Below are 144,179 nucleotides of genomic sequence, written 5' to 3'. Positions count from 1 at the left end.
TTATTTTAGCAGATGATAATAGTCATATCCAGGTCCCTTTTTGAGAGGGGAAAGGGAGTCTTTCCCTTGCCAGCAGTGTACTTGAGGGATCTCCTGCAACTTCTTTGGAGCTATCTGGCCTGGCCTTGTGCACTCATCCAGATCATGCTACTCAGCAACATGGGATCTGGCTGGCCCCCTTGGGTTTGGATTTGTGTTTGCCCTTTCAGTGCTCTGGGCTGCCTGTGTCCATTGATCTATGCCCTGTATGGAGCTGCCTTGTCCTTTCCAGGTTGCCTGGTCTCCAAAGCACACATTCACCATCTTTCCCAGAAACACACAACCGGATCTCCAGAGGCCCCAGGTGGGCCTGACAAACAATACCTGCCCTCATAGTTTAAGCTCTTACTCTGACATTCTAAATGATGCAGAAAATTGTTTTCTTTGGACACAGTTCCTAAAGGCACCAGGAAAACCAGTGCCAAGTTGTGATATAACAAGGAACAAAGGGCTAAAAAATGTCCCCAGACTTTCCTGTTTGGTATTTGCATCTCTATGATACCACTCCCTAACCAGAGGGAAACCAGTTGTGAAACTGAATGAAGGAAATAGATCATCTGGGGGTGCTCCCTAGAGAGCTTACTTTCTTATAGACTCACTTTCCTCTACTGCCTCCCACCCTGTCCTCCTTTCTGCTGACACAGTATAAATTGGGGCTGGGCTCTGTGTGTACATCACATCAAAGGCAACATGAAGACAGACGCTGTCTATGTTTTGGTGGCTTTTGTCGCTGTGGGGATGGAGATGGCCTGCTTTAGAGGTGAGGGTGCTGAGGGGATCCTACCTGAGAGCAGAGAGGACTCAGAACCCAGCTTCTGACCCGGGAATAGGTTGGCACAGAAGCAGGCAGTGTGTCTGCTAGAGAATGGAAATTTGGCATTGATCAGACTCGTTTCCTTTGGCCTACAGGGACAATCACCCTGCATTTCTTATTCTTCTTATCAAATCAGGTTTGGGTCTGATTAGAAGTTGGGGCTCCCTCTAGTTAGGAGATGTGCCCTGGATGTGGGATTCCAAAGGAGAGTAGCTCCTGGATGAAGGTAGGGTATGCGTGAGGTGGGGAGATGGCTGCCTGTGATCAGGAGATTTTATAATGAGGTAGAAAAAGAAGAGGGTTATGGTGCAGGTTTCTTGCCTGATGGGACTGTGCAGGCTTTGGAGCAGGGAAAACATTCTACCAATGGCCAGACGGTAAAATGGGGGCCTACAAGTGAGTTTGTAGCCACCGAGGTTGAAGTGGGCATCAGGAGCATGAAGGAAAAACCGGAAGAGGTGGGAGCCCCACCAGCCATGAGGACTTCAGACCTCCAGCATGAGTTCCCTGCCTTAGTAACCATACTAGACCACACAGAAACCATTGTATGTTGCAGGGTAAGAAAGACCTGGAATGTGTCCAAAGGTACCCCAAGGAGTCTTTGGAAGTTGTGTGGAAATGTGCTCAGGAGATGAATCATGTCCCCAAAGAATGAAATGCTGCAGCAATGGATGTGGTCATATCTGCATGTATGGTGTCCCCCAAGTGAGTATGAATCAGTCAAGAGCTGTCCAAGTGGATGGATAACTCCCCAGGGGACTTTGCTGGGGTAGACAGATGCTCACAGACATCTGGATCACTCCAAGAGAAGGGGGATGACAGCCAATGGCAGAACACCTGGCTGTGTTATCTAAGGCTCTCTCTTAGAAAAGAAGTGTTATCCCAGGACAGCCCTGGGGGGCTCAAGTGGGACAACTGACCTTGACTCTCCATTCACAGGTCATTATTAACAAAGGGTTTCTCACCCTCCTTCCCCTTCCCCACCAAAGAGGCTTAACTCTTCTTGGAAAATGGTGATCTTGGGAGGAGGAGGGAAAGGAGCGGGAACCCCAATTTACCCTACCTGTGTCAGGCAGGCATTGTGCCGGAGTTGAGATAAAAAGGTAAGCATAACCAGGTCAAGGAGACAGATCTATATAAATGATTATAACCCAATGTGACTAGGGCTTTGTACAGATTTCTCCTAAGTTCCATGGGAGTGAAGGGAGGAGTTATTGGCTTTACCTGGGGAGTTGGACAAGTTATCAGAGAGTGGAGAACATCTATGGGAGAACTTAAAGGATGCATAAAGTTTTCCAGAGGAAGGAAAGGCAGTTCAGATTATGGGAAAACTGTGGTCACCCTGTTGGGGATGGGAAGGCGATTGTGGTAGGCAGAAGTTGCAGCATCTCAGGGGGATGGTGGAGGGTCATCCAAGCCAGAGTCTAAAGAGGAATGAGCTGCCTGCCAAAGACTTTGGAAAACTGGTGTTGGTTGTTAAGCAGAGGGAATGTTATGATCAAATTTGTATTTTGGAAGGCTATCTCCAGTGGCCATGTGAAAGATGGACAGGACATTTATTAAGCATGCCTGGATACCTGCCCCAGAAGATTTCTCATGAATCCCTGAGTCCAATGCTTGGCACAACAAGACTCTTCCACAATCCATTTCTGGCTACTACCTATCCCTAGAATTGCAGCCCTAGGAGAGGAATATCTAAAGTGGTGGAGTGACTGCTTTCTGAAGAGCTGTGTCCAAAATAAACTGTATCTGTGGCATTATTCAGGCTGCATTATCCTTCCTACTTAGGTATTCTGGTGGACTCTCTGTGGGTTGGCAGGGCCCTTAGTGTGTACAGGCAGTGAATCCATGAATACGAGGCACTCAGAATACCAACTGATCAGGGGCAAAGTCCTCCCAGCTAGTTCCTTTCCTCCTTCTATGTCTATGACTCCAGACAGAGCAAATGGCATGAGAATATTTTCTCTAGCATCCTGTGGATATGATTTTGGAAGCAAAAAAAGAAAAATTAATGACCATGTAGCACATGGCAGGTCTATTGGAGTGGCCCTTATTAGGGCAAGTCCTCAGCCATGAGGACAGGAGCAAGTGTGGAAATACTGCATTCTAAGACAACACACTGATATCTAGCAGGACTAAATACCTAAACCCAGAAGAGTGACCGCGACCCTTGAGATGTGAGGCTTTGAGTGGCAGGAGTTGGGAAGTGCCAGCTCCCACCTGGAGTGATGAAGAGAAAGGATAGAGTTAGGAGGTAGGCTTGGGGGTGGAGACTTTGATTCAGACGTTACTTGAAGCAGAGGATAAACCTAGGTCTCCCAGAGAAGCCCCAACAAAAATGATGTTTTGAGCTGACTGTTGCTAGTCCCATTCCCGGCCCCAATCCCCAGAGTCCACTTCTCTCCACCTAGATTCCCCAACTTAGCCTGCTGAGTTTGGTCTCCTATATCTGTTTGTTCTTCTCTCCCCTGCTCTTGCTTCTCATATAGTACATCTTATAACCCCAATATCTAATGGCCTGATTAGCCTGTGCATTGGAATGAGGGCATGGTAGCATTGATATATTCTTCTTCTTTGTTGTTGTTGTTGTTGTTTATTTATTTTGAGAGAAACAGACAGAGTGTGAGCAGGGGATGGGCAGAAAGTGAAGGAGACATAGAATCCAAAGCGGGCTCCAGGCTCTGAGCTATCAGCACAGAGCCCCACGTGGGGCTTGAACCCATGAACCATGAGATCATGACCCAAGCCAAAGTCAGACACTTAACGGACTGAGGCACCCGGGTGCCACCATATGTCTTTTACTGGCTGGTCATCCCCTTCCAAAACTCCTCCATGCTCCAGTCTCATTTAGAAATGTATGGGGGTTCATGAGCATACCCTTAAAATGTTTTCAAGCAATTTCCCCTCTTATCTGTCATTCTGAATGCCAAGGGTTGACTTTTCCCTGAAAAGATACTTGAGGATAACATCCTACAACACTCACTTATTTTTCCAGATAGTTCTGAAGACCCTAGAAAGTTGTTTGTGTTCTTTTGTGAACATCTCATTGTTATAACCTGCATTCAACCCCCTTTTATATTTAGCGGAAAACTTCATTTTCTCCCTGCCAAAATTGATCGGAGTCAGACATTCTCTCCCTACTTCCTGGAAGGTGGTGCTCAGAATTATCATGCTTTTTTCTGACCATGTAGATCTTTAGGGAGTGATATTAGGAGCTAGGGATAGTGGAAAACAATTCACAACAGCAGAGATGCCAACAACTGTATCCTTCTTTTTAATTTTATTTTAGTTTATTTTTTTATTTTTGAGAGACAGAGAGAGAGAAAATCCCAAGCAGGCTCTGTACTATCAGCATGGAGCCTGATGTGGGCCTTGAGCTCCCGAACCCTGAGATCGTGACCTGAGCCAAAATCAAGAGTCAGAATATTAACTTAGTGATCTACCCAGGTGCCTCCAAGCAACAGTAGCCTTAACCAGACTGTTGCTGTGAGCTACAGTTGGCCCTGTTGTTGTTACTTGCCTTGTTTTGGCACCTGATACTTTCCTGAGCCTGGTTTACCAGTCTTTCCTGTGGTTTCTGTGAGCTGTATAATAACATCTTTCCAAAATTCCTGCTCTCTCAAGCTGGTCGGAATTGGTTTCTTTGGTTTGCATTCATGAGCATTAATTTGTGTGGAAATTGGTGTCAGGAGTAGGCCCAGGCCAAACACATTCAGGGAAATAGCTGTAACAGTCTGGGTTTCATGAACTGGTCTGGTTAGAAGCTAAAAGGCAACTAAAATCATTAGTATCCTCGCATGGAAACCTGGAAGGCAGTTAACGACCATCTTGGTTAATTGATTCTGGTGTTTTATTCTTTTGGAAGCTACAAAAATGAAACTATTTTCTTAATTTCTTTTATTGATTGTTCATCACTAGTGTATTGATCTTGTGTTCTCCAACATTACTTAATTCATTTATTAGCTTTTGTAGATTTTTTAAATGGATTCTTTGGGATTTTCTCTGTATAGAAGCATGTTATCTGCAAATAGATATAGTTTTATTTCTTTCTTTCTAGTTCGTATGCCTTTTATTTCTTTTTCTGGCCTAATTGTTCTGGCTAAAAACTCCAGTAGAATGCTGAATAGCAATGGTGAAAGCAGGGAGACTTGTCTTCTTCCTTGTCTTCAGGGGAAAGCTTTTAGTTTTTCAATATTGAGTATGATGTTAGCTGTGGATTTTTCATAAACATCCTTTTTCATATTGAGTAAATTCTCTTTTAGTCTTAGTTTTCTGAGTGTTTTTATCATTGATTGGTGTTGGATTTTGTCAAATGCTTTTCTGTATCAGTTTAGGTGATTATGTGTTTTTCTTCCTTCGTTCTATTAATGTGATGTATTGCCTTGATTGATTTTCTTATGTTGGACCATGCTTGCCTCCTTGGGATAACTCCTCCCAGATCAAAATCTAGATTTATCATACTAGGTATATAATCCTATTATAATCTTATTACATGTAATCATATTATACTAGATATATAATCCTTTTAATATGCTGTTGGATTCCATTTGCTAGTGTTTTGTTGAGGAATTTTGTATCAGATTTTTTTAGTGTTTATTCATTTTCGAGAGAGAGTAAGAGACACAGTGCGAGCAGGGAAGGGGCAGAGAGAGAGGGAGACACAGGAACCGAAGCAGGCTCCAGAGGCTCTGAGCCATCAGCACAGAGTCCAATGTGGGACTGGAACTCATGAACCATGAGATCATGACTTGAGCCAAAGTCAGACACTTAACTGAGCCACCCAGGTGGCCCTACATCCGTTTTTTTATAAGGGATATTGGTCTATAATTTTCGTGATGTTTTTATCTGGCTTTTATATCAGGATAATGTTGGCCTCAGAAAATGACCTAGGACATGTTTTGTCTTTTATTTCCTGGAAGAGTTTGAGAATTAATTGATTAAAAAAATTTTTTTGCATTATGGTTAGATAGCATAATCTGTATGATGCTGAATCTTTGAGAATAGATTTTGAATTTCTTTATGGACTAGCACATGTATGGTTTCTATAAATGTTCTATATACACTTTAAAATTAGTGTGTTCCATGTTGTCACATGTAAGTTGTCTATCATCTGCTAGTTTGATTTTGTTAATCTGTATAATTTAAATTGTCTCTATTTTTCATTAATTTTGTCTGTATTATCCCTCAGTTTCTGAGAAAAAATAATAGAATTTCCAACTAAAACTCTTCATTCATGCATTTCTTATGCTTCTCTATCAATTGTTCCTTTGTATATTCAAGTAAAATTTTTAGGAGCATATATGTCCTTGATCATAGTTATCTTCTTAATTTATTTTTCCTTTTAACACTAAATAATATCTTTTCCTTCGCATAGTCAACACTAAAATCTACTTGCCAAATATCAAAGTTGATAATTCAGCATTCCTTTAGTTCATATTTGCCCAGTAAAAATTTCCCATCTCTTTATTTTAAAACTTACTATTTAAAGGACGCCTGGGTGGCTCAGTCAGTTGGGTGGCTGACTTCGGCTCAGGTTGTGATCACACAGCTTGTGAGTTCAAGCCTCGTGTCAGATCCATGCTGACAGCTCAGAGCATGGAGCCTGCTTCAGATTCTGTGTCTCCCTCTCCTTCTGCCCCTCCCCTGATCACACCGTCTCTCTCTCTCTCAAAAATAAATAATATTAAAAAAAATTTAAATTTACTATTTAAAATTTTTGTGTGTGTTTCTTAAAGCAATATATTGATTGTTGTTCTCATTTTTATCCAATCAGAGAAGTTTTTTTTATCAATAAGTTTAACCCATTTATATTTATGATCCTCACTGTTAAATTAAGATCTATTTCTGTCACATTTCTTGCTTCTTATTTATCATATTTTCTTGTTGCCTTTTTGCTTTTCTTTACCATTTCCATTAGCTGGATTAGATTCTAATGTGCTGATTTAAAAGCCATCCTTCTATTTTTATTCTTCTGGAATTCACCCTTGAAGATTTTTTAATTAATTAATTAATTTATTTATTTATTGTTTACTTATTTATGTTGAGAAAGAGAGTGTGTGCACATACGAGCGAGGGAGGGGCAGAGAGGGAGAGAAAGAATCCCAAGCATGCCCACAGTGTCAGCGCAGAGCCCAACTCAGGGGTCAATTTTACAGCCATAAGATAATGACCTGAGCCAAAATTAAGAGTCAGAGGTGGGCCTCTTGGTGGCTCAGTGAGTTGAGCTGTCCAACTCTTGACTTTGGCTCGGGTCATTATTTCACAGTTCATGGGATCAAGCCTCGCATTGAGTTCTGCGCTGACAGCATGTAGCCTGCTTAGAATTCTCTATCTCAACCTCTCTCTCTTACTCTCTTACCCTCCCCCTCTCATGCTCACTTTCTCTCTCTCTCTCTCTCTCTCAAAAAAAAAAAAGTGGCGCTTTACCTACTGAGGCACCCAGGTGCCCCTAAAAGTTTACATTTATATCAGCCTCATATTTGCTTATTTCATTCCAGTTAACACCAACAAAATAAAAAGATCTGCTATACAAAAGAAGTCTCTTTCATGAATACCAAAGGCAAAACAAGACCAGAGAGCTCCTGACATAATTGTATCTCTTTAGACTAAATATTAATGTTGACAGCACTAATGGAATGAAATCAGATTATATGAATAATACATTACTCACATCAATCAGTGTTACCACAAGCTGATGGGAAATAAATATTCAGAGTAAACACAGAGGGAGAAATTTCAAATGCAAGTACAACATAGAAATCCCTCTAATAGAGAATGCAAAATCCGCAACCGTTGCTTTCTCACTGCTAAATTGTGTTCTACTGACAGTGTAGCAGAAGGACATGCAGATGACTGTGACCAATGGTAAATTACTGATGAACAGATGTGTGTATTCATGCAACTATGTGTGCCCTTCAAAAGGGACTCCTGGGGCCCCTGGCTGGCTCAGTTGGTAGAGTATACAACTCTTAATCTCCGGGTGGTGAGTTTGAGCCCCATGTTGGGTGTGGAGCCTACTTTAAATAGATAAATAAATAAATAAGACTCCTGATGTTAGGAAGTGCAAACTTTTAATTGCCCATCTCTTCAATTAGTATAAAATTAGATGCTGTATGGTAAGAAGGAACAGAAATAAAGCAGATAGAAAAAAGTTGTGTAATCAGAAAATCAGAAAACACCTCAGATATGTATCTTGAATTTAAACAAATACCTATCAGCCCAAATATACATTCCAAATGATCTTTACATGAATCCAAGCATTAAGTTAAAACATTTTCAGAATGTTATTGAATACAGAGAGATAGAGGTAGACACAGAGAGACAGAGACTATCTCTAGAAGGAAACCCAAGAAATTATAATAGTGGTTCCTTCTAGAGAGAGAACAGGGTAGAAGGGCTTGAAAGTCAGGGATGGGTAGGAAACTTTTCATTGTAAACTTTTTGTTTATATTTAAATTCATGCATTTATATCCTTTCTTAAGCCACAAATATAACCTAGAGAGGTCTGATTCCACTTACATCAGAAAGGAGATTATAAGACAGAATGTGTACTCTTACCCTCCTTTTTCTTCCTGAAAGTAGGAGATAAACCTCCCCTATGAAAGGTTCCCTCCCTATACTAGGAGGAAAGAAGACATTCTTATCATCAGAGACTGCAAAATCTGGGAAATCTGTTCAAACAAACCTCATTAACTCACTCTTATCTTCCTAGTTGCCTCCTCACCATTTACTATCCCAACTCACACCCTTTTGTCTTATCAATTCTTGATAAATTTATTGTTACTTTGTCTAAATGGTGTAAAATTTTCCTGCTCTGGCCACTTAGGATCTTCATTTTCTTGTGAAGGCTCCCATTTATATGTAAATACCTTAGGAAAGTTTGTATGCTTTTCTCCTGTGAATCTGTCATATGCCAGTTTAATTCTTAGGCCCAGCCTGAGATCCAAAGAGGACAGAGGAGAATATTTCCTCCCTTGCACATCCCAGATCCAGCCTCTCCTCTCTTCAGCCATGGTCAGGGTTGAAGTGTCCTAAACTTCATGGTCCACAAAGTCAGCCTCCCTAGATATGAGTGTTCCCACCAACAGCTATGTAGGAGACAATGCAAGTCCATAGGTAGGAGCTGACTGAACAAGACAATAAAGACCATAATATAATTGTGAAATATGGATTTTTAATTCATTTTATGTATGTTTCATAAAAGCTGGCAATAAGGAAAGAAAATTATCCTACCCAGGTATGGTTCCCTTTGCCCCACCAGATAGTACAGCAAAAGGCTGATTCACCAGAAAGAAGTGTTGACCAGTTGTCTCTCAGGTGGCATAGCCAAGTGAAAGCAGGTGAGTGGAGTTAAGGAATTTGGGAGGCAGTGGTAGAGAATGCCAGTTCCTCCATACCCTGGCCCCTGTGACATGAGAGGTGCACCTGAGCCCTGGTGGGAATGAGTAGTAGAGGAAAAGGCAAAGCAGATGTTATGGAGAAAAGAGCATGAGCTGAGAAGTTAGAAAGAACTAATTTATCTCCTACCCACCCGTACAACTAAGTTCCTCAATAATTATGAACAAGTTGAACAGTGTCCAATTCCTCGTTTGTGAGTTGGGGATGCGCAGTATGATGGCACTGTTGGGTAAGCACAATGAGGTGAAGCCATGAAGCTCTGGGCGTGGATAAGGTGCTCACTGGATGTTAGTTCTGCTCATCCTGCTCCACATTCTTTTGTTTACTCACATAGTAGTCCTTAATCTTTAGTGGTTTTGTCTGCTGAATGGGGAAGGCCTTTGTTATTGGTGCAAAGACCTCATTTGGGAAGATGGCACACACAGGTGTGTGTTATCTTTGGCCAGCTGGTAGGCATCAGGGAGTACCTGCACAGAACCAAGAGTTCAAACAACATTGTGGACTAGGTGTCTTCTTGTGGCCTGCTTCTCTAAGCATGGAGCTTGAGCCTCCCTGAGGCCTGAGAGATAACAGGTAACAGCTGCCCATTAATCCAGGAGGATAAAAGTGAGAACCGAGAAACCAGTGCCTTAGTGTTTCATGTTGTTTTTCCTCTCTGCCCCATGGCCCCATAGGCTCAGGCATAATCTATAAGGACTGGGGACAAATCTAGATTGCAGTCCCCAAGCCATATGGATTGCCATCCCCTCTGGCAACCACAGCCTATTCTTACTGGGCTGAATTCTACTCCAGTCCCTTTTCTCCATTGACATGAGCCTGTCCTAGGCCACTCCTCACTCTTTCAAGGCTACATAACGCTTGGTGCAGCCCCCTGACTGCCTGGTCTGACAAGCCTGGGCCGTGCTTTCCTGTGAGTTAGTTCACATGAACCAGGTGAGGATAGCCTGCTAGGAAGTCTGTGGTGGCCATGTCAGAGGCAGGCAGGAGAGGTGGAGGAACTGGCTTTCTGTCTTCTCTACTCAGTACCTTACAGGACTTCTGAGCTCTGTGAAGTGAGAAGCATCTTCCTGTTGATGTCCAGAACATGGAGTGACCATGTAAGGACTAATGGAAACAAGGCACCATTTTTAAAAAAGTTTTATTTATTTTGACATAGAGAACGGGGGGGATGGTGGGCAGAGAGAGAGGGAGAGAGAGAATCTCAAGCAAGGTCCACAATGTCAGCACGAAGCCTGATGTGGGGTTTGAATTCACAAACTGTGAGATCATGACCTGAGCCCAAGTCAGATGCTTAACTGACTGAACCATCCAGATGCCCCAACAAGGCACCATTTGGCACCTGGATGGATTCTCAGCTTTGGGATTACCGGAGAGAGTGCCCTGTTGTACAGGGTGTCATGCCCACAAGGACACTGACAGTGGGGGCAGTGATGGGTCTCCAGGATTAAGTGGCTTTGTAGAGACCAGACCATACCACAGAGGCCATATGAGAAGGGCATGAGGGAGACTTGCTTGTGAGCACATGTGGACACCTCGAGGATTCCTGGGAATATATGGGCAAGACTGGGGAGATAGGGTGGTAGTAAATGGGTGTGAAATAGGGGTAGTCAGGCAGCCAGATGTGGGTATAAATAGGATATGGCCTCCTTCCTCTCTCTAGGACGGGTAAGGCTTGGAACCTTGAGGTTGAAGATATGTGACCCATTAGGAGTAGGAGAGGAAAAGAGAGACCCTTTAGAAAAAACATGGCTGGTCAATATAGGGACTGGAGGCAGTTATGGATGGAACCATACTCCTTTTCAGATCACCACAAGTTGAGGTCGAAGTTAATGGAGGACCACAACAACTCCCCACAAGCAGTCTTCTGGTGCTGGGACTCCTCAACTGAAGCACGAGTTCACCTCACCTGGCAAAACTTCTGAGGTGTTTGCACTGAGATATTTGCTTAACTCCTGGAGGGCTCAGATTGGATGGTGGAGGAAACCTCCTAACTATGTGCAAAATAAACACAGCATTATCTCCCTGCATTTTCCTTCATAGTGTGAAACTATAATATATATCACACATTTTTTTCATTTTTAAGTAGAATCTTTATTTTCAATAATATATATTTATTTTCTCTTTCTTTAACTCTATAAAAAAAAGTCAACACTTCCCATTTAAATCTGGGATTTACTAAAGCTCTGTTTGTGTAGGATTTGTTGATCATGGAACATATTCCCGCTAAAGGTTGTGGATAAAATATCAAGATGGAATCAGGATGGAAATGGAAGAGTGGTAGGAAATTTTCAGAGATCCTGGATTCAGAGAAAAGTGGCCACAGGACACCCCACTAGACAGAGGGGCTGGATATGTCTTTAGGTTCTTCTACCAATGAGGTTTGCATGTGTTGGTGTTAGAGCATAGAAAAATGTGTACATGAATGTGCTGGCAGCACAAGGGTGGAATTCGGGAAAGCCCTCTGGATCTGGTTATAAGATTCACAGTAATGCTCCCTATTCTGGGAAAAACCCCAATGGCCATATTTTGACAAAGTGACACTGCCTCCTTGACATTAGCTGAATGATCCAGATAGAGACTTTTGATTAATCTGTTTTTTCCCCTCCTGGGAATTTGAAATATGGAATGAAGAGACACAGAGACTGGACCTCAATGAGGTTGGAAACACATTCATGGCAGCATCCTTGAAGAATTTCACAAAGTTAAAATACCTTTTACTTATTCACTCTATAGACAAGGCTATGCATACTCTGCATAGCCTACAGACTCTGTGGTCACCCAGATTTTGGGAGCCAAATTAATTAGGGGAAGATAATTAACACACCATGCTCAGGCCATTGCATATGTACTGTCTCACTTTACACTCACTGTCAACTTTATAATATCTTTATAAACTTTACGATATCTTTATAGATCTTACTATCACAATTTTACAGAGGAACAGACTCAAGGGCCAAGAAGGTTGATGAGTTGCCCAATGCTACACTGTTAGTGAGTGGAACAGCCAATCTTCTCGTACAGAAGAAATCTTGGCTTTTTGGTAAATGCTCCATGCCCTGTACCATGCTGATGCTCTATCCCAAAGAGGGAAGATGCTCATTTCACTGGCAGCATTCTCCTGAACAGGTGTTAAAGTCTCAATAAAAAGCCATGTATGGATTATGTATGTTTTGTATTTAATGCAAGGACACAAGGGAAGGTGGAGTGGAGGGGCATTGCCTGAATCTTTGCTCTTTCTACACTGTCATTAACAATGAACTCTATAAGCTTAAAAAACAAAGTTTGCTCAAAGTCCCTTGGGATGCCCACCTGCTCACCTACATTTATAATTTTTAAGTTTATTTATTTATTTTGAAAGAGAGAGAAAAAAAACATGCGTGTGAGCTGGGGGAGGGTGGAGACAGGGGGTAACAGAGAATCCCAAGCAGGCTCCACACTGTCAGCATAGAGCCTCAGGGCTCGAACACATGAACCATGGAATCATGATCTGAGCTGAAACCAAGAGTCTGAGACTTAACCGACTGAGCCACCAAGGAACACCCCCTTCATTTATAATTTTAAAAAGAAAGGATTGTATTTTTTGTTGTTTGCTTTTTAAAAAAATTAAGTATAATTAACATACAGTGTTACACTAGTTTCAGGTATACAATATAATGGTTCAATAATACTATACATTTTTTAGTGCTCATCATGATAAGAGTACTTTTAATCCCCTTCACTCATCCTCCCACCCACCTTTCCTCTGACAACCACCAATTTGTTCTCTGTATTTAAGAGTGTTTTTTTGTTTGTTTGTCTCTTTTTAAATTGTTAAATTCCGCATATGAGTGAAATCATATAGTATGTCTTTCTCTGACTGGCTTATTTCACTTGGCATTATACCCTCTAGATCCATCCATGTTTTTGCAAATGGCAAGATTTCATTCCTTTTCCAGGCTGAGTAATATTCCATAGTGTGTGTGTGTGTGTGTGCGTGTGTGTGTGTGTATCTCACATCTTCTTTATCCATTCGTGTATTGATGGACACTTGTGTTGCTTCTGTATCTTGGCTCTTATAAACAATACTGCAATAAACAGATTAAACCAGGGGTGCATGTATCTTTTATAATTAGTGTTTTTGGGTTTTTGGGGGGGGGATGGTAGGTGGGTAAATACCCAATAGTGGAATTACTGGATTCTATGGTAATTTTATTTTTAGTTTTTTGAGGAAACTCCATACTGTTTTCCACAGTGGCTACACCAGTCTGCATTCCCACCAACAGTGCACGAGGGTCCCTTCTCCTCCACATCCTCACCCACACCAGTGTAAGAGTGCTGACAACACTGATTCCATCTTTGACCCTCTATCTTGTTCATGCCGGCACAGTGACCTCCCTCACAGCTCTGTGTTCCAAGCCCCTTGGAGGTTAACGTATGCCCTGACTGGAATGTAGGAAGGCTTGTTCTGATCTTCCCTGACATGGTGCGCAGGAGGCACCACTTTACATCACTAATAGAGATCCTCTAGCCCATAGATGGCCACTTTAGATAACTCTTCAGCGTTACCACCATGCCCCTTGCTCTATAACAGCTGTGGAGTGAGGTCCAGACTGGGCGGAGAATAGCAGCATACCACCTGTATTGCTGCCTGCCCGACTACCCCTCGTCTTCCCACCCCATCCCCACTCCCATCAGTAAGTCACCCTGAATAAAGCTTTGTGTAAATGGTATAGAGTGGCTTGCTTCATTTTTTGGTTTCAAAGTGCCCTCTCAGTGTGGTGGACACTTTACCGCCTCCAGCTTCTAACAACTTACTTCTTGTGTTTTTTATTTTAGCCATTCTGACAGGTGTGGGATAATAATCTCATTGTGGTGTTAATGATGGTGTTATATCTTCCCCCTATTCAGTAGATTGTCCTTTTGTTTTCTTGATGGTTTAAGTCGCTGTGCAGAAGCTTTCTATTTTGATGTAGTCCCAATAGTCTAATTTTGCCTTTTCCCTCCTTGCCAGATGAGACATACCCAGAAAAATGTTTCTATGGCCAACGTCAAATAAATTGCTGCCTATGTTTTCTTCTAGGAATTTTATGATTTCAGGCTTCACATTTAGGTCTTTAATCCATTTTGAATTTATTTTTGTGTATGGTGTAAGGAAGTGGTCTGGTTTCATTCTTTTGCACATAGTCAACCAGTTTTCCCAATTCTGTTTGTTGAAGAGATTGTCTTTTTCCATTGTATATTCTTGCCTTTTTTGTCATAGATTAATTGACCATGTAATCATGGGTTTATTTGTGGACTCTATTCTATTCCATTGATCTATGTGTCCATTATTGTGCCAGTACCATACTGTTTTGGTTACTACAGCTTTGTAGTATATCTTGAAATCTGGGATTGTGATACCTCCAGCACTTTTTAATTGGTCAAATCTCTTCACCACCTTTGGGGGGGCTGCCTCTCCCATGCACAGCCTATACGTGTAGCCTCCTGACCACCCATCACTCTCTAATTCTTTTTTAAAAATTAATTTTATTTTTTAATTTACATCCAAATTAATTAGCATATAGTGCAACAATGATTTCAGGAGTAGATTCCTTAATGCTCCTTACCCATTTAGCCCATCCCCCCTCCCACACCCCCTCCAGTAACCCTCTGCTTGTTCTCCATATTTATGAGTCTCTTATGCTTTGTCCCCCTCCTGTTTTTATATTATTTTTGTTTCCCTTCCCTTATGTTCATCTGTTTTGTCTCTTAAAGTCCTCATATGAGTGAAGTCATATGATATTTGTCTTTCTCTGACTGACTAATTTCACTTAACATAATACCCTCCAGTTCCATCCATGTAGTTGCAAATGGCAAGATTTCAACATCTTTGATTGCCGAGTAATACTCCATTGTGTATATATACCACATCTTCTTTATCCATTCATCCATCGATGGACATTTAGGCTCTTTCAATACTTTGGCTATTGTTGATAGTGCTCCCATAAACATTGGGGTGCATATGTTCCTTCGAAACAGCACACCTGTATCCCTTGGATAAATACCTAGTAGTGCAATTGCTGGGTCACAGGGTAGTTCTATTTTTAATTTTTTGAAGAACCTCCATACTGTTTTCCAGAGTGGCTGCACTAGCTTGCACTCTCAACTCTCGAATTCTGTGTATGAAGTATGATTGGCTCCACCTAACAGAGCAGAAACATGCTTGTGTGTGTTACAGTCTCATAGGATTCTGAGACTCTGATTCGAGCCTGGCCCCATAGCTGTGAGCCTCTACCCTCACCTTCTGCCCATGCATCCTTTAGAAAAGAAAGTCATCCAGGGGCACCTGGGTGGCTCAGTCAGCTGAGCATCTGACTTTGGCTCAGATCATGATCTCACGGTTCATTGTTTCGAGCTCCACTTCAGGTTTTGTGCTGACAGCTCAGGGCCTGGAGCCTGCTTAAGATTCTGTGTCTCCCTCTCTCTCTGCCCCTCCCCTGCTTATGCTCTGTCTCTCTCTGTTTCTCAAAAATAAAAATAAACATTAAAGAAAAGAGAGTCATCTAAAAAATCCATGCTGGGAAAGATTTTTTTCAAGTGCACCTTATTGTATGATTTTTCAATTTGCCTCTTTGAAATGTCAAGTTCCCAAGCACATTCAAGGCAGAACTTTCCTGTCTATACCACATGCTCAAGTTGTAGGAAAGGGGTTGCTTTGGGCTTCCTTGGGCTGTTCCCCTTACTCTGGCCTGCATCCTATGTGTGTCTCTCTCTGCCCCTCCCCTGCTCACACTCTATTTCTCTCTCTCTCTCAAAAATAAATAAACATTTAAAAAAGAAGAAAAAGTAGGAGGAGGAGAAAGGTAACTCAACCTTTGACCTAAGACTGGTTTCTCTGTATGAATCCCATAGAATTAGGCACTATCTCTACAGCAGAAACTTTTCAAGTTTCTGTTCATTGTATCCATATGAAGGTTTTCTTTCCAAGTCTCTGTGTAGGTTGAGTGAATTTTGTTGCAACTGTAGTAGTCGGGGACAGAATGTGGATCTCCTCCTGTGAGGAGCTGTGGGTTTCTTCTGAGCTTTGACTCTGGAACAGTCATCATATACTGTAGGAACACCACCATCAAAAAGGGTAAGATGCGGTAAACACGTGAACTGACCTACAGGGCTTCTGTCTGAGAAATGATTGTAAGGAAACTAGAGATCTGCTTGTGGGTATATGACAGGCCCCCTGTCATCATCTCCAGCAAAAGGAACACCCACCTGTCTACACACAGAAGACTGCATAAGCCCTGGGGAAGAGCAGTTGGTTGCAAATGGCAGGAGAACTGGAATTGTCCTACCTAACACAAGACACAGGAAGGACTAAAGAACCCTCTTCCTAGAGAGGGAGGAAACCACTTCCAGCTGCTCAACAGACACACTACCATGCTCCTGGATTCCCAGGACACTGATTAAAAATCCTTGAGATAGGTCCCTTCTGCCAGGGTAGGGTGAAGCCATGGGGAGTAAAAAAATAAAGTAAGCATTTATTGATTGCTGTTGGACACCAAGGTACTGTGCTTGGTGTTGGAATAAGAACACACATAAGGCAAGTTCAGCAGGACAGACCCATATAAATAATTATAATATAACCTGCCTGATGCTGTGGAAGGGATTTGTGAGAAGTTCTGCAGGAGCAGAAAGGGGAATTATTAGCTCTTGCCCAGGATGTTGGGAAAAGGTTTAGGTGGTGTGAAGTATGTGAGCTGGAAGCTGAGAGATGAGGCTGAGGTCACCAGGTGGAGGGGGAGCCAGGTGAACCATCCAGGCAGCAGGATCTGCCTGCATATTGTCTTGGGAGCGGGGAGGGCTGGAGGTTGGAACACTGGGGGAGACAGTTTCCTGGGATAGTGGGACTGGAGGAGGATTTAACAGGAGCTCCAGGCCAATTCTGGAAGGCCTTCATTGCCATGCCAAGCAAGGTGAATGCATATCCACTGAGCATAGTCAAGCCAGCAAAGTATGATGACTGATTTGTATTTTAGAACATCATTGCTGGTGGCAGTGAGTGACTGGGGAGATCCTGTCTTCCTTGCACTGTGACTTGTCCCAAAAAACACTTCTGGAGTCTATGTGTCCAGGATAAAGGGAGACTCATCCACAGCCCTGGATGGGAATATACAATGAATGCTTGACTTATGAGGATTTCAGGCAGCATTGCCTAGTGGTTCCTTTTATAGAACCTTTATTCTGAATACACTCTTGCTTAACCTTATCCATCTTGGGTCATTGTAACTAATTAAGGTGGGTGCAGGAGTTTCTATAATCACCAACATCTCAGCAAAGACCTATTAACTGAGTATTACATGGGCAGGGCATTCCTGCAGGTGATAGAGATGTCAACAGGGCAAAGAAGATGTCTTACCTTCCAGTCCCTTCTTGCTAATATCTTCTAAGCCAGGCTACCTGCACTCGTTTGTGTCTACTTCTTGGCCAAGGGCAAAGAGAACCCTACTCTCTACACAGGTATTATCAGTGCAGCTACTCCTAGGTTGTGAGACTGTAGGCTGTGTTCCTGCCTTATGTAACTTGTCTGGCCAGAGTAAATCAGTAGAATGAATAAAGAAGTGGGCCTTATCCAAGCAGTTTAAGGCCTTAAAAGAAAAAGACAGGGGTCCCCTGAGAAACAAGGAATTCTGCCTTCAGACTGCCTTTGGACTCAAGCTATAACATCAATTCTCCTTTACAACAGAATCTTTCCTCTTGGACCTAGGAAGATGAGAGCCTCTCAACTCCAGCATGGGTGACTTCAGGGTCTACAGATCAGTAGGTGATATAATTAGTTAGAGTTCTGTAGGGTCAATGCTCTGGAGAATAAGGAAGTAAATAGAGCAGAGATAGTTAAGAGTACTTTGAGAATACAATTTCATTTAGAGAAAAAAGGAAACAATATCAACCTAGCCAGGGACTTATAAGGTATAACTTTGAATGGATACACAGCCATTATGTGCCTTGGCTAAGATCTGAAATCAGAGCTCTCTACTACTCTGCCTTGGTTCCAGAGTCCCACTGCAGGACACGGAATTGTCTCTGAGTCAATGCTTGGGAGGTAGTTCTGTTTACTACTCTTCCACCAGGTAAACCCCAAGAATGCCAGAGGCTTAGAGAGTGACACCTAAACTGTAGGTCATGAATCGTCCCTTGTTCTAAGGTTGAACCTTTTATGAAGTTGTGTCAGGAAAGCAACAGAGGCCAGGCAGTGAATGGTCTGCATCAGCTCACTGACTGTCATTTACATTTGTGACTTTCTGAAAACTTGAGAAGTTTTCAAGGAACTTTAAGCAAGTTCTATAAGAATTTGGTTCTTGTGGCCTTTCAGATGCTGGTTTCAGAGTGGCCAGGATATCTCAGAAGTATAAGCCACAGAGGGCCCCTGGGGTAGAGGTTATCTCCAGCTAGTGATTGGAACAGACTATCCCAGGACTAATTGGTGGTTTGTCAAGCTGTGCAAGATCAAGTATATGCCATCTCTCTTCTTTTCCCTGGATTTGGCAGTCTAAGTTTGGGAGCCTAGTGCCCTCGGATCTTGGGTTAGTTCTCCTTCTTTTTTCTACCACAATGAATAGAACAGCTGTACAACTTCAGTGTCCCAGGCCCCACAGTCTGGGTGGAAAGATGAAGGTACATTCACATGTATGCCCACATTGTCAGGGCTGCCGCGTTGCCTAACTCTGGGGTCAGCCAGGCATATCATAGTCCATGGAAATAGTGGCCCCTGGTGCTGTGCCTGTGCCAGCTCCATGGCACTGCATAAGCTCTGTGTTTTGCTTGCTGATCATCCTTCTGCAGGTTCCTCCATGCCTCCTGTGCCTCCCCATCTTCCTAGGTATTTCCAGGGATGTCCCTCTTTTGAACATGAATAAGCCTCTCATGTTCTACTCTTCTGACTTCTCAGTCCTGATCTGACCCTTGCAAGGCCACTTGAGTGTGGAACTCACCAGCCACTCCTGGCCCCCAGAGCACTGTCTCCTGATTGCAATATTCTTCCTCAGAACCTATAATCCCAGTCCAATCATGAGAAAACATCAGACAGATACAAATTGACAGATTTTCTACTACATATTGAACCAGAGGAGACTAAGGGGATGTCATATACCAGAGTAAGGAGCAGTAATAAATAAAATACAATGTGGTCTCCAGGATTGGATCCTGGAACATAAAAATTAGCACATTCATGGAAAAACTAGTGAAAGTCAAATAAATTCTGCAGTTTGGTTAATGGCACTTGGTAGTTGTAATTTTGTGCTTTTGGTTAAGAGTAATACTGATTTATTTTAGTTTTGACAAAACTACCATGGTTATGTAGGTTTAGCAATAGAAGTCCAGGTGAGAGGTATATAGGAATTCTCTGTATGATCTTTGCAGTACCTTTGACAACTTCAATGAAATGGCCAAATTCCCTGAAAGACACAAACTATCTGGGCCAGTTACTGATTTATTGCCTCTTGGCTCCAAATCCACCCTTTTAGACGATTCTGTGAGAATGGGTCTGGGCCCTTTAAATATTTTTTCCTTTGCCAGACAGAACAGAAGCTATATCAGAAGAGAGCACTGGAGAGACATTGCAGGACCAAGAGTTTTGCCTCCTGCAGCACCTGGAGCTTTTGCAACGCTCAGTTACTGTGTGCAATGGAGACAGCGGCACCCAATGGGCTGCAGCTTCTGCACCCACACCAGAGTTTTGTAGCAGAGTGCCTCCAACCCCCACCATGTGGGTGGTTCCTCCAGTGCTCAGCTCTTGCAATGTTTAGCAACCAGTAGCACCCAGCAGCCAAAAGTCTTTTCTTGACACCCTTCTTGGGCAAGGCTTTGTAGCAAAGAGCCCCTGCTGACACACCTCCTGGTGAAGAGATTTCCTGGCAGTCCTCAGTGTCAGAAATGCAATATGACGCTCAGACCTAGGTCCTGATGCAGAGACAAAGCATTGTCAGAAAAAAGTCACGAAATACAAAGCCAAAAATATCTGAGTTTGAACCTCATTTAGTAGCTCTTAATAAGAAAAGCAGGTTGCACACAGATGTTTCTGTTACCTCTCCTCCTCCCTATCTGCATCATCTTCTCTCCCTCCCCCTCCTTTCCCACCTCTCTTTCTCTCTGTGATAGATTTCTTTGTTACCCTAAGGAGATACTCCCCTTGGTCTGTGTTGTTGAGGTGTTTTTTTTTTTTTCCCGGCAAAGCTAGCTCCTTGGCAGAGCCCAAAGTTCGAGGTTTCTACATGATGATGGTGGCCTTGAACTCTGGTCTGGCTCACTGTCCAGGAAGGTATAAATTTCAGCTCCTTTGGCCTTGCTGCATTATCACAAAACAATGTCTTCAACTAGCTGCATGAAACGGGTGTCTCCCCCTTGTGGTCCCCCTCATCCTCAGCACAGAGCTCCAGGCAGTCAGTAAGTCCAGGCAAAGACCAGCCCCTCCTGTCTCACAACAAGAAAGTCACAAAGTGGGAAATCTAGGACTAGGCTTCTGCAGCATAAAAGAAGGGACAGAAACAGAATTGAAGATGGTTAAACATGGAGAACAGTCTACATCAGGAAATACCTGGGCACATTTTAGTTGTCAACACCCATCATCATGCTGGTATCTCTGTGCCTGCTTGCCTCCTCCCTCCCTTGTTGCCAGGGCCAGTCTCTCCAACTGCACTCTCTAGGCCTCACCTCCTGCTCTGACCCTGCTCCATCATCTCTGTGTCTCTCCATGGTCTCTCCATTCACTTCTACCTACAAACAGATACATTTCCTCATTCTTGAGAGATCATTTTTCTGAACCCCACTTTTGTCTGTCTTCCATCTCTTCCTTCCGAACCACTGATCACCCCTGAGCCCTTACAGGATAACTTCGGCCACTACCACCAACACCATTACAATCACCACCAATTATCTCCCCACAACACACACACACTCCCACCCTCTGGTAGCACCAGTAACTTTCTGGTTGACAGTCTAATAATTTTCTACAATTGTGACCTTCCTTGATATCTCTGCAGGATCCAACATTGTTCAAGATCTTTTCATTCCTGAAACTGTCCTGTGGCTTCTTTCTCTCTCTCTCTCTCTGCTTTTCCTCTTCTCTTCTTTCTGCTTTCTCTTCTTTTTCCTTCTACTCCCTGAAACTTATGGGCTCACAGCCAAAGATGATTTTTCTGGCTGTCTTGCCACACCCCACCTCAACCATGCAATTACCAGACTTTGTCAACTCTTCTTTCAAGATTTCCTTTACATCCTTTCTATACCTACCATTGTGAACCTCCTGATTTCCTCAGCCCCAGCAGGAACATGTGCTTGGTCCTTCTCAGCCTTTCCAAAAATGAGTTAAATAATAATGAACTCTTGAGTATGGATTTGAAAGTTTTCATCATAAAATATAAACAAAATGGGGTTCTTTGGACCCCTCTACCACAATTCATATGACATTCTGTCATTTTCAACTTTTTTCAGTATGGGAAATTTTTTTAAGTGTAACTTTAATCACCCCAAATACATATTTATGGTTGAAAAACAAGACTCTACAGCCAAAACTACATAAACAAACACATAAATGGCACCCACAATATCATTGCCCAGAGAAACATTATTGTTCATTTTTCAGTGTGTATCTTTCTATGCTTACTGTGTCTGTGAGTACAAACATGGGAGTAATTTCACTTTGTTTACTCATTAAAATGTTTTGTACATCCCTCAACATTTTTTTAAACTTTTTATCATGGGACATATTAAACACATACAAAGCAGACAGAGTATAACAATAGACCACATACCCATCACCCAGCTTCAACCATTATCAACATGTGATCATTCTCCTATCTCTAATCCTACCTGCTTCCCTTCACCCCATGTTATTTTGAAGCAAATTCCAGACATTATTTCATTACATATTATTTCTGTATGTATCTCTAAAAGACAGAACTCCTATTAAATGTATGGTTTATCCTACCTTTTTGTTATTATTTTACTTACTGGTATAGTTTTATTTCCTCTTTATTAGATATATGGTCTTTTACTATTTTGTTCCAAGTTTTTATTGAAATTCCAGTTAGTTAACATACAGTGTAATGTTGGTTTCAGGAGTAGAATTTAGTGATTCATCACTGACATACAACACCCAGTGCTCATCACAACAAGTGCCCTTCTAATACCCATCACGCATCTAGCCTATCCCCCACCCACCTCCCTCCTTTTTTTTTTTTTTACTATTTCACTATTTTACCCTCATTTTTTTTTACTATTTTATTTCACTATTTTTTCTTGTATAATCTCTCCCTCTATCCCTTTCTGTTTCTTTTATTATGTGTCTTGTATTTAGAAGGTTTTCTATTTTTGTTGAACCAAGACTTCTAAATACTACCTTAAGCCCCTACTTTTTTGGATTATCTATAGGTGTCCTACTATGAATCATAATAATAATGAAATCTCCCTTCTTCTGTCTTCCCCATTCGCCTACCCCCAGCCACTGATTTAAAGAATTACCTTTTCTTTCCCATTTAATCACTTCACGGTACTCATCATACTTTCTCTACTTATTATATATTCTTTCCAATCCCCTTCCCAATTTTTGATAGGTATATTATGTTTACATTTCAGACGTATAGGTATTTCATAGACTTTGCCCATGGATCATTATTCAGCATAATTCTACTGTAAATACATATTCACTGGTTTTACTACTCCCCATTTTGGTATCTCTCCTGTCACTTTGGTCCATTGAAGATCAATCTTTAGTAGATTCCTCAGGAAGTCTCAGGGGCACAGTATCCACCTCATCACTTACCTCATTGCTTCCTGTGGACTTCCACACAGATGTAGACTCTTTGCTGATCTGGCAGATGGTAGTGGTTTATTCCCTTCTGTCTACTCATATTTTGGAGTTTGAGGGGATACCTTGTTTCCCAGTTTTATTGTCTTTGTGTTTTGAATTTTGCTATTTTGCTCTGTGTGTTTTTATGGGGAGATTTTAGAGGATTCAGAAATTATGTCAATCTACAATTAAAACCACAAGAATTTGACATTATTTTAAACAACTTCCAACTTTGTCTTTTGTGAAGTATCTCTTCCATCCTTTTGCCCATTTTTCTATTAGGTTATCTTTTTTTTTTTTCTTCTATTGATTTGTAAGACATTCTAGATACAAGTTGTTTGTTGTATATATGTATTATAAACATTTTCTCCCAATATGACTTTCCTTCTCACTCTCTTAATGGAGTCGCTCAATGAAGAAAAGTGCCTAATTTTAATAAGATCCCATTTATCTCTCTATTCTTATGGTTAATAATCTTTCTATAATATCTAAGAAATATTTGCCTCTCCAAGATCATGAAGCTATTTACTACAGTTATCTTCAAGAAGATTTATTGCTTAACCTTTTACTTAGGCTCATGATCCAACTGAAACAGACATTTGTGTGTGGCATGAGGTAGGAGACAAGGTTCCTTTTTTTTCCATGTGAATAATCCAGTTAATCCAGCTACATTTACTGAAAAGACTTTTTCCCCTGCTTTGTATTACAGTGGCTCCTTTGTCATAAATTAGGAGACTGTGTGTATACATTTTCACATTGGTCTGTTTTTCTCTCTTGCACCAATGCCACACTGTCTCATTTACTGCCACACATAATAGTAAGTCTTGATAAATGGCAGTTCAAGTCCTACAGCTCTGTTTAGGATTGTCTTCATTACTCTTGATTTTTGGAATGTACATATGGATTTTAGAATCAGTTTATCATGAATCAGCTTTTCATGCATTTTTATGAAAAATCCTTCTAAGATTTTGACTGGGATTGTATTAAATTTCAGTTTGAGGGAAATGGATATCTTTACCATACTGAGTCTTCTAACCCATAAACATGGCATATCCATCCACTTAGTAACATATTTAAACTTTTTTCTTAGTAATATGTAGTTTTCTGCACATAATTGGTTAGATTTATTCCTAGGCGATTGATAGTTTTTGCATGATATTGTAAAGGCAGTTAAAATAATTATTTTGGAATTGTAAGATTTCAAATATTTTTATTTTATTTATTATTATTATTTTGTTTTAGAGAGAGAGAGAGAGAGAGCATGAGTGGGAGAGAGGAGCAGAGAAAGAAAGAGACAGAATCTTATGCAGGTTCTACACTCAGTGTGGAGATGGACACAGGGCTTGATCCCACGACCCTGGGATCATGATCTGAGCAGAAATCAAGAGTTGGACACTCAGCTGATTGAGCCACCCAGGAGCCCCTAGACTTCGAAGTTTTTAAGGGAGTCTCTCCTCTCATCAGGCATCTGTGAGCATTAGTGCAGAGAAGTCAGGGACCATGGGAAGGAAAAACAGTGCATGAGGAAGGCCATGGTCACATCTGCTCCCCCCATTATTCAAATAGGTAAGTCCCAACTTCCTCCACCCCGCCTGTCCCAGGAGAGCTAGAAATTTGGTGCTATCTGAACTTTCACTGCTGTGTGGTCACCCAGAAATGTGGGAGAAATACACCTGAATGCTGATGTCTCCTTGCGTTCTTGCCCTTCAGAGGGAAAGGTTGGTCATGAGGCCCTTCATTCCAACATTTTCAAATATGAGAATCTAGAAAATTTTTTCATTTTATTTTTCTCAAAAAATTTCTATATATAGATATATAGAGAGTCATTATCTCATTATAATGGGATAATCATAATTACATGTTTGTTCATATATTTCCATATATACCTATATATTCATATATAGAGAGAAATAGAGAGATATATTCATATATAGAGATATATATATATATTCATTCATGGGGTGTGGTGCCCAGTGATCATGGCATCACACTCCACAAACATTTTTAAATTTTCTGTTTTCTTGTTTTTACACTCAATAACATGTAGTGAACATTTTCTCATGACTGTGGAAGTATTTGCACAACTCTTGTTTTTTTCCCAAAGACTTCACAGCATTTTCATTGTGAATATAGCACACTTTGCTTACTAATTCTTGACCAATGGACATGTAAGCTTGAATTTTGCTATCAAAGGATTCCCTTGGAACTAAACCTTTCTGTGTATATGCGAATGTTCCTAAAGTATTATTGTAGGCTCAGGAAATGTTCCTAAAGTATTATTGTAAGCTCAAAGGGTACACATTTTTTTTTGAGAGAGCATGAGTGGGAGGGGGGTAGAGGGAGATAAAGAGAAAGAGAGAGAGAGAGAGAGAGAGAGAGAGAGAGAGAGAGAATCTTAAGCAGGCTCCACACTCAGTGTGGAGCCCAACATGGGGCTTGATCCCACGACCCTAGGTTCATGACTTGAGACTAAATCAAGAGTTGGACACTCAACCATCTGAGCCACCCAGGTGTCCCATATATTTTTTTTATCCATAGATACATTGCCAATTTGATTTTTGTGAGAATGTACTATCTTTTTCAAAAAGTTCAATATGTTTGTCTCCCCTTCTCTGCCCCTCCCCAGCTTGTGCTCTCTCTCAAAAATAAAATACACATTTTTTTAAAGTTCAATAAACTTCAAAATGCTAGATATATTTTAAATTTTCTCTACTTGACAATAATAATTTCATAAGAATTTATTATTTTAAGTCAAATGAAATTTATTTTTTTAAATTTTTTTTTAACGTTTATTTATTTTTGAGACAGAGAGAGACAGAGCATTAACGGGGGAGAGGCAGAGAGAGAGGGAGACACAAAATCGGAAGCAGGCTCCAGGCTCCGGGCCATCAGCCCAGAGCCCGACGCGGGGCTCGAACTCACGGACCGTGAGATCGTGACCTGAGCTGAAGTCAGACGCTTAACCGACTGAGCCACCCAGGCGCCCCTTGTCAAATGAAATTTAAAAACAATTTCAATTATGTTTGTGAAATATTGACTTGTTTTTAGGGAATGCTTCAATAATCTTTTGCAATGAATTGACATCCCCTGGCATGGGTAAAGAGTGAACAGCACATGTTTGGAAATCTCTTTGTGGCAGGTCTTTTTAATACATGACTTTGTTTAATCCTGAAAGCTTTAGGTACGAGTGATGTAAGTACTCATCTCACCTCCACTTCACAGATGAGGAGACTGAGCAATGAGCCAAATGCTTTTTTCTTTGGCTTACCTTGCCATGATTTCTCTCTACCCTCTTCCTTAAGTCACTTGGATCACACTACAAACAGTGACACCAGGAGGCAATCATACCTCACAGCATCCCAAATTTGCACTAATGATTGGTGTCCTTCGAACCCTCCAGGGAGGACAGAGCCTGAGTGCCTGGCTCAAGAGCAAAGCCTGGGATGGTATCAGTCCCCATTGTGCCATCTGCCGGCTCTCACTGTCTGGTGCATGACCTACCCAATCATATATGGCAGGACTGGCTGGAGCCGATGAAGTGGAAATATCTGTAAATCTCACACGTTTGCATTTAATCTTTATAACACCTTTCCAAAGTCAATCTTACTCCCTGTATTTCAAGTGCTTAGAGACTGGGTCTCAGATCATGTCTTTACCTCATATCAGGCAGTTAATAGATGACAAAGCTGGTCTCTTCACATCTAAAACACATGATGCTGCCTCCCAAATGGATTAATAATGAGAAGAGACTACCCTAATGGTTCTGCATTTCCCCCCAAACCATTAAAACCATAAGGAAAAGTACCCAGTGTCTTTGCATAGAGTAGCCACAAGTGTGTGTTGTGGTGTTGCAGTGGCTGGCCACACTCTGACTCACTCTCATGGCCAAGCTCCCACTTAGTTCCACTCCTTCCTGCTCAGACCCATCTTTTCCTGTTCTGTGCAAAGTCCAACAAGAGCAAGCAATCTCTGTCTGGTGGGGTTTCCCATCTCTGCCTGCTTCCTCCCCTAATCTTCTCCCTTCCCCTAGACAAGACCCATCCAGACCCATCGTAAGGAGCTGAGATAGGAGGGCATGGAAGCTTGAGATGGGGACCAGCTATTACTGGGACTGCCATCGTCATTCTGGTTCATGGGAGAACACAGCTGCTAGCTCTACAGAGACCTGGCAGCAGTATAGCGTAATGAAGTTTGAGGTCACATGGACCCTATTCTAATCTGGGCCCCTCCTTTTCCTAGCTCTGTGGTTTTCTGTAAGTTACTCATCCTAAAATGGGAATAATAGTTCATAACCCACAGAATTGTTCTAAGGATTAAACAAAATTGTGCTACTATTTATAAATAGCCCAGTGGCTGGCACGTGCAAGTTCTCAGTAAGAAACAGTTTGGGAGTTGGTGCTAAATATGCGCCTTCCCTGAGGCTCTCTTGGTCAATAGGGAGCATTAGCATCATGAGGAGGTAAATATCCAGAAGTCTGGAGTCAGACAGACATCCTTTCAGCTTTAGGCTCTGTCACTTATTGGCTATGGGTCACCAAATGTGGTGACCTTGTGTCTCCTCTCAGCCCATAACAATCTTTATTAAATAAAGCTCAAGGCCATGCCTATTTTTAAGGCTTTAGGCACATATTTCCAAATTGCACATAAGGAGCCTTTTAAAATGCCAGAAATGGGAGAGGGAAGATGGCGGCGTAGGAGGACACTGGGCTCACCTCGAGTCCTGCTGATCACTTAGATTCCACCTACACCTGCCTAAATAACCCAGAAAACCACCAGAGGATTAGCAGAACGGAGTCTCCGGAGCCAAGCGCAGACGAGAGGCCCACGGAAGAGGGTAGGAAGGGCGGTGAGGCGGTGCCCGCTCCACGGACTGGCGGGAGGGAGCCGGGGCGGAGGGGCGGCTCGCCGGCCAAGCAGAGCCCCCGAGTCGGGCTGGCAAAAGTGGAGGGGCTGGACGGACGGTGTTCCAACAGCAAGCGCGACTTAGCGTCTGGGAGGTCATAAGTTAACAGCTCTGCTCAGAAAGCGGGAAGGCTGGAGGACAAAGGGAGGGAGAGTTGCTGAGCCCCCAGATGACAGAGCTCAGTTTGGTGGGAACAAAGGCGCTCACCAGCGCCATATCCCCCGCCCATCCCCCAGCCAAAATCCCAAAGGGAACCAGTTCCTGCCAGGGAACTTGCTCGCTCCGCGCAAACACCCAACTCTGTGCTTCTGCGGAGCCAAACCTCCGGCAGCGGATCTGACTCCCTCCCGCTGCCACAGGGCCCCTCCTGAAGTGGATCACCTAAGGAGAAGCGAGCTAAGCCTGCCCCTCCTGCCCCCGTGCACCTTGCCTACCCACCCCAGCTAATACGCCAGATCCCCAGCACCACAAGCCTGGCAGTGTGCAAGTAGCCCAGACGGCCACGCCACCCCACAGTGAATCCCGCCCTAGGAGAGGGGAATAGAAGGCACACACCAGTCTGACTGTGGCCCCAGCGGTGGGCTGGGGACAGACATCAGGTCAGACTGCGGCCCCACCCACCAACTCCAGTTATACACCAAAGCACAGGGGAAGTGCCCTGCAGGTCCTCACCACTCCAGGGACTATCGAAAATGACCAAACGGAAGAATTCCCCTCAGAAGAATCTCCAGGAAATAACAACAGCTAATGAACTGATCAAAAAGTATTTAAATAATATAACAGAAAGTGAATTTAGTATAATAGTCATAAAATTAATTGCTGGGCTTGAAAACAGTATAGAGGACAGCAGAGAATCTCTTGCTACAGAGATCAAGGGACTAAGGAACAGTCACGAGGAGCTGAAAAGCGCTTTAAACGAAATGCAAAACAAAATGGAAACGACGACAGCTCAGATTGAAGAGGCAGAGGAGAGAATAGGTGAACTAGAAGATAAAGTTATGGAAAAAGAGGAAGCTGAGAGAAAGAGAGATAAAAAAAATCCAGGAGTATGAAGGGAAAATTAGAGAACTAAGTGATACACTAAAAAGAAATAATATATGCATAATTGGTATCCCAGAGGAGGAAGAGAGAGGGAAAGGTGCTGAAGGGGTACTTGAAGAAATTATAGCTGAGAACTTCCCTGAACTGGGGAAGGAAAAAGGCATTGAAATCCAAGAGGCACAGAGAACTCCCTTCAGACGTAACTTGAATCGATCTTCTGCACGACATATCATAGTGAAACTGGCAAAATACAAGGATAAAGAGAAAATTCTGAAAGCAGCAAGGGATAAATGTGCCCTCACATATAAAGGGAGACCTATAAGACTCATGACTGATCTCTCTTTTGAAACTTGGCAGGCCAGAAAGGATTGGCACGATATCTTCAGTGTGCTAAACAGAAAAAATATGCAGCCGAGAATCCTTTATCCAGCAAGTCTGTCATTTAGAATAGAAGGAGAGATAAAGGTCTTCCCAAACAAACAAAAACTGAAGGAATTTGTCACCACGAAACCAGCCCTACAAGAGATCCTAAGGGGGATCCTGTGAGACAAAGTACCAGAGACATCATTACAAGCATAAAACATACAGACATCACAATGACTCTACACCCGTATCTTTCTATAATAACACTGAATGTAAATGGATTAAATGCGCCAACCAAAAGACATAGGGTATCAGAATGGATCAAAAAAACAAGACCCATCTATTTGCTGTCTACAAGAGACTCATTTTAGATCTGAGGACACCTTTAGATTGAGTGAGGGGATGGAGAACTATTTATCATGCTACTGGAAGCCAAAAGAAAGCTGGAGTAGCCATACTTATATCAGACAAACTAGACTTTAAATTAAAGGCTGTAACAAGAGATGAAGAAGGGCATTATATAATAATTACAGGGTCTATCCACCAGGAAGAGCTAACAATTATAAATGTCTATGCGCCGAATACTGGAGCCCCCAAATATATAAAACAATTACTCATAAACATAAGCAACCTTATTGATAAGAATGTGGTCATTGCAGGGGACTTTAACACCCCACTTACAGAAATGGATAGATCATCTAGACACACGGTCAATAAAGAAACAAGGGCCCTGAAAGATACATTGGATCAGATGGACTTGACAGATATATTTAGAACTCTGCATCCCAAAGCAACAGAATATACTTTCTTCTCGAGTGCACATGGAACATTCTCCAAGATAGATCATATACTGGGTCACAAAACAGCCCTTCATAAGTTTACAAGAATTGAAATTATACCATGCATACTTTCAGACCACAATGCTATGAAGCTTGAAATCAACCACAGGAAAAAGTCTGGAAAACCTCCAAAAGCATGGAGGTTAAAGAACACCCTACTAACGAATGAGTGGGTCAACCAGGCAATTAGAGAAGAAATTTAAAAATATATGGAAACAAACGAAAATGAAAATACAACAATCCAAACGCTTTGGGACACAGCGAAGGCAGTCCTGAGAGGAAAATACATTGCAATCCAGGCCTATCTCAAGAAACAAGAAAAATCCCAAATACAAAATCTAAGAGCACACCTAAAGGAACTAGAAGAAGAACAGCAAAGGCAGCCTAAACCCAGCAGAAGAAGAGAAATAATAAAGATCAGAGCAGAAATAAACAATATAGAATCTAAAAAAACGGTAGGGCAGATCAATGAAACCAAGAGTTGGCTTTTTGAAAAAATAAACAAAATTGACAAACCTCTAGCCAGGCTTCTCAAAAAGAAAAGGGAGATGACCCAAATAGATAACATCATGAATGAAAATGGAATTATTACAACCAATCCCTCAGAGATACAAACAATTATCAGGGAATACTATGAAAAATTATATGCCAACAAATTGGACAACCTGGAAGAAATGGACAAATTCCTAAACACCCACACTCTTCCAAAACTCAATCAGGAGGAAATAGAAAGCTTGAACAGACCCATAACCAGCAAAGAAAATGAATCGGTTATCAAAAATCTCCCAACAAATAAGAGTCCAGGACCAGATGGCTTCCCAGGGGAGTTCTACCAGGTGTTTAAAGCAGAGATAATACCTATCCTTCTCAAGCTATTCCAAAAAATAGAAAGGGAAGGAAAACTTCCAGACTCATTCTATGAAGCCAGTATTACTTTGATTCCTAAACCAGACAGAGACCCAGTAAAAAAAGAGAACTACAGGCCAATATCCCTGATGAATATGGATGCAAAAATTCTCAATAAGATACAAGCAAATCGAATTCAACAGCATATAAAAAGAATTATTCACCATGATCAAGTGGGATTCATTCCTGGGATGCAGGGCTGGCTCAACATTCGCAAATCAATCAACGTAATACATCACATTAATAAAAGAAGAGATAAGAACCATAGAATCCTGTCAATCAATGCAAAAAAGCATTTGACAAAAGTCAGCATCCTTTCTTAATAAAAACCCTCGAGAAAGTCGGGATAGAAGGAACATACTTAAAGATCATAAAAGCCGTTTATGAAAAGCCCACAGCTAACATCATCCTCAATGGGGAAAAACTGAGAGCTTTCTCCCTGAGATCAGGAACACGACAGGGATGCCCACTCTCTCCGCTGTTGTTTAATATAGTGCTGGAAGTTCTAGCATCAGCAGACAACAAAAGGAAATCAAAGGCATCCAAATTGGCAAAGATGAAGTCAAGCTTTCGCTTTTTGCAGATGATATGATATTATACATGGAAAATCCGATAGACTCCACCAAAAGTCTGCTAGAACTGATACATGAATTCAGCAAAGTTGCAGGATACAAAATCAATGTACAGAAATCAGTTGCATTCTTATACACTAACAATGAAGCAACAGAAAGACAAATAAAGAAACTGATCCCATTCACAATTGCACCAAGAAGCATAAAATACCTAGGAATAAATCTAACCAAAGATGTAAAAGATCTGTATCCTGAAAACTATAGAAAGCTTATGAAGGTAATTGAAGAAGATATAAAGAAATGGAAAGACATTCCCTGGTCATGGATTGGAAGAATAAATATTGTCAAAATGTCAATACTACCCAAAGCTATCTACACATTCAATGCAATCCCAATCAAAATTGCACCAGCATTCTTCTCGAAACTAGAACAAGCAATCCTAAAATTCATATGGAACCACAAAAGGCCCCGAATAGCCAAAGTAATTTTGAAGAAGAAGACCAAAGCAGGAGGCATCACAATCCCAGACTTTAGCCTCTACTACAAAGCTGTCATCATCAAGACAGCATGGCATTGGCACAAAAACAGACACATAGACCAATGGAATAGAATAGAAACCCCAGAACTAGACCCACAAACGTATGGCCAACGCATCTTTGACAAAGCAGGAAAGAACATCCAATGGAAAAAAGACAGTCTCTTTAACAAATGGTGCTGGGAGAACTGGACAGCAACATGCAGAAGGTTGAAACTAGACCACTTTCTCACACCATTCACAAAAATAAACTCAAAATGGATAAAGGACCTGAATGTGAGACAGGAAACCATCAAAACCTTAGAGGAGAAAGCAGGACAAGACCTCTCTGACCTCAGCCGTAGCAATCTCTTACTCGACACATCCCCCAAGGCAAGGGAATTAAAAGCAAAAGTGAATTACTGGAACCTTATGAAGATAAAAAGCTTCTGCACAGCAAAGGAAACAACCAACAAAACTAAAAGGCAACCAACGGAATGGGAAAAGATATTTGCAAATGACATATCGGACAAAGGGCTAGTATCCAAAATCTATAAAGAGCTCACCAAACTCCACACCCGAAAAACAAATAACCCAGTGAAGAAATGGGCAGAAAACATGAATAGACACTTCTCTAAAGAAGACATCCGGATGGCCAACAGGCACATGAAAAGATGCTCAACGTCGCTCCTTATCAGGGAAATACAAATCAAAACCACACTCAGATATCACCTCACACCAGTCAGAGTGGCCAAAATGAACAAATCAGGAGACTATAGATGCTGGAGAGGGTGTGGAGAAACGGGAACCCTCTTGCACTGTTGGTGGGAATGCAAATTGGTGCAGCCACTCTGGAAAGCAGTGTGGAGGTTCCTCAGAAAATTAAAAATAGACCTACCCTATGACCCAGCAATAGCACTGCTAGGAATTTATCCAAGGGATACAGGAGTACTGATGCATAGGGGCACTTGTACCCCAATGTTTATAGCAGCACTCTCAACAATAGCCAAATTATGGAAAGAGCCTAAATGTCCATCAACTGATGAATGGATAAAGAAATTGTGGTTTATATACACAATGGAGTACTACGTGGCAATGAGAAAGAATGAAATATGGCCTTTTGTAGCAACGTGGATGGAACTGGAGAGTGTGATGCTAAGTGAAATAAGCCATACAGAGAAAGACAGATACCATATGTTTTCACTCTTATGTGGATCCTGAGAAACTTAACAGAAACCCATGGGGGAGGGGAAGGAAAAAAAAAAAAGAGGTTAGAGTGGGAGAGAGCCAAAGCATAAGAGACTGTTAAAAACTGAGAACAAACTGAGGGTTGATGGGGGGTGGGAGGGAGGGGAGGGTGGGTGATGGGTATTGAGGAGGGCACCTTTTGGGATAAGCACTGGGTGTTGTATGGAAACCAATTTGACAATAAATTTCATATATTAAAAAAATAATAATAAAAAAATAAAAAAATAAAATGCCAGAAATGTTAAGACACTCATAAGATTGCTGAACTTTTAGTATCCAACATGCCTAATGACAATCATGACTAATAGATTCAGGAATGTCACTAAATGCAAGCTTATGTTAATATTTACAGCAGTCTATACTTCTATTTGAACAGAGGAGCATAATATTTATTCACTTTATGGACAAAATATGGGTTTCTTTTGGGTTTGCCAATCCCACGCATTCCCCCATTGCCTGGTTCTGCAAGACATATACAAAGCTTAGGAAACTGGCCCCCAAGAGCTTGGGCTGTCATCTCTCTCCTTGGCTCTGGGTCCCAGCTCTGGCTTTCCTGGGTGCTTGTGATGGAGCTGGAGTTTGACAGTCAGTCTGGGTCTTGGACCTCCCAAATTCTGTTGTACTTTAAAATCTCAGTTACAGCCAGGGACTCAGAAAAGACCAAGACCCCACGTTGTCAAAGGCCCTTCTCTTAAAGGGATGAATCAAAGACTTTTTTCCTTTATCTTGTTCTTGCCAGGGTTTATGTCTACTCTATTCCCAGAATAAACAGGGTCTCATTAGACTCTCATGCCTACAATTGTCCCCCAGTTTGTACAAAAGGATAACCTGGTTCCAGACAGGAAAACCATAGTATCAAATCTACAGAGGGTGGGAAATTTATGTGGGAACAGCCTAGCCTGTGTTGGAATTCAAAAAAATCATGACAGGCTGGATGGAGACCACAACTAGCTCAAGTGACACTTTTGTGAGAATCAGAAAAAGGCCCCTTCCAGCACATCCAGTGGGTACTTAATTTGGCAAACAAACATCTTTATCCTATATGGAAAGAGTATCCCTCTTTCCATGGTGGAGGGTGCCTGGGTGTAGGACCTCAGGAATGAAGTCATGGATGGGTTACAGACCCATTCATCTTGTTATCAGATGTGATTGTGCAGTGCACAACCTTTAAAACCATACATGGCAGCCTTGGTTAGAGTGGATGAGATGGAAGTACTGGTGCCTTCATTCCTCATTACATCTTTTTGGAGTCATAGTGTCATGCTCATCATAAACATGAGAATTGGGGCTCAGAAAGGTAACGTTATCTGTTAAAAAAAACAGCAAGGCTCATCTCTTTAACTTGAAAAACAGATCACTTTCTACCACAGTATACCACCTCTTTGCATGAAACCTTTAAAAAGCCACCATTTGCCCACTTCTGCATCTTCCTTCCTTCATTTTCTCAAGATACAGGAAGTTCAAGAACAAACAACACATCATCTTTGCATATGGTGTGTTCTGTTCTTTTTTCTGAAAAGCCCAACTACAGTAAGCAAACTGTGAACCCGTAGGATTTCCCCTCTGGCTGGCTGGCCAGACTTCCTCCACAACTCCCTTCCCTTCCTTTGTTGGGACACACACAACTTATCCTGAGAAGGCCATGGGGGCTCTGACTAGGGGGGCATCTCTTCCTGGGGCTGCCTACATTGTTCTGGCTTGTGGGTGAACATGATTGTTAGCTCCACAGAGACTTGGCAGCAGTAGCGAAGAGGCTTCTTTGCAAGTCTTTCTTTGGGAATCAGACTTAGTTCGGATTCTGTGTCTACCTTTTCCTAGCTCTGTGGTCTCATGACAATTGCTCAAGCTCCTAGAGCTTCGTGTAATGTAAATTGGGATTAAGAACACCTACCTCCTAGGAATCTTGTGAGACATAAATGAGATCACAGGCACAATGACAAGTCCTCACTAAATGATAGGAAAAAAATCCCTGGGAGCTTGGGAGCCAGATATGCCCCATTTATGAAGACACCCTTCATGAAGAGGAAACATCACCCTCATGAGATGGTGGGAAACCAGAATGTCTGGAGTCCTACAAATCTCAATCTGAGTCCCTGTCCAGCCATGGCTCTCTCCCGTTATTACTGTGGTCTCTGTTTGAAGACCCTTTGACAAGCCTCCTTTCAAACCCATAGCCCTGCACACCTTGAGTTGTTTTGATTTATATTTTCAGATTGCCCCACATTTTGGCTGCCCAGAAATGAACATTTCCACAGAATTATATGTATTATTTATATCTACATAAGTATTAATAATATTTAGTATTATATTTAACCCAAAAACCATCCAGTAAGTAGTTTTTTGTAACTTCAGTTTGTTGTGAGCATCTCTGCTGTCAACACTTATTTAATACATTTAATTTAATATATTTAATTATTAAAATGAATACACTGGTTTATTTAATTGACTTAATTTAATAATACAGAATACACCACATCACCTCAACAAATCACCTTCTGGTGGACATTCCAGGTGTGGTATTCTCTTATCTCGTTAATTGCTGCTATATTAAGCAAAGCCTCAATGGTAATTCTTGCTAAATTTTGTAGACTTCCTTATTACTCCCACATGAAGAAACTGTGGCTCCTCAGATTTAAGGGACACACGAATTGTTCGTGGCTGAGTCAGGCTCTATCCCAGGTCTGCGCTTCACAGGGTGGGAGGTACTGGGCTCCAGGGTCTTCCAGTCCCGCCCCCGCAGCTCCCTGATGTGGGGTTGAGGGCAAGTCACTTCACCTCGGGTCCCTCATCTGCAAGATGGGGTCACACCTATCTCACAGGGGTGTGGGGATGACTACATGACCTAATGTAGTAATGTGTTTGGCCCTGACCCCAGCACAAAATTTGGAAGGAAAATGAACAATAGGAAAAAGAATGAGGTGGCAGGAAACGCTTGTAACATCACAGGGGGATTTTGACTTGATTTCAAAATGTTGTTCTGACTTCTGAATCCTTTGTTTCCTCATCAGTGAAACCCAGAAAATGATCCCTCTGTGACTGAATTTTATGAGGAATAAATTAAATGTATGAATGTGTATGGAAGAAGCATCTAGCAATGTGTAAATACTCAGGAAACCAGTGACTGACATGGCATGGGCTGCCCTGTGGTGGAACTCAGGGGGCCTGGGGTGAGAGGGAAGGGTCTTAGGGTCTTCTCCTCCTCCCCCTCTTTTCCTCCCAAACAAGGCACATTTAATTCACATCACCCAAGAGAATTAAATGGAACAAAAATTGGAAAGGAGCTGATCAGACTCTCAGGTGACATGGTGTTTGTTTGATATGGCTCAGCCTTGACTCTCAAATTACTGTACCTTATTTGTGTAAGAAACTCCACATGTCAAACAAGGAAACTACCCTGGAGCAGAAACAGACACTTCCAGAAGCCAGTGTTTGTCTACCGGCTCAGCTGGCAGAATTGTCGCGATGATTCTTTCTCTCTGGAAATCGTACAGGAGATGAGCTCATTCACGGAACATTCTCACAGACCAGAGAATAAGTCGTGCAGCATTATACCATCCTCTAGCCATGAGCCTGGAGCAGAAAACCTAGGGCCTGAATGCCCCTCCCGTTTGTTCTGACCCCAGCCAGAGGCCTTACATCCAGGCTCACTGGGGGTAAGCTTGTACCCACATTAGCCCCATTTCCCAAAGCCTCTGGATGCCCGTCTCACAGCTGGTGGACAGGGTCGGGGGTGTTGGCTCCCCCTGCAGGATGCCGGGTTTGATGCAGCTTCCCTCTCTGGAACTTTTCTATTGGGGTGCAAAGCAGGGTGGCCCCACTACCCTTTGGTTGCACATTCTCTTTGGTTTGGCTTGCTCTTTGGGGGGCACTCTACCCCATTTCCCTAGCCACCTTTCTGCACCATGATCTGCACAACACTTGAGAAGTCCCTTGACAAGCTCCACCCCATGCTGTCCCCCAACCTTGCCCTCCACCAGTGCTCCAAGACCAAAACTTTGCTTCCTCTGAATGATTTTCTTTCCTGTTCAATTTGGTTGTTAATCTGTAAGCTGGTAATAATTAAGGTCTTGATCCTGATATGTGACTCTAAAAGCACAAATAGCCAACTCAGCCAAGTCACTTAAACAGGAGGAGACATTCCCCTGAACCCAAAGGACTCTGGTTACAGTGGCCACTCGGGCCTCTTGAGCATACCCTTGGCCTCACTGTTAGGGAAGGGACGAGGCTGTGCTTCTGCTGCGGCTAGGATCAGAGACAGACCTCATCCTATGTCTGGTGATTTTAACAGCTCTGTCACAGTACTTGATTTTACAGCTTCAAGAATTTCTTGTTCTTTAATATCATGAGTTTTGTTAATGTTTTATAAGTAATTTTCCCCATTTGATTTTTCTTTCATAAAGTCGCACAGAACAATGTTTATGATACAGCCATTTAATACATGTACAAATTGTAAAGAATATGTATAAATGTTTTACACAGATGTAAGAGCATGCAGAAGCCAACATAGAAACAAACTGTTAAAAACTGTACAGTAAATTTGGAAAGCACTCTTTCAAAACAACAAAAAGAGTGGTTTTTCTCAAATTAGCCTTTGAGCAAGTACTCCTCTGCCATTCTAAGTAGGTGGCGCATTTCCCATCGACCTCAAGGAATGGAGGAAGAGACAAGGAAGTTCACCATGTGTTGGACTTCAGCCCCTGGAAAACTCTGGTGTTGGCTGATGCCAATACATCTGGGATGCTGTCAGCAAGAGATCTCAGGAGGCACCAGAGCTCAGAAGGCTGAGCAGCAGCACTGTTTTCCTGGTGATAGAGTCCCTAACTGGGAACCACACCAGGTAGAAAGCCACCCTATGCACCCAGGAGGGAGGAAGCCATCTTTGGAGGTGCAGTGGTGGGAATCATGAAATGCAACAGATGCCTGGGAGATCAAGGATGGAATGATTCCTCACATGCTTATGAGTTTCTGCCCTGAAGTCTCACTCTTAGCCTTCCTGCAAAAATTCCCTGTCATTGTGCCTCCCAGAAGACACACTGGACCCTCAGACATATAAGGCCCAGCAGAACCAGTCCAAGAGTGTACTTAAATCCACATGGGTATGTGTGTGTGTTGGGGAATCACAGAGAATGTCTGTATTTGATATGGACTTCAGGGCCAGGGCCATCTGGGTTCCAACCCCAGCACCACTACTCACAAGCCCTGACTGTGAGCAAGTCAATTTATGTTCTCTGGGTCCCTGTGTCCTTGTTTCTTAAGTGAGAATTTTATGCCTCTCAACACCTCTGTTTTTGTGCAACTGGCACACACAGGAATGGCTTGGTGAGCACGAAATCCTTCTTCTCCTGTTTTTCTGCTGGTCAACAGCATCGGCCCAAAAGCTAAAGCTTATTTCTCTGAATTTTCTTCATTTTTAAATTTTTGTGTTTTTCTTTATTAAAGTTACACTTTTCTTGCAGAAGCTAAAATGTCATAGAACTAAACAAAAAGGGATAAATTTGCCTACAGTCCTACCCTCTTGAAATAATCACCATTACTACTTGGGTAAACATTATTTCAGTTTCTTCTATGAATATGCCAATTTAAACTTATTTTCACATTATGTCCTGTTTCATATTCACATTATGTATTATATACCATGTAGAAGCTTCCAGATATCCTTACATGAGCCTTCTTTGTGTTCACTGGGTCTTTTCTAACGTCAGGCGTCTGTATGGATCACTGCCAAGGAAACCAGGACTGGGAGGGCCAGAGAACAGTGTATCAGGACGGGATGTGGTCAAATCTGCTCTCCAGCCCAGGAACCAGGTAAAAGCCCCGAGCCCTGCCCGAATCCCCAGACCACACATAACTCAGGGAGACTTGTTTAGCTCTGCCCAGACTTTCTCTTCTCTTCCTTGGGTGGTTAATCCCCCTGGTCTCTGATTTCAGGTTTCTCATTCCCAAGGGAAAAGCATGACATGGTGCCGTGTAGCTCTACTTTTTGAGCACAGAACTCTCTTCTCTTATTTTAATGTACAAGCAATGCATGCTCATGGGCATCTGTGTGGCTTAGCTGGTCAAGCATCTGACTCTTGATTTCAGCTCAGGTCACGATCTCACAGTTCATGGGCTCAAGTCCCGAGTCAGTACAAGATAAATGTCCTAGAGTGAAATCATATTTCTTTAAGATAAATTCCTAAAAGCAGCATGGCCAAATGCACATTTGAAAGCTTTTGATGTATATTGTAAGTGCCTAATGAAGACATCCTTCAACACTGAAAAAAAAATGTAGGCTCACCCCACATATTTGTAATTTAGTAGACAAATGTGTGCTAACATTTTATGTGTGTACATATGTGGGTTATTGATGTGCTTGTGTTTATATTTGTAAAAACAAAGAGAAAAGTCTGTAAGGAACCACAGGAAATAGTAGATAGTTCCTGGGAAATGAGCTTGATGGGTTGGGGGAGAAAGAGTTTGACTTCTTACTTTATATAGCTGAGTGTTTTTGTCTTTTTTTAAAAGAATGAAACGTATTACTTTTACAATAGTGCAAACTATGTAGATATCTATATATTTTGAATTGAACAAGAGTTTAAAACAAATAAGCCTCCTCACAGCTCTCCCCTGCTCTCTTGCCAGGCTTGGCAGTTTTCTTTCTCTGGTGGCAGGTCTCTGGGTGGAACAGTGCCAGGGACACTGGGTCTGTGGTGTAGGACGCTGAGTGTCAGTGGCGTATGCAACCACATCTGCTTGCCGGCCCAAGACCAGGGTAAGAGCGCAAGTCCTGCCTTGCGAATCCTAGACCAACTGAGGTTTAGCCCGCCCAGACAATGGCTGTCAGGCTCACCTCAGAGAGAGAGAGAGAGAGAGAGAGAGAGAGAGAGAGAGAGAGAGAAGGCAAGTACAGATGGGGCCAGTGTTAGTCTCTGCTAAAATTAGAAAAGATGCCCCACCTCCCAGGTCCAGGAGACTATGAAGAAACAGAAAAATAGTATCTTGTTTCAGAAGGATTTGTAAAACTTGAAAAAGCTGGAAATAGGGGCACCTGGGTGGCTCAGTTGGTTAAGTGTCTGACTCTTGATTTCACCTCAGGTCATAATCTCACAGTCCATGAGATCCAGTCCCATGTTGGGCTCTGCACTGACAGCACAGAGCCTGCTTGGTATTATCTCTCTCCCTGTCTCTCTGCCCCTCCCCTGCTCACACCCTCTCTTTCAAAATAAATTAAAAACTTTAAAAAAAATAAAAAGCTGAAAACAGTCTTAAAATAAAAATTAAAAATCCTTAAGCTACCAAATTATTCCTCAGCAAGGGCTGGAAAGAACATAAGTATGAACGAGTTAGCTTATATCTCACACCCAAACACATGTCCACACTGGTGTGAAACACACAGGTCTGTTCATTCACTCCACAAAACCTTTTTTTTTTTAAATTTTTAATTTGTGGGGCACCTGGGTGGCTCAGTCAGTTAAGGTCTGACTTTGGCTCAGCTCATGATCTCACGGTCGGAAAGTTCGAGCCCCACGTGGGGCTCTATGCTAACAGCTCAGAGCCTGGAGCCTGCTTTGGATTCTGTGTCTCCTTCTCTCTCTGCCCCACCCCCACTTGTGCTCTGTCTGTCTCTGACTCTCAAAAATGAATAAATGTTAAAAAAAATTGATCTTTAATTTGAGGGGAAGGTAGAGAATCCCAACGACACAGGGCTTGATCTCACAAACCATGCGATCGTGACCTGAGCCAAAACTAAGTCGGATGCTTAACCAACTGAGCCACCCAGGTGCCCCTCCACCAATCTTTACACCTGCCCACCTGATTCTTGCCAGCAGTGGCTGAAAGTTGCAATTTTACCACAGAACCTTCAGGCCATGTGTGTGGCCTGAACATTGCCTCACCCTGGAGACCTCTGAGCAGGTCACAGGGAAAAAAAGCTATCACACCCCAACACGAATGATCTCAGGAGCTAGTAGAGAGGCTGAGGGAGTAGTAGTCTGGAGGATAATGCCCGAGGTACTGACAAATGGATTGCGGTTCTATTCACCATACTGGAGCTCCACAGAGACTGTAAAGAATAGCCTCTTAGTGGGGCACCTGGATGGCCCAGTCAGTTAAGTGTTTGACTCTTGGTTTTGGCTCAGGTCATGATCTCGCAGTTTCATGAATCCAAGCCCCACATTGGGCTCTGCGCTGGATGCCCAGAGCCTGCTTGGGATTCTCTCTCTCTCCCTCTCTCTCTGCCCCTCCCCCACTTGCACTGTCTCTGTCTCTCTCAAAATAAATAAATAAACATTAAAAATTAAAAAAAAATGAATAGCCTCCTAGCTTTGGGAGTTTAAAACCCAACTGAGGATAAGAAATACATTTAGAAGAGAAGGAAAACATTTTCTATAATATATTATTAGATGTTCGATATTTTCTCTACATTATTTCCTTATCCTTACAATAGCCTCATGAGTGGAGTATTCTGAGCCTCTAATTCTTGATGAAGAAACCTACTCAGCTTAAACTGTCAAGGTCACAGCACCTTGGTAGAGCCTGCTTTTAGAGCCAGATCTTTGTGGCTTTAAAACCCCCTTTTTTGCCCTCTACTATACTCCCTCCAAAAATAAAAATTAGCATGTGTATTATCTGGCAATTTAATTCCAGTCAACCACTTTGAAATCAGGTGTGCCATCCACGCTCCCATAGAGGGAAGCACTTACAGAATCGGAGCCTTGGGAACAAACCCTGGCGGATTTCCTAACACTTGGTTAGTGACTTGTTACAGGATCTTGATTAACATTTGGGAGGCCAAGAGCTTAAAAGACATGGATCAATTATGCAGTCTCTTTCTGTGCCAAGTTGATTAAACAGTCCCTAAAAGAGAGGCTATGGGTCTTGGGTCTTCCTGACACTTTGAGAGATGAAAAGGGGACTCTAAGTTTGGGTTGTGAGAATAGTACCATCTCACCTGACAGCAGCTTGCAATGTCCCTGAGGTCTAAATGCCACATGATGCTGTCCAGGGAAGCAACTATTCCTGACCGGTACACTGGGATCTGTGCTATAGAAAATCGCTGATGGCCCAGAAATCCGTGCGTATTTCAAGCTGGTCCAACTCCAAAATATTTGTCACCCTACCCTTCCTCTCTTCTTCACTGAGCTTCACTTTCTTAGTCTCATGAAATCCCAGGGCTCACAAATATTCCCTCTGTTACACCAATGCAATGCACAATATTATAGCCCCAAAGTCCTCAAGTCCCACCAGCCTGCAATTAATTAGCTGCTGCAACAAATTAATCCCCAGATCTTACTGGCTTAACTCACTTGAGGTCTATTCCAATCCAGTGTGAAATCCAAAATTGGTATTCTTTTTTTTCAATGTTTATTTATTTTTGAGAGGTGGGGGAGAGTGAGAGAAAGCAGGGGGAGGGGCAGAGGCGGGGGGATGGAGGATCCAAAGCTGGCTCTGTGCTGAAAGCAATAAACCTGATGCGGGGCTTGAACCCACGAACCATGAGATCATGACCTGAACTGAAGTTGGACGCTCAACCAACTGAGACACTCAGGTACCCCCGCCCTCCTAAAATGGGTATTCTTGAACAACAGACAGCTTTCCTCCAAGTAGTAATTTGGGGATCAGGCGCCTCCCATCTTGAGTCACCATTTTCAATACTTGGCTTCCAGGATCATTTATCTATGTGCTTTAGGCTAGCAATTGGAGGGTTGTATGAGGTGGGGAGGGGGTGATTAGGGGCCTCACCCCAGAAGTGGAGCATATCACTTCTGTTCACATTCCATTGCCTAGAACTCCATTACATGGCCATAGGTAACTGCAGGAGAGGCTGGAAACTGCAATGTACTGTTCTCAAGAAGTCCACCTGCTGCTCACATGATGGCTGGCCTTCTCGATTGTGGCCAAGGTTACATAGGTCCATACCAGCAGTCAGACATTCCACAGAGCCATGCTTGCAAGATGCATGTTCTTCCAAACAGCTTTGCAAAAGGAAACATTAAAAATTATACATAAAAACTGGATCAACATTTCTGAGAACCTATAATAAAAGAAGGCTGGAGGATTAGGTGGAAGGAGGAAAAAAGCTGTAATGCTCAGATATGGGTTTTTTGTTTTTTTCCTGTGCCTGAACATGGCAAGAGGCTTATTTACCCAAGGAAATCTCTACCTGTTAGTATTTCAGGTAATATGACTGGATGAGGAATTCTAGGTAGTTCTGTGGAGACTGGGGGGAGAAGTCGAGAAGATGCCAGTCCCCATTTCTAGACCAGACCCTGAGCCCTGTAACTTGGATATAAAATCTGGTGAATGGGAGTATGTAAGGAAAAGGCATAGACTGTGTGTGCAGAGTAGAGAGCTTGGGATTTGGATCAGAAGAACCTGAGCAGGAAGTTACTGGGGAGTAACTTCTTTTCATGTGTGTAATGGAGATAACATTTGAGAGTACTTTTTATTTTTAAAGGGGGTGGAGATAGTGTGTGTGTGTATATATATATATATATATATATATATATGTGTGTGTGTGTGTGTGTGTATATATATATATATATGTTATTTTAAAGATCAATTTATGGGACACCTGAGTGGCTCAGTCTGTTAAGTGTCCAACTCTTGATTTCAGCTCAGGTCATGATCTCACCGTTCATGGGATCAAGACCCATGCTGGGCTCTGCACTGGAAATGGAGTCTGCTTGGGATTCTCTCTCTCTTTCTCTCTCTCTCTCTCTCTCTCTCTCTCTCTCTGACCCTCCTCCCTCACACTCTCTTTCTGTAAAAAAATATTAATTAAATTTTTTAATTAAAAAAGCTCAATTATATATACTATTTAAAGTGTATATATATATATATAATATCCAATTTTTCTATGTAGTAGAGGTAAAATCTGGTAGTAGAGGTGCTTAATAAATGCTGATTCCCTTTTGCCCCACCTTATTTCCCTCTGCCATTCAAAGTGCCCTCTGTTCTTTAGGCAGTCTTGATTATTAGACGGAAGAAACTATTTCACTTGGGCTTGGAGAGCTTATGTGAAGATACACCATTACTCAATATTAAACACGGATCTCTCTAATCCAGAAAGGTCAACTGCCCATCAGGGCTTAAGCTTCCAAATACTTGTGACTTGACCAGGTTCCACACCCCAGCCCAGCTCAGTGGGAGGAAGGGTGTAAACCTCGGCTCATCTCTGCCCATCTGCCTGGTCATCACAGGAGACTCCACACAGCAGCGTGGCATGGGGGTGTCCTCCTCCTTGCTGCCCCCTCCCGCCACTCTCAGCACAGAGTGCAGACTCTCACTCTCAGACTCTCAAGGAGATTGGCAAGTCCAGTCAGCTGCTGCTTGCTAGAGTCAGTGTAAGGAACTAGGTAGAAGGATGTGTGTGCAAAGATGAGGAGGAAGGAGAGAGAATGGGGAAGGCAGGGGCATAAGACGTTGCATCTGAAGAGGAAGCATAGGGTGGCATCTCATGCCATCTCTGCCTGTGATCAGCCCTCCACCTGCACTCCCCTCCCTTCCCATGGTCCTCCTCTATTCCTGTATTCACTGCTGTATCACTGGCACTCAGTGATACAGAATTCACTTCATGTAAAGGAGAAGCATGAGCCCATGTCTGTGTAAAGGAGAAGTGCTCGCATCCGTGGGGTTTCAAAAAAGGTGGAGGAGGGGGGACTTGTGGGCTTCCCACCCTAACAGCAATCATTAGAGATGAGGAAACCAGTGTCCTGTAAAGACAGCATGACTTATCCAACATCACACAGTCATGACTCTGAGGCTTAAACCTGGGTGCACTTAGTTGTGAGCAATAATTCCTTTTTATTTTCTTTTACGTTTATTTATATATTTTGAGACAGAGACAGCAGTGAGCAGGAGAGGGGCAGAGAGAGAGGGAAACAGAAAATCCCATGCAGGCTCTGTACTGACAGCATGGAGCCCAAAGTGGGGCTCAAAGTTACAAAAACATGAGACAATGACTGGAGCTGAAACCAAGAGTCTGACACTTAACCAACTGAGCCACCCAGGCGCTCCAAGAATTCCTTTAAAAATTTTTCTTAATGTTTATTTTTATTTTTGAGAGAGAGAGAGAGAGAGAGAGAGAGACAGCTTATGAGTGGGGGAGGAGCAGAGAGAGAGGGAGACACAGAATCCCAAGCAGGCTCCAGGCTCTGAGCTGTCAGCACAGAGCCCGATGAGGGGCTGGAACCCACGAATCATGAGATCATGACCTGAGCCCAAGTCGAACGCTCGACTGACTGAGCCACCCAGACGTCCCAAGAATTCCTTTTTATTTTATTTTATTTTTTTAATTTTTTTTCAACGTTTTTTATTTATTTTTGAGACAGAGAGAGACAGAGCATGAACGGGGGAGGGGCAGAGAGAGAGGGAGACACAGAATCGGAAACAGGCTCCAGGCTCCGAGCCATCAGCCCAGAGCCTGACGCGGGGCTCGAACTCACGGACCGCGAGATCGTGACCTGGCTGAAGTCGGACGCTTAACCGACTGCACCACCCAGGCGCCCCTCCTTTTTAAATAATACCATCACTGATCCTGAAAACAGCAACCTTTATTGGGTGCTTGCTGTCTTCCAGACATTGTGCTGAATTATGGACATAATTATCTCACCAAATTCTCACCCGACACCATGGGGGCAGGTACTATTCTCATGCTCATTTTACAGGGGAGGAAACCGAGCCTCACAGGGGTTTGGTAACTTGTCCATGGTCACACCGCTACTGCGTGGGAGTCAGGATCTGACCCAGGTGATCCGGCTCCTGAACTCAGACTCTTGCCTGTTGCACGATCTAGATTTGGCACAGCACAGAGAGGTCTATGTGGGAAGGGACATGCTTAACATTCTCCTGGAGACCAGATGTTATCCTCAACCTTGGTCCCACGCTCTAATTTCAGAGCATAGGGAGCAGCAGAGCTGGTATTTGGAGCAGCTGAGTGTTCACTCTTCATTGCTGACCATGGGCTCTTTGTAAGCAAAGGCTCTCATTTGGAGGGGGGACTCTTAGGATGGGGATAGCCCCTTGTAGACAATGGCTATCCTCTTTACTACCTTGTAGAGAAATGATGTAAGATTGTGACTTCGTTGATCTTCCTCTGGCAAATGTCTGTTTAGGCAAAACTTGGTCACATGGTGGGGCGCCTGGGTGGCGCAGTCGGTTAAGCGTCCGACTTCAGCCAGGTCACGATCTCGCGGTCCGTGAGTTCGAGCCCCGCGTCGGGCTCTGGGCTGATGGCTCGGAGCCTGGAGCCTGTTTCCGATTCTGTGTCTCTTTCTCTCTCTGCCCCTCCCCCGTTCATGCTCTGTCTCTCTGTCCCAAAAATAAATAAATAAAAAAAAGTTGAAAAAAAATTTAAAAAAAAAAACAAAAAAAACTTGGTCACATGCTAAGTTTCCTGACCTCTAGATGGGCATCATGAACCCACATACAGTTGTTGAGCCAACAGTAATACCTACTTAAGCCCTAGAAGTCTCTTCATGGCTCAGCTTATATTTTGCAGCAGAGTAGAAGATGGGCAGATTCTGATTTCCCTTTCTTTTGTGATATTTCCTTAATGAACTGATACATTTTTGCATGGACTATGTATAAGTGCCCTGTTCTAGGGAATAGAAAGGCATACATTCCCTTTCATAGAAATTAATAATGATAGTAGCTGCCAGTTTTGAGGACTCTGCCAGGAATAGATGTGTGTACATATATGTTCATTTAATCTGCCCAACAGGCCATTGAGGTAGGAATTATAATGCCTGCTTTGCAGATGAGGAAGTGAGGCTCAGAAAGGGAAATTAATTTCCCCAAGTTTACACAGCTACCAAGTAGTGGAGCCAGATACAAACCAGATCTGTTGCACCCCAGAGTCTTCACTCTCATGCACTGGGCTATACTCGCGTTGGCCTTTGTGAACAGCCAGAAATAAGGGCCATATTGCTCTTCCTCAGCTCTTTTAAAGCCAAAGTTACAGTTTTAGGTGGATGAGCCCTACCTTTAACCTGGTTGGGCATCAGAGTCCTCCATAGCAAGCAGCTTAGCACAAAGCAATTGTGTTCTGCTGATGAAATGGTAACACCATGCCTGTTGCTGTGTCCTTAAAAGCCCATTTACCTGTGTCTCAGAGAGAAGTCAAGAACTTGGACCTAGCCTAACAGGAATGTGCACCAGTTAAGAGCAGACTTTGAGGTTTGATCCTAGTTCTGCCATATTATTTTGGGTTTGTTACTAAACCTCTCTGTGATTTTGTTTTCTCGTCTGTAAAATGGCAATAATAATGCCTGTCTGTATTGGAAACCATATGGGATGTCTTCCTAATTACAATCACTCCCTGAATGCCACCCCCACCTCTCTCTCTCTCTCTCTCTCTCTGACACACACACACACACACACACACACACACACACCTCAGCAGCTTTGTATTATAGGGTGGGGGGCAGGGAGCATTTGACAATCAAATTCTCTCCTGCAGCATTCCAAATTTGAGATTAAGAAAATCTAATACTTTCTGGATTGAACTTAAATTTAGGGTTCCAGAATGGTCACATTCCCTCCAACATATGGTTTGAGAAACAGCAAGATCTACAACTGGGAACACTTTGAAGGTTGCCGATTTGGGGGGGGGGGCAGATTAGGAGTACAATCAAGTTTAAATGCAAATGGAACTCCCCTTGGTGGGCCCAGGGTGATGGGGAGGCAGATGACATTTGCTTAAAGTTTGTTTGTATGAACAGAATATTTTCTTTGTCTCAGACCAGCAGGGGTGCCATAGAATGTTTACTTCCTCCTTTCTAAGGGCAAGCCCACCTTGTTCATGCCACATCCCCAGCATTTAGCACAGGGTGTGGTACATAGTCAGAGATCAATAAGGATTTTCCTAAAACCTGAATGCGATTTTTTAATATACTAATGTTAGTACTGGCCCACTCACATTCCCAGGAAGTGACCACATGGAAGGATTCAAACAGAAGTTTATCCAGCTCCAAAGCCGTGTCCTTCCTGTCATTAGTGCCCTTATGGGGCTTCCAATTTGGCAAATAAAGGACACCCTATGGGTCCTGTTCACACCCAATCTCAACCCCATGTCCCCACTCTCCTGCCCTTCTCTCTGTCCCCACCCATTAGCCAAAACTCCCATTCATTTATCACTGTCTCTACTGTGGGTTCACTTAATAGTTATTGAGCACAATAAATACTTATCATTGAAGCACAGAAGACAAGAGATAAAGAAGAACACTCTCCCACCCTAGCCATCAGGATATTCACAGGAGAGAAATGTAAAAATAATAATAATTGCAACACAGTGTGCTAAGTGCTATGACCAGACAAGTATACAGACAACGTTACCTCTCCCAAGGGTGGGGATTGAGGAAAGTTTTGGCAGTGACATTTGTGCTAAGCCTTGTGAGATGTGGTAGAGAAAGAAAGGGAAATGGTGTTCCAAGTTCAAGGAACAGCTTGAACTGAGCATGAAGTACCTGGCAAGGAGCAGCAGCCAGAGCATCCCATAGTGCCTGAGGGTGAGGAGGAAGACAGGAGGCAGGGAGGCAGGCTAGGGCCCCACTGCCAAGGCTCTGAAGGCCCCACTCAGTTTGGAGTAGCCCAAAGGACAAACAAAGCAGGTTCTTGGAGCACCAGCAAAACAGGGCACCCAAAATAAAATCAGAAAAGAGGACATCTAAAAAGAAACAAGTTTAATTTCAACACACCTTTGAGGTTTATTGAAATTTCAAAATTATTTCAAAATATGTTTTTATTTCATGGTTAAGCACTTTCTTAAAATTTGCGGTTACATATAGAGAACATCTCTATCATTTGTTCAGTGTTTAGGGCCTCTTTAAGGTTTCTTTCTGGCTCTGACTCTGTTTCAGAAATTGGACACCAACCAGCCTCAGCTTTGGGATAGGCAGGGTTGTGTTGAGGCAGTTTTGCAGAATTGCTTCATGAATAACCTGTAGTTATTCATGCACCCCCTAACCTACCCAGGAGTACTAGCAATTTATGAGGTCAGTTGTTTGTCCAAAGGACCTCTCCCTGGTGGCATTTCAGAAACTGTGAGAAATGAAAGCAAGGTAGGGAGGGTCTCTTCCTGTAGCCCTAGAATTAGAACCCAGGCCCCTGGTGAAATGACAAGGACTCTACTACTCTCTAAAGAGAAGTCACCCATATTGCTAAAGTCATAAGAATCTGCAAACTGGTCCTGCCATACCCAAGCAGCTGAGTCATCCTTATCCCATGTTAAGTAAGACATCTTATGGGACACGATGTTCATGGCCAGAAGTTACACACACCTCTGCCTTCGCCTACTGCCACTGGGGAGGGAAGGAGGACATATTCCTCCAAAAAGCCGAGGGGAGTACAGATTTCAGAAAATCACTTATCTAGTTGAGGAGTGCTTACAAGAAGGGGAAAATGAACTCTCACTCCCCACCTGGTTGGTTACTGCAGCTACCTGGCATCCCCCAATCCCACCGCAGTGCTGTCTGATGAGAGACATCCTGGAAGAGCCTAACACATATATTGAGAGCTAGGGTTCTCGGAAAAGAAAGTGGACAAGATGAGGTGAAACTCTACACCAAGAGAACGACATATATCGTGTCAGCAAAGACCACCACAAGTGCCTAAATCAGACCAAGCCAGGAGACTAAGGTGGCCTCCTTCCCACCAGCAGGTGACCTAGGAGCACCCCTGCTGGTTCTTCTGACTCTCCCTGTCCTCAATACCAAAGGCCCTAGGCCCAGAGCAGACAGGGGAGATGTCAAAGAAGGGGTTGCGCCCTTGCTAACACCCAGTTCCTAGATTGTGATTTCTACAGGGATGTATTCCATGCCTGGCATGTGTCTGGCCCAGAGGAGATGTTTCTTTGTGTTTAAAAAAAAAAAAAGGAATGAGTGGATAAAGTACATAATAAAGGCCAGGGCCCACCCCCCATCCCACTCCACCCCTTTCTCTGTCACTCATAGCTTACCTGCTTCAGGAGACTCTTGTCTGCCAGAGGAGGGTGTTCCTTTGGGTCAGAGACTTGCCTAGGCAACAAGGAGGAGTTACCCAGGATACCTACTGGTGTGAGTTCTTCAGAAGTAGTTTCTGGGCAGGGCTTAAGGCTCTCACCTCCCTAGTCCCACCCCTGACCTTGCATTCTAATTCGGGGGTGGGGGTGGAAGAGTATAAATTTCAGCCATTCTCTGCCTCGCTGCCTTTCTGCCAAAGACTTTCTACAGCAACATGAAGGTGGGGGGCTTCCTCCTCCTGGTGATGCTCATCACCCTCAGCTTGGAGGTGCAGGAGCTCCAGGCTGCGGTGAGGCCACTGAAATTGTTGGGTGAGTCCAGGCAGAAGACAACCCTGTTCTCTGAATGAGGGAGCTGGAAAGTGGGCCAGCAGGGACCGGTGTGTGCAGGGGGAGGAGGGAAGAAAGGAGAAAAGGAAAGATGTTCTAGTCAAGGAGCCATCTTGACCGCATAAACCTCTCTCCCTCTGCTTCCACCCTTCCCCCTCCTTTCCTCGGGTCATCCCTTCATCCGGACTCTCCACTCTTCCCTTTTTGCTGCCCCATCATCTCTTCCATCTCCCCCAGCATCTCTCTCCCCATGGGTTTCTTGGCCTTTTGCAACAAATAAATCAGATCACTAGAGAACACATTGTCTTAGTCACATTACACACAAATCATCTCGATCTCCACTTTTCCCTTTACCACCAACATTCTCAAAGGAGCCATCTTAACTCTCTGCCCCTACTTCCCCACAGCTCATTCCTTCACACCCTGAAGACTGTCACCCTTTCTGTCCTCATCAGTCTCCAGAAACTTTGCTCCCAGGATCTGCTGGCAAATCTCTTGACGCTCCTCGGCAGTGAAAGCCTGTAACCTCTGCATCTGACATGGTTTGCTGCCCTGTCAATCCGCAAACTTTCTTCTCTCTTGGATTCTCTTCACTGTAGCTCCTGCTTCTCCCTAAATATTCCTGGGTTCTCGCTTACTCCCCTCTCTTCTTTGCTGTCCTCCTCCCCCCTCCATTAAACCAGTTGCCAAATACCGTCCATTCTTTGAAATTGTTTCTTGCATGTGTTCCTTCCTTTCCCCTCCCCATTGCCACACAGCACTTCCAGCCCTGACTACCCTATGCTTGGGCCAGTGCCCAAGTTTCCTGACCGCACCCCCTGACCCTCTTTCCCTTCTGAGGTTTGCTTGCTCACTGAATCCTGGTCCATTCTATGCCCTCACACCAGAATAATCTTTGTAAGCAAACTGCAGTCATATCCCTCCCTTGGCCTACCAAATGGAATCCAAACTCATCAGGTCCTCAAGATCTGACTCCAGCAACTTTATCCCCTGGCTGTTTGTCCTGCTTGACTCCCACCTGCTCCCGTGTACTTCTCCAGCCTCACATTTGCCAGCCCTCCTGTATTCCTTGCATTCCAGGCCGAGCAGTGAGGAGAGGAGACGCCTAGAGTGCAGTATTGAAGGAGACGTTCACTCTCAGGTTGTGCAAGTGGTTCCTTAAACTTTGTGCCCTGGATGCCTCACATGCCTGCATTTCCCCTTGTGAACTTTTGCTAGTAATTCTTTTCTCTTCTCACAAGACTCTAACACCACCACCGCCCCCCCCACCCCCGCCCCATCAAGTCTGCCTTAAAAAGATTCCTGTACTTCAAGACTCACCTTTTGTGGCTAATCTAACTGGAAATAATGTTCTCCCTCCTCTGAGCCCCTTTTCCTTTGGATATACCTCTCCCAGGACACCTGTCACATACTGCTTTGTTTTTAGTACTTCGTTTTTTAAAAATATTTTAATGTTTGCTTATTTTTGAGAGAAAGAGAGTGGGGAGGGGCAGAGAGAGAGAGGGACAGGGGATCCAAAGTAGGCTTTGTGCTGACAGCACAGCCCGATGTGGGGCTCGAACCCATGAACCAAAGTTGGGCACTTAACTGACTGAGCCACCCAGGCACCCTGTTGTTAGTACTTTAAACACAAGTCTTATCTCTGTTGTTAGATTCTAAGCTGCTTTAAGATAGTGACTCTACATGACATCTTTTCTTTTAACTGTTTTTTTTAATGTTTATTTATTTTTGAGAGAGAGACAGAGAGAGAGAGAGAGAGAGAGCATGAGGTGGGGAGAAGCAGAGAGAGAGGGAGACACAGAATCTGAAACAGGTCCCAGGCTCTGAGCTGTCAGCACAGAGCCCAACGCAGGGCCCAAACTCAAACCACGAGATCATGACCTGAGCCAAAGTTGGAAGCTCAACCAACCCACTGAGCCACCCAGGCACCCCTTAAATCTTTATATTTTCTGAATAACTTAGCTCTATGCTTCATAAATAGCAAAGATCAACAGATTTAAGGAGTGGGGCAAAGTATTCAACCATCTCACCATATATCAACAACAGCAAACAGAAGCAGGGAGGGATCGTACTGACTTTCTCTGAGGTCTGCAAGTATATTATAGACATCCCAACAGGCTCCCTTCTTATACTCTTAAACATTGCTAGTCATCACAGGATTCTTTTCCTGTTGAGCCTGGACAAGATGCCCCAGCCTTCTCAACGCAGCATTAGGTAGTCATCTCTGTTGATCAGACTTGACACTGGAGAATGAACTTCATTTCCCCTGCTAGATCTAAGAGCTCCATTTTACATATGAGGAAACAAGAGCCCAGAGAAGTCCAGACACAGAATCAGGTAGAGAAACCCCTGAGTAGAAGCAAAAGCACAGCACACATTCGTCCAGAGCTCTGCGTACATTTAGCTAGAAGTTCCTGTGGGGTCTTAACTGGCTTCTTGGACCTATTTCATTGGTTCTCAAAGACTAACTGTGAGGCTCTGGGAACCTAAGGGGCCTCCACTCAGGTCAGGAGTGACTCCTTGACATTTGGCAATGTGCACTTCATCTCAGAGTCTGTTTCACCATGTGGGACAGCAGAGGGAGCTTGGCCTAGGGGCCAGGCTGGTCTGGGTTCAATTCCATTTCTGTACCTACAGAGGTGGGCAATTCACCTCTGTGCACACCAGTCACCACACTTATTAAATGAGGTTAGATTCACTGCGCAGGGTGACAGCAAGGCACCCTGGATGGCATTTGCTTAATGTGAGTCTCCTCTTTTCTGCCCTTTTCCCTGCAAAGTAGGGAAGTGAGGACTTTTGAGTGGGCTTCTTTGCACTTCCCTTCTGCAAATACAATGATTCTCTTCTTTAAAGTAGGCCTTACTTTATTGTGATTATGTGAATGTATTGTCTTTAACTGAAATATATAAGATGTTAAAGAGTATTATTCTGTAATTATTTAAAAATTCCATATTTATTGAATTGAAAGAAGAAAGTGGAACTAGCCGCTTCAGTCAAGGGCTGTCCTCTCTGATACCTGGGCTTAAACCAAGGTGGTCTGTTCTAACATAGGTAGCTGCATTGAGGAATGCAGTGGTGACTGGGATTGTGATCCAGATGAACGCTGTGTCAGCAATGGATGTGGCCACGTCTGTGTTCCAGCCTAAGGACAGGTGAAACCATCAGGCCCTTCCCTGCTTCCTCAAACCTTGTCCATCCTAAGGAGGCTGGCTCTGGTGGGACTTTCCAGAGCTGGGTGGAACAGAAGCCTATCATTCTGTGGCCTCTCCCTCTTTACACCCTTCTCAAGAAAAAGAAGCATCCATCACAGGATGGTAGCTTCCAAACCTTTAAAATAATTTCATTACCCAATATATCCAGAAGAGAAATCAGACTATTTATTTGAACAAAAAGAACATTAAAATCAGTCACATTATGCCCCATCCCCAAATGATATCTGCTTAATACTTTGGTGCATATTTTAAACACACACATGCAAATACATAATATACATACATATATTATATATATGTACATGTTATATATATTAATATATGTATATATTATATATACATTGAAATGAGATAATTTGTGTCTATTTTGATTTCTTAATTATTTCACTTAGAAAATAGCTATTTTCTAATACAACTTTTAACAATACCAATGTTTCTATACCATCGTCAACAGGCATAAGGCTGTTATACCTTTAACAGCCTTATAAAAAAGTTCATCATATATGTTCATATACTTAGTAACCCCCATTAATACACACTTGATATGTTTATTATTTATTTTATTAATACAGTTGTAATGAATACTAAATTGGTATACACGCCCTTATTAACTTCCTTGGGATAAATTCTAAGAATTATAATTTATGGCCCAAGAGTATGTTCATTTTATTTATTTTTCAATATATGAAGTTTATTGTCAAATTGGTTTCCATACAACACCCAGTGCTCATCCCAAAAGGTGCCCTCCTCAATACCCATCACCCACCCTCCCCTCCCTCCCACCCCCCATCAACCCTCAGTTTGTTCTCAGTTTTTAACAGTCTCTTATGCTTTGGCTCTCTCCCACTCTAACCTCTTTTTTTTTCCTTCCCCATCCCCCATGGGTTTCTGTTAAGTTTCTTGGGATCCACATAAGTGTGAAACCATATGATATCTGTCTTTCTCTGTATGGCTTATTTCACTTAGCATCACACTCTCCAGTTCCATCCACGTTGCTACAAAGGGCCATATTTCATTCTTTCTCATTGCCACGTAGTACTCCATTGTGTATATAAACCACAATTTCTTTATCCATTCATCAGTTGATGGACATTTAGGCTCTTTCCACAATTTGGCTATTGTTGAGAGTGCTGCTATAAACATTGGGGTACAAGTGCCCCTATGCATCAGCACTCCTGTATCCCTTGGGTAAATTCCTAGCAGTGCTATTGCTGGGTCATAGGGTAGGTCTATTTTTAATTTTTTTGAGGAACCTCCACACTGTTTTCCAGAGTGGCTGCACCAATTTGCATTCCCACCAACAGTGCAAGAGGGTTCCCGTTTCTCCACATCCTCACCAGCATCTATATTCTCCTGATTTGTTCATTTTGGCCACGCTGACTGAGAGTATGTTCATTTTAAACCTCTGATGCACATTGCCAGATTAGCCCATGAGAACCCCTTTCCTGTAGAAAAATTTCAGGGTCCTCATGTGATATTTTTAGTAGCCATCAAATGAAAAAAAATGCATAATGGAAAGCTACCATGATTCAGTCGATTATAAATTAGGTTGTATTTATTAACTAACGTAATAACTAACACAACAGAATCAACATAAACTTCAGAAGTAAGCCATTTGTGTTCAGAAGTTACTATTTGTCCAATCCACCCACAATCCTTGGGATGCTTTTAGCCTTGCTCGCTCTTTTCAGGTGCTTATTGATTCCCAGAACTGGGAACTGTCACCTCTCAATTGCAGTCTGCGACCCTAGGTCACAAAAACAGCAGGTCTCATGCATAATTTTTTTTGTCCATTTTTCAGATGAAGATTTATCTTAAGGGTCATCCTTCTCTAATAATTTCTCATCACTTCCTATCTTCAAAGATGTGACTGGAACTCCTTGCCCTGGAAGACAGATGAAAATGGGGACCTGTGGATGGAGATTACATGTGGTGGGGAAGGAAAAAGAGTCACTTCTTTCAATAAATCATCATTGTTAAAAGTACCCACACTGCTTGAGTTATTTGGTTAGGGGTGATGATTAGGTGGGGGAAACATTTGCTCAGGACTTGGTATGCCACTGTGTTATAGTCTCCACAAGAATCATCTAATTTATCCTTACAACCACCTTGTGACTGCTTATTACCACTACCATTTTACATATAAGGGGGCTGAGGTTTGGAGAGATTAATTTACTCAAACTCATATAGCAGATAAGTGTCAGGACCTTATCGCTAATCTCATTTCAAGCTCCAGTGCCTATGCATTATAGCATTGTAGTTAGGAGCTCTGATTCTGAATTCCAAACCCAGTTCCACCACACAACTGTGTGACCTTCAGCAAGTGTCCTAACCTTTCTGTGCTTTAGTTTTCTGATCTGATTATCAATATATACTTCCTAGAGCTACAAGGATAAAAGAAGTTAGTTCATGTAAAGTGCTTGGCATGCTTGGCATAGTGCCTGACACAGAAAACATTCAATAAATGTTGACTATGATTGTTATGATTATTACCAAATAGATGGGCTGATGGCCCTTAGTCCTAATTTTCTAAGATTCTAGAAGAGAAGCCAAGGCCAATCCTCCTTCCTAGCCTATCCTAGTTGATCTCAATTCTTAGGACCAGCCTCTCTCTTCTGGTTTTCCCCATTACAAAACATGGGTAAAAACAGACTTATAGTTTCTTGTCTCTGGTCTTCACAATCACAACTGGCCTGGGTTGTAGTCTGATTTTGGCCAATTTACTGCCTGTGTGGCCCTTGACAAATCATTTAAACTCTTTATACTTTCTTTTTTTAAGCCATTTAAACTTTTCTTATCTATAAAAAGGGGGAAGTAACAGTGTCTCCCTCATTTGGATGCTAAGATTTATAGAACTTTATAGTTTACAAAGTATTTTCACAAAGATCCCATTTGATTTTCACAACAAGTAACAAATGGCAAATTGGGGGCTCCGAATAAATAGTGAATCCGTTAATTCTGTCAGCAAGTATTGGTGAGTGTCTTCCATGATGCAGTTGCTGTGCTAGCATTGATGAACAGCGATAGATGATGCAGACAGTGAACAATAGTGAACCAGACAGATGGGATGTGTGCTTTCACAAAGCTCACATTCTAGAAGAGGAAACAGATAAAACCAAGTAAACAAATAACTACACATTATGGTAAAGGTTTTGAAGGAAATAAACAAGGATGTGAATTACAAGGAGAAGGGGGCAAGGTAAAGCCTACTTTAGTTAGGATGATCCACACTCTAATGAAGTAATAAAAATGAAGTCTTGACAGAGTTCCAAAATATGAAAGAGGTGATATTCCAGAGTAAGGCTCCAGACCACTTTATGCAGAACTTACAAAAGGAAATAGCTATGAATATGCTAGGCATCCCTTAAAGTCCTAATGCCACTGTAGGATTAAAAAAGATTGAGAGTGAGGAGGAATAAGGATATGTGAGGAGGTTTTCTTGGGAGAGATTTTTGCCAAGCTATGAATTCCACAGTTTGGGGGTTATCATCTAAACACAAGCCAATGAAGTGGGCTTTCAAGTCCTCCCTGAAAGCTTGATATATGTTTCTTCAGTTGGTGATCAGCAAAGGGTAGGAATGTTCATTTCTTTGGAGAAACCACATTGCCATCTGCTAGGGTACATTCCATCAGAACTCAACAGACTGGTATCAGTATACTTTACAATATCTGGGTCATTCAGTCTTGAATAACAGTATGCGTGGGCCACTCAGGTTGCAACCTAAGATGAGCCACACCAAACCCTGATCCTTTCCACAGTCTCTATCACACCACTTCCACTGTGATGATGATCAGGTCTCACATCCTTCTAGCCCAGTATATTGGATATCTCTTGTGCACTGCTTTGAATACTCTTGGCCTTACACTCTTATTCTTAGTCTAATCATTGCTATAGCAACCAGCTTCTATCAGGCATCTACTAGCTTAGCACAAGTTAAGACTCTTGTCAGAGCCTTGTCTTGGACTGTACCCCAGTACCCTCCACCTCTCACTTTTGCCTCAGGGCTTCTCTGTGCATCTAGAAACTCCCACAAGAGCCACCACCCACTGATGCATGCTCAAATGAAAAGCACTGGAGAACTGATGCTTGGTGGGGCAATGCTTGACAACAGAATTCAAAGGCTGGCAGATATATGCTTCCATCTTCCATTCCTCAGGAAGGGGGTTCTGACAGCATTCCATAAAGCTTCTCAGAAAATCTTGAGGATTGAGCAAATACCACCCCTTGCAATGGTTAATTCAATAGCCCATATGCATATTGATTCCCCTTTCTTCCCTGTTCATTCCTGAATAAATCACTCATATAACAACCTCATCTAAGGCTCTGCTTTGGAAGAACTCAGACTAAGACATCTGTGACTCGGCCTCAGCTCCTGATCTTCTCTGAGCAAGTGCTTGAACATCACAAATACACATACATAACATACACATACACACATCTCAGGAATAAACAATAATATACAAGCATAATGAAATCTAAAGTCAAACAAAAAATATTCCTCCCCCAAAAGCCCAAAGTCTTTAGAAAACTAGCTCTTCTAAAGCATGCCCCCAACTGCCATTGCTAAACAGAAGTGTTTGTCTCAAGATAAAACATGTATACTCAGGTGCCTTCAAGGTTTTCCCTAAGAACCATTGATGATAATTTGTTTTACATTTGCATAACTCAAAAGGCTTGAGATGACCAAATGTAAATTTCATGCCTTCACTTCTTGGGTGGCTAAAAACTGTTTATAGCATTTAAAATCGCTATTTTCTTTTCCAGTTTCTTGCTTTTAAGGTTACAGGAAATCTTGGGGTGTCCAATCTCAACTAGGTCACCCTCGGGCAGGTTATATTTCACATGGCTTGAGTTTGAACTTCCAAATTACTTTTCTCGTGTGGTGAAGTGCCTCAAGATTCACAAAAGGATGCACAGCTAGCTGCAAGGAATACTGGTTACTATATCCTTTATGCAGGGTGGTTTTGTGCCTGGGAAAAAAGGTAAGACCCCAAGATGTCGCAGACCTAGCAGTTTCTGCCATTGCCATCTACAACGGCCCCTCCCCAACTCCAGTCCGAATTTGAAACGCTAGTACTAAATAGGGATGTCAGCCATGCCCAGGAACAAACTTTCTAGGAGGACAAATAAAGTCTCAACTTCAGTCAGGGCTCAAAGCGAAGTAGGCGGCAAGTAAAGCCTCCAAGCCGTTTCTGAAACCCATTCGCACAGCAGTGCAAGCAGACCCCAACGTCTAGGAACGCCAGCTCTGGTCTAAAGAAGTTATTTCCGGAGCTGGCGCCCGGAGCCGGGAATGCCCCGGAAGTATTTCCCTGTGGTCCTACGTGGGAAAGATGGCGGCGATGCAAGTGGCCGAGTCGCTGCCGGGCGGGCAGGCGCGAGACGTTCCACGACAGCCACCGCCCGAGCAGGGCAGTGGGTTCCGCTGCTTATCGGCCAGGCTCTGCGCCCTCCGTCCTGACGACAGCAGCTCCGCCCGCACCGAGATCCACCTGCTCTTCGACCAGCTCATCTCTGAGAACTACGGCGAGGTCGGCGGCGTGGCCCCGGAGGTAGGCGGCCTGCTGGGTCGGGAGGACTCGGGCCACGCCTGCTCGCCCCGGCCCCACCCTCAGAGACCCGGGCTGGCAGCTCCCGCCGGCCTCTCCTGGCCTCTCCTGGCTTCTCTCGGCACCGCTTCGCATTACTTAGTTCCAGGCATGCTTGCTCCCTCCGACTGTGGCAGTCTCTGCCCTCCTCTGTCTGGAAGACCCCGCAGTGCTTGGCAAACTCGGCATCTTTCAAAACGCCACTGATGACTTCTGCTCTGGTAACACCGCAGGTGTCATTTGGTCCGCCCCTCGCCTCCGCTCCACTCTCTGCATACAAAAACACTTTGTATATAAAATTCACTATTACCATTTACTAAGTAATGGAACTCGGACCGTCACGTACTATATACCGCGCACGGTTCTAGGAATCTTACAACGTCGGTAATATTAGGTCTGTTTTACTGTTAAAAATACGGAGGCACATAAAGGTCCAGTGTCATATTGCTGGCGAACGGCAGCGCTAGAATTGGAGCCTAAGTCTGTCACATGGTCCCTGCCATTTTCTGTTCCTCCGTGCTAGCTTTTCCCTCTTTGCCTCCTCTTTAGAAGTACTTTGACTCTGAATAATAATAATATTCACACACATCGAGTCTTGGAGACTACTTAATGAACTCCTAGAACTCTTGACCCAGTCATACCACTGCCTACGGTGCTCAGAGGCACCTCAAACCTGACAGTTCCTAAAAATGAGTTACATTATCTCGGCAGAGACCACTGTATCCCCAACCCGTCCCCTCCCCCCACTCAGGGAAACATGAACAGTCTGCCAAATCGCACTGGCACAAACACTGGTGCTTTCCCTTTCAAACCTCCTCCCGGATCTATCCACTCTGGATTCTTCAGACTCTATTTCATAAATGTTTCTCATCTCCTTTTCTGTGTTCCATTGCCAGTGCCTTAAGCCTTCAGGCAAGATGACTTTTTCCTGAACTCTCCTTAAACTTCTGCCTCCAGTCCAGCCCTTCTCCATACCATTCTTTGCTTTGCTGCTAGAGTGCTCTTTTCTTTTGTGGGAAAAAAATCTGACTAGAAAGCAGAGCTCTGATTTGGGATGATCTTCACTACATACTGTAAGTGATCAGAGCAAGTTACAGAACAGTTCATGCATGCAGTGTGACACCAGTATAGGGTGAGGAGCCTGTTTAACAGACTGTGTATATTTATAGATGTAAAGCGTTCACAACAACAAATGGAAGAGTTGACAACAACAGAATAGTGTGTATCACTAGGGAGTGGAGTGGAATTTGGGGAGGACTCGGGAACTTTTGCTCTATTGGTATAATTTGATATTTTTACGTCAAAAATATGTGCTTTTCCAGTCTCCCATCACTTTTGTGCCCTGTGTACAGTCATTTAAAACCTGCTCTTCCACAAGCTTCTACTAGTGTTTCACACCTACTGGTGTTCCAGGTTTTGCACACTCCATTCCCTTTGCTTGCGGCGTCTTTCGTTGCTTTGTATGTCTGGCAGATTTTTAAGTCATCCTTCAGATCATTCCAGGTTATGCTTAAAAATCACCTCTGTAAGACCTCCTTAATTACCATTTCCCCATAGAGTTTGTACTTAATTCTTTCAACATTTAATTCACTTTAATGTTTTGTGAGTATTTCTAGATAATGAGCTCTTTGAAGTTCAGGAATATGTTTGTTCACCTTTGGATTCCAAAGATCTAACACATAATAGGTGCTCCAGACTTTTAATTCAGTAAATGTCTATAGAGGAATGAATGGTGTGATTTGCAAATAGATTCCCCGCTTTTTTTTTTTTTTTTAGAATTACCTAATTTTACATTAAACTTATACACGTGTCACTCCTGATTTTTCCCAGTGGCCTTGAAAATATGGTTTGCTTGGGGCGCCTGGGTGGCGCAGTCGGTTAAGCGTCCGACTTCAGCCAGGTCACGATCTCACGGTCCGTGAGTTCGAGCCCCGCGTCAGGCTCTGGGCTGATGGCTCAGAGCCTGGAGCCTGTTTCCGATTCTGTGTCTCCCTCTCTCTCTGTCCCTCCCCCGTTCATGCTCTGTCTCTCTCTGTCCCAAAAAATAAAATAAACGTTGAAAAAAAAAAAAAATTTAAAAAAAAAAAAAAAAAAAGAAAATATGGTTTGCTTGCTTTCTGTTTTCTTTTTCAAGATGGGAATGAATGAGTTTTATTTTTTAATTAAAAAAATTAATTCCAGTATGTTAATATACAGTGTTGTATTAGTTTCAGGTGTACAATATAGTGATTCAACAATTCCGTACATCACCCAGTGCTCATCATAACAAGTACACTCCTTAATCCCCATCACCTGTTTCACCCATCCCTCCCTACCCACCTCCCTTCTGGTAACCATTAGTCTGTTCTCTATAGTTAAGAATCTGTTTCTCGGTTTGTCTCTCTCTTTTTTTCCCCCTTTGCTTGTTTGTTTTGTTTCTTCAATTCCACAGATGAGTGAAATCATATGATATTTGTCTTTCTATTATTTTGCTTAGCATTATACTCTGTAGCTCCATCCATCCAGGTCATTGCAAATGGCAAGATTTCATTCTTTTTTATGGCTGAGTAATATTCCACTGTGTGTGTGTGTGTGTGTGTGTGTGTGTGTGTGTGTACACCACATCTGCTTTATCCATTCATCTGTTGATGGACATGGGCTGCTTTCATACTTTGGCTATTGTAAATAACGCTGCTGTAAACACAGGGGTGCATGTATCCCTTTGAATTAGTGTTTTTGTATCCTTTGGGTAAATACCCAGTAGTGCAGTTGCTGGATCTTAGGGTAGTTCTATTTTTAACTTTCTGAAGAGCCTCCATACTGTTTTCCACAGTGGCTGCACCAGTTTGCATTCCCACCAACAGTGCATGAGGGTTCCTTTTCCTTCATATCCTTGCCAACACCTGTTGTTTCTGGTGTTTTTTATTTTAACCATTCTGACAGGTGTGACGTGATATCTCATTGTAGTTTTGGTTTGCATTTCCCTGATGGTAAGTGTTGTTGAGCATCTTTTCATGTGTCTGTTTGCTTACTTTTTGGTATTTTTATTTTTTTTTTTTATTTTTTATTTTTAAAAAATTTTTTTTTCCAACGTTTTTTATTTATTTTTGGGACAGAGAGAGACAGAGCATGAACGGGGGAGGGGCAGAGAGAGAGGGAGACACAGAATCGGAAACAGGCTCCAGGCTCCGAGCCATCAGCCCAGAGCCTGACGCGGGGCTTGAACTCACGGACCGCGAGATCGTGACCTGGCTGAAGTCGGAGGCTTAACCGACTGCGCCACCCAGGCGCCCCATTTTTTGGTATTTTTAACTTCGGTGTGTGTTTTTATATTCTGGAAGCCTCTCTTTGGCTATTTCATTGCACTCTCTACATATGTAGAGACTCTGGAGTTTTTAGACTGACAAAAACCATATTGTGTCTTTTCCTTCTTTTTAGCACATCCCATTTCTGTGCTATCATTTAATTTTCTTCCTACTTCCTGCCTCACATTTCATCTTTCCTCATTTTGAGTGTGAACATTGCCTTTCATTTTTCTGTTTGGCTGTGTTTGGGGGGCAGGGGTTGCTTCTTTACTTGACTAATAAATAGGCATATCACCTTTCATTGTTTTTTGTTTTTTTGTTTTTTTGTTTTTTTGTCTTTTTTGGTAGGATGTCAGTGCTCTTCTTGTCCAAGCTTGCCGACTGGTGCCTCTTAATCAGAATCATCTTGTCAGCAAAGTGTCTCAACTTATCCACCATTTACTTAACAGATTACAGGTAATCATGTGCATAACTTTAGAATTTATCATGAACTAAATAAGTACCTTTGAAATGCTACATCTGTGCTAGGTGCGATGGGCTGATCTTTTGAGAAATTAGAAGAAGCACTTCCTTACTAGGGATGATATTAAATATAATTCTGACCAAAAAAATTATTCTGCGCAATTCTAGAAGTTTGTCCATTAGAGTTACCCCTTTCTGTTTGGTTCAAGAAAGCAATATCATTGAGTCCCCCAGGTCTTAGAATTTTTCATGGAAGATGTATTTGACCAAGATATATCTAAGAATAAGTTGAAACAATCTACTACTCCTTTCCTACCAATATGTTTTCCCCTTTCCCATTTTTGTGGTCCACTTTTGATCTTCATAAACATAAGTAGCTTGGGAGCAAGAGGACACTAGATAGAAAGACCCTTGGGGCGCCTGGGTGGCTCAGTCGGTTAGGCATCCGGCTTTGGCTCAGGTCATAATCTCACGGTCCGTGAGTTCAAGCCCCGCGTCGGGCTCTGTGCTGACAGCTCAGAGCCTGGAGCCTGTTTCAGATTCTGTGTCTCCCTCTCTCTCTGACCCTCCCCTGTTCATGCTCTGTCTCTCCCTGTCTCAAAAATAAATAAACATTAAAAAAAAAATTTTTTTTTAAAAAAAGATAGAAAGACCCTTGTTATTTATAACAAGGTCCATGCTGTAGCTCTCCTTTCTCCAGAATGTTTTCAGTTTGCTAAATAAATCTCATATCTTTTTAGGAACAGTTCAGACATTGAGGCTGTTACCATAAGATGCCACATGAGGATGTGAATGTAGTTAGCACAAAATTTACAATTAGCACTATGTAACCTTTTGGCTGCTTTTGGCTGCAAGAAACAGAAAAGTCAACCTAGAACAGCTTAAAAACAAAATTTTTTAAAAATTATATCATACCACAACCCCCAAGAGAGGCACTCCAGGGGCACTTTATGAGAAACTTCCTGACATTTTTCCATTCTGCTATCGGTGTATGGGCTGTCCTCAGCTAGCATCTCTCCTAGTCAAGATGGCTGCCTCAATTCCAGGCATTCCATGTGAAATAAATAAATAACCCCCAGCAGAAGCAAAAAATGATTTATTTTGTGTCTCTGTAAGAATGAGGCATGTTGTCGGGGCGCCTGGGTGGCTCAGTCGGTTGAGCGTCCGATTTCAGCTTGGGTCATGATCTCACAGTCTGTGAGTTCGAGCCCCGCGTCGGGCTCTGTGCTGACAGCTCAGAGCCCGGGGCCTGCTTCAGATTCTGTGCCTCCCTCTCTCTCTGACCCTCCCCGATTCATGCTCTGTTTCTCTCTGTCTCAAAAATAAATAAACGTTAAAAAAAAGTTAAAAAAAAAAAAAAAGAATGAGGCATGTTGGGGCGCCTGGGTGGCTCAGTCGGTTGAGTGTCCGACTTCAGCTCAGGTCATGATCTCACGGTCCGTGAGTTCGAGCCCTGCGTCAGGCTCTGTGCTGACAGCTCGGAGCCTGGAGCCTGCTTCAGATTCTGTGTCTCCCTCTCTCTCTGCCCCTCTGCCTTCATGCTCTGTCTCTCTCTCTGTCAAAAATAAATAAACATTAAAAAAAAATTAAAAGAATGAAGCATGTTGTCCCCTCACTCTCCATCAGACCTCCCCTCATATCTGGCTGGGGAGACCTAGGTCTGATCAAGGGAATAGTATTACCATGGGTGACTGAAACCAGGGGTTAACCTTGACTGCACATTAGAATCAACTGCAGGGCTTAAGCTCCCTAGATGATTACACTGTGCAGCTCAACTTTTATATCAGGGTTTCCCAATCTCGACACTTACTGACATTTTGGATTGGATGATTCTTAGTTGTAGGGCGGCTCTCCTGTGCATTGTAGGATTTTAGCAGCATCCTTGGCTTCTACCTTAGAAGGCACTAGCATCCCTCTGATTGTGACAGTCAAAACTGTCTACAGACATTCCCATTTCCTTGGGAAATAAGATTTCCCCTGGTAGAGAACCAGTATCTTAGCTAATTAGGATTTACCCTCAGGTCCCATGTGCAAGAGGTGAGTACCCAAATAAAATCAATACTCTGCCAGCAGGAGAGAGGAGATGAGTGCTGATAGGTAAGCAGTGTCTGCTACCTGTGACGTCCTAGATGAAATGAGGCTGTTTTCAAGTTCAGAATTTTTCACACTGGTACCATAGCTTCTGAAGGTTTACTGTTCTCAGATGTATTACCTTTGTAGCACTGGCAATTGGAAAAGTTCCTGATCACAGATGGTACCTACAGCCCTTAATCAACTTTCTAGCTTTTGATGACAGTTTATCTCAGTTATTCATTAATTGATACTTCGATTAGCCTCCTTTGTCCCAACACGATTATAAACTTGATGACAAGTATATGCAGTCTCTTCCCATTGTATGCTCCACATCATAGTGAGACATAGTAGCTATTTAGCAGGCATTTATATTCATAGTGTGTTTGTTGAGCATTTATGATGTAGAGAAGGCCATTTCAGTGGCTTGAGTCTTACATATCTGTGTATTTACAGCTACCAGTATCTGGTTGGCTCCAGGAAAAGCTGCAGGGACTTTGCCAGGCTCTATTTTGAGTGGAGGGAGTAAAGGGGAGGAAGTGAGCAAGGCCCTGGGACAAGGAGAAGGCCCTGTCTTGATCAGACGTTCAAGGCCTTTAAAGCTGATCTTTCTGACACCAAAAAGATGGACACATGTGCCCTTTCTTTCATAGCCTGGTTCAGATGAGCATACATGTCTGAAAAAGACAAAAGTATTTTTTCTTACAAGTTAGATGATGCATATTTTTTCCTATATTCATAGGTGATTGTTGATGAACAAAACCTGGATTTCCTGTTGGCATATACTATTTCTGCTATTCAGCAGTGTAGTTCCTGGACACACATGGAGATTCTCCAAGCCCTGGCAGCTCTGGTTTACTGCAATGGCTCAAAATGTCAAAAGGTAGTTTAAACTGTGTTCTGCCTTTCCTTCCAAAGGTTAGGAACACAGGCTCTGAACCAATAGACTCGTGCTCAGGTTTCCATCCTGTCATTAATGAGATGTGTGACCTTGGTCGACCCTTACTCAACCACCCTAAATCTCATTTCTTCATGTATACGGTAGATCCTTTGAGGATGAGGTGAGACAGTCCTTGTAAAGTGCTTGGCACTCGCTAAACATGAACCGCTATTGTTATCGTCATCCTTCAGTGTGCACCCAAGACTGAAGAGCTTCAGCAGCTACCTGGGCTGAGAGTGATGATCGCTACTGGTGTTTCAGGGCACATCTTTGCATGCCCATCTGAAAGATTTAGCTGCTAAAAGATTTAGCTAGCAGCTAGTCTTTTGGGACTTAACCGCCCATTAGTTAAAAAAAATGACACCCACCTAAAGAGTAATAATTTTCCAAGAAGCCTTTTCTGACGCACGTTAGCTGTTATTTTGTTCTAGTACCTCCCAGACTTGCTCGGCAAGAACGGGATTTTGATGAAGTTGAGTGACTCGGCTCAGCCTGACCCTGAAGCTAGGAGAGCTGCAGTGCACTGCATGGCAAACTTGTGTCTCAGGTATGTGAGTCCGGCCACATCTCCTGGCTGTGATGAGACAGGGCCTCTCATGTCTGAAGCCAGAGCCAACTTAGAAAAATAACCTACTTTGTGTTTCCCATGTTCCTTGCTAATAAGATCATCGTATATTGTTTATTTTAGTGGTATTTGTTTAAAAAGGTAAAGTAAAGGAAAAAATAGACTAGGATCTTCTCCCTAAAATAGGGAAAGAGGAGTACATATGCAATATGTCAAGGTTTTGTTTTCTGTTGATACAAATTCTAACCATATTAAGTCTTCTAGAAGGATATAGTCATGAATTTAAGCTTTGTTGAGGCCTCTATCAAAACCAATTTCTTCTAAGAAAATGGAACCAATCCCATCCACCAAATTGTAGATTCGTGCAATGGAAACTGAGGAGCACAGACTTGAACCGATGTATCTTGTCTCCCCATTGTGGTGTTGTCCAGTGGGGAGGAGTCGGGCTCAGCTGTGTGATTCTAGCCAGACAAGACCTGTGTGCATTGTTTCCCTCTACACACTGAAAAGTAGAGCTAAAAAAAGATTTCTTTCTCCATACTTCTTCCACTACAAACTTCTGTAACTTTTCCCTGTGGAAACCCCTCTTCCTTCTTGGTATTCATTCCAGCCATGTGCTGTTCCACAGCCGTAGTTACTTACCCGAAGTGCACAGTCTTCCTTAATACAGTTTCATCTGAAGGTACATTCCAACTCCACTAGTCTGTATTACTGCTATTTTTAATTCTTATTCTTTTGCAAGCCCCATTTCAAAGGAGACTGAGTTTGAGTTACTTTCTCTGTATGTGTTTTAGTGTACCAGGACAGCCATACTTGGAGGAACCCTACCCAAATATCTGCTTCCAGGCTTTCTTGACCACTTTACAGTCTCCAAAATCATCTGATATGGATGATATCACGTTTTGCATGGTAGGTGGGGCTACCACTAATCTTGTGAATGTTACAGATGTGTCTAGAAGCAGTAGTCGAACAGAAGCTGTGACTAAAGAATATAATTTGGTTGCTGAATCAGTTTTGTCTGGAGATAAAGGCATAAGTGAGATATTTATAACCTGCAAAGATGGAAATCATATCTTTCAGGTTTAAATTACAAAACAGTTTCTGTTTGTTTCGTGGTTCTAGATTTTTGAAGAAAAGTATTTTTTCCCCTCCTGACTATAAAAGCAATACAGTTTCAGACTAGTAACAGTCTTTTAGATGGAAGGGAAAGGAGTATATTTCAACAATATCTGCAGTATTACTTCTTTTTAAAAACTCTGATGCAGATATGGCAATTTGTTAACATGCTTTAAATTCAGAGTGACACATTTCAAAACTTACAGATCTGAGGTAGTGAAAGTTCCCTATAGTTCCCTGCTCAGATATAACCACCTGGAACAATTTGTTCTACATGCCCCTAGACATTTTTTTCTGTATATAAATGACTATATTTTATAATTTTTCAGTGGGATCATACTAAATATGCTGTTTTTTACCACTGTATCTCCTTTTTAAAGTTAATATTTCTTGGGCATCTTTTCAGTACCTATTAATGTACCTCATGCATTTCTAACTGCTGTAGCTGGGAGACATTGGGCAAGTTACTTAACTTCTTAAAATATTTTTTTTTTTTTTCAACGTTTTTTTATTTATTTTTGGGACAGAGAGAGACAGAGCATGAACGGGGGAGGGGCAGAGAGAGAGGGAGACGCAGAATTGGAAACAGGCTCCAGGCTCCGAGCCATCAGCCCAGAGCCTGACGCGGGGCTCAAACTCACGGACCGCGAGATCGTGACCTGGCTGAAGTCGGACGCTTAACCGACTGCGCCACCCAGGCGCCCCAAGTTACTTAACTTCTTGAGTCTCCATATACTTTTTCTCTCAAATGGGACGAATGATACAGTTACATGAGCGGTATATGAAATACATCATTTAAAGTGCTTGGCAGATGCTTCCTGTTATTATGATTGAGTTTGCCATGTAGCAGAGGGCTAGCTTCTTACATAATGATTGTCACAACAGATGGACATTGAAGTTTCTTCAGTGTTTCCACTATTTCAGAAAAAGGCTATGTTCCACATCCTCTCTGTGTGGGGAGTGTTTTTTAAGGACAGTATCTTTTTTTTTTAAGTTTTATTTATTTACGTGATCTCTACAGCCAACATGAGGCTTGAACTCACAATCCTGAGATCGAGAGTTGGATGCTCTACCAACTAAGCCAGCCAGGCACCCAAGGACTATTTCTTAATGAGAATGCTGAGTCAAAAGATCGATCTTGATCAGAATTGCCCTCTAGAAACCTGTTCCCACATACATTCCTTTGACTTTAAGAACTAGTGAGGCTGCTGTATCATAGAGATTCCCCACTTCCAATCTCTGCTGCCACTTTTCCATCCCTGTCACCTCCTTCCCACTACACACCTCCTGTTTTTTTTTTCCTCCTTGCTCACCATTTGTACATGCTAGCTTATAAACATGTACAGTAAGACCACTCTTTTCAGTGAGAACACTCTGTTCTTCTGGAAAATAATTAGTAGTTCATCACATCTCTCCTCTAGATCTTCTTTCTTTTCCCCTGTTGCATGATTTTTTTCATCATTGAAAGACTTCTTCATCCTAGGTGGTGCTAGGAAGCTGACCCCTGGATAACCAAATTTTCTGTACCTTTTAACTTGGCCTCTTTTCTCCCCCAGTTGTTACAAAATGCATTGAAAGGTATACAGTCTCTTCTCAATGGGGGTAAGATGAAACTGACACAGACCGAGGAACTTGGAGCTCTTCTGGCTGTGCTAAAGGTAAGTGCTCATCGCGATGAGTGTCTTTCCTGCTCAGACCCCAGGCATAGGGACCATTTCTCTAAAGCTAGCTTTTGGGCAGTATATATTAGGAGATCGTTCAAATGTTCATATGTAGGCATATGTCAAATTAAGAACTGAAAACAGTAAGCTGTGCTTTAAGTAAATTCATCAAAATTCTAAAACTTGACGTATGAATCTTCACTTAGGAAGGGAATAGCTTATGATCTGTAGACAATTTAATTGTAGATCCTCTTAAACCTGTTTGTACTTGAAAGAGGAACCAGGGCTTCTCTTTGGCTCTTGGCCCACATAAGTAGACAGGCCAGTCAGATGGCAATTAGTAGGCTGCCTCCTTTCGTTTCTGAGCCTGCTGGTCGGTGGGAAGGTTCCTCTCTGGGGACCCACCTTTCAGGTCAGCCAGGAAGCGGCCTCGGGTCAAAGCCATTTTTAACTTACCTTGATCGTGACTAAAACTTTAAATCTTTCCCTGTCCCATCTCCCATATAGACAGCTAGATGTGGACATGGATAAGTGAAATAAAAATGATAGATTGTTTAAAAAAATCATAGATAAAATAATCGGATAAAACAGGTTGGATAAATTTTTAAACTTAATAAAAATGGTAAGTAAATAAAGTAAAATCAAACTTAAACTCATCTGACCAGACCAGATCCACCCAAATGGGATTAAACTCTTCTGTAAGCCCTAAACCTTCAAGATACCAATTTTCTTTGAATTTCTTCAATAAGATTCTAGACATTAATTGGTTCATCGATGTGATTCAGAACATGGCAAATGATTCTGTTTTATGATATGTTTTTGTGTGTGCGCTTCCTTCATCATCATCATCATCATCAGAAATCTATGTTTCATGGACTCCCGGGACTAAACATAGAGCTGCCCACGGTGTTATACCCCACTCCGCTTCCTCAGTATGACGGGCGGCCACCTGTCAAACCGCAGCAATCCGAATGCAGCACTTCTCGACCAACTGTGGTATGCTTGTGTTTACTTAGCACGAAGTTGTGGATTGTTTTTAATTGTCTGTTATATATATTTTCTGTGATTTGCATCCCTACTTGCGCCAAAGGCTGACCTTAAATTTGATTTCAGTTTTGGGTTTTTAACATAGTAAATGTAAATTCATCAGACTGCTGAAAACACTGGTTAGAGCATCTTATATTTCTAAGAGGTCTAGGCAGTGTAAGAGCTATAGCAGCGGACATTCACTTTATGCCTGAAGCCGCACATCCTCGTTCCCCAAATGCTCGAGACCACAGGTCAACCCACTTTTTCTACAAAAGGCTAATTGGTAAATATTGTAGGTCTCTGTTACAACTGCCAGGTTTCCCAGCCTGTCCATATAGTTGCCATCTCCCTCATGTTTCCATTGGAGAACCTAGAGCATACAGATATATGGGCCACTGTATTATATCTGGACGTGTATCCGGTATTACTTATAAAATGTTTATAATTTGAAATACTTCTACTCATTGAGTTACTCAACATTTATTGAATACTTGCTACATCCCAGACATTATGCTAAACATTAAGGATATAGATTCTGTTTTTAGGAGTTTAGGGGAGAAACTCAGAGCCTACTTGGGATTTTCTCTCTCCCTCTGTCTTTGTCCCTCCCCCGCTTGCTCTCTCTGTCTCTCTCTCTCTCTCTCACTCAAAATAAATAAATAAACTTTTTTTTTTTTTAAAGAATGAGTAGAGTACAAAAAAGAAGGAAAGTATTGGTTATTTTTTTCCGCCAGAGGAAACAGAAGGTGCCTAGGCATAGAGGATGAGCATGTGTGCAGCCTATTTGTTAACCAGTAGTCTAGAGTGTCAGGTGCGTGCAGGAGAAGGCTGGGACAAGTAGGTAGCAGAGGCCAAATCATAAGGGTCTTTTATAGTATGCTAAGGAGTTAGTTTTTATCTTACAGGTGGCAGAGATGAAGACTCTTATATAGGGGAGTGATATGATCAGATACACATCTAGGAAACATCACTGTGGTAGCAAGTAAAAGGTGTGAGTCTGGGGCCATGTTAATAATACAAAATAGAAGGGATGAGGACCTTCCTTTCTTAAATTCAGGGGACCTTGAGAATGCAGAGGGAGGCCTAGATTCCAAAGATATTTGGATGTCAGAAAGGAAGCAGGAGAAAAGAAAGAAACTGGCTCTTACTTACTATCTACAAAGCCTCAGTGACCTAAACCGTGCATTGTATATAGTGGATTAACATCTCTCTTCTACATCTAGAGTGGTGCTAGCTATGGGTCTTATCTGGAAGAACTGAGAAAATTGTCACTCTAGTCATTTTCTATAGACTTGAAATCTGTTGCTGCTGAATGCTTTCACAACTGTGCAAGGAAAGTGGCATTAGCCTTATACTCACAGATCAGGAACTTCAAGCTAAGTGGAAGGTGAAATGATTTGCCCACAGTCACAGAGGTAGAATTTAAACCCAGGCTACCAGTATGGCTCTGTTGTACATACGTCATGCCTTGTTTCCTGTAGCCCAGTAGGGTGTGTGTAAGCACTTAGCACAGCACCTGACACACAGAGTATTAAGTAAGTGCCATTTTTTTCTCCTCTCCTCTTTTCTTCTTTCTTCAGACTACATGTTGGGGACATATTTAGTAATTATCAAATGAGAAAGTACCAATAGCTCTCATATGTATGTTTTCATTTGCTCCTAAAATCAGAATAAAAAGAAGAAATCAAAAGTAAAATCAAGGAAAATCCATCAAGAAGAGGAAGAGGAAGAATCCAGTGGTGAAAGAGAAGCAGCCCCCATCACTGGCTCAGGCAAAGAGAACCTGTGTGAGGGGAGCACTCCCTGCTCCTCCTCCCTGGGAGTCCGAAGTTTGCCTGTAGAGGGAAACAGCATGGCAGGAAGAGACCGAGTCTCCACCCCCTTCCGTTCTGCCAGTTGGAAAAAGGTCAGCAGTAGTGAGTCTGACTATTCGGATGCTGAAGGAGGCATGCAGAGTAAAATGAGGTAGTAGTATTTTGTTATGTTGTTACGCCTTATAATCTCAGGTGCACATAAGTTAATAACTTTGCTTAAAAATCTGACTGCTACACAAGATTTAATTTGAAGATTCATTTATGCTGGGCTTTGTGTCACTCTACATCTGCCTTGTCCCCTTCATCTGCCTTTGTACATGTTGTTCCTCTGCCTGGAATTTTCTTCCACTTTGTGTGCCTTCTTATTAACCACTACTCCACTTTGGTACGAGCTCAGCAATCATGTCCTCTGAGAAGCCTTTTCTTACTAGCACCCCTGCTCCCCAATTCTGGCTTTGGTGCCTTCTTTGTGACCCTTTGATGTATCTCCATCTTAGCATCGATCAAAATGCCCTGCAGTTATCTCTTTAACTGTCCGTCTGTCTCTGCCCCTCGCAGGCTCCTTGGGGGCAGGGCGGGCTTTATGTCTGCCAGCCTCAGCACAGTGCCTGGCACATACTCACTATTCCTGATGCCAAGCTGTTGCCCTCTTATTTTCTGTCTAGTTGTGTTTTATATTGTTTACTGTATTAACTTGTTATGTAAACAAATTGCTTTAGCATGTTTTGATTGCATTTTGAAAACTATTTTTTCAACTATCACGTTGGCATATTTACTTTTGGGTTTATTCAGAATGTTGAGTTTCTCAGTGCATCATGTGAGTTGGCTGGAATAAATAGAATTTCATGTTTGTATTTTTTAAAGACTTTTTTTCTTCCTTCTCTTGGATAGGTCTTACCAAGCCAAAGTTCGCCAAGGAGCATTAGCTTGTTTTCTTTCTACTATAAAATCAATAGAAAAAAAAGTTCTTTATGGCTACTGGTCAGCCTTTGTTCCTGATACACCTGAGCTTGGAAGCCCTCAGTCAGTGTCCCTGATGACTCTTACGTTAAAAGATCCTTCTCCAAAGGTAAGAGCACTTAAATTCTGAGCATAATACCAGGAAAGTCTTTGTTGTTTTCCCTGCCTTATCTGTTCTCATCTGAACACAGCTCTCATTACTAACAATCCAACTCCTGACTCGAGAACCACAGGACAGGCAGGAGGACAGAACACGGGCGTATGTGAGTAGCAGGCTGAGAACGCTCACACTAGGGGCCCTGCTGCCTAGGGCTTGCTTGGAGCCTGAGTGCACTGACTTGTAGCCTCTGTATCCCTTTGGAGCTGCACTGAGACAGCCGTGGTTCTTTCCCTTTTATGGGAATGTTGATTGCCATGGGATTTATAATAGGAAAAAATCAAAAGCAGTTTAAACACTCAGTGGAATATCTTGGTCCATAATGGTTACGAAGAATACGTAAAGCTTAGAAAAATGTCTATGATAAGAACACATAAGAAAACTTGTGGGTGACCCTTCAAAAGCTCTTACAGGGTGAAAAAAATAAACAGGCCTCAGTTAAGCACAAAAATTTCAAACATCCAATATCCTGAGTAGTTATACCAGCAGGAAATTTTCAGATTAACTGAATCAGTAGCAAATGAGAACCTGCAAGAAAAATGGAAAATAAGGGGTAACAAATAAGTCAGTACTGAAGCCATTCTTGTAAGTGAAAGGAAAAATACTATAAAGGTTAAAAAATACATACATTTGAAAAGCCTCCCCCCCAAAAAAATAAATAAATAATAAAAAATTAAAGAAAAGAAAAGCCTCTGCTTTTCTGCTGCGGGGAGCTGCCGGCAGGAGCTGAGGAGATCGTCCTATGGAGCAAGTCGCAGGCTAGGTAAACCACCCGCACTGCAGCTCCCCAGCCAAGGGGACAGCGAACGTATGAGTTTGGGATATGAGTACAGAGAGGTTATGGAGTCGGATTTCATGAAAGTGGATTGAAATCTGTGTCATGGTGTTTATGTCTTTATAGTTTTTAATGTTTACATTTGCCTTAGAGTGCCATGAGAAATTTTACATGCTGCAAAGTGGTCCTCCTTGATTTGGGTACCTTTTACAAGACCAGTGCTCTAACCCCTGAGCTATGGAGCCTTGGGTACCTTTTAGATATGGTCTTGCTCTTTAACTTTGATGAATGCAATGCAAGAAATGTGATGAAAAGGAAACGTATAGAACTTCCTTCTGGAGATGTCCTAGCTCCAGGACATGAAGGTCCTGGAGAAATGGAAAAGCAGTCATCATTTGTAGGATTTAGAAAGATCAAAGTAATGAGTAGAACTTGTCAGTTCCATGTAATGGCAAGTGAAATGATTGTAGCCAGAAGCTTTGTCACAGGTTTTAGGTTAGAAAGGTGTAAAGAAGTGTGATCATGGTCCACAGTGAGCCTTAGTACACACCTCTGCAAACTGTCCCTGTGCACCAAGACACGTGCTAGAAGCAAGTGTTGTGGTCGGTGATGTCAGTGAGAGAGACTTTTTACAAAGACTCCTAGAAAGTTGTGTGCAAAACTTAAAAGTTCACATAAATGCAATGGAGCAGCAATCGTTGATCAGAGCTAGATTAAAAGGTACAGTCATGTGTAAAAGCTGAGTGGTCATCTGCTCAAAGGCTCGTTGTAAGTATAGAGTTGGATGCCTGAAGTTTCTCTTAGTCAGGATGAAACATGACAGTAGTGCATCTTGCTGAAGTGCACAGTGATGACAGTTTCAAGTTCATGGCAGCTCTGGTATGACCTAGGGTAGATTCAACTGGAAACACAGTTTTTACTGATATGCTGAGAAACTTTCCAAAGAAAAACGGACAGAAGGAAGGGGACTGGACTCTTCATTCAGAACACTGGCAATAGATTACTTTCAGGAAATTGCAGTATGAAATGCTAGAATGATTAATTCCAAAGGAGGAAACTTAGAAATTTCCTTTAGGATTTGGCAGTGGGCAGTACTTGGGAAATGGTCATATTTTTACATGTTGGAAATGTGCTTCAGAAAGCACATCCTGTATGTTTCCAGATGGCACAGAGCAAATTATCAATAAAAATACCATGACTAATTTATGAATTTCTTCTATAGGATTTCTTTGGGTGTTAAAAAGGTAGATTATGTGGCTATAGCAAGACTTGATCTAGGGAACAAACTATGGGACAAACTTTCTTGGTACCTTGAGAACTGTCCCGATTTTCAAATTTCATGATTTTTTATTTCTCTTTTGGAGAGCTATGAAATGTGGAAACAAATCAAAATCTAGAGTAATGCCCTATAAGGAAAGAGAATAAAGCAGGTTTGTAACTATCATGGACTGGTAGGTAATCGGGTTTTCCCTTATATGGCTGACCAAGAACAGATGGCCTTGGCTTGCATATCTCCAAATCCAGAGACCCCGACACAGTGTTCAAATGCCCCCACCCTAAAGGCAACCAACTTTAGGAGTGTGATCAAATAAAGTTAACCTTGAACATGTGTGCAGAATAATCAGTCCTGGGACAAAGCTAAAGAAGGGAACAACCAAGTACATTGAAACCTCACTGCTACCCACTCCCAGCCATGACTTCTTTATCATCCTCCCAGAAAGATTGAGACCAAACATAAAAAAGGAAAAACTAAGGACTAACTGAGCTACCTCTGCAAACATTTCTGCCACATCCATAAGTAGCGAAAAGGGGAAAGTGTTTTCCTGTTTCATTACCTTTGAACAAGTCTTCATGTCCAAGGAAGTGAAACTACCCCCTGGTGAAACAGAGCACACTGATGCTTATCAGATTGAAAAGTCTTCATCCATCATTGTAAATATTCAGACAATAAAAACTTAACAAAATGAGTTCTCTGGAGAGCTGCCCCTCTTAAGATTTGCTTGCACATCAGTAATTTCTGCTGAAAGTGCTGATCAGAACTGGTAAACAGTATATTAAATATTGATGTAAGAATCAGTGAAGCAGAACTTGAACAATTCAGTGTCATAAGTAGCTTTTTTTTTTTTTAGCAACAGAGATCTATTAAACAAGGTTTAAAGGAAATTAAATCAGACCTTTGAGAAATATCATGTGATATAGTATTATATTTTTCATAGATTTCCTACCTCGGTGATATATTTCAGTGACCTTTCCTTTTGTTTTCATTTGTGATAGTCATGGATACTTTTACCTCTTAGGGTACCAAAGTTAATGAGGCTAAAAACTTTTGGCTTTTGAGTATCAGTTCATTTCTTTCCACAAGTTGGTTTTAAATTGTAATTGCTTTGTCACCTGTGGGAATCATGATTTTTTAACTACCTTGTAAAGAAATGGAGGTTCAGCATAGCATACCTTTTTTCAGACCCGCCATCTAATCAGGGGTTGGCAAACTATGTTTCTGTATGACCCATGAGCTAAGAATACTTTTATACTTTTAAATTGTTGTTAAAAAAAAACTTTTTAAAATGGTATTTCATGCCGTGTGAAAATTATATGAAATTCAGATTTCATTGTCCATAAGTAAAATTTTATTGGAACATAATCATATTTATTCTTTATTTAGCATCTGTCTTGTCATGGCTGAGTGGTTGCAACAGAGACTGTGGCCTACAAAGTCTAAAATACAAAGTAGGTGCTACTGGTCCTTTGCAGAAAAAGTTTGGCAGCCCCTTACCTAAGTTTTTGTTGGGTCAGCTGACTTGTGACTTGAGTTCTTTCTCGCTTGCTGTTTCTCTCTCTCTCTCTCTCTCTCTCTCTCTCTCTCTCTCTCTCCCCCCCCCCACCCATACACACACACACACACACACACACACACACACACACACACAGAATTTCCTAATACATTGTCAGCTTCCTAACTTAAATGATTATGCTTGATTCTGAAGACTTATATTGTCATACTACAAATTTATTCTCAGAGCGGTAAATCTTTAGTTTTTTGTATGTGAGCCCACTCTACAAAAGATGCGCAGAAATGATTTATTCCTTAGTTACTTGGAGATGATATAGTTGAAGATTTTCTGGAGAACCTTTTTCACACCAAACTCAGATATGCTTCATGGTGAGCAAATATTTAGATTAGAATTATAATGTTGATTCCCAGCTTTTAAAATATCTGGAAGTATTTAGTTGGTATTTTGGGGGGCTGGCCAAAGAGGGTACAGTATTATGTAACTGGTCCTACATTTATCACCTGCATTCCATTATGGTTAAATTGGCTTTCTTTTTATTTTTTTCTTACCTGATTTTTTGTTTGCTTGCTTTTAATGTTTATTTAGTCATTTTGAGAGAGAGTGTGTACAAGCAGGACAGGGGCAGAGAGAGAGGGAGAGAGATGTGGGACTCAGTCCCACAACTGCGAAATCATGACCTGAGCCGAAACCAAGATTCAGATGCTTAACTGACTGAGCCACCCAGGCTCCCCTCTTTCCTGATTTTTAATACCACGGAATCATCAGAGTACCAATTGAAAGTAATCCTTTAATCTTATAAACAAAATTTTGCTTCATTGACACTTTTCCTGACAAGTACAGCAGACCATTGACAAAGGTGCACATATTTTCCTTTCCTTCCATAAGGTTATAGTTAATAGTTTTCCTTTCTTTGATTATCAAAGACTCTCACTACAGGCAGTATTATTTTCTGTACCTAAGACTATTTCTGAAAAGTTGGATCAATAATGATGCCTGCCAACTTGAATGTGCACAAAGTTCGTAATATACTGTTTAATTAACTTCGAGCACTCATGGATGCTTCAGTGTCGCATGTTTAGTGTGAAACAGACTCTAGACTTGGGTATTTTTTTTCCTACCCCACGAGCTATTTAGTTCTCTCTTTTTACTTGGCCTTATGCTTGAATAAACTAGACTTCTAATCTTTTAAGTTATTCTCATGTTCATGATTTCAGGGTTTTATATTATCATGTAGCTTAGACTTACTCCTTCCTGTAAGAAAACCTAACAGCAATGTGTTAGAAGTTTTTTTAAAGTGAGGGTGCAAGTGGCCTAGTTCATGGCTACTTTTAGGACCTGATAGATAATCTTAATGCCTCTAATTTTCTAATTAAAATGATCCTGAATACTTCAAAAATTAAAAACAAAAATAGGAAGAAGAGGATTTGACTCCTGATTATTAACTAATCAAGGTGAATCATTCTGAAATTTCAGACACGTGCGTGTGCTCTGCAAGTTTTATCCACCATCTTGGAAGGCTCAAAGCAGTTTCTTTCTGTTGCTGAAGACACCAGTGACCACAGAAGGGCTTTTACTCCCTTCTCCGTGATGATCGCATCCAGCATTAGAGAGTTACACAGATGTCTTTTGTTAGCTTTGGTGGCGGAGTCATCCTCACAGACCCTCACTCAGATAATTAAGGTAAGCATGCCAAGTTATCAACGGGTTCTGGATGGGTTTTCTCTGTTTCGATCTTGTATAATGTTTTACATTGTCCAAAAGTAATTTGACTTAAGAATAGAAGTAACAATTTTATTTAAAGTTATCCTATTTTATTTAAAGCTATTCTATTAAAAAAAAAAAAAAGCTAGCCTATTGTGCCTCCTCGCTTGATCTTACCTACACTCTTTGTATATCCAAATAAATGATTTACTAAAAATACTCCCATATTTTTAGTATTAAGTTGTACCAATGAGAACACAAGTGCAAGTCCCCTAAAAAAAGGACAAAAAAGAAACTGATTTTCAAATGAGTCTTCATAGATTTTTCTTTTTTAATTAAGTGCTATAACATTTTGTGTCTGTGCTGTGGCTTAATCAGGCCTATTGATGGGCTATTCTTGTCTTTTGCAGTGCCTTGCAAATTTAGTATCAAATTCACCTTACAACCGTCTGAAACTCAGCCTGTTGACCAAAGTCTGGAACCAGATAAAGCCTTATATCCGCCACAAAGGTTGGTGGTAGTTTAAAATCGATTGCTTTTTTGTATCAATCAAATCTAGATTATTAGTTTTAAAAATATTGAGAGCATTTTTACAGCTCTAAGATATCTCTACTCATTCTCAAGTTTTCGGGGAAAGCAGCTATTGCTAGAAGCCTGCTTTTGACCCCAGAAGCCCCAGTGGACACCTGGAAGAAGTGAGCTGGAGAATTAATTGTAAAGATTAGTGGTTCTTTGCTGCTGCAGTGTAGTGACTTTAGAGTTCTGGTTGAGCCAAGTGCAGGGGGCCGGCGCTGGGGGGGCGGGGGGGTGGATGGGGGGGCAGTGCTCTGGTACACAATACGTAGTTTCTATCCTTAAGGCAGAAGTAAGGATGGGTGGACAATCACATAGACATCATCCTCTTTTTGGAAAGAAAAACGAATATAAAACATAACTGCTGTAAGATTATCTCCTCTGCAGTTTAGATAAAATTCCAGAACCTCAACTCCCCCACTTACTGCAGAGTCTTATTTCTTGTTATTTCCTGACTTACTCCCACACGTGATATATCTGTGCTATAAACATTTGCCTAGAGAACATTTGTTTTTCTTTTGCTAGCAAGCAGGCAGTGAAAGTACTATGTGGTCTGTTACCAGACCACATTCTGATAAGTTTTTCAGTCAGAGTTCTTGAAGGAGGCAGTGATGTTTCTGTGACGTCATGGGAGGGGTACTAAACCTGGAGTCAGGCTGAGGGTCTGCAGCCCATTCCCATTTCCTCCATCTCATAACTGTGGCTCTGTCAGAACCGTCATTTCCTCCTAACAGGAAGACGTTGACCTACCTCGGAAGATTTTTATAAGGCTTAAAGGAGATGATGATGTATACACATGTATCACTGGACATCACGGTCCAGTTCACTTGTTTCACCAATGTGTAAAATGGGACCCAGAAAGATAAATCTTGCCTTTGACATCTCTCATGTCAGTGGCAGAAGTAAGATTGAAACAACTCAAGTCTTTGGGCTCAGTCCCCTGCTCATTCCGCTGCACCAGCTTTTCTTCATCTGTAAACTGAGAGGAGCGGACCATGTCTCACGTCCCTCCCAAGTGTCTGGCTTTGTCTTTCAGCATTTTCATGAATAAAATGGTCAAACCCTCAGAAACTTGAAAGAATAGTACAGTGAACATGTGCATATCTCTACCTAGACTTAACAGTTATTAACATTTGTCATATTTGCTTTGTCTCTGCATGTATGTATCTGTGTACGTGTGTATACATATGTGTGTATAAATAGGTATATTTTTGAACCATTTGAAAGTAAACTTCTGGGGCGCCTGGGTGGCTCAGTCGGTTAAGTGTCAGACTTCGGCTCAGGTCACAATCTCGCTGTTTGTGAATTCGAGCCCCACGTCGGGCTCCGGGCTGACAGCTCAGAGCCTGGAGCCTGCTTTGGATTCTCTGTCTCCCTCTCTCTCTGCCCCTCTCCTGCTTGTGCTCTGTCTCTCAAAAATAAATAAATGTTAAAGAAATTTTTTTTAATAAAAAAATTTTAAAAAAGAAAGTAAACTCCAGACATGATATTTCATCCTGAATACCTCAGCATGCATCTTACAAGAACAAAGACAATTTCCTAAAAAACACATCCCCATTCTCACACCTAAGAAATCCACATCAATTCCGTAATACTGTTTCATATCTACTCCACATTCACATTCCACCATATGTCTCAAAAAGTCTTCCCTCCCTTTTTGTGAGGACTTGGGTTCATTCCTGGTTCATGCATTTCATGTCATTATGTCAGCTTAGTCTCTTCTAATCTAGAGTAGTCCCATCACCCTTTTGTTCTTTCACCACGCTGATTTGGGGAAAAGTCCAAGACCGTTGTCTTAAAGCCTGTTTTACCTTCTCAGTTTGCCAGATAGGTTCTTTACAGTGTTGTTTTTTTTTTTTTTTTTTAATTTTTTTTTAACGTTTATTTTTGAGACAGAGAGAGACAAAGCATGAACAGGGGAGGGTCAGAGAGAGGGAGACACAGAATCTGAAACAGGCTCCAGGCTCTGAGCTGTCAGCACAGAGCCCCACGCGGGGCTCGAACTCACGGACCGCGAGATCATGACCTGAGCCGAAGTCAGCCGCTTAACCGACTGAGCCACCCAGGCACCCCTACAGTGTTGTTTAAATTCTGTTTCTGTCCCATGTATTTCTATAAACTGGAAGTTGGGTCTGGAGGTTTCATTGGATTCAGGTTACACAAGGACGCCATCATTCTTCATTGTCTGCGGGAATAATTGTGATCCTTGCGATAGCTGTTCCCACAGTGATAGTGATTCCCATCAACTTTGACAGATGTGAATGTTCGCGTGTCAAGCCTCACTCTCTTGGGAGCCATAGTGTCCACTCACGCGCCTCTACCTGAAGTCCAGCTCCTTTTACAACAGCCCTGCTCTTCTGGACTCAGCAATAGCAATTCGGCAACTCCTCACCTCAGCGCTCCTGATTGGTGGAAGAAAGCCCCCTCGGGACCCTTTTTGGAAGAGGCTTCAGTTAGCTCCCCTAAGGGGTCTTCAGAGCCTTGCTGGCTCATCCGACTTTGCATTTCCACTGTTGTACTGCCCAAGGAGGAGTCCTGTTCCAGTAGTGATGCTGGCTGTGCAACGGGGAGCATCTATGAACCATCCCCCATGCGATTGGAGGCCTTACAGGTAGGAGGTTTCCTCATTTTTAGAATGGAAGTAATCACTCTTCTTTCAAAGTATTGATTGATTGTGAGGAGTGAGTCTATGAAAATAACATATAACTGAGCCGCAGGTCAGTGGTGTTAGCTGTGCTTTAGGTGTGAGTGCTTTGTTGTTTTGGTTTTGGCAGCGGTTAGGAGAAGACTTGGTTGTAAATGTCACATTTATTCCTTTTTGTTGCGTCACTTTAGTGACCATAGTTTTTATGTGACAGGTTGGGTATGCTGGATTATATAGTAATTCTGAAAGACGTTGTACAGTTAAGCTTTGATTTCTGAGACTTTCAATATTTAATTCTCCATAACTTCTCTTCCATCTTCTGTCTGCTTAGAGACAACAGGAAGAAAACAACCCTAGATTAATTTATTTGCTACTTTGGTACTCAGCTGTGATCTGAGACATGGGTTTGGTTCTGGGCTCTGCTGCTGATTGTGCGGTTGATATTAAACATGTCCTTGAACCTTTAACTTTTTTAGCCTTAGCTTCTTTAGCTGAAATATTCAGTTAGTACCTGCCTCAGAAAATTGTTCCCAGGCTTGAATAGTATTGACAACCTTAATGAAACACATTTCAAAAATTATAAAGCACCGTGAAGTTACATGATAGAGTTAACTGATTTCAGTCATAAAATAAAGATTATGGTTGTTCATTTCATTCAACATCAGATTCCTGCCTACCCCTTGTTAAATGTGAGTGATTTCTGAAATATTAAAACACTTTTCTGGATATTGCAGCCCTGCATTTAGGTCTTGAGGTTATTCCTCTGTTCTCTTTGCAGGTGTTAGCTCATCTGGCCAAGGGCTACTTTTCAATGGCTCAAGTGTACTTAATGGAGCTTGGAGAGGTGATTTGCAAGTGCATGGGGGAAGCAGATCCGTCTATTCAGCTTCATGGAGCAAAGGTAACTTTGATGAAAAGCCACCTGCTATTTTCTTCTCTTCCTTTATGTTCTTCCCTCTGTTCTATGTCTGTCAGTTCTGAGGTTTCTTAAAGGGGTATCAGGTAGGGAAAGTCATACATTCCTTCATTTTCAGCTCGCCAGAGAAACCCAAGAATTCATTTGATAATAAATAAACAATATGTTTCTGGTGGTTTTGCTCCTGAAAGAATGCCTCTGATGTCAGAATTACTGAAAGAAGAAAGAAAATTCGGTTGGAAACTATTTTTCCCTTTGATTTGAGGTCGTCTCCAAACAAGTGAGGTCTTCTGCCTTCGTAATTCGGATTATCAAATCTGCTTTGATAATCTATATTTCTTTTGCCTTGGCAGCTTCTGGAAGAACTGGGGACAGGCTTAATACAGCAGTATAAACCAGATTCTACCATAGCTCCTGACCAGAGAGTGCCAGTCACTGTGGTAAGTACACGTTGTTCAGTGCTCTCCTAGTGCTGCAGTCAGTTGTGAGGCTCAGTGATGAAGTGAAATAAACTGTGTAGTTTCTTCCAGTGTCAAAAACTACAGCTAATGATATGTGATGACAGGAGACTAGCATGAATAAGATTTATTTGCATTTCTGTTATTTGCAGTTCAGTATGTGGTCGGATTATGTGCAACGTACAGCCAGCAATTGAAAAACCAGTATTTCTTTCGCATAAAACCTCGTGTGGTTCCTCATCCTGCCCAAGAGGTAGACTAGAATGGTGGGAAGAGCCAAGGATTTGGGATCCGAAGACATGAGAGCAAATGTAGGGAGCACATTAATGGATGTGTGAGCACAGTTTCCTCATAAAGAGGAATAATAATCTGTAACTAGATTGAATAAAATGTAAAGCTGCTGGCAAATAGTAGGTGCTTGATAGATGTTGATTCCCTTAACTCCCTCACCACCCCGCTCCAGGATTCCTAGAAAATTCCTGTGACCTTAGGTTGTTTCTGTTGTCTCCATACTGCGCCAGTTCTTTGGAGGAGGAACACGTGACCCTACCAAAAAGGGCTTCTACTTGGTGCCAAAAGCAAAGTCAACTCAACATTAGTGGTGTTTTTTACCTTCTGCCCTCCTCATCCTGCCCATTCTTTTCCCTTTGCAATTTCCATCATCCCTGCAAGCAATTAAGAATATCTAGCCCTAGTCCTTTCCTGAGACTGCCACTCAAGCTGAAACGTCACCGTTCACAGGGAGAGGAGTTGAACTTTGCTCAGACAGACCTGGGTTTGCACCTGGACTTCTCCCCCTGCTGGTCAAATGACTGTAGGCATCACGTTCAGGTTTTTTCATTTGTAAAAAAGAGATATACTTTCTATATTACTTGTCAGTTGCTGAGTAGTAAATTAGCCAAAACACTTAGCATCTTACAACAATATATATTCTCTCACATAGTTTCTGTGGCTCAGGAATTGGGAGTAGCTTAGCTTTGTCCTTCTGAGCTTGCAGTCAAGATGCTGGCAGGGGCTGCAGTCAACTGAACTTGACAGGGGTTTGAGGATCTTCTTCCAACACAGCTCACTCACATACCTAGCAAGTTAGTGCTGGCTTTTGGCAGCAGGCCTCTCTTACTTCCTTCCCACAAGGAACTCTCCAGAGGGCTGCTTAAGTGTCCTGTGGATATGGCAGCTGGCTTCCCCCATAGCAAGAGAATCAAGACAGAGCAAGACAGAAGCTGTGGTGTTCTTTTTTTTTTTTTTTTAAATGTTTATTTATTTTTGAGAGAGAGAGAGAGACACAGTGTGAGGGAGGGGAGGGGCCGAGAGAGAGGGAGACACAGAATCCAAAGCAGGCTCCTGGCTCTGAGCTGTCAGCACAGAACCTGACGCGGGGCTCAAACCCACAAACCGTGAGATCATGACCTAAGCTGAAATCAGACGCTTAACCGACTGAGCCACCCAAGGCACCCCTGTGGTTTTTTTTTTTGTTTTTTGTTTTTTTAATTTTTTTTTTTAACGTTTATTCATTTTAGAGACAGAGAGAGACAGAGCATGAATGGGGGAAGGTCAGAGAGAGAGGGAGACACAGAATCCGAAACAGGCTCCAGGCTCTGAGCTGTCAGCACAGAGCCCGACATGGGGCTCGAACTCACGGACCGCGAGATCATGACCTGAGCCAAAGTCGGTCGCCCAACCGACTGAGCCACCCAGGCGCCCCACCCCTGTGTTCTTATAACCTCGTTTTGGGTTTTTTTTTTTTTAAGTTTATTTATTTATTCTGAGAGAGAGAACACATAAGCAGGGGAGGGGCAGAGAGAGGGGGAGAGAGAATCTTAGGCAAGCTCCTCATTATCAACGCGGAGCCTGACTTGGGGCGCGAACTCATGAATTGTGAGATCATGACCTGAACTGAAATCAAGAATTGAACACTTAACCAACTGAGCCACCCAGGCATCCCACCCTTGCTTTGGAAGTTTCACACTGTCATTTCCATAGCACTCTACTGGTTACACAGGTCAGCCTGGACAGGGGCTAGGTGGGGGGCCACCTCCTTAACATTAGGAGACAAGAATCCGTATGGGTCATGTTGGAGGCTGGCAAGCATACCTGTCTAAAGTCTTCTGGTTTGGGGTGGGGAAGGCCCAGATTGGGTTTCTAGAAACTAGGATTTAGGGGAGGACAGAATTGATGTGTGGGACACATGGCAAAACTTGGGACTAAATCCGTGGGGCAGAAAGTAGAGACTCCAAAACCACAGACAGTTGCAAATGCACCTGAAATCCTAGGATTTTTAGAAAGCATGGGAAAGAAACGGTTCAAGGTACTCTTCAGATGCCTGCCTTGAGAGCTTTAATAAAAGTGAGGTAGGGGCGCCTGGCTGGCCCAGTCGGTTGAGCGTCCGACTTCAGCTCAGGTCATGATCTCAGTTTGTGAGTTCAAGCCCCACATCGGGTTCTGTGCTGACAGCTCAGAGCCTGGAGCCTGCCTCGGATTCTGTGTCTCCCTCTCTCTCTGCTCCTCCCCTGCTCACACTCTGTCTCTCTCTCAAAAATAAATAAAGATTAAAAAAAAAAAAAAAGGTAAATCTTCATAGTACCCACAAGAGAGCCCAGTGCTCAATTTAAGAGTCTCCACTGTGCACCTGACACTGTGCAAGGAACTTGACACACAGTGTTACATTTTACTGTCACCAAGACTCTGCCAAGTAGACATCTTCACCCTGTGTTACTGAAGAGGAATCAATACTTAGGTTCAGGGACTTGCCCAAGGTTGCAGAGATGGGAAACAGCCACTGAAGGATTCAGCCCCAGCTCTGCCTCTGGATCTGGTGCTCTTTAGACTCTGGCACATGGCCTCTGGGCTGTGCAGGGCCCTAATGCCCACTAGCAAGTTACACCATATGTTTGTGCCTCAGTTTCCTTGTGTGAAAATGGAGATAATGACACATACTTCCTTTAGTTGTACTGAGGATTGAAATGGGTAGATATGTGTAAAGCTTAGAGCAGTGCCTGGTGTGTGAGAGGCTTTCTGGAAAACACGAGCCATGGCCGCTGTTACCACCATCACCCCCTGCCCTTCCTCATGATCATCATCACTCCCATCACTCCGGCCACCTAGCTATAGCCAGCTGTTTCCTAGTTCATAAAGTGGAAGGATGCAGTCATTGTTTTCTTTTTTTTCTTTTAATTTTTTTAATATTTACTTATTTTTGAGAGAAGGAGAGAGACAGAGCACAAGCAGGGGAGGGCAGAGAGAGAGGGAGACACAAAATCCAAAGCAGTCTCCAGGCTCTGAGCTGTCAGCCCAGAGCCCGATGTGGGGCTTGAACTCGGGAAAGACAAGATCGTGACCTGAGGCAAAGTTGGAGGCTTAACCGACTGAGCCACCCAGGCACCCCTGCAATTGTTTTCTAAAGCTCCTTCCCCTGCTGTGCAAGGACTAGCGGAAGCATTGACAAAAGGCTACTGCTTTAAATTTTTTTTTTAACATTTATTTATTTTTGAGACAGAGACAGAGCATGAACGGGGGAGGGGCAGAGAGAGAGAGAGGGAGACACAGAATCCGAAGCCGGCTCTAGGCTCTGAGCCATCAGCCCAGAGCCCGATGCGGGGCTCGAACTCACAGACCACGAGATCGTGACCTGAGTTGAAGTCGGACGCTTAACCAACTGAGCCACCCAGGCACCCCGAAGGCTACTGCTTTAAAGAACGTTGCATTACTAGGGCCACCTGAGGTAGTCTTAGCGGCAGGTTGGTTCTGCTGTAGTGTCTGGGGCCACAGCTGTAACTGTGCCCCTGATCCAGGTGGTGATGTTCTGGACGATGATGCTAAACGGCCCTCTGCCCAGAGCCCTGCAGAACTCAGAGCACCCGACCCTGCAGGCGAGCACCTGTGATGCCCTCTCTTCCATCCTGCCCGAAGCCTTCAGCAGCCTGCCGGTAACTCCAGGAGTGTTTTCTCACCTTACGTGGTGCCCCCGAGCAGCAGAGCTTGAGTTTGATTCAGATTCGTTGTCATCTTGAGCCAGTATTCAGCGTCATCCCTGGCTTGAGTGTGGGGTGAGGGCGGTGGAAACACTTCAAGTCTTAATGTCTCAGGGGAGCCTTTCCTCCCTGTCCTCGGAGGGCAGGTGAGGGAGGAGGCTTGGAAGAGACGTTTCAGAAAGACTCAAAACCAAGAGTTAGGAGGACCTGGGTTTATCTCTTCCACTCCACTCCCTGATTTTCTTAACATCTCTAACCTGAGTGTTCTCATCTATAAAAGGGGCACGATGTGAGGAATAATACGAAGTGTGAGCAGTACTTGGCCAGTGCCCACCACATGTATATTCAGGCTGCTCCCCTTCTTTAGTCCTCAGTGGCATTTGCATGAATTAGCTTTTATAAAGAGGCTGCTTTCAGGAAGTAGGAGAACACGGTGACCTAACTCACACAGTGGGAAAGGTTAATGGTCACAGGTGCTGTGTGTGCCTAGCACCAAGCAGGCACTCACCCAATACCTGGATCCGTGTTGCCCCTCTGCTCTCTGCTAAGGTAGCCTCAAGGTCTCCCTTGTGTTCAGATGCAGACACGTCCCAGTCGCGTGTTGAGGACAGTGGCTCATGGTTCTTTCTTTCTCACTTTCCCTCCACCCACCTTTCTCACTACAGAGCGACAGGCAGATCCTGTGCATCACCATGCTGCTTGGGCTGAACGACAGCAAGAACCGTCTAGTGAAAGCAGCGACCTCGCGGGCCCTTGGAGTCTATGTGCTTTTCCCCTGTCTCAGACAGGTCAGAGCGAGCCTGCACAGCCCTTCTCTGCCTCTGTGATAGGCCAGGGCAGTGTTGATTTGGGTGCATACAGAGCTTCTGAGTTGGACAGTAAGGGACACCAAATTGCTCTTAGTTTCTTTAATTGCTACTAAAATACGGTAATGCCTGTAAGTTCATTTATTTCTAATTATTTAGCACACTGCCCAGGACCCTAGATTTACATTAATGAATAATTGAAAAAAAAGGAAGTGGGATATTGCCATGGGATAATAATAATTTAGAAAGCTGATGTAGAATTTTTGCTAAGAAGCGAATGAATTTCTTTTTCACTCTTAGTTGTGACATCTCACTGTGAAGTGTGTAATGAATAGGATGTGTTTTAGAAATGCATTTCATTGGCAGTGTCATTTCCCAAGGTGGAAATCAGTCTAAGCACAGATTTCATGGATCACTGTCGCAGACCAAGTTATAAGATGTTCAACAAGAGCAAAATCCATAGGCCCCACGGGTGTGCGTGGCACATACCAGAATCCCAGAAGACCTTCCCGTGGGGTTTTAATGAGTGTCCACATTATAATAAGTAGAATAGTAAATTGAGTAAATAAATTTTGATTTTCAAATAGAAATTGTGGTAAAGGCTTATATCATTGTCTGAAAATAAATTTCAGAATTTCTAAGGCAGCTGTGTGAGCTCCCAAAGTAACTACAGTGTTTTATTTTCTCTTACAGGATGTCATATTTGTTGCAGACACAGCGAATGCAGTATTGATGTCACTTCAAGACAAATCTCTGAATGTCCGGGCCAAAGCAGCCTGGTCCCTGGGCAACTTGACAGACACTCTGATTGTCAACATGTAGGTGACTCAGCTCATTTCCCCTGGGTGACTTCTGAGGTTGAGGTCCCAGGAGGGTATCTTTGATCTCTACTATAAAAGAACAGTAATTCTCCCATATCGTGTAGTCAGTCTTCATGCTTTGTTGTGTTTTATTCTCCTTCAAGTAATGAGATTAGTAAGTCGTTCTTTATATATACATGTATGTGTTTGTGTGTGTGTATTTAATACTGTATGCTGATATAAGTAACGTATCCACATTATAGAAAATGTGGAAAATACTAAAGTAGAAATTCAAAACCATAATATAGGTCGCACTACTCTTTAAATATCAAATTTGTAATTTTTAAGAGCAATAAAAAAATTGAAACAATACAAAAGGGGTCACCAGTATAAAACCTTCCTCCCTAGAGGCAGCTATTGTCCCTCATGTACTAGTGCCCTGCTTATCATTGCTTAGTTCTCCCATACAGCATGTCTAAGCATCCTCCCAACTTCTGCTGGCTTTTTATAAATTGTTCATTACTATTACATAATCACCACTATGAAGTGATTATTTAACCACTCCGTTACCAAACATGTGCATTATCTTAGGCTTTTCTAACCAATGAACATTTTTGTACATAAAATCTTTATTTCAAGATACACCTTTTGGTCACATTCCTAGATGTGGGCCTACTGGGTCAAAAGGTATAAACTTTTAAGTTCTTGATATAATCGGAACAGATTTGTTGAGCTGTTTTCCCACATTTTTATAGTTCTACTAAGTGAATGCCTGTGTATATGTATATATTTAACTGAGTTTTAACTTTTAACGTGTTTTGTCTGCTTTGGATGGAACAGGGAAACCCCAGACCCAAGTTTCCAGGAAGAGTTCTCTGGTCTCCTGCTCTTGAAGATGTTGCGATCAGCTATAGAAGCGTCCAGGGATAAAGACAAGGTAGACCCACAGCAAAGCCTGGTATTTCTCCATTAGATACTTAGTGTATTATAGTTGTATCCCCCAAATGTATCCCTGTTGAAAGGAGATCAAGAGAGTACTCAGGTATAATGTGGCCTACTCCACACTTGTACAGTTTCTTTCCTGTCTCCTGTGTCATGAAAAATATCAATGCTCTTTGTCATACTGCTCCATGATCTGTCCGTGTTTGTTTTAATATTAGTCTGCTTTTGGTTTTTTTGTTTTTTTCTAAAAAATCTTTAAGTAGAAGTGACAAGTCAGAAAAATGAACAGCCCTTGGCTTTGTATAGCTCCCATTAGACTAAGTTAAAAGCATAGAAATGGGTTTTAGGGTCAGGTAGACATGGTTCAAATCCTGGCTTGCCCTTTAGTAGCCGGGTGACGTTTGGTATATCATTAACTTCTCTGAAGGTCTGTTTCCTCATCTGGAACCTGGAAGTCATTACATCTACCTCAGTGGCCTCGGAGATGCCTTGTGTTAAAGTACCTAGCATGATACCTGACCCATACCGAGTGCTTAATTTAGTACAGTGACTCTGAAAACCTGGGAAGCCCTATGTGGACTAATCTGTTCAGAATTTCTGGGACTAGGGCATGGGAATTGGTTTTGGAGAAAGAAAGCTCCTCGGATGATTCTAGTGTGCTGCGAAGGTTGAGAGAGACTTTCTAATGGAAAAGTACTGGACTGGAATTTTGAAACCTCGCCTCTCCTCGTCACCTTGCTGCAAACCAGCTTTGCCCTGTAGCCTCTGGGTCTTCCACACGGTCTCTGTAAAACGAGGAAGACAGACCTCTCTGGAGTCTAATCCAAAAATACCAGTGAGGAGCTGTGGAAGACCTCACCTCTCTGATGGCATAGGCTGTTCAGCACATAAGACCTTGCAGAGTTTCAAGAAGCCACACTTTTACAGGCTGCTGTTTTCATTGGCTTTCTGACTTTAAGCTGTCCAAGACCTCCTTGGTTTTTTAAAGCTGAAATGATACTTTCTGTAACATATCTTTGGCAAAGCAGATTTCGAATGCTTTTTTTTACATTTTATTGTAGGTAAAAAGCAACGCAGTGCGGGCCCTTGGAAATTTGCTTCATTTTTTGCAACCGTCTCATATAGAAAAGCCCAGGTTTGCTGAAATCATTGAGGAGTCTATCCAGGCCCTCATCTCTACTGTGCTGAATGAGGCTGCCATGAAAGTCCGATGGAATGCTTGCTACGCAGTGGGGAATGTATTTAAAAATCCTGCTCTTCCATTAGGTAAGAAGGTGTCTCTCTGGTGCAGGGCCTCAGGACAGCACACTCCAGCCTACAGTAGTATTCAAGATGTTCCTCGTAGTTTTACTTATCACATATTAGAAAAAATGGAAATGTTTCGAATGCCCAACTTTAGGGGAATCATAGTATATATCATAGTATATATATTCAAAGGGATCCTTTAGAATTATGTGTACAAAAAGTTTTTGATAATCTGGGAAAGTACTTCTGATGTTAAGCAAATTAAAACAGGATATGCAGTTGTTTCTACGACATGATCTCAATAAATGGGTGGAAAAAAGAGTGAAAGGAAATAAGCCTAATCATTAACGGTGGTTGCCTCTGGAGGGGATGATGAGTAGGACTTTTGTCTGCTTTCATTTTCTATAAGAAAATGTTGTTCTAACAACCGGGGGGAGGGGGGGAGGGCAATGAAGGAGAAAAGCTGGCATGGAAGAAGAGGTACAGATTGGAAATCCCAAATGAGCCCTTGGTACTGAAGTGGGCTGCTGTGTAGGAGGGCATCTCAGTAATGACGTGCCGTGCACCTTGATAGAGCATCAGTGGCTTATAGCTGCTTAGGCATACAGGTCAAAGCCTCCAAATCCCCATTCCCTCTCCTTACCAGCATTTGCCTTATACATTTGTCTCTGTGACAAGATTTGAAACAAGTTATGTTCCTGGAGAGGTAAAACCATTCTGGGCCAGCAGAGCATGCATCAGGTTAGGGAGATCTGGCTCTGCTCCCCTTTATTGCCACAATCTTCCAGCCAGGGGGTGCCTGGCTGGCTCAGTTGGAAGAGCACGTGACTCTTAATCTCAGGGTCATGAGTTTGAGTCCCACGCTGGGGGTAGAGATTGCTTAAATAAATAAATAAATAAATTCAATTTAAAAAAAAAAATGCTCCCAACCGAGGGCTAATGGAGAAGTAGCTTCATGGCGTTTTCTACAGAGGAAATAACCCAAAGTGACCTTTGGAGTTGGAGCTCATTAAGGTGGATGTCTGCCTGCCTGCCTTCAAAGACAGCAAAGAAGTTCGGAAGGGCTGAAAGAGGGAAGCTGAATTCTTTAAAAAAAAAAAAAATTTTTGGGGCGCCTGGGTGGCGCAGTCGGTTAAGCGTCCGACTTCAGCCAGGTCACGATCTTGCGGTCTGTGAGTTCGAGCCCCGCGTCGGGCTCTGGGCTGATGGCTCGGAGCCTGTTTCTGATTCTGTGTCTCCCTCTCTCTCTGACCCTCCCCCGCTCATGCTCTGTCTCTCTCTGTCCCAAAAAATAAATAAAAAAAAAAAGTTGAAAAAAGAAAAAAAAAAAAAAAAATTTAAAAAAAAAAAAAAAATTTAAAAAAAAAAAAAAAAAAAAATTTTTTTTTAATGTTTATTCATTTTTGAGAGAGAAAAAGAGAGAGAGACAGAGCAGGAGTCAGGGTGGGGCAGAGAGAGAGCAGGACACAATCTAAAGCGGGCTCCAGGCTCTGAGTTGTTAGCACAGAGCCTGATGCGGGGCTCAAACCCACAAACCATGATAAGACCTGAGCTGAAGTCAGACATCTAACCGACTGAGCCATCAAGGCGCTCCTAAAAAAATTTTTTTTTAATTAATTTGTTTTTGAGAGAGAGCATGAGTGAGTGAGGGGCACAGAGAGAGAAAGAGAATCCCACACAGGCTCTGCATTGTCAGCACAGAGCCCGAAGCGGGGTTCAAACTCATGAATTGTGAGATCATGAGCGAGCTGAAGTCAGATGTTTAAACAGACTGAGCCGCCCAGGCACCCCAGGGAAGCTGAATTCTATTCTACTGTCCATCTTGAGGAATAAGAGCCACCCCAAAATTGAGTGGGGAGTGGTAGTTCTGATGAGGAAGAAAGCAGGCTGATTTCCTGGGACTGACCAACAGGAAGGGAGAGAAGACAGAAACTGGGACATCATCTTCTCAAAATTAGAGAATTGCACCTTTGGTTAATCTGAGTCCTCTGTTCCTTAGTCACTGCCTAGATAGCACCTTCTTTTTCTTTGCAATAAAACACATGACTTGCTATGTCCAGAGCAGTGTCTGGATGCTAATCTGGGTGATGAGATATTTTTTTGTCATCATGAACAAGGCTGAGCATACGGTTGTGCAGTGTGTGCACTGCTCAGAAGGAGGCAACTGAGCACAAGTGGCACTACAGTTTAGTCCGAGCTCCTCAAGCCTTACCCCCGTAGGACAGCCTCTTCCCAGAGAAGCCGCCTCTTTCACTGTCGCCAAAGTCCCCATTTAGAGTAGCAGAGGCCCCCATGTGTGCGGCAGACTGTTTAAGGAAATGGGAAGTTTGGGAATCCGTACTCAGCCCCTTCCCTAGAATCCCACAGTGAGTACCGGTCACCCTGATCCTATAGGGTTAGCGTGAGAATTGAATGAAAACCTAGTGTCAGCTGGAGCATAAGTGTGTATTTCCTCCACCCTCTCCACTCCCCTGCTTGTTTCTAAGCCTTCATCTGTTGTAATGCCGGTGGGTTCTTTCTAGGAACAGCCCCGTGGACCTCCCAGGCCTACAACGCCCTGACGTCGGTTGTGACATCATGCAAGAACTTCAAAGTGCGCATCAGATCTGCCACTGCCCTTTCCATCCCGAGCAAGAGAGAGCAGTATGGGTCAGCTGAGCAGTACGTTCAGATCTGGAACGCATTGGTCACTGCCTTACAAAAGAGCGAAGACACCACAGACTTTTTGGAATTCAAGTACTGTGCCAGCCTACGGACCCAAATCTGCCAGGCACTGATCCACCTCTTGAGTTTGGCCAGTGCCTCAGACCTGCCCTGCATCAGAGAAACCCTCGAATCGAATGGGGACATGGTGCAGTCCTTTATCCTACAGTTTTTAAAATCAGGAGCAGAGGGAGATGATACCGGAGCACCCCACAGCTTGCACGAAAGAGACCAGATGGTCAGAACGGCCCTGGAGCACATAAGCAGCATCCAGGCACTGGCTGGCGACTCAGCCAAAAGGGCCATCATGGACTTTCTAGAAGATACCCTCACCATTTATTTTGACTCCTCTGGATCACAGGTAGCACTCCTGGGACTGACAGATCGGTGAATGGTCTGCCATACCTTCCAGGTGTCCTGGTAATGGAAAGACCCAAGCTTGAGTATCAGATATGCAGGATTCAATTTTAGGGGCAGAAACACCCCATTCAATTTTATTCAGAATGGGCTCACATCTATTTAAATTTTTCCCAAAGGGCTCAACCACTTTAGGGAGTGGTTCCGCTGCATTGGCCACGGTCCAGGTTGTTGGAACCTCTGACCTGTGCAGCCGGGAGCCGGGAAATACGGTCGTAGGGCAGGCTGAGCAGACTGGACGGTTGTGAAGGGTGTTTGGCCTCAGATACGAAGATAAAGACAAAAAAACGAATGAATTTAGGAATCGTTATGTTATATATTGTGTCTTGGAATTGTTTTTCTTTTTGTAATAAACTAATGAAAACTAGCGTGCCCATAATCTTCTCTGTTTTTAGATCAAGTTGTGTTTATAGAAAGCCTCAGGCAGAGCTGATGTTTGGCCAGTCTGCACTGGTGTAGCTGCTTCAGTTGCTAAAATACTGAGAAGTTCCTCACAGGCTGCTAAACAGCTACTGCACTGAGCTTCCCAGGTACGCACCCTGGAAGCCCTCCGTGTGCCTCCCCACGAGCCACTAGCTAAAGAGCTGCCTCCTGGCACCTGGCTGCCACCCTGGGCCCGCGTCCAGTTTGCCGTAGCCGCGCCACCCACTTCCGTCTCAGCTTCTAAAGTCCCCGAGGAGAGTGTGGTCCGTACACTAAAGGTATGGTTGTTTCACCACCTTTGCATCTGTGCCTTAGAAAAAGAATTCTCTAATTTAATTTAGATGGTTATAAAGCTTTTTAAACTATAATATTAGATAGATATGTCTAAGCCGTTATAGAAGTGATTTCTCCCTGAAGAATTATTTACATTTAAATTTTGCATTCCTCTATTAACCACCAACAGTTTAAGGAGAATTGATTTCAGGTAGGAACTTCAATCCACAAAAGAACCAACTAAAATTACTCCATACTTATATTTGATCTGGGATAAATAAAAATCAAGATACATAGAATGGATTTTGGCAATACATTATTTAACTGTTGTTATTTAGCTTAAAATTCATATTTTAGGGCATACATATGTCCTCAGCATTTCTCATTTGCCCCTGAGTTGCTCTTTTCCCTCTACTATGTTGTTGATTGTTCAGGAAATACTATCCAAGCAGACCGGGGAACAGATTAGTCCGGTAACTGAAGGCCCACTTTTCCATTGGTAGAATGCCAACCAGTTTCCAAACAATTAGACTATGGTACAGTAAAAACACCCATGTAGAACATTCTTTAAAGTTGCTTTTCTTTGGAGATGACTCTGGACACGAATTATTACAGAGGCCTAGGGACTGAGTTGAACCTGTACTGATCCTAATGATGAATCTTGGAACTTCCTTCTCTTCAAGGAATATGTTCTGAGCAGCAGCTTGTTTACTTGTCCCTGTCCTAAAAGTAAAAATGTGGCATAGATACCCACTGTTTGGGGGGCTTTCACTGGTGACCTTCTTGATAAAAATATTTGTGAAATGACTTTGAGTGGTCTGATTTGATGATTTGCTCTTATCCTTTGTTTATCTTGAATAAAACTTCATTTTTTGAAGAAACTTTCACTTCTGTACCGGTTTTCTTGTCTCTGAAAACAGATGTTAGTGTGCTCATATGCAGGGAAAGCCGAAGGGTAAGCACTTCTAGAAACTCCAGGAGCCCGGGGTACAGCTTCTGTCTGGATGGGATGCTGGTTCTCTCCTTGCCGTAGCACTGTGGGTATACCCCAAGGGCAGGGGCTCCCACACGCCCTGCGCTGGTGCCTCAGGAAAGCTGCCATCGTGAAAGGAAGCCTCACAAACAGTAAAGGGTTAGAACTGATTCTGATGCAGAAACAATAGAAAGTCTGGCTCTGATGCAGAATTCTAATTCAGAATGCCAAACTCTGAACTTTCTTTTGATGTTTAAAAGGGAAAAAACCAGGGGCGTCTAGGTGGCTCAGTTGGTTGAGCGTCCAACTTCAGCTTAGGTCATGAGTTCGTGAGTTGAAGCCCCGCATCGGGCTCTGTGCTTACAGCTCAGAGCCTGGGGCCTGCTTCGGATTCTGTGTCTCCCCCTTTCTCTGCCCCCGCCCCGCATCTTCGCACTCTGTGACTCTGTGACTCTCTCTCTCTCTCTCTCTCTCTCTCTCTCTCTGTATCTCTCAAAAATAAACATTTAAAAAAATTAAAAGGAAAACAAACAGGAGAAGGGGCCATCCAGGTACAGATGGCTAGAGCCTCTGTTTAATAAACTGACAGCATGATGACACCTTGCTTACTTTTGAAGTTGTCTGTGACCACTAAAAGCCACTAATTCCGACCCACTTGGAGAACTTGAGGAAGGCACACGCTATAACCTGTTGTATGGTAGTAGTTCATGGTAAAGCAGGGGTCCTATGGTGATTACAGGGCAGCAGAAACCCCCCCACCGTGGAACACCAGGGCAAGAGCTTCCTTGATTTTGACATCTGTGCGTGAACACAGACCCTGAGCTGAACATCACTGTCTTTCCAGCCTAAGAGTTCTGTGAATTCTAGCTACTCGGCTTCATTTGGCCTTCACTTTGTGAATACAGTGCAGTGCTTCAGAGCCCAGGGTTGAACCCTGGCTCTGCTGCTTTCTATCTGTGAACATCTTGTGCCTCAGTTTTCCCATCTGCAAAAGAGGGATAATAGTGCCTACCTCATAAGGATATTATAATGAGTAAATGAGTTAGTATGCGGAGAGTTCATCAGACAGCTTCTGGCACCCAATAAATGTCAGATACTTATTTTCCTTGAACTTTCAGAGCACTAGACAGAAATACGGTTGACATACCATGACCTTTCGTGTTGGTAAATAGCTGGAGTCTCCTGACTGCACCCTCAGGTGAGGTGTTACCTGGGATGCCTCGGGAACCTGAATCCAGCAGTATGGGAGAGGCACCACCCCAGGACCTCGGTAGCCTGCCAGATACGGCCCTCCGTCTTGCCCCTACAGGACCCCATGGACAAGGGAAATGCCTGGATGTGTGGGAGGCCACATACTTAATGGGGCAGTAGTGACCCCTTTCCTAGTTCTGCCTCAGGACGCATCCCCAAGGGCCAGTCAGGAATTAACATCCAGTTTCCACAAGCTTTGGAATTACACCTGGGTTTTGCAGGACAACTCTGCAACTTAATAACCACATCCCTGGGCAAGTTACTTGACCTCTCATCTGTAAAATGGGGATAATAGTACCTCCTAGGGTTTCAGGAGTAGGTCGCATGATATCTGGCTCGGAGCTGGCACAGACCAAGCACTCAGCAATAAACGGTGCCCTTGTCACACCTCTCTGATGTCCTTCCTGGGCTTGAATGTCTGTCTCTTCACTGGAGAAAGGTCATTGGAGTGGGACCTGCTTTTGGTACACACCTGGAGGCCTCGGGTCACAACTGAAGGGATCGTCAGCTCCAGTGGACAAGGATATTGTATTAGGGTTGGGGTCAGAGGACTAAAGCACTGCCACCAGTAACAACAGCCCACAGGAATGCGGCCTGCGGGTTTAATTCAAAGCAGCGGCAGCGTATGCCATTTGCAAAAACCTTTCCTTGAAAATTACTGCCCTGTTGGGGCGACTGGGTGGCTCAGTCGGTTGAGCGTCTGACTTCTGCTCAGTTCACGTTCTTGTGGTTTGAGTTTGAGCCCCACATCAGTGCAGAGCCCGCTTTGGATCCGCTGTCCCCCTCTGCCCCTCTCCCACTTGTGCTCTCTCTCTCAAAAATAAAACATTTTTAAAAATTAAAAAAAAGAAAGGAAATCACTGCTCTGCCATTGATTCCATGACCAGCTGGTATTTACTGTAGGAATAGGGGCATTTCTTGAATGAGAAGTTCTATTAACAAAATTTATCACATATCAAATAAAAAAAACCCAAATGGTCATTTTTATGAATGCTGAAAGAGCATTTGACAAAGCTCAATGTCCTTTTTTGATGAAAATTCTTTTAAAAAAACTAAAGATACATTGTTAACATCATAAAGTATACCTATCTTATCAGTGACTTTCCTTAAAATGTCAGAATCAAGACAAGGAACACTGTCATCACGACTATTACCTAACATACAAGATTTAATGATCAAGGTGATTAAACCAACAATGCAATTAATTTTCCAGAAAGTTTTTTCAAAGAGTTTCCAAATTATGATTATTTGTAGAACACCAGTCTGAGAGACTGAATCCACAGAGCACCATTTGCAGAAAGTCGAGATAAATCAATTCGGCAAATAATAGAACTAATGAAAGTTCTGTAAGGTAGCTGTTTACAAATATGCCCAAATCGCTAGCTCTTCCGTATGTCAGCAATAATGGGTTCGATATTTTTTTGTCAAAAAAGATTCCGTTCACAAAAGTCACAAAAGTAATAAAATACCTAGAAATAAAGCCAGTCCAAGGAATTTGTGCGAAAATAAAAATTCTTCAAAGGTCACAAGAGACATTTAAAAAAGAGAAGGTATACGATGTTCTAGATAGAAGGACTCAATATTATAAAGACCACTTCTCTTTAAATCTATAAATTTAACCACATTCCCATCAAAGTCAAAATAAGATTTTTTTTTTCAACGTTTTTTATTTATTTTTGGGACAGAGAGAGACATAGCATGAACGGGGGAGGGGCAGAGAGAGAGGGAGACACAGAATCGGAAACAGGCTCCAGGCTCTGAGCCATCAGCCCAGAGCCTGACGCGGGGCTCGAACTCACGGACCGCGAGATCGTGACCTGGCTGAAGTCGGACGCTTAACCGACTGCGCCACCCAGGCGCCCCCAAAATAAGATTTTTTAAAATGACAAAATGATTCAAAATTTCATCTAGAAAAGTAAATGCAAAAATTCAAACCAAGGAATGAGGCTTTTGGCTACCACCCCGTGAGAGATAAGAGAATTTCTCCCTCAAATAGTGTGCCCCATGGAAGCACTTTCCATGCTCTGTAAATCTACACGCCCTGCTACATAAAAATCCATCTTTCATTCCAGTCCTACTCCATGCTGTTTCTCCCACCAGATGCAGCTATGGAGCCTGGACTAAATGCATGGAGCAGCTATCATGAACAGAAGGAATAAACAGGAACCTCAGGGAGGGACCAGAGAAGTCAGAGCCCCACCAAACCGGCATGAGGTTTGCCATTTTCCCCCTCTGGTCTCCCCTGGCCTGGACTCCAAGCAGACAGAGACCTGGCCCTGCAGACAAGATGCAGACGGAGAGAAGCTATCTCCTATTCTAGGACAGGGAAGGAGGACCCTGGGGTGGAGTGGGGTGGGGGGGAGTCCTGTTTGTTGTTGCTTTTCCCTGACACCAGCCCCTTGGCAAGCCCACCGCAGCCCACCGCGGCAGGTGCCTAAAAGTGCAGGGAAGGAACTCCTCTCTGTCCAGTGGAACCGCAGTCCCCTGCTGCAAGGGAGTGATGACCATTGTGAGTGATGACCATTGCTTTCTCTCTCCCTCTCTCCCTCTGGGTTTTCTTATTGGACCTCTTACTGTGATGACATTTTCTTCTTTCTTGCTTGCTTGCTTGCTTATTCGTTTTTGAGAGAGAGAGAGGGAGAGCGCGAGCAGCAGAGGGGCAGAGAGAAACAGAGACACAGAATTGGAAGCAGGCTCCAGGCTCTGAGCTGTCAGCACAGAGCCCGATGCAGGGCTAGAACTCAAGAGACGTGAGATCATGACCTAAGCTGAAGTCAGACACTCAACCGACAGAGACACGCAGGTGCTCCGATGGCATTTTCTTAATAGAACTCTGACACCAAAGGGAAATTTGAAACTTTGGGAATGGAAGAAGAGCAACAGAAACAGGAATTATTTGGGTAAATGTAACCAACTATTTTTTTCATCTTGAGCCCTTTATAATGTGTATAATCGGCGAAAGCAAAATTTACATAACATGGTCTGGTGGGACTTTTAGTAAATGTATATCTATATGGTAGTAAAGATTTCTACACTTCACTTGAAGTGACAAAATATTAATCCTAAATAGACTATGAAAAGTTAAGTGTTTTTTGAAATCCCTAGAGAAACCACATTTAAAAATTACACAAAAATGGGGCACCTGGGTGGCTTAGTCAGTTGAGCACCCGACTCTTGATTTCGGCTCAGCTCATGATCTCCTTCCTGGTTGGTTGTGAGATTGAGCCCCTCACTGGGCACCACCCCACATCCCACGCTGAGAACCTGCTTAAGACCCTCTCATGCCCTCTGCCCCTCCCCCACCGCTCTCTCAAGCGCTCCTGTGCTCTCTCTCTAAATTAAAAAAATCACACATAAAGATACAGTAAAAAAGCTCAATAGACACATTTTTAAAAATGGGATGCAATTTTTAAAAAATGGGATGCAAACAACATTTCAGATAATCTGGAAGAAGACAAGAAAAACAGGAATGAAAAACATAGGGAACAAATAGAAAACAAGTAATAAAAGAGTAGCCCTAAATCTAAACATGTCAACAATTAAATTCAAAGATCTAAGTTATGCTAGTTAAAAGAGATTGTCAGGATGTTAAAAAAAAAAAAAGAAAAAAAAACACCTCAAGACCTATTTATTATTTATTAGAAACCCATTTTAAGGGGCGCCTGGGTGGCGCAGTCGGTTAAGCGTCCGACTTCAGCCAGGTCACGATCTCGCGGTCCGTGAGTTCGAGCCCCGCGTCAGGCTCTGGGCTGATGGCTCGGAGCCTGGAGCCTGTTTCCGACTCTGTGTCTCCCTCTCTCTCTGCCCCTCCCCTGTTCACGCTCTGTCTCTCTCTGTCCCAGAAATAAATAAAAAACGTTGAAAAAAAAAAAAAAAAAAAAGAAACCCATTTTAAGTAAATAGTGTAGGTTAAAAATAAAAGGACAAAAAAGAAAACTATAGCATGCAGATACTGATCAAAAGAAAGCTGGAATAGCTACATTAACATCAGACAAAATCAACATCAGAGCAAGGACATTTACCAGCGATAAAGGAGGACATTATAGAAGGTCAACACGCGACGAAGACATAGTAATCCTAAATGGCCATGTACCTAACAACAAATATTTAAACTGTGAAGCAAACACTGCTAGAACCGAAAAGAGAGATGTTGAATCCACATACTATTAGAGGTGGAGACTTCAACACTTACTCCTTCTTCAGTAACCAATAATAGAATGAATAGACTATAGTCTGGATCATAAAGTGAATCTCAACAAATTTCGAGGAGTTAAAATCACACAATATGAGCTCTGACCACAAAGGAATTAAACCAGAAATCAATAACTGGAAAAATCTCTAAATCCTTGGAAATGGACATACTTCTAAGTAACCCCTGGTCCAAGGGAAAGTCTCTGAGGACATTTTCTAGAAAATCAGAAAATCATTTAAACTGAACAAAAACAAAAAATACAACACATCAAAATGTATAGGTGCAGCTAAAGCAGGGCTTTGATGGAAATCTGCAGCATTAGAAAAATTAGAAAGGAAGAACAGTCTCAAATCAATAATCTCCATTTCAAACGCAAGTTGTAGAAAAATAAGAGAAACCTAAAGCAAGCAGAAGGAAGAAAATTATGCTGAGTGAAGGAAGCCACTCTCAAAATGTTACATACCAGATGATGCTATGTACATGGCATTATGGAAAAGGCAAAACATAGGCAGGAAAAACAAATCTGTGTTTGCTAAGGATTAGGATGGGAGGAAGCATCCAACTGCAGGGAAGCCTGAAGGAGTGTTTTGGGGTTGATGGAATCCTTGTTGTGGTGGTTACATAAATCTATTCAGAGACTCCGGAACATATACTCCCTCAAAAGTCTATAACAATGATAAGTGGGGGAGAGGCAGAAGGAGAGCGAGGGAGAGAACCTGAAGCAGGTTCCACACGATCTCACCAACTGTGAGATCATGACCTGAGCCGAAAATCAAGCTTAACCGACTGAGCCACCAGGTGCCCCAATAATGATAATTTAAAACATCTTTATCTCTCTCTCTCTCTCTCTCTCTCTCTCATTCAGTGTACAGAGTGTTCACCTTTAGGTACCCATAGTGGACAGTGTGCCAGGTAGAGTAGCACTAAACCTATCTTTTAAATGGATGAAAAGCATTCATTCCGAAATGACTCACTGTACTCAGGGCGCCTGGGTGGCTCAGTTGGTTAAACCTCTGACTCTTGATTTCAGCTCAGGCAGTGATGTCACAATTCATGAGATCCAGCTCAGAGCCCCGAGCCCAGTGTGAGGCCCTGCACTGGCAGCATGGAGGCTGCTTGGGATTCTCTCTCTCCTTCTATCTCTCTGCCCCTCCCCTGCTCACGCTTACAAAATAAATAAATAAATAAAACTTACAAAATAAATAAACTTACAAAAGAAAGAAATCACTCACTGTACTCAAAATATGGGGGCCAATATTGCTAATAATAATGATAAGAGCTAACTAACATCTTTTGGCTGCTTTTAATTTACCAAGCACAGAAAAGATCCTGGATGTGTTATCCTACCGCAGGTATAACTTAAACCATCCTATTACATACAAGAATATATTCTGTAGCTATTTTTATTACTTAAAAATTTCAACTCTTTTTTTGTTGTTTGTTTCTTGAGGCAGACGTTCTTAAAACTCTAAAGAGGGGCGCCTGGGTGGCTCAGTCGGTTAGGCGGCCGACTTCAGCTCAGGTCACGATCTCGCGGTCCGTGAGTTCGAGCCCCGCGTCGGGCTCTGGGCTGATGGCTCAGAGCCTGGAGCCTGCTTCGGATTCTGTGTCTCCCTCTCTCTCTGCCCCTCCCCCGTTCATGCTCTGTCTCTGTCTCAAAAATAAATAAAACGTTAAAAAAAATTAAAAAAAAAAAACAAACTCTAAAGCAGCATCACCTCTTATTCAGGTAAATTGTGGCAATGCAGCAGAATGGCCAGCAGATGGAGACAGAGAACATAAAGTCGTTTAGACCGGGGGCTTGTTTCTCAGGCTCGAGACCCCAGGCACCTAGATTTCACGTCGCTCTCAGTAAGTAGAGCGCTGAATCTCGAAACTGGAGAAGTTTAAAAACTACAGATTCTGAGTTTATCAGCCTGGGGTGCAGTCTTGCCATTAGCAGGTTTAAAATCTGTACCAGCGATTCTAATTAAGCAGCAAAGTTTGAGACCCGCTACCTAAGAAGGAGCAAAAGCAGTGGGTCTCAACCTGGCGAGTTTCAGAATCACTTGGAGAACTTGTGAAAAACAGAAACTCGGGCTGTTGGAGTCTTCATTCTTTTGAGAACCAGTGCATACCGAAAGGGTGACATATTGCTATAGTTAAATATATAGACAGGACTAAATCTGATATCATCTTATACTGGATTCTAATATACCAGTAACTTCAGGCATCAAATGTTTAAGAAAATCTTATAGCAGATAAATTTTAATTGAAAACAACGCTAACCATGAACTTTCCCTTGGGTCAGCTGGGCTATCTTGTAGAACACAGGAGCCAATTCCCTCTCCAGAGATGTCAGGTTCCAAGAGCTGCTGTCAGGTTCCAAGAGCGTTAATATTTGGCCACTTTGCAGCAGGGGATTAGGAAAAAGTTGAGGTCCTTGGGCAACTGGATTACCAGCCTTCATGAAGTATGTTCCCCAGATTTGTTTTCACTTTCTTTCACCAAAGTATTTAAATTATTTAATATTAGAGCCTATATAGTTAATTTTCTAAATAACATTTATCTCTTTTCCATATTATAAAAAAAAAATTTAATATTTATTTTTAAGAGAGACAGAGACAGAGTGCAAGGGGGGGAGGGGCAGAGAGAGAGAGGGAGACACAACCCAAAGCAGGCTCTAGGCTCTGAACTGTCAGTGCAGAGCCCGACGCAGGGCTCGAACCCACGAACTGAACCGTGAGATCATGACCTGAGCCGAAGTCGGATGCTCAATTGACTGAGCCACCCAAGTGCCCCTCTTTTCCATATTATAAAAGTAATGAATCTATCTTCACTATAGAATTTTTTCAAAAAAAAAAAACAACAACCAATAAGTATGTGTAAGTAAAAATGACTTGTGATGATTGCTATTACTATTTTGGGGTTTCATTTTAGACTTAAAATTTCTTTTTAAGTTTATTTATTTATTTTTAGAGAGACAGAGACAGGGCGAGTGGGGGTGGGGCAGAGAGAGAGGGAGACAGAGAATCCCAAGCAGGCTCTGTGCTGTCGAACTCACCAAACCGTGAGATCATGACTTGAGCCAAAACCAAGAGTCAGATGCTTAACCAACTGAGCCACCCAGGCGTCCCTTCTTCCTTTTCTTTCTTTTTTTCTTTTTTTGTTTAAAAAATTTTTTTAAGTTCATTGTAGACTTTTGATGATACATGCATGTGTGAGTATGAGTGTATGCCATCCATGTGGACTCATATGATCACTCTTCGATATATAGAGTGGGAAGTTAGTCTACAAAATTGTGATAATAACCTATGTAGTTTTGGATAGTCTGCTATTTTATTTAATAACCTATGATAGCCTTAAATATTTTCCTAAAACATGATTTTAATGACTTGAGAGTAGTCCACAGTCAATACGTCGTGATTTTAACCAGTTCTCCATTGCTGGACGGTGTTTTCCAATTGTTTGTTGACTTACATGCAGCTCTTTCACAGACATTAGAGTTTTATTTGGATGTGTGATATGAGGCAGAGATGTTGTAACTGTATGCCTCTCCGATCATCTCTGTACCACTGATTTAATAATCACACCATCCTTCCTGGGTTTGACGTGCTTTGTTGCTCAGATGCTACCTGCTTATACTCCCACAGGGCTGTGGTAGGCTTCCCAGTGTATTCAGCCCTCTGCCCCTCTATCCTGGTGCTAGTGCCCAGTGTATTGACAACTGAGATGGCGGATGAGTCAGTGGTCACTTTGGGAGTGAGACTGATGGTAGGACAGGGGAGAACCTGCAGGCTCTACCTTTCCAGGAGGCTGCCTGGATACACGATCTCATTAGCTTTCATCACCTTGTACCCACATGGCCACCAGTCCCTAAGCCCGGGCCCTTCCTTCTTCCTGAAACTATGACAACAGCCTCCAAGTGGGTGATCTGCCACTAACAGGTCCGTAGGTCTCCTCCCCTTTCTCAATGCTCCCTGAGCCCTTCACATGGCGTCACTGCCTACCAGCCCCCTCCCCCACCCCAGCCACCAGTGGGCTCCATGCCTGTGCAGGCCTTTGGTCAGTCCAGAGGCTCCCAGCCCTTCGGGCACCATGTCCTCTGGGCCACCTTCCGTGAGCACCCCTGACATGGGGTATTGTGGTGCTCAGCTCATAGGGTTGTTATAGGATTAAATGAAATGATCAAGCCCCTAGCAGAGAGCCAAGCACTAATAAGACGCAAGTGAATGCTAGCTATTATCACTGTGTCTATTATGCTCCTTACCATATTGCTCACCACCCTGTATTACAATCACCCTTTTACCTGACTGTCTTCCTACCAGACTGTGGGCAACTTGAGAGTTAACATCGTGTCTTCTCACCTTTTTATCTCCCCCACCAAGCACTGGGCCAAGCACAGAGCAGGTGCTCAGCAAGTGCCTGCTGAATGCAATGTGAAATATCCCTATTTCACAGATGAGCAAACTGAGTCCCACAGAGGGAAAAATGACTCACCCCTAATGATGCTGCCAGTAAGGGACAGAACAGGAAATGAATTCAGGCCTTGGAGACTCCTTTGTCCAATGCTGTTCTCTCTATACTGCTATTACCTTGAGGCCAGATATAGAAGGAATGAAAATACAAAAAGGAGTGATTTTCAAGCCTATTATTTTTCTGCTGTGTTTTACTCTGGTCTTGCCAGCTATGGTTTTCCTGATAATTCAGGAGCTCAAGGGAAGACCTTCATACAGCCTTGCTCTCAGGAGGGCGAGCTGTGACATTAGAGCTGACAGCAGCCTTCTGGGTCATCCAGTCCACCCTCTTTACCCCTTCACCTCAAAGCAAATCAAGACTCTGAGAGGGAAGTCAGTCACCCACAGCCACACAGCAGAGCTGAACTCCCTTTACAGTGCTCCTCTTATCCGTGAGAAGTAAAGTGGTGTCAGCATGGCTGAGCAGCTGAAGGGAGTTCAGTTATTTACAGGGCAAATGTTCCATGGAAGCCTCCAGCACAAGCCGCAGAGCCCTGCATCCTCCAACAGGCCCTCCTGAGATGGCACAGGCCGTGCCAGGGGGCAGGGAGAGGACAGTTCAGCACGCAGAGAGTGCACGGTCTGGGCCCCACCCAGAGGGACGGGTATAGTCCGGCAGTCTGCCAACTGTTGATGGGCCATGGTCTTTATAGCTTCCTCAAGAGGAGGACGATTACCTTCCCCAGCCTGAAGATTTATGGCTAAAGAAGGGACAAGGGACACTCCACTCCATTCAGGCCCTTTGAAAGTGGACTTATAGGATTATCTCTGGGTTGGGGCACTTTGCCTTTAGCTGCAGAAGGATTGTCACTCGCAGTCCCCGCTTTTCTGCCAACACCTGCTGGCACCAGGGCCGCAGCTAGAGAGACGAAGCACATTTGCCTAGATAGGGAAATGTGGTTGGAGGTGGCCCAGGTGTGGAAATGAGGCTGAAACTCGACAGTCCGACAGTCCGGGTAGTGGTGGTGGGCGGGGCCAGCTGATTGCCCCAGGATTAGTGCTGGGACTTGGAAGAGGCTGGTCAGGCAACTGGTAGGATTACCTACCTGGCTCCAGTCCTTCCAGAGACCAGTAGGCATCCTGTCCTTCACCCATCACCCTCCCCCACCCACCACACAAATCTGCCTGCTGTCAGGCAGCTGCAGGTTGAGGATATAAAGATGGATAATACACTCGCCCTGGCCTTAAGGAGCTCACAGAGAGGCCAGTAAACACAACGTGACAGTCAGTGTGGAGCCAGCCCCCCTGTGAGAGCAGACAGCAGAGGGACCAGTCTGTCCAAAGGCATGGAAGGGTGGCAAGGGGCCATATGAGTCAGGAAGGGGAAGGAGGCAGGATAGGGAAGTAGGTGCATGGAGGTCACAGAGACCATGCGTCCATCCTGGGGAGCTCAGATTTTTCGAGGGCCACAGGGAGCCATAGGGGTTTTAAGAAGAATGCGGGTGACACACTCAGATTTGCACTGAGATGGCATCATGAAGCTTGGGTTAGAGGTGCTGTGGCTCCCATACTTGGCTGTGCTTGTAATTGCCTAGGAGCTGTAGAAAGACTGATACCTGGGTTCCCCCTCCAGAGAGGCTGCTGTAGTGGGTCTGGGCTGTGGCCTGGGCACTGGGATGTTGAACTCCTCCTCCCTGCCGAGTCCAATGTACAGCAGAGGGTGACCCACTGGAGAGAAATCCCAGTAGGAGGCACTGTGGCCATCTGGGTAAGAAGTGGCCAGGCAATTTCTGGAGATGCAGGAGGGCACACGTTCAGGAGAGAGAACGACAGCCCACGGTGGGTGTTGGATGTGGCTTCTTGGAGAAAAGGGAGAGAAAACAGTCTGGAAGTTCTTCAAAAGGTTAAACATTGAGTTACCATGTGTTCCAGCAACTTAGGTACATACCCCAGAGCAACGATAATATACAGTCATACAAAAACTCTATCCAAATGTCCATCAACTGATGAATTGAGGTGGAAATTCATGCAATGAAGTGTTATTCAATAAAAAAGAGGAATGCAGTTCTGATACCTGCTACAACATGAATGAACCTTGAAATCGTTACACTAACTGGAAAAAGTCACAAGAGACCACATATTGTATGATTCCACTTATATGAAATGCCCAGAATAGGCCCATGTATCAGACAGAAGGTAGATTATTGGCTGCCTAGGGCTGGGGTGCTGGGCAGATTAGGAGTAGATGGCTAAGGGCTATGGGGTTTTCGGGGCAGAGGGGTAATGAAAATGGTCTCAAATCACGTGATGGGTACCCACCTGATTAGTAAAAGCCACTGAATTGCACACTTTAAGTGGATGAATTCTGAGGTATGTGGGTTGTACCTCAATGACACTGTTGGAGAAAGAGAAGTTTCAAGCACGACCCTTGGTTTGCTGATGCGGGTGTCAGCTAGATGGTGGCCTCATGAATCAGGTAGCAGGCGTAGGAAGAGGAGCAAGTCCGGGACAACATGATGTTGATGTAGTCCCTCATTCAGCAAATGGATTCTGAGCACCAGGCAGTGGGGTACAGCAGTGAACAAATCAAATATGCCTTCCCTGTGGATCTTACCCTCTAGGGGGGGAAGAGAAAATAATACAATAACTAACTTAGTGTGTCAGGCCATCAGTGAGGCAGGTGGCCCTATAACCCAGGAGGACGGGGAACACTGGGCCAGGGCTGCAGCTTTAGATGAGGCAGTGGAGAAGCCGTCCAGCAAAGGAGACATTTGAGGAATGTAGGGGCGAGGCTCCGAGGAACAGGGGGTAGAGCAGAGAACAGGAGCAGAACCGTGAGGGCCCTGCCCTCCCCCTCCCCCGCCCCCTGCGGATACTGGGCTCGCTCTGAGAAGACAGCAGCCTTGGGAGGTCATGAGCGGAGCAGTGCCATGAGCTCACCTACCTTGTGTAAGACTCCCTCTACTTCTGGTTTCTCCGCCTCAACACTATCGACCCCTGGGGCAGGATAATCCCTTGTTCTGGAGCCTACTCTCGGCATGCGGGACCCCTGACCATGCAGCAGCATCTCTGACCTCCGCCAGTGCCTCTCTGGGCTCTGTTGCCCTTCCCTACAAAGTGAGTGAATGGTGCCTGGCCTGGCTAACTCTTTCAGGAAGGAAGTGTGAGTTTGCAGAGAAAGCATGGGCTTTCCAGTGTCAGAACCATTTTCTAATGGGGCTCTTCCATACACTGGCTGTGTGGCCTAGGAAAAATGACTTGGATTCTCTGAGCCTCACCCATAGTCATCTGTCAATTGAAAAGGAAAAAAATACATATGGCATATATAAATGTGCAATGCCTGGCACGTACTAGAGGTGCAACAAATGTGGGATCCCTTCCCTGCTCAAAGGGTGTGTGGGGATTAAAGAGCCCCTTCTCAGGGGGGCACCTGGGTGGCTCAGTTGGTTGAATGTCCAACATTGGCTCCGGTCATGATCTCGCAGTTTTGAGTTCCAGCCCCATATCGGGCTTGCTGCGGTCAGTGCGGAGCCCGCTTCAGATCTTCTGTTCCCCTCTCTCTTTGTCCCTCCCCTGCTTGCACTCTCACAAAAATAAATAAAACGTTAAAAAAAAAAAAAAAAAAAGCCCCTTCTCGGTAAGGCCTCCCTGGCCATCCTGATGCAAATGTGAGCCCCCACTGTCCACCCCAACCTTGTTCATGTCCCCTTTTCTTCCTCATTGTTTATCACTATCTAACATTTTACTTATCTGGTTTATTGTCTCCATCCCTCCCTAGAACGACTATGACTCCAGGTAGGGTATTTGTATCTGGATGGTTTACTAATACCCGCCCGAAGCCTAGAACAATACCAGGATGTGAATTTTTGTTGAATGCATGGAAGTTTCTTCGGCTATTATGCTGTTGTGTTATCAGGTTTCATTTCTTCCACACCTCGGAAGTCAGTGTAACGCACCTGTAGTAGGCATGCAGCTGTTAGACAGCAGAGCCCCAGCAGGAAACAGTTTGAGCAGAGACCACAGGGGAGATGGGGAACAAGGAAGAGCCTACAGTGGAAGGCAGGGAGCCATTAAACGCAGTCAAGACTTCTGGGTCAGGGCAGCCTGGATGGTTCAGTCGGTTATTTCTGACTTGGCCCAGGTCATGATCTCACGATCCGTGGGTTTGAGCCCCACATCGGGCTCTGTGTTGATGGCTCAGAGCCTGGAGCCTGCTTGGGATTCTGTGTCTCCCTCTCTCTCTGACCCTCCCCTACTTGCTCATTCTCTCTCTCTCTCTCTTTCAAAAATAAAAACATTAAAAAAAAAAAAAAAGAGCTGCTGGGTAATAAGGCAAGAGTCTTCTGGGCTCTCCCACACCACCACACAACAGATAATGTTCCTTTCTCGATCTCTGGCTTACCCCAAGCACAAGAGAGGATGAAACCTCCTCCCTTAAAATCCAACTGAGTCCATAAGAAAGCGATCCATGAAGTGTTACTACGAGGGCCCCCAGAATCCATCGCCTCTGGCGTCCACTGCTCCATCTCGGCTTTCTGGGCATCTCACTTCCTTGGTTTCTTAAGCTGCATCAGTTTTGATTGACTCTGGCCCCATGACCGATGTCCTCAGTATGGGATCCTCTTTCCAAGCTCTGATCTTGATTTCACGTTCCCCCTCTGGTTTCATGCACCCAACGTTTGGGTAAGAGGCGCCTTGCTCTCTGATCCCCATTCCTTGCTCCGCAGGGGACAGTGGAGCAGAATGAGGGCTTAAGGTCAGGTGGCCTTAGGTTCAAATCCCGAGTCTAGAAATTACCAGCTGTGACGCCCTGGTCAACTTATCTGAGCCTCAGTTTATTCATTTGTAAACGACAAGGATCAACATTATCTTGCAAAGTGTTGTCAGCAGTGAGTCTCAAAACGTGTGCTTTGGAATATCAATCAGATGAGGTGTGTGAGAGAGGGTTTTGCTGTTAGGTGAGTCTGGCAAATGTTGAATATCACATCCCCATCTTGGGGATTCCTGATTAATAATAATAATAATTTCTGATTAAGCAAGCTCTGAGAAACCTGTAAAATAATCCATTTAACCTTAATCAACACGGCCTTTGCCAAGCAACAGAATCATTTTTGCAAGGAACACATGTTAGCATCTGCAGAGCTAAGGATCTCTGTAATGCACTTTGGGAAAAGCTGTTGTGGATGATTCAGTGAGATGCTAGACACATGGCTATCAGCAAGCTGCGGCCCATGCACAGAGGACCCCAAGCAAGTGTGAGCGCCCTCTACACTTCTTCCCCTAAAGTCACCAGTGTTCATTCAAACCTGTCCTAGCTTGGCCACAAATGAGCATTTTTTAGGCCGTTGCGATAAGTAATTTTCCAGAAAACTGTTGTTGATCCCTTTACACGAAGGGAGAATCACATAAGTTAATGACGTGTGTAACTTTTGAAGCTGAAATACGGGCACTCACAAGCCTAGATGTGAAGAACGCTGCTCTTGGATTCCAGGCGGGTGACGGGTCCCACCTGCACCAGCAGGAGGTGGTGAAGTTGGGTAACTTGCCCAAAGTGGCAGAGTCTGAGCTCTTTCCAGTAACAACCTTGCACACACAAACTAGGGTGTGTCCCATCACACTGGTCCAGATCTAAGTGCCTTCAGGCCCCATCTTTTTGGAAAAAGTCTGTATCTCAAAAGCCTTAAAGATCTTCCTGCCTGGGAATGCCCCTTCTGGAATTACTGTAAGGTACAGACAAATGCAAAATGCAGACAAAAACAAAATGCATACAAGGTGATATGCATAAAGATACTCATCACAGAGGCGCCTGAGTGGCTTAGTGCGTTAAGCGTCTGACTCCTGGTCTGGTCATGATCTCAGTTTGTGAGTTTGAGACCCTCATCAGGCAAAGTCTGCTTGGGATTCTCTCTCTGCCCCTCCCCTGCTTGCATGTGCACTCTCTCTCTCTCAACATAAATAAACCTTAAAAAGGTGGGAAGGCGCCTGGGTGGCTCAGTAGGCTAAGCGTCCAACTTCAGCTCAGGTCGTGATCTCAGGGTTTGTGAGTTCAAGCCCCGTATCAGTCTCTGTGCTGACAGCCCAGGGCCTGGAGCCTGCTTCAGATTCTGTCTCCCTCTCTCTCCCCTTCCCCACTCATGCTGTCTCCCTTTGTCTCTCAAAAATAAAAATAAGCATTAAAAAAAATTAAAAAAAATAAAAAGACACTCATCACAACATTTTAGCGGACAAAACTGGAAACAACCCAAGTGCCCACTACTTGGAGAATGGTTGGGGCCACTACAGGGCTTTTCTATGTTAAAATAATGTGTATGAAGAGTTTTGAATGATATTGGGACATGCTTATACTATAATATTAGGGAAATAAATTTGGCTACAAAAATAAAATACATATATCATCATAACAGCTGTATTGGTGTACTGAGGAAGAAAAATTTACCAACGTACTTGGAGTGGTTATTTCTGAGTAGAGAGACAATGCATGAGTCACTCTCTTCTTTTTTTTTTTTAATTTTTTTTTTAACACTTATTTATTATTGACAGACTGAGAGAGACAGAGCATGAGCATGGGAGGAGCAAGAGACGGGGAGACACAGAATCCGAAGCAGGCTCCAGGCTCCGAGCTGTCAGCACAGGGCCTGACGCGGGGCTTGAACCCAAGAACCGCGAGATCATGATCTGAGCCAAAGTCAGACACTTAACCAACTGAGCCACCCAGGTGCCTCTTCACTCTCTTCTGTAGAGGGATTTTTCTATATTTTCTCCTTTTAGTCCGTGTGTTTTTCTGTATTTCCAAGTTTTATACAACAGTGAACAGGAAAAGGTAAACATTTATTTAGAAAGAAAAAAAGAAGGGCGACTTGGTGGTTGACTCCATTAAGCGTTGGACTTCAGCTCAGGTCATGATCTCACGGTCTGTGAGTTCGAGCCCAGCGTCAGGCTCTGTCTGTGCTGGCAGCTCAGAGTCTGGAACCTGCTTCAGATTCTGTGTCTCCCTCTCTCTCTGCCCCTCCCTGCTCACAATCTGTGTGTGTCTCTCAAAAATAAACACACATTTAAAAAATTGTTTTAAAGAAAATAGAGACCTGAAGCTGAGTTACCTACTAGATCTAAATGAAGCACCATTGTGGTGTCTAGAGAAACCTCCCCTATTTGTGTTGGGGGAATGCCACCCGCCAGCGTTTCTCAAACCCCAGGAAGCATCTGCTCTATGTTGTCACATAGGGCATTACTTTATACATTATTACTTAATATTTTTATAGAAATCAACTCAATTTTTTAAAGTTTAAGTGCATGTATTTTTTTTCATTTTTTTAATGTTTTATTTATTTTTGAGACAGAGAGAGACAGAGCGTGAGCAGGGGAGGGGCAGAGAGAGAGCGAGACACAGAATCCGAAGCAGGCTCCAGGCTCTGAGCTGTCAGCACAGAGCCCAACGCAGGGCTGGAACTCACAAACCGCGAAATCATGACCTGAGCCGAAGTCGGACGCCCAACTGACTGAGCCACCCAGGCGCCCCTGCATGTATTTTTTAAGATGAATTTTTCACTACTCTAAATGGGAACATAGTATCACCTTCCATTAATTATCCACAAAAATAAATGCAATACAGCAACACAATATTACCAAATTCTACACTGGCAAGGCTTCTGAGCCTGAGCCCTGTTTTCTCTCTGTTGAATAAAAAGTGGGGGCCAGAAGGAGAATGTCACCAAGGAGGAAGGGACAGATTAGCAAAGGTTTGAATGTTACAAAAATCCCCTAGCCCAACAACAGACCCCTTAAAGGCATCAGAAAGATTGAAAGATAACTGAACATGATTTTAGGACTAGAGGGTTTGATTTGTGCTTGATGATTTGCCTGTGTAGCGTCCAAACTGCCTTGTATGCCACAAAGGGGGCACGTGCTGTACATATTTCGAGTACTAGAGGGTCTCCTGCCGTCTGTGGGCACGCGCCCAGCTGGTCCACTCAAGAGCAGGTGTTTCTACTACCATCAACGCCTCTCCTTTGCTCCCGACATTCGGAAGTCCTGCTCTTGTTCAAGACCTTGGTGTTTCCAAGCAATATTCCTAATGCCTTCATCATTTACTTGCAAAGCATGTTCCAAGGTTTGTAAGGCCATAAACTTGCTGATGTAGTGCCAGTTCCAATCTGAAACAGGCCAGGCAAGTTAAAAAGGGCAAAAAGACGCCACCAGTACCAGAAAGTGGTGGAAGCCAGATAAAAGCTTAGTGAATGTAAATTCGCTCATTATACAGACCAGGAAACAGAGGCCCAACAGGAGGAAGGGACTGAAGATCAGCGACAGAGTTGGGATAGAATCCAGGCGCCCACATCCCAGCCCAATACTACCTGTCCACCATACTCCATGTGAAGTTGGCTCAGAACCAAAGTCGCTGTTGGTATTTAGTGTAGGAGGTTTGTCTGCTCTGGAATCTCTACCTGCAGGATCAGAAGCTAAAATCAGAGACCAATAAAGAAGAGAAGAGGTCTTCCTGCAAGCGTTTCTCTTTGGGTCCCTTAAATGCCAGTGAGCTCACTCCTCTCTCTCTGGAATGACTCCCAGCCATGGGTTTGCTTGGCTCAAGGAAGAATCACAGATCTGTGAGCTTCAGCAGAAGATAGGGACCTTATATCACTTGTGTGACCTACATCTAAAGAGACGCTCCATTTCCTGGTACAACCACCTAATTTTGTAGCAAAGGCTGAGTCCCAGGAAGGAATCGTATCTCGCTTTAGATCACCCAGCTAGTGAGCAGCAGTGGTGAGACTGGGATATGACCCTTCTGGGTCCAAGACCAGTACTCATTTAAAAAAAAAAAAAAAGTTTTGAAAATAAAATTCACTTGTAAACTCGGACAAGCAGAACTATATAGTGCCAGTAGAACTCTAGATAAAATTCATTTATTCAATATATTCATTCAACAAATACTGATTGAATGGGATATGCCAATATATATTGAGTAGGGATCCATAGAATCACTGCCTGGCAGTGCTAAGGAGCCACGTGAGACTTGAGGTTGTGAATTTAAACTGTGAGCCACCAGCATGATTGCGTATTTTTCTCGAACCTTGTTGGACTACACGCGGTCAGGCACTAAGTGAGCTCAGTCAGATCTAACCAAGGTTATGGCTTTGCCAAAGGAGGGTGATGAGGTGAAGGGCTCAGAGAGAGAGAGAGCTGAGGGCACTCAAGGAAGGGATTAACAAGTAATCAGAGGATTTAAAAGTGAATTTTAGAGGTGCCTGGGTGGCTCAGTTGGTTAAGTGTCTGACTTCAGCTTAGGTCATGATCTCATGGTTGGTGGGTTCGAGCTCTGAATCAGGCTCTGTGCGGACAGCTCAGAGCCTGGAACCTGCTTCCCATTCAGTGTCTCCCTCTCTCCCTGCCCCTCCTCTGCTCACACTCTTTCTCTCTCTGTCTCTGTCTCTCTCAAAATAAATAAACATTAAAAAAATTTTAAGTGAATTTTATTTTCAAAACTTTTCTTTAACTTTGCAAAATGAATTTTGAAAGCTGGCTGTGATGCCCGTTCATCTTTGTTCAGTAGCTGCCCTAAGGGTGTTTTGCCTGGGCTCGTGCAGCCTTTAGATGGAGGAGGTGCTACTTGATCTAAATTGTTGTTTGAGCCAGTGCTCGACCTGAGAGCTTCAGGACTTTCCTTCCTCCGGAAGGAGGTTTTCAGGCAAATCCAGGGGCCGGTCCAAAGCTCAGGAGATGCAACCCCACGTATAAAGTCCTTTTATAGCATTACTTGCATAAGTAAATAGTGGACTTCCTATTTCTGAAAAGGACATATTTGTTCTCAAGGCTGCCTGTGTCCCGGGCACCCACTGGGGTGCTGGAAAACAAAACCATCCCTCTCCTGACACTGTTTTGAAATAGCCAGGGCAGTGTGCACCCTTCAACCACAAAAAACAACCGCACGCTGAAGCCGCAATACAAGCCACACTCAGTTTTGTATTCGGCCCGTCCCCTACCTCATCATAATACTTACTAAGAACCTGGCCTCCTTTGCACTCGTTGTAGGTGCCCAGGCAGGTTTTCATTGATGTCAGCAGTGGTAATGATTAAGTGGAAACACCCCACCCCATTCAAACGTCTCCCTTCCCCTGCCAATCCCCATTGTGAGCGAAAGTGCAGTGTGCCTTCCAGTATTCCTCCCAGGACTTCATCTGGAGGGCAAGTAAGGTGAACCTGTAGAAAATAAGTCCTTTTGACTCGAAACAGGCCACCACCCTTTTGGTGCCCCAGACGTCGGCCTCGGCCACTCGGTTGCAGCAGCCCTTTGGAAGAACCCAGAACGGATATTCCATTCCCGAGTGCTACTATAAACAATAACTATAGACACAGCAGAGCAGGGGCATATGCCTTTACGAAAGTTTATCAGGATGTACACTTCAGATGTGTACGTAAGTTATAACCCAACAGAAAACTTTTTGATAAAGCAGAATTCTAGATCACGTCCTAACTAGCGTAGGATTTAGGGGTAGGGGCGAGCAAGAACGCTGTTACCTACTTTAAGATCCCAATATTCTGGGTTGCGTTTGACAAGAGGACACCAACCCCTTGGTTGGAATGGGTGCCAATTATTGTTTAAAAAAAAAAGACAATAAGAGGTAAATAAAGCAACCCTCCCCCTCCTCTTGCCTCACATTCTCAGTGCCTACAAGAGATTTAAAAAAGAAAAGCCCAGGAAATTCCAAGCATGTATACCTCCCCAGATAAGACAGAAATGGAAGAAAACCAAACTTTTTAAAGTAAGCATTTTGATCTTCATGCAAACATGGAGTTAATCTCGGGACAGCTAAGCACAATTACACAGATGAATTCATTGTGTGAAATGGTCATTGAGCGTAGAGAATGTTAGTGCCAGTTCAGAGTCCAAGCTCTGTAGGGGTCATACCTGAATCTGCTGAGTTGAGCACATGGAAACCTCAGTGTGCATTCAGGCTTGACCATTCCTTTTAATTTATTTCAGAGTTGCTTGCGGGGTGGCTTCAGGAAATACACATCGAACGTCCAGAGTGGTGTTTGAAGATGTGCAGGGTTTTGACACGTGTTAAACTGCCAATATAAATAAAAGTCTTTGGGACCACAGTTACATATGTTAAAGCTGCTACTAAGATAATGGTATGATTTTTATAATCCCTTACTCTTCTAATTGGCTTTTATTCATACAGAGAGGACACAAGCATTAGACTGGACATGATGGCAGCTAGGTTTTGGCTCTGGCTCCATGCCAAATTCCCCAGGAGTCCTGGGGTGCTTCCTCCCTTGACTCTGGGCCCCCATGCCTGTAAGATGAGGAGTTTGGACCACACGGTCTGGCTCTTAGTTCCCAGGCTGCAACTCGGTGGAGTTTGGAAACACCACTTTGCCTCCAGGATTTTATTCTAAGCAAATCGGATACGTTTTTACAATGTAAAACACATAGGAACCTATAGCTGCATTGGTTTTGAGCCACAGTTGGAAAGAACTCAAGTCTTTGTCTTAAACACCCATCCCTGTTCCAACCAAGAGAAAATTCTGAATTCATCAAGTACGACTGGCCATGGTCAATGTGCAAACCTCAGCACTACAAAGGAACATTCCCGAGAAGATTCTCTCCATGTTTGCAACAGTGAAACATGTGCACTGAAAGAGGCCTTAGCAAGCATGGAGGCCCAGAGAGGCTAATCGACTTGCCCAAGATCACACAGGCAGCAGGAGGGAGTGAGGACCACAACTTAAGTCACCTCACTCCCAGCCTGGTCAGGACTCGGGCATGTGCCCTTCAGAGTTCGAAACCGTTACCTTTTGAATTTGTTTTCCGTTTTTCCCTACACCCTTCACAGGGCATGGAAATGTTGATTTTTAGAATTAGATCTTGTTGAAATTCACTAGAGAAGTGGATACTGGTGAAAAACTCGCAGTTGCCTAATCTGTAGGAGACTTTCGCAAAAGAAACGATGAAGGTCTTTGTTCAGAGCTGTCCCTTCCTTATCCCCAGAAGCGCAGTAACTAGGAGACAAGAGAAGGAAAGGCAGTCTGGACCCCTCAGGAGCCAAGCAGGGACAGCCTGAGCTGCTGATGTCCTAAGTTCAAATCCAAACAGGGCCTTGGTGTGCTGGTGGAGCTTGGGCCCAGGGAAAACAAACTGGAGCAAAAGCAAACCCAGATCTGTCCCACGGTGTCCCCTGATCTTTCATTTTGGGGAAAGGGACCCTAATTTCCAGCATTCTTGAACGCTTGAGTGGCCCACACATTTGTCTGCCCCTTTTGTTGTGCCCCACCTCAACTCAAATGCACTTGAATCCAGGGGGTCATGTCCGCTACATGTCCTCCAGGGAGGGCGGGAAGGGCCTGAAGTCAGGGACAGGAACCGTCAGCTACAGCCCACAGAAATGATGCTGAGACAGAGGAGCCAGCATGGCTTGGAGAACACAGTGCACAACCAGAAGAGCAGAGTTTCACTGCTATCGAGCTGTATGACCCTGGGCAGGAAACTTCTCCTGTTTCCTCATCTGTGAGCTGGGGGCATCACACCCCCCGAGAGCACTGTTGAGGGGTTTAAAGGAGAAAGTGCCCTTCCTCCAGCCTTTTCCTTAGCAGGCTGTCTATTGAGATGCCACCATTTACTGAGTACCCATTAGCTCATGTCCTCCTCCTAACTGAAAGTGTTTTCACAAAGGTCGGACATAGAAAGATATGGAACCCAAGGTAGGATGTCACTCTGACACCCAACCCTCCCCCACCCCAAACCGACTACTACCATCATTTGTGAAACAGCCATGTGGCAGGTTGCTCACTGCACGTTGTCTGGTGTCTGTCAGACGGATTTCCATCTTCCCTTACTTCCATCCCCAGTGTCCACTCCTGTAGATGACGCTTATCCCTAACCCTCTTCAGTAACAAAAGCAGGTTCTCGCATCCGAAAGAGGAGGGGCCGCACTGGCCTCAGCAAGACTCCATGTCTTAACCCCTACGTTACCCCCTCCTTGCCTTCCCCACACACGCAGTCACCCAGTTAGCTCATACCACCCTCATACGGGACACTGTTGGACACCAGCAAGGTTTGGGTGCAGAAGAGAGCGCCTGTCAGGTGTCGACCAGGCTCTGCCACTCACGGCCAATCCACTTGCGCTCTCTGAGCCTCAGTTTCCCCACTGGCGAAAAGAAGGATCTGGATGAGGTGCCTCTCAAGGGCCACTCAAGCTCAAATCCTCTGAGTGTGGCTAGTGTGTGACAAGAGTGCTCTTACACCCAAAAATGCTGCTTTTTGCTAGCTCCCAGAGGTGACAAGGACCCTTCCAACCATTCTAAGTAGTTTGGACTTTCTTTAAAAAGATCTCATTTCCCTAGGTTTCTGAGGCCCCCTGCCACTCAGGAGCCAAAATTATCCCAGTGTCAGCAGCTAAAAACAAATCAGATCAAAAAGCATCCCTGTGCCTCATCTGAGCCCAATTTCTGCTTTGAACCTTATGCCAAGTCTAGGGCTTATCAGCCAGAGTGTGTGCGATTACCATATGAAAGAGCTCTCTTGGATCATATTTAAAAGAATCCTCTTTTCAATTTAGATAAGAAAAACACCCAGTCCTCCAGAAAATACATATAAATTCCTCTCTAAATGTCCAAAGAGATTTACGCTCATGGAAGATGTAAGTATCTCCTTCTAGGATAAATGAATCTTCCAGCTATAAGGGAGAGCCAAGAAGCCAGAACATTCTGCTCGAGACTGCAGCAGGGCCACCACAGAAGGTTGTCCAAGTTGTTCACTGCACAAGAGTGCTCCACTGATGAGGGGGAAGGGAGGTGAAGGTGGAGGGTGACTTAAATCCACCAGTCAAGCTGTGTGCCGCGTGCGAGATTATATCAGTTCGAAGGGAGGTGCGTGCCCCTTTTTGTAATCCAGCAAAGGCACTGTATTTGTGGGCAAGCAGCCCCCAGCGTGGAGAAATAGGTGTTTCCTCTGCTTTCAAATACATCATCTCCCAAAGGCTCATGCAAGAGCAGACAGCAGAAAAGCAGAAGTGAAGGCTGGGTCGTGAGAAGCTCCTCTTGGAGACCGTCTTGGTCTCTGGAGGGTGTTTAAACAAACCCCCAGTGCCTCTTGGCTGGCTTCCAGAAGAACATGGTTCTAAGAAGAACCCAGTAAGAGGCTGCCCCCTGCTTCTCTCTGTCCTTCACTACCCTGCATGTAGGGCTCTGCTTAGCCCTCCCTGACCTCTCAGCCTATGCCACTGCCTGCTGCAGGGTTTCGGAACAGCTTTCCTTGTCCTTTAGAACACTCACGCTGCACTTTGCAATAACGTGTGTGTAGGTGATCGATTTGCCTCGTCTTCTGACTAGCCTGTCAGCTCTGTGAGGACAGACTGTGTTATATCCCAAGGACAGTGTCTGGGGCACGAAGCAGGAGCTACGAATGGATGGAAACAGCGTGAGTCAAAGGGCGTGGGTCGTGCACTTCTGCGTCCCTTTCTTCCAAGCTGAGGGGACGTTTGGGCACAGTGACATGCAGTCTCCATGACCTAAGCCCTGTGCCCAGGCTCAGGGGACACAGACTAGAAAAGAGATACCCAATCCTGGCCTGGCATCCAAAACACACAGCTTCCCAAGCCTTGCCCCAAGAGATTCGGGTGTCTAGGATTTGTATTTTTGAACAAGGTCCTCCAGGCAATGCCGAATTGCCTATCGGGCTTGGGAACCCGTGGATATAAGGAACGTTAGACACCAAAGACAAGGAGACCAAGTCCGACCTGAAGGTTCATGGAAGGCTTTCTAGTGGAGATGATGCCTCAGCCAGGTCTTGGCAAATGTGAGTCATGTGAAGGAAGGAGAGAGCGGCGTTCTGGGTTGAAGGAACCACATGAACAAAAACAGAAACAGGTGACTGCATGGGGTGCACTTATGGGGGAAGGGCAGTGGGACTGAAGAAAAATGACAAGAATTAGGCCCCTGGTAGACCATCAAGCATAAATCATCCACTTTTCAGCTGGGATCCCAGGACCCTTCTGGGTAGGAAGCCCGCCATTTCAGCCACCGCTATTTTTAATCAGGCCCCATTCCTACTTTTGGTTCCATTTACCTTCTGGCTTTTTCTTATCTTCTTTTTCTAGTGAGACTGGGGCCTCCCGGAATAACTTTCTGAACCCTGGGCCGTATTGCCAAGGGCTTCCTTGAGAAATAGGCTTGACTTAAGAACTCCAAACCATCCTGGCTAGAAATAGGAGATTGCTGAAGCTGGCAAAACAGCAGCACCCCCAAACGACCGGGGGTCATGCGCATGACCCCAGGGCCATGCGCGTCCAGTGTGGCAGGAAAGGGTCTTTTTACCTGATTGAAAAACAATGTCTGGAGCATGAAGTTCAGGCCACAGAAGGATCTGCACATCATGATTCATGTCTTTCTTGGGCCCAGAATGGGGTGGTCACGTTGGGAATGACAGAGGGGTTGCACGTGGGATGGGAGGGTAGAGCCTCAAAGACCCGCCTCCACAGGAGTGAGCAGTCCACAGGCTAGGTGTCTCAGACTGTGGGAATCACCTGTCACCCCACACCCCACTCCGGACTCCCAACTATCCTTCCCCGTCTTTGCACTGCCTTGTCTTTCCATGCTTGGCCCCTCCTGCCCTCCCCTCCCGCACAGTTTAGTCAACGGGCCTGGGCTGTGTTGGCAGGCTGACACTCCCTCTTAACTGAACTTTTCAGACTGGACTTTTCTAATAAGCCCAGCTGTTGGCTGGAAAGGCTTCCTAAGACCAGCTAATATGCTACAGAGAGGGGAGTCGTCGGCACATTTTCCCCTCTCTTTTTTGTCCAGGTGGCCTCTAGGGACCAGGGCAGATCTGAAGTTCCCAGCCTCTCTCTGCACCAAGCTGCAAACCAGGCGTCTTCTGAGTAATGCCCCACGCCACAGGTCAGTGCCACCCCACCCAAGCCTGAACTATCTTGTCTGCTGCCCAGTTATAAATTAATCTCCTGTCATCAGTGATTAACTTATTCAAGCCACAGGAGCTGCTGAACCAAAACAGCCCCCTTGGGGTGAAAGAGTCTCCAACATCGTGCGGCGTGTGGATCTGCCTGTGACCCTCATCACTCTGGCCCTTGTGCTGTGTCAGCAAGGGAGCAGGGACAGCCAGGACAGGGGTCCTGCTCTGGGCACTGCTGCTTTGGGGCACTCACCGGCTTCCTCAGAGCGGAGATCCTCGCAGCAAAATTCTAGAGTTCATTTTCCAAGATGGCTTTCAAAATGAGGGTGGGGTGGGCATATTCTCTGGGGACATATGTCATGTGAAGACAAGCACCTGGGACTGATATGGAGGAAAGGGGAGCCAAACTCTGGAATGAGCTGGGTGTTGAGGAGACTGGAGAATCAATCACCTCTTACAGCATAAGCTGTCAGAGCAGGAAGAAGCCTTGGAGGTCACTCGTTCCGACTTCTTAATTCTGCGGACACCAAGGAAGAGGTGACTCACCCAAGGTCATACCATAGAGCCAAGGGGAGAGAAAGAACAGATGTCAAGTTGTATTTATGTGTCAGAAAAAGGCTTTCTTCACCACCATGGGGATAGTGGGCATACAGCTCTGGAAAAAAGGCCAGGGGATCCTTCCATAGACCACTCTTATCATTTGAAGGTCTCAAAAGTAAAGTTGCTCTGTTTGTTTTTTCTGAGTCATCCTGGCAGACTTGGTCTCACTTCCTAGTTTTAGGGCTTCTCACAGCAGTTAAAAAAAATTTTTTTTTTAATGTTTATTTTTGAGAGAGACAGAGACAGAATGCGAGTGGGTTAGGGCCAGAGAGAGGGAGACAGAGAATCCAAAGCAGGCTCCAGGCTCTGAGCTGTCAGCACGGAGCCCGACGCGGGGCTCCAACTCCTGAGCCGTGAGATCATGACCTGAGCCGGAGGTGGACGTTCAACCGACTGAGCCACCCAAGCGCCCCATTCTCACAGCAGTTTTAAAATTGTGCCTTTATTCACCTCTGTGGCCATCCCCCATAACCCGTAAAACCCAGTCCAACCACGAAAAAACCATCAAACAAACCCAAACTGGGGGACATTCTACCAAGAAGCTGACCAGTACCCCTCAAAACTGTCAAGGTCATCAAAAAACAAGGGAAGCCTGAGAAACCGTCACAGATCAGAGGAACCTAAGAAGACCCAATGATTAAAGGCACCTGGATGGGGTCCCGGAACAGGAAAAGGCCGTTAGGGAAAAACTAGTGAAATCAGAACAAAGTGGAGGGTTGAGGGGACAGCTCTGTCACAGTCCTGGCTCCTCAGCTGGAATGAATGCACCATAGTGTGTGAGATGTTAGCAACAGGGAACGGGGTGATGGGCGTACAGGAATCCTGCACTATCTTTGTAACCTCCCTGCAGATCTATAAACTATTTTAAAATGAAGCATTCATTTAAAAGAATTGTACGCGGTGCCTTTCAGTTTACCTCAGGCTGGAGCCTTAATCAGATGTTTAATTACAGTGCCTGTAACACAGTAGGTGTGGGATAAGAAGCATCTGAGAGAGGAAAGCGGGAACAAGGGAAGGAAGGAGGAATGGAGGAGAGAGAGAGAGGCAAGAAGAAAGAGCAAGAGGGCAGGAAGAGGTCACGGAGGCACAAGATGCAAAAGTCAACGTAATCATCCAGCAACTGGTGGCCAACTATGTGGAAGGTGGGATATTCCCATCATGGAATTCATTGGCCATAAAAAGAATCGAAGTACAGACACACGCTGCAGTGTGGATAAGCCTTGGTGAGGTTATGCTGAGTAAAAGAAGCCAGACACGAAAGACCATATATGGCATGATTCCATTCACGTGAAATGTTTAGAAAAAGCCAACCCACAGAACGGAGAGTAGATTGGTGGTTTCCAGGGCCTGGGGGCCAGGAGGGGATGGGGAGCCATGGCTAACGGGTGTGGGGTTTCTTTGGGGGGCGGTGAAAATGTTCTGCTATTAGATAGCAATGTACTGGCTATATACTATGAACTTTGCAAATATACTAAGATGGTTTAAATTGCCCACTTTAAAATAGTGCATTTTATGCTGTATGAATTACATAATAAATTAAAAAATAAAATGGAAATGTTGAAAAGTAAATACAACTCAATCTGTACTTTAGAGGAGCTCACCATGTACTGGACACTTTCAGTCCCAATGACTGTAAACCTTTCCCCCTGTCTGTAAGCTCCATGGGGGTAGGAGCTGGGGAGAGTTTTGCTCAGTATTTATCCCCAGTTCCTAAGAGGCTCTCAAGAAGAACTTGCTGAATGGAAGAATGAGTGTGTTAAGTCCTATGACAGACAGCCAGGGGGTCACAGAGGAGAGGCTACAGGTGTTCAGGAAAATCTAGGGTGCTCAGAAAAACCACAGGCTGTGCCGCAGACAGGATTTACCTCACCACGACACCGTCATGATATTCAAAGCCCTCCCTAGAGCCAAATCCATGCAATCCTGAGACCCCAAGCAAAGCCCTGCAAAGGCGCCTCTTTCTAACCTGCTGCCTGCTCCGTGTGCCCTGGGACTCCTTCCTCTTGGACACCCACAAACTTCCCGAGGAAGCTTGAGCCAGTCTAGACCCACTCTGCTCAGCCCAGGGAGCTCATCCTCTGGAGGAAGGGATGTGCATACACTCCCACCCACCCCCCCACCGAGCCCACTGCTTCTGATACAGTGTGCTGAGCAGAAGAACCAAGGCAAAAGCAAGAAATGGTGGGAGCCTCATGAGAGCAGTTCATGGCCCGCACCCCCGTGGGCAGAGGCAGGTGGCAGAAAGTGTCCCAGAGGAGGGGACATCATTTCAGCATGAGGGGCCTTGAGGCATGAGGAATGGATTGATTCTGAAATAGTTTCTGTGTTGGTAATATCTCCACTCCTGCTTTCATGAATGGTTGGTTGTTTTCTTGTTCACCCTCCACAGATCCTTAGAGACAGCCTGTCACATCATCACCAAAGCCCCAATAAGACTCCCAAGGTGACCCAGCTACTCAAAGGTGTCATAAAAAAATGAAACCTGCTTTTTGATTCCTTGAGCCAGCCAGAAGGAAGTGAGTATTTTTTAAAATCCGATTTCAAGTACCTCAAAATACTGGGCGACTGTGGCTGGAAACCATCATTGACATGCGAGGGACTTGGAAGAGAGCTCGCCATCCCAAGTGTGAGCTTGAACCGGAAAGAAACCTGAACTACACATATTGTAGCTTTGACAGAGCATCGGAGTAGGAAAAGCAAAGGCTTTTCAGCCAGGCAAAGCCGGGTGTGGAAGACAGCCCTGCCACTTACCAGCTGTATCCTGTTAGGAAATACAGGCTCTGAGCCTCAGTTTCCTGGGATGGAACATGGGGATATGGTCCCCAGCCTGCTGGGTTGCTTTGAGAGTTAAAAAAAAATAATGTGTGTAAAGCATCCTGGTTAGTATCTGGCAGAGAAGAGCCTCTCAATAAATGGCAGGTATTTTTTAAATCATTATGATTACAACTACTGTCATAATTATAGAGATACCTTCTCAATTCGGAGGGTACTTGAAAATAAACTTCTATCCAAAACTCCCTCTCAGCTTATTCTAAAATCTATTCAAAGAACAAATGGAGCTTTGGGCTTTTATCCTGGGCTCAATTGCAAACGGAGTTTCTACATCATTTCATAATGAGTGTTTGTGATGAGATCACAGAACCACAGAAGACAAAATTGGAGACAGAGAAGCTCCTGCACCTTTCAACCCTGTCTGTGAAACAAAACAAAATAAAGCGTATCAGCCTGTATGGATATACGGAGGATAAGAGATTTTGTCCCTAAAATATGTCAAGCGTTAAAGTGAAACCTGGATTTCAGTGTCCATGTCTTACTAAATCTTCCGCACTGTATAATGAACTACTTTAAAGCAATGCCGTGCAGATGTAGAACTCACGTGATCTAAACAGAACAAGTAGAAGAGGAAAAGGAGGAAGGGGCTAAGGAAGGGGTGGGGTGGGGGGGGAGGAGGAAGGCACGGGCATAGGTATTTTTTTAAAAAAGACCAGGTGATTCCAGTGTGCAGCCAGAGACTCATTGGATGGTGCCGCTTCCCTTTGACACTTTAACGCCATACCCCTTCGGTAAATAGGAAATAGGAAATACTTGTTTCTCCGTCTCCCTGTAGGCCCAGTGGGGTTTAGTAAAATTGCGCCTGACATGTAATACATTAGATGCTGCTGAAAGCCACGTGCTTATTGTAAAACAATTACTAGGAACTGGGAACCACAGTAGATCAAGGACAAGGCTGCACTTCCACGTTTATGTGTTAATGGGGGAGCCCAAGGCCTTGGGCAGGTGGGGTGAGTGTTGCCCTTTGAACACGGCATGACTTACAAGGGATTTCAGGTATCTGCTGGACGCTCTGGGCTGTTGATTTGATCACAGACACTACATCCAAAGAGGTAAGTAAAGCAAAATCTAAAACATTTGAAAAAGGAAAGCAGAGTTGTGTCTTTGCAGTTTTCTCACGCCGCTGTTTTAAAGTGATTTCTTGGTTTCCTCCTTGTTCGTGACCACTAGATGGCGCACACGTTACAAAACAGTATCTGAAGTGGGCGCTGCTATGACTTCGCAAAGGGAATCAGAGGTAGGGGTGGCCAGATTTAGCAAATGAATGAATGAATGAATGAGTGAATGAATAACTCCCAATTAAATTGGAAGTTCAGACAAACACATATTTCATGGGCTACCCCACTTATACTCAAAAAAAGCACTGTTGTTTTATATGAAATTCAAATTTAACTGGGTGTCCTGTATTTTGTCTGGCAATCTTAATCAGTGGGGTACTTTCGGGAATAAGTAGGTAATCCAGTGGTGCTCAGCTTTTTCAGATACTAGAAGTTTTTCGGTGGCATGGTTGAAGGAATCCAAAAATTCAAAGCAACGTGAAACAAGGTAGCAATGATTAGAGCACAGTCAAAAGGGTTATAGTGCAGCAGTGTCTTCAGGGTGCAAAAAGCCCTGACAGTTAACCCTTTACTTCCTGGTTTGTCCCATATCATTGGGTGAGTCCAGCTGTTCCTGCCCTAACCACAGCTCTTCAGTCATCAAGGCAAGTTCTGGAATAATCCCAGCATTCACTCTTGCTTTCTTCAGCAATGGCTTGAGTGTGGCCTTGCCCTATGCCTCCTTGCTCTTAAAGTAAGTTGGACCTACATTACTTAGAGAAACACAGTCCCAGTGTTCACCTTGACAGAGAGTGGCATAGATAGTCACTTGTGAGAAAAGGAAGTTTTACATGTTAAGCAGAATTTGATGGCAGACACGTAGCGGTTGGTGCTGTGCCTCCTGCCAAGCTGACATCCCTTGGCCAGCCTCACGTTCAATACCTCATGGAGAAGAAAAGGCAGAAACACCTGCATTCTGAGCTCTTTCTTTTCATTCTTTTTATTTTTTTTTTATTTTTTATTTTTTATTTTTTATTTTTTTTAATTAATTAATTTATTTATTTTTTAATATATGAAATTTACTGTCAAATTGGTTTCCATACAACACCCAGTGCTCATCCCAAAAGGTGCCCTCCTCAATACCCATCACCCACCCTGCCCTCCCTCCCACCCCCCATCCACCCTCAGTTTGTTCTCAGTTTTTAACAGTCTCTTATGCTTTGGCTCTCTCCCACTCTAACCTCTTTTTTTTTTTTTTTTTTCCCTTCCCCTCCCCCATGGGTTTCTGTTACGTTTCTCAGGATCCACATAAGAGTGAAACCATATGGTATCTGTCTTTCTCTGTATGGCTTATTTCACTTAACATCACACTCTCCAGTTCCATCCACGTTGCTACAAAAGGCCATATTTCATTCTTTCTCATTGCCACGTAGTATTCCATTGTGTATATAAACCACAATTTCTTTATCCATTCATCAGTTGATGGACATTTAGGCTCTTTCCATAATTTGGCGATTGTTGAGAGTGCTGCTATAAACATTGGGGTACAAGTGCCCCTATGCATCAGTACTCCTGTATCCCTTGGATAAATTCCTAGCAGTGCTATTGCTGGGTCATAGGGTAGGTCTATTTTTAATTTTCTGAGGAACCTCCACACTGCTTTCCAGAGTGGCTGCACCAATTTGCATTCCCACCAACAGTGCAAGAGGGTTCCCGTCTCTCCACATCCTCTCCAGCATCTATAGTCTCCTGATTTCTTCATTTTGGCCACTCTGACTGGCGTGAGGTGGTATCTGAGTGTGGTTTTGATTTGTATTTCCCTGATGAGGAGCGACGTTGAACATCTTTTCATGTGCCTGTTGGCCATCCGGATGTCTTCTTTAGAGAAGTGTCTATTCATGTTTTCTGCCCATTTCTTCACTGGGTTATTTGTTTTTCGGGTGTGGAGTTTGATGAGCTCTTTATAGATTTTGGATACTAGCCCTTTGTCCGATGTGTCATTTGCAAATATCTTTTCCCATTCCGTTGGTTGCCTTTTAGTTTTGTTGGTTGTTTCCTTTGCTGTGCAGAAGCTTTTTATCTTCATAAGGTTCCAGTAATTCACTTTTGCTTTTAATTCCCTTGCCTTTGGGGATGTGCCGAGTAAGAGATTGCTACGGCTGAGGTCAGAGAGGTCTTTTCCTGCTTTCTCCTCTAAGGTTTTGATGGTTTCCTGTCTCACATTCAGGTCCTTTATCCATTTTGAGTTTATTTTTGTGAATGGTGTGAGGAAGTGGTCTAGTTTCAACCTTCTGCATGTTGCTGTCCAGTTCTCCCAGCACCATTTGTTAAAGAGACTGTCTTTTTTCCATTGGATGTTCTTTCCTGCTTTGTCAAAAATGAGTTGGCCATACGTTTGTGGGTCTAGTTCTGGGGTTTCTATTCGATTCCATTGGTCTATGTGTCTGTTTTTATGCCAATACCATGCTGTCTTGATGATGACAGCTTTGTAGTAGAGGCTAAAGTCTGGGATTGTGATGCCTCCTGCTTTGGTCTTCTTCTTCAAAATTACTTTGGCTATTCGGGGCCTTTTGTGGTTCCATATGAATTTTAGGATTGCTTGTTCTAGTTTCGAGAAGAATGCTGGTGCAATTTTGATTGGGATTGCATTGAATGTGTAGATAGCTTTGGGTAGTATTGACATTTTGACAATATTTATTCTTCCAATCCATGAGCAGGGAATGTCTTTCCATTTCTTTATACCTTCTTCAATTACCTGCATAAGCTTTCTATAGTTTTCAGCATACAGATCTTTTACATCTTTGGTTAGATTTATTCCTAGGTATTTTATGCTTCTTGGTGCAATTGTGAATGGGATCAGTTTCTTTATTTGTCTTTCTGTTGCTTCATTGTTAGTGTATAAGAATGCAACTGATTTCTGTACATTGATTTTGTATCCGGCAACTTTGCTGAATTCATGTATCAGTTCTAGCAGACTTTTGGTGGAGTCTATCGGATTTTCCATGTATAATATCATGTCATCTGCAAAAAGCGAAAGCTTGACTTCATCTTTGCCAATTTGGATGCCTTTGATTTCCTTTTGTTGTCTGATTGCTGATGCTAGAACTTCCAGCACTATATTAAACAGCAGCGGTGAGAGTGGGCATCCCTGTCGTGTTCCTGATCTCAGGGAAAAAGCTCTCAGTTTTTCCCCATTGAGGATGATGTTAGCTGTGGGCTTTTCATAAACGGCTTTTATGATCTTTAAGTATGTTCCTTCTATCCCGACTTTCTCAAGGGTTTTTATTAAGAAAGGGTGCTGGATTTTGTCAAAGGCCTTTTCTGCATCGATTGACAGGATCATATGGTTCTTCTCTTTTTTTTTGTTAATGTGATGTATCACGTTGATCGATTTGCGAATGTTGAACCAGCCCTGCATCCCAGGAATGAATCCCACTTGATCATGGTGAATAATTCTTTTTATATGCTGTTGAATTCGATTTGCTAGTATCTTATTGAGAATTTTTGCATCCATATTCATCAGGGATATTGGCCTGTAGTTCTCTTTTTTTACTGGGTCTCTGTCTGGTTTAGGAATCAAAGTAATACTGGCTTCATAGAATGAGTCTGGAAGTTTTCCTTCCCTTTCTATTTCTTGGAATAGCTTGAGAAGGATACGTATTATCTCTGCTTTAAACGTCTGGTAGAACTCCCCTGGGAAGCCATCTGGTCCTGGACTCTTATTTGTTGGGAGATTTTTGATAACCGATTCAATTTCTTCGCTGGTTATGGGTCTGTTCAAGCTTTCTATTTCCTCCTGATTGAGTTTTGGAAGAGTGTGGGTGTTTAGGAATTTGTCCATTTCTTCCAGGTTGTCCAATTTGTTGGCATATAATTTTTCATAGTATTCCCTGATAATTGTTTGTATCTCTGAGGGATTGGTTGTAATAATTCCATTTTCATTCATGATTTTATCTATTTGGGTCATCTCCCTTTTCTTTTTGAGAAGCCTGGCTAGAGGTTTGTCAATTTTGTTTATTTTTTCAAAAAACCAACTCTTGGTTTCGTTGATCTGCTCTACAGTTTTTTTAGATTCTATATTGTTTATTTCTGCTCTGATCTTTATGATTTCTCTTCTTCTGCTGGGTTTGGGCTGCCTTTGCTGTTCTGCTTCTATTTCCTTTAGGTGTGCTGTTAGATTTTGTATTTGGGATTTTTCTTGTTTCTTGAGATAGGCCTGGATTGCAATGTATTTTCCTCTCAGGACTGCCTTCGCTGCGTCCCAAAGCGTTTGGATTGTAGTATTTTCATTTTCGTTTGTTTCCATATATTTTTTACTTTCTTCTCTAATTGCCTGGTTGACCCACTCCTTCGTTAGTAGGGTGTTCTTTCACCTCCATGCTTTTGGAGGTTTTCCAGACTTTTTCCTGTGGTTGATTTCAAGCTTCATAGCATTGTGGTCTGAAAGTATGCATGGTATAATTTCAATTCTTGTAAACTTATGAAGGGCTGTTTTGTGACCCAGTATATGATCTATCTTGGAGAATGTTCCATGTGCACTCGAGAAGAAAGTATATTCTGTTGCTTTGGGATGCAGAGTTCTAAATATATCTGTCAAGTCCATCTGATCCAATGTATCATTCAGGGCCCTTGTTTCTTTATTGACTGTGTGTCTAGATGATCTATCCATTTCTGTAAGTGGTGTGTTAAAGTCCCCTGCAATGACCACATTCTTATCAATAAGGTTGCTTATGTTTATGAGTAACTGTTTTATATATCTGGGGGCTCCGGTATTTGGCGCATAGACATTTATAATTGTTAGCTCTTCCTGATGGATAGACCCTGTAATTATTATATAATGCCCTTCTTCATCTCTTGTTACAGCCTTTAATTTAAAGTCTAGTTTGTCTGATATAAGTATGGCTACTCCAGCTTTCTTTTGGCTTCCAGTAGCATGATAAATAGTTCTCCATCCCCTCACTCTCAATCTAAAGGTGTCCTCAGATCTAAAATGAGTCTCTTGTAGACAGCAAATAGATGGGTCTTGTTTTTTTATCCATTCTGATACCCTATGTCTTTTGGTTGGCGCATTTAATCCATTTACATTCAGTGTTATTATAGAAAGATACGGGTTTAGAGTCATTGTGATGTCTGTATGTTTTATGCTTGTAGTGATGTCTCTGGTACTTTGTCTCACAGGATCCCCCTTAGGATCTCTTGTAGGGCTGGTTTAGTGGTGACAAATTCCTTCAGTTTTTGTTTGTTTGGGAAGACCTTTATCTCTCCTTCTATTCTAAATGACAGACTTGCTGGATAAAGGATTCTCGGCTGCATATTTTTTCTGTTTAGCACACTGAAGATATCGTGCCAAGCCTTTCTGGCCTGCCAAGTTTCAAAGGAGAGATCAGTCACGAGTCTTATAGGTCTCCCTTTATATGTGAGGGCACGTTTATCCCTTGCTGCTTTCAGAATTTTCTCTTTATCCTTGTATTTTGCCAGTTTCACTATGATATGTCGTGCAGAAGATCGATTCAAGTTACGTCTGAAGGGAGTTCTCTGTGCCTCTTGGATTTCAATGCCTTTTTCCTTCCCCAGTTCCGGGAAGTTCTCAGCTATAATTTCTTCAAGTACCCCTTCAGCACCTTTCCCTCTCTCTTCCTCCTCTGGGATACCAATTATGCGTATATTATTTCTTTTTAGTGTATCACTTAGTTCTCTAATTTTCCCCTCATACTCCTGGATTTTTTTATCTCTCTTTCTTTCAGCTTCCTCTTTCTCCATAACTTTATCTTCTAGTTCACCTATTCTCTCCTCTGCCTCTTCAATCCGAGCCGTCGTGGTTTCCATTTTGTTTTGCATTTCGTTTAAAGCGTTTTTCAGCTCCTCGTGACTGTTCCTTAGTCCCTTGATCTCTGTAGCAAGAGATTCTCTGCTGTCCTGTATACTGTTTTCAAGCCCAGCGATTAATTTTATGACTATTATTCTAAATTCACTTTCTGTTATATTATTTAAATCCTTTTTGATCAGTTCATTAGCTGTTGTTATTTCCTGGAGATTCTTCTGAGGGGAATTCTTCCATTTGGTCATTTTGGACAGTCCCTGGAGTGGTGAGGACCCGCAGGGCACTTCCCCCGTGCTGTGGTGTATAACTGGAGTTGGTGGGCGGGGCCGCAGTCCAACCTGATGTCTGCCCCCAGCCCACCGCTGGGGCCACAGTCAGACTGGTGTGTGCCTTCTCTTCCCCTCTCCTAGGGGCGGGATTCACTGTGGGGTGGTGTGGCCCGTCTGGTCTACTTGCACACTGCCAGGCTTGTGGTGCTGGGGAGCTGGCGTATTAGCTGGGGTGGGTAGGCAAGGTGCACGGGGGCGGGAGGGGCAGGCTTAGCTCGCTTCTCCTTAGGTGATCCACTTCAGGAGGGGCCCTGTGGCAGCGGGAGGGAGTCAGATCCGCTGCCGGAGGTTTGGCTCCGCAGAAGCACAGAGTTGGGTGTTTGCGCGGAGCGAGCAAGTTCCCTGGCAGGAACTGGTTCTCTTTGGGATTTTGGCTGGGGGATGGGCGGGGGAGATGGCGCTGGCGAGCGCCTTTGTTCCCCGCCAAGCTGAGCTCTGCCGTCCGGGGGCTCAGCAGCTCTCCCTCCCTTTGTCCTCCAGCCTTCCCGCTTTCTGAGCAGAGCTGTTAACTTATGACCTCCCAGACGCTAAGTCGCGCTTGCTGTCGGAACACAGTCCGTCCGGCCCCTCCGCTTTTGCCAGCCCGACTCGGGGGCTCTGCTTGGCCAGCGAGCCGCCCCTCCGCCCCGGCTCCCTCCCGCCAGTCCGTGGAGCGCGCACCGCCTCGCCGCCCTTCCTACCCTCTTCCGTGGGCCTCTCGTCTGCGCTTGGCTCCGGAGACTCCGTTCTGCTAATCCTCTGGCGGTTTTCTGGGTTCTTTAGGCAGGTGTAGGTGGAATCTAAGTGATCAGCAGGACGCGCGGTGAGCCCAGCGTCCTCCTACGCCGCCATCTTCCGGACTATTAATGTTCTTTCTATTTGTAAAAACCTCAAGAAACATTGTAATCTCTTCTTTTCCTCAAACATTTGCAGAGCTGGTAGTTGTAGGATATGCTTAGCTCTGAAACTGGTCCATGCCTGTGCATCTCCAAATAACACAAAGGCTTCTGTTGTTTTCCTCTGTTTATCTTTCTCTCTTCTCCCTTCCCCAAGCAGCTTGCAACTCCTTTTCATTCTTTTTAATGTTTGTTTATTTTTGAGAGAGAGAGGGAGCCCACGTGGGAGGGGCAGAGAGAGAGAGAGGGAGAGGGAGAGGGAGAGGGAGAGAATCCCAAGCAGGCTCCTCACTGGCAGGGCAGAGTCCAATGTGGGGCTCAAACTCACAAACCGTGAGATCATGACCTTAGCCGAAGTCAGACGCTTAACTGACTGAGCCACCCAGGTGCCCCTCTGAGCTCTTTCTTGACATGAATTGGCTAATCTCCCTGCTTGACCACAAGTCTCCTACAGGAAGGATCCGTCCTTATAGCATCTGGCACAGAGAAACGCTGAAGGCAGACCTCGAACTCAGGGCACTGCACCCTGAATCAGTGTTGTCTTCAACACACTTTCCAGACAGATCAATTGCCCCAGTTTGTGATCCAAGTTGTAGTGCACCTGCTCTACCTGTAGGACGACTGGGTCCCTGGGAAGGAGAAGAAGACCGAAAGAAAGGAAATGGAAAAGCAAAAGTTAGCAATAGTTTGCAAAAGTTGACCTTAAAGGCTACACAGCTAGAGCCTGCTCTGATCACTAACTCTTCTCTACTGAGGGGGAGAGGAAGACCTGATGGCCAGAAATCTGTCTCAGACCCACTGTTAGGATCTTGATTCTTTCTCCTGCAAAATGAATGCTTGCAGGAGTCGATACACGAGAGAGCACAATCCAGTCTCTTTTTTTCTCCCCACCCCAACTCTTTCCAAGATCTCTTTCTTCCTAACAGCTTTACTGAAACACAATTTGCACATTTTTCAATGTGCACTTTCGTGTACAGTTCAGTGGCTTTTGGTATATACACAGAGTTGTGTGACCAACAGTGCAATCAATTTTACCACGTTTTCATCACCCCAGAAAGAAATCCCACCCCCATCAGTGGCCACTCCCCATTGCTTCCCAGTCCCCACCCCCAGCCCCAAGCAACAGCTAACCTACTTTTTGTCTCTATAAATCGGCCTACCCTGGACATGTCATATAAATGGAATCACATATTATGTGGTCTTTTGCGTCTGGCTTCTTTCCCTTAGTATGATGTCAAGATTCACCCAAGTTGTAGCATGCGTCTATACTTCATTCTTTTTTCTGCTAATATTCCATGTAGGGATACACCACATTTTATGTACCCATTTATTGGTTGATGGGTGTTTGGGCTGTTTTCACGTTGGGGTTTTTACAAATAATGCTGCTATGAACCTTCATGGAGCGCACAGTCCATTCCGTGACTCTGCTCCAGGTCTTATAGACACATTGAGAAGGGTCAACTGTCTTTCTTTGTTCTAGAAACTCATTCACAGTAGGGCAGCTCCATGGAGATGCTGCCTCCAAAGTAAGAACAAAAAGAGAATATATATTTAACTGGGGGAATATATATTTAACTCGGTGGCATCAGGCTTTGGCTCACGACAGGATCTCATGGTTCATGAGTTCAAGCTCCGTGTAAGGCTCTATGCTGACAGCTCAGAGCCTGGAGCCTGCTTTGGATTCTGCCTATCTCTCTCTCTCTCTCTCTCTCTCTCTCTCTCTCTCAATCTCTCCTTCCCCACTTGTGCTCTCTCTCTCTCTCTCTCTTTCAAAAATAAATAAACATCAAAAAAAAATTAACTGGGGGAGAGGAGACACTGGGCAAGAGGGCTCTTCTGGGTAGATTCTTGCCAAGTTATATGAGTTCTTGGGCTCTGAGAAGTTTAGGGAAGATTACGAGGTTTTCCATCTGCAGAATGGGTACATGATTCCTTTGCTTCCTCCAGTCTATAACTAGCACATCCACATCTAAGAAAATTTGGGTCCTAAAGTAACACTATGTTTAGACAGCTTTGTAAGAATGGTCAGACAATGGCATCTTTGGGAAATTTTTGCCCTCTGAGATATCCTGAATTCCTTAGGTCAACACATGGATAAACATGAAAAAGAAAAGAGGCTGCATTTTTCAGATTTTCCTCACCACTTTCAAGGCATAATGGTCCTAGAGAGGAAGCCAAGCACTCCTCTTTCAGAGGGGAGAGAGGAGAGAGGGATCAAGATTGACTGAAGTGAGTCATCCTTACTCCCCTGCTGAGATATTCCTCCCCTGGGAACTCTGCATGGATTCATTCCACACAACTTACTGAGCACCTTCTGTGTGCCAAGTGCTGCAGATAAAAATACCACATCATTTTGCAAGTGAGGAAACTGGGGCTCAGAGTTCCCATAGAAAATGATGCTAGCAAATGATTTTACCTAAATCTGACCACGGAGCGGCCATTATGGAAACGTCAACAATGATTAAAATGCAGTCGCTACTCTCCAGCAGATTATAAGCTAGTGAGGAAAACAGATAAATAAGTAAAAAATGAAAAAGAGACAGATTGGTACCAGAGGTGAGAAGCATAGAGAAATCATGGGGTAAAACCAAGGGCACTGCAGCCAGTGGTGGGTAGGAGAACACATAGTTTCCCCAAGAAAATGAAGTTTGAAAAACAAGGAAGAATCTACCAGGGAAAGGAAGGAAAGATGAGTTTCCTTCAGAGAGAGAGCAGTAGCTACAAAGGATTTGCTATAACAGATAGCTTTAAGAAGTCTGTAAAAATATCAGCGATTGTGGCTAAAATTAACAACACAGGAAACAACAGATGTTGGTGAGGATGCAGAGAAAGGGGAACACTCTTACACTGTTGGGGGGAATGCAAACTGGTGCAGCCACTCTGGAAAACAGTATGGGGGCTCCTCAAAAAGTTAAAAATAGAACTACCCTACGACCCAGCAGTTGTACTACTAGGTATTTACCCAAAGGATACAAAAATCCTGATTTCAACGGGTGTGTGCACACCCGTGTGCAGCATTATCAACGATAGTCGAGTTATGGAAAGAGCCCAAGGGTCCATCAATGGATGAATGGATAAAGAAGATGTTGTATAGGGGCGCCTGGGTGGCGCAGTCGGTTAAGCGTCCGACTTCAGCCAGGTCACGATCTCGCGGTCCGTGAGTTCGAGCCCCGCGTCGGGCTCTGGGCTGATGGCTCGGAGCCTGGAGCCTGTTTCCGATTCTGTGTCTCCCTCTCTCTCTGCCCCTCCCCCGTTCATGCTCTGTCTCTCTCTGTCCCAAAAATAAATAAAAAAACGTTGAAAAAAAAAAGAAAATTTAAAAAAAAAAAAAAAAAAAAGAAGATGTTGTATATTACACACACACACACACACACACACACACACACACAAACACAGTGGAATATTACTCAGCCACCAAAAGAATGAAATTTTGCCATTTGTAACAACATGGATGGAGTTAGAGTGTATTATGCTAAGCAGAATAAGTCAGTGAGCAAAAGACAAATACCATATGATTTCACTCTTAAATGTGGAATTTAATGGGAATGCAAGCTGGTGCAGCCACTCTGGAAAACAGTGTGGAGGTTCCTCAAAAAATTAAAAATAGAACTACCCTACGACCCAGCAATTGCACTACTAGGCATTTATCCATGGGATACAGGTGTGGTGTTTCAAACGGACACATGCACCCCCATCTTTATAGCAGCACTATTGACAATAGCCAAAGTATGGAAAGAGCCCAAATGTCCATCGATGGATGAATGGATAAAGAAGATGTGGTATATATATATATGTATATATATATATACATACACACACACACACACACACACACACACAGTGGAGTATTACTCGGCAATCAAAAAGAATGAAATGAAATCTTGCCATTTGCAACTATGTGGATGGAACTGGAGGGTATTATGCTGGGTGAAATTAGTCAGAGAAAGACAAATATCATATGACTTCACTCATATGAGGACTTTAAGAGACAAAACAGATGAATACAAGGGAAGGGAAACAAAAATAATATAAAAACAGGGAGGGGGACAAAGCATAAGAGACTCATAAATATGGAGAACAAACAGAGGGTTACTGGAGGGATTGTGGGAGGGGGGATGGGCTCAATGGGTAAGGGGCATTAAGGAATCTACTCCTGAAATCATTGTTGCATTAGATGCTAACTAATTTGGATGTAAATTTAAAAAAATAAAATTATTATGTTGAAAAAAAAACCTTTATTTTATCAAATATTACATGGTAAAATTTATGTTTAATAAAATCTTTGGTAATATTTGGCCTCACTCAATATAAAAAATGACATTCTTTTAAATTTACTTTAAATAAATTATATTAGGAAGAAGACAATTTTGACAAATAAAATATTGTATTATTCTTGGTTTGGTCATGATGTACATGAAAATATGGGAAAAAAACCTTGAATTACTAGCTTAGTATTAAATGCAGGTAGAAACTTTAAAAAATGTGGAATTTGAGAAACAAAATGGGTTAACATAGGGGAAACCATAAAACAGATTCTGAACTATAGAGGACAAACTGAGGGTTGCTGGAGGGGAGGTGGGCGGGGGCATGGGCTAAATGGGTGATAGGCATTAAGGAGGGCACTTGGGATGAGCACTGGGTGTCATATGTTAAGTGATGAGTCACTAAATTCTACTTCTGAAACTAATATTACACTGTATGTTAGCGAACTAAAATTTAAACTGAAGCTTGAAACATTAAAAAGGAAGAAGAAGAAAATCGGTGATGGGAGCAGTGGGTATGAGTGGCCATCCAGAGCGGTAAGAGACGACAGAGGTCAACCACAAAGGGATTTTTATATCACACTGAAAGATGGCTTTTATTCTGAAACTTATGGGGGGCCATGAAGGCTTTTAAACTGAAGGGGGAGGTAATCTAAAATTTTACCAAGTTTACTTGAACAACATTGTGGAAAATGGATTGGAAGGAGCACGAGTAAAAGCTAAAAATACTCCCAAACCTTGTCCAAACCGGCTCCATTCTGAGCCACTTGTCTGGAAAAGACACACTGTTTTCATGGTGGCTTTTTGCTTCACTGTCCTCCTGGGTGGGCCCGTGTCTTCCTCTTCTTGTCCTTACCCCATTGGAGTAGACCGCCATGTAAAAACCCTAAGGAAAGAAAGCTGCTTCACAGGTAAAATTTCTAAGTTCTTGTAAGTCTGAAATGTCTTCATTCTGCCTTTACTCCTGACAGAAAGAATTCCAGGCTGGAAAACAGCTTCCCTCAGAACTTTGTGGGCATGGCTTTATTGTCTTGTGGTGATACCAGTCTGGTTGTCTTTCCTTTGACTTCACGTTTGAAAGAATCCTCTTGTGCTTCACACCTTCTGGGACACTATACTTCGGCTGCACTGGCCATCTTGTGCCTCTTCCTGGAATTTTCTTCCCCAACTTTGCTCATGACTGGTATTATTTCATTCAGGTCTGAGCTCAAATGTCCGCTCTCAGAGAGGCCTCCCCTTAGCAACCTCGCTACACCAGCAAATACTAGAGGTACAAAACAATATTTATCAAGTTAATTAAAAATAATTAGTTATTTCCAACTAGGATTCTGTGAAAATATTTCAGAAAGGAGGTAGTATTTGGACCAGGCCAAATTCACAATCTAACTTATGTTTGATTGGCTCTCTGTATGGAGAAAAGGTGAATCTCAAATCCTTACCTCATATAATACACAGAAATGTATTCGGATTTATTCAGATGCCTTTTAAATCTAAATGAAAAAGAAAACTAATAAATATTCTAGAATAAAAACATAACATGTCTGTCTTCATCACCTTGGAGGATGGTAGATTCTTTTTTTTTAATTAATTTATTTTTTAATTTGCATCCAAGCTAGTTAGCATGTAGTGCAACAAAGATTTCAGGAGTAGATGCCTTAATGCCCCTTACCCATTGAGCCCATCCCCCCTCCCACAACCCCTCCAGTAACCCTCTGTTTGTTCTCCATTTTTAAGAGTCTCTTCTGTTTTGTTCCCCTCCCTGTTTTTATATTATTTTTGCTTTCCTTCCCTTATGTTCATCTGTTTCGTCTCTTAAAGTCCTCATATGAGTGAAGTCATATGATATTTGTCTTTCTCCAACTGACTAATTTTGCTTAGCATAAAACCCTCTAGTTCCATCCACGTAGTTGCAAACGTCAATATTTCATTCTTTTGGCTTGCCGAGTAATACTCCATTGTGTGCATATATATATATATATATATATATATATACACACACACATATATATATACACATATGTGTATATATATATGTGTGTGTGTATATATATATATATGCATATATATATATATATATATGCACACACACACACCACATCTTCTTTATTCATTCATCCGTCAATGGACATTTGGGCTCTTTCCATACTTTGGCTATTGTTGATAGTGCTGCTATAAACATGAGGGTGCATGTGTCCCTTCGAAACAGCAATATTCTGTATCCCTTGGATAAAAGCCTAGTAGTGCAATTGCTGAGTTGTAGGGTAGTTCTATTTTTAGTTTTTTTGAGGCATCTCCATACTGTTTTCCACAGTGGCTGCACCAGCTTGCATTCCCACCAGCAGTGCCAAAGTGATGGAATATGGAGGATTCTTAACCAGGACACCAAAAGGTACTAGTCATTAAAATAAAACAGTAAACTGGACTGGATTAAAACTTAAAGCTTCTGTTCATCAAAAGACACACTGAAGACAGTGAAAAGGCACGTGAGAAAAGATATTTGCAATATATGGTACAGAAACTCATTTTCTGAGTAAAGAACTTTCACAATTAATAAGAAAAAAGGAAAGCAACACAATAGAAAAGTGGACAAAAGATTTGAACAGACACTGCCCCAGAGAAGATATCCAAGCAGCCAATAAACATGAAAACAGTGCTTAATTTCACTGTTCACCAAGAATGCAAGTTAAAAGCGCAATGCAATACCACTATGTGTTCACAGGCGTTGAACAGACACTGCCTCAGTCTATTTGTGCTGCTATAACCAAATACCATAGGTGGAGCGGCTTATAAACAGCAGACATTCATTTCTTACAGTTCTGAAGGCTGGGAAGACCAACCATGGAGGCACAGATTTGGCGTATGGTGAGGACCCGCTTTCTGGTGCATAGACTGTGCTTTCCAACTATAACCTTCCATGGTGGCAAAGGATGAATCTGGGGCCTCTTTTATAAGGGTACCTGCCATCACCTCGTAAAGTCCCTACCTCTAAATACCGTCACATTGAGGATTAGGTTTCAACAGATGAATTGAGGTGGGGGAGTGCATTAGGATGATAATATTCACCACACATGGCTAAAATGAAAAGGAGAAACAATGTGGGCAAGTGGTTGGGACTCTCCTATCCTGTGGGAAGTAGGTATATTTATCAGTCCCTTTGGAAGTAGCCACTGAGGCTACATAGACGTACATCCTATGACTTAGCAATCACACTCCTGGGTAAATACCCAATAGAGTTGTGTGCATATATTCATCAAAAGATATTTACGAAAAGAATGTTCACAGCAGTGCTGTTAGTAAGAGCCTAAAACAGGAAACTGCCTAAATATCCCTCAACAGTAGAATGGATAAATTGTGCTACAGTCATAAAATGAAATGCTACTTAGCAATGCTAATAAATGAACTATTATTACACGTGAAAACACGAATGAACCTCATAAACATATTTAGTAAGGGAAGCAACGCACAGAAGATTTTGTAGTTTACGATTCCATTTGTATAAAATTCAAAAACAGGCAAAACTAACCTATGAGTTTAAAGATAGTTATCATTGCTTTCTACTGAGGCTTGGGGGGGAATGAGGGACTGTGTAGCAGTGGGAGAGGACACCAAGAGATTTCTGGAGTGCTGATAATGTTTTAGCCTTTTATCTAGGTGCTGGTCACATAGGTGTATCCACTTTGTGAAAATGCATCAATGTGTATACCTACCATTTGCACACTTCTCCGTATGCATGTTATATTTCAGTTAAATGTTTGCCAAAAACATTATTGTTGTGGGGACTGAATAAGATAATAAAGTAAAGAACTCAGTTCAGTGACTATTATGTGACAACCACCCACTAAATGCTCGTTGTTAAATTTCATAGTATAGTGACCAGTGACCATGATGAGCCAAAGTGAGACATTCATTTAGCAGTACAAAAAGTAAATTAAAAAAAAAAAACTGGATCACACCCAGAAGGATGGCTATCATCAGACAAAAGCACAAAAACAAGCCAAAACACTAGAAAATAAGTCTTGGCAAGGATGTGGAGAAATTGGAAACATCGTACAATGCGCATGGGAATGTAAAATGGCACAGCCACTGTGGAAAGTGGATGGCAGATCCTCAAAAAATTCAACATGGAATAGCAAATGACCCAGCAATTTCACTTCCGAGTATACACTCAAAAGAACTGAAAACAAGAACTCGAACAGAAATTTGCACACTAAAATGCAAAGCAGCATTGCTCACAGGGGTGACCAAAAGCTGGAAGCAACACAGATGTCCACCAGTGGATGAACAGATAAACACAATGTGGGATATACAAATGACGGAATATTATTCAGCCTCTAAGAGGAATGAAATTTTGACACAGGTCACAGCCTGCACGAATCCTGAAGACACTATGCTAAGTGAGATGAGCAAGACACAAAAGAACAAATATTGTTACCAAAAAAAAAAAAAAATCCTTTCCCTACTACTCTGAATATTATCTTTGTCATAAATTAATAAATTAACTGACCTATGCATGTCAGCCTATTTCTAGACTATTCTTTTAGTCTATTTGTCTATCCTTGGGCCCAAACCATACTGTTTTAGATGCTGTAGACTTATAGTAAGTCATGTTATAAGGCAGTATGATCCTTCCAGCTCTGTTCTTCTTTGACATTGTCTTGGCCATCCCTGTCCCTTTTTATTGCCTTATATATTTCAGACTCACTCTGCTTATCAACTTCCATGTTTTTTTAAAAATGCTGGGATTTTGTTTGGGATTACATTAAATCTATTAATCAATTTGAGGAGAATAACAGCCCTTTGAATTAGGAACTATTATTATCCCCATTACAGAGACAAGAAATCTAAGGTTTGGAGAGTGTCAATAACTTGCCTGAAGTCACATGGCCAGGATTTGAATCCAACGCTGTGCTTTTCTGTGTCTGACTTCAGAGCCTTCACATTGAATCACTCCTTCCAAGTAGACAAGTATTTCTACGACTTCTGTCACTACGTGGATATTCAGTCTCGAGAACAGAGATTGTGCCATCCATGTTTGTATCTCCTTAGCTCCTGGATAGTGCCCAGGACCAAACTCATTAAGTGATCTGTTAAATCAGTGAATGAATAAGAATCACTGGTTTCTGAGAACATAATTCCATGCTGGCAGATAAATGTATTGTGCTTACCCCTTAGACACAAACACCCAAAGTGAACAGGCAAAACTCCATCCACTAAAGCAACATGTTTGTTTTGTTACATTTTAACTCCTAAGTGCCTAAGTCTTACCACAGTAAATCAGATCCAGTGTAGATAGAGTTCTATCCCTGAAGGTGATATCCAAGGACAGGTGTTGGTTGGGAACGCTCATCGCCCTTAACATTCACCTAACTGCTGTGCCTTCCTGCAGACCTCTATCCTGCTTGTTCTCCTCCTGATCCAGCTGCCACAATGTTGCTGGATTGCACACTAACAGCTTATGCAGCCATATGATCTGTGTTGCTGGGTGGAAGGGGAGTTTGTTGGATTTCCACTGCTCTGCACCCACTTCTCTTCCGGAATAGCAGCCTTGTTTCCTTTACTGGAATTATCTCTTCTGTGCCAAGCGTAGTCTGCTGGGGCCTATCTACCCCCAGGTGGGCAAGTGACCTGAGCTTGACCAATCTGATGTTCCTTCCCTTGGGTGCAGGATCTTGAGCAGAGAGCAAATAAGCAGGGATTGGCTGGCTGTAGCGTGGACCAGCTGGCTTCCCCAAGGGGGTCGCTGTTGATGTTTCTCCGCCATGACCCCCAGTCTCCCGTCAATTCTCTGAGCCCTTAGTGGCCTTCCAATAAAGGTCTCTTCTGCTTAAGTTAGTTTGAGTCGCAACCAAAAGATTCCTAATTGATACAGAATCTAATACCAGAAGCGGATGTTACAAGGCTAAGCAGAGAGATTTGGGTGAAGGAAAGAATTGGTATGAGAATTCAGTAATTCTTCTTTATGTTGTAGTAAGCAATGGGTTAACCTGTTGCCTATGAAGCCTTCTTGAGGCTTTAACATTAAAGGATATTATAAGAAAATTTCAAATTTTGGAGTGTGCTGGTAACTTCTTCAGCAAGGTCTTCCAAGGATGATTCGATTAAACGAAACCTGATCCCATCCAACAGTAAGAGAAGGGAAGAAAATACAGATTTGCTAAGAGTTGCCTTTTTGCCAATGGTTTACAGTTACAATTGTCTGGGAATCCAGGAAAATCTCAATTCTCTACCCTCAAACCAAAGTTAGCAGAAGAAAGTTACTTGGAAGAAGAAAGTTAGAAGAAGCTCCATAATAGGGACAGAGACAGCAAGCAGGAGGGGTCTCTCCCAGGCACCTCCTGATGCCTCAAAGAAGTCAGCACGCCCCTTGGGAAGATGCCACAGGAAGTAGCCAGTGAACAACACAACAGCAGTCAGTGCTCCACTGGGACCACGGAGCCAGCATGCCTGGGTTTGCATTGCTGCCCCACTGCATGACAGCAGATTCTTTACTGCTCCATGACCAGTGTTTGCAAAGGGGAGATGATAATGGTTCCTGTCTCATAGGGTTACAGTGAGGATTCAGACTTTAGAACAGTGCCCGCCCCATAGTAAGCAATCAATAAATGTTGCTTCTAACATTTTAGT

At 43.4% G+C, this 144,179-nt stretch overlaps 1 protein-coding gene and 3 long non-coding RNA genes across 8 annotated transcripts in view; 2 read left to right on the top strand and 2 right to left on the bottom strand.

Moving 5' to 3' along the window:
* The first annotated feature begins 50,573 nt into the window (after window positions 1–50,573).
* On the top strand, window positions 50,574–55,936 carry LOC131498591 (uncharacterized). Its single transcript, XR_009255488.1, has 3 exons — window positions 50,574–50,721; window positions 53,791–53,891; window positions 55,753–55,936. It is a non-coding gene; the product is annotated as an uncharacterized LOC131498591 (long non-coding RNA).
* A 3,346-nt stretch (window positions 55,937–59,282) lies between these two features.
* HEATR6 (HEAT repeat containing 6) lies at window positions 59,283–95,924 on the top strand. 4 transcript variants are annotated; one of them, XM_058706036.1, is made up of 21 exons: window positions 59,283–59,504; window positions 63,173–63,280; window positions 66,099–66,239; window positions 66,728–66,843; window positions 67,656–67,770; window positions 69,534–69,635; window positions 70,497–70,634; window positions 72,337–72,632; window positions 73,373–73,550; window positions 78,639–78,845; window positions 79,277–79,376; window positions 81,695–82,050; window positions 82,862–82,984; window positions 83,353–83,439; window positions 87,249–87,383; window positions 88,094–88,216; window positions 88,928–89,052; window positions 89,875–89,971; window positions 91,038–91,242; window positions 93,744–94,285; window positions 94,737–95,924. In XM_058706036.1, the coding sequence occupies exons 1-21, from the start codon at window positions 59,286–59,288 to the stop codon at window positions 94,752–94,754; spliced, it is 3,531 nt and encodes a 1,176-aa protein (XP_058562019.1). In that variant the 5' UTR covers window positions 59,283–59,285; the 3' UTR covers window positions 94,755–95,924. The 4 variants fall into 4 exon arrangements, with proteins under 4 accessions (XP_058562019.1, XP_058562018.1, XP_058562020.1 ...); XM_058706035.1 differs by having other exon boundaries at window positions 93,744–95,924; XM_058706037.1 differs by lacking the exon at window positions 59,283–59,504 and adding an exon at window positions 59,575–59,761 and having other exon boundaries at window positions 93,744–95,924.
* LOC131498592 (uncharacterized) lies at window positions 95,337–102,464 on the bottom strand. Its single transcript, XR_009255489.1, has 2 exons — window positions 102,428–102,464; window positions 95,337–96,152 (listed from the first exon to the last, which is right to left on the bottom strand). It is a non-coding gene; the product is annotated as an uncharacterized LOC131498592 (long non-coding RNA).
* A 41,131-nt stretch (window positions 102,465–143,595) lies between these two features.
* LOC131497686 (uncharacterized) overlaps window positions 143,596–144,179 on the bottom strand; it is a 13,773-nt gene continuing 13,189 nt past the window's right edge. For both annotated transcript variants that reach the window (XR_009255083.1, XR_009255084.1), the window contains exon 5: window positions 143,596–144,179. This exon is cut by the window's right edge and continues 1,014 nt beyond it. This is a non-coding gene — a long non-coding RNA (uncharacterized LOC131497686).

Source organism: Neofelis nebulosa, chromosome 16, assembly GCF_028018385.1.
Source record: "Neofelis nebulosa isolate mNeoNeb1 chromosome 16, mNeoNeb1.pri, whole genome shotgun sequence".
Taxonomy (NCBI): Eukaryota; Metazoa; Chordata; class Mammalia; order Carnivora; family Felidae; genus Neofelis; species Neofelis nebulosa.
This window is presented reverse-complemented; position numbering and strand designations above follow the sequence as displayed.

Bases quoted from the DNA above. Each gene is read 5' to 3' on its own strand.
- HEATR6 (XM_058706035.1), top strand. From the start codon at position 59,286: ATGGCGGCGATGCAAGTGGCCGAGTCGCTGCCGGGCGGGCAGGCGCGA. The intron at 79,377-81,694 runs GTTGGTGGTAGT...CAACTTTGACAG, and splicing joins GCCTTATATCCGCCACAAAG to ATGTGAATGTTCGCGTGTCA. The intron at 91,243-93,743 runs GTAAGAAGGTGT...GGTTCTTTCTAG, and splicing joins AAATCCTGCTCTTCCATTAG to GAACAGCCCCGTGGACCTCC.